The sequence below is a fragment of the Pagrus major genome, chromosome 7 (assembly GCF_040436345.1).
Source record: "Pagrus major chromosome 7, Pma_NU_1.0".
NCBI lineage: Eukaryota > Metazoa > Chordata > Actinopteri > Spariformes > Sparidae > Pagrus > Pagrus major.
The window spans coordinates 14,795,763-14,911,461 of record NC_133221.1 but is presented as its reverse complement, the minus strand read 5'-3'; the positions used below and the strand labels follow the sequence as shown (position 1 = coordinate 14,911,461).

General features: G+C 41.6%; 9 protein-coding genes and 1 non-coding gene across 13 annotated transcripts; all 10 read right to left on the bottom strand.

Moving 5' to 3' along the window:
- Positions 1–1,321: 1,321 nt before the first annotated feature.
- Positions 1,322–15,725, bottom strand: LOC140999381 (extracellular matrix protein 2). Its single transcript, XM_073469737.1, has 10 exons — positions 15,611–15,725; positions 15,323–15,477; positions 14,920–15,150; positions 14,555–14,810; positions 13,840–13,955; positions 12,107–12,239; positions 11,866–12,023; positions 10,246–10,385; positions 2,986–3,312; positions 1,322–1,499 (listed from the first exon to the last, which is right to left on the bottom strand). The coding sequence occupies exons 1-10, from the start codon at positions 15,723–15,725 to the stop codon at positions 1,322–1,324; spliced, it is 1,809 nt and encodes a 602-aa protein (XP_073325838.1).
- A 3,801-nt stretch (positions 15,726–19,526) lies between these two features.
- Positions 19,527–26,941, bottom strand: tktb (transketolase b). The gene is made up of 14 exons (XM_073469961.1): positions 26,690–26,941; positions 24,809–24,926; positions 24,606–24,719; positions 24,422–24,519; positions 23,267–23,458; positions 22,723–22,850; positions 22,442–22,638; positions 21,716–21,880; positions 21,311–21,467; positions 21,099–21,229; positions 20,918–21,001; positions 20,722–20,818; positions 20,436–20,555; positions 19,527–20,217 (listed from the first exon to the last, which is right to left on the bottom strand). The coding sequence occupies exons 1-14, from the start codon at positions 26,794–26,796 to the stop codon at positions 20,045–20,047; spliced, it is 1,881 nt and encodes a 626-aa protein (XP_073326062.1). The 5' UTR covers positions 26,797–26,941; the 3' UTR covers positions 19,527–20,044.
- A 4,499-nt stretch (positions 26,942–31,440) lies between these two features.
- lrrc23 (leucine rich repeat containing 23) lies at positions 31,441–35,235 on the bottom strand. Its single transcript, XM_073469736.1, has 8 exons — positions 35,149–35,235; positions 33,354–33,463; positions 33,130–33,250; positions 32,883–33,024; positions 32,163–32,293; positions 31,940–32,076; positions 31,613–31,817; positions 31,441–31,534 (listed from the first exon to the last, which is right to left on the bottom strand). Exons 1-8 carry the CDS (start codon positions 35,233–35,235, stop codon positions 31,502–31,504), a joined length of 966 nt encoding a protein of 321 aa, XP_073325837.1. The 3' UTR covers positions 31,441–31,501.
- A 609-nt stretch (positions 35,236–35,844) lies between these two features.
- rbm10 (RNA binding motif protein 10) lies at positions 35,845–46,753 on the bottom strand. Of its 2 annotated transcripts, none has more exons than XM_073469975.1 (23): positions 46,609–46,753; positions 45,998–46,078; positions 45,412–45,919; positions 44,907–45,077; positions 44,743–44,812; positions 43,245–43,318; positions 42,239–42,325; positions 41,993–42,053; positions 41,728–41,886; positions 40,792–40,952; positions 40,581–40,678; positions 40,213–40,300; positions 39,875–40,076; positions 39,666–39,775; positions 39,485–39,566; positions 39,281–39,372; positions 38,975–39,163; positions 38,511–38,705; positions 38,302–38,358; positions 37,954–38,148; positions 37,772–37,819; positions 36,931–36,986; positions 35,845–36,596 (listed from the first exon to the last, which is right to left on the bottom strand). In XM_073469975.1, the coding sequence occupies exons 2-23, from the start codon at positions 46,012–46,014 to the stop codon at positions 36,506–36,508; spliced, it is 2,811 nt and encodes a 936-aa protein (XP_073326076.1). In that variant the 5' UTR covers positions 46,015–46,078; positions 46,609–46,753; the 3' UTR covers positions 35,845–36,505. The 2 variants fall into 2 exon arrangements, with proteins under 2 accessions (XP_073326076.1, XP_073326075.1); XM_073469974.1 differs by having other exon boundaries at positions 36,422–36,596; positions 39,485–39,584; positions 46,609–46,694.
- A 197-nt stretch (positions 46,754–46,950) lies between these two features.
- On the bottom strand, positions 46,951–50,934 carry LOC140999506 (rho-related GTP-binding protein RhoA-C-like). The gene is made up of 5 exons (XM_073469934.1): positions 50,884–50,934; positions 50,121–50,276; positions 49,180–49,300; positions 48,945–49,075; positions 46,951–48,842 (listed from the first exon to the last, which is right to left on the bottom strand). The coding sequence occupies exons 2-5, from the start codon at positions 50,274–50,276 to the stop codon at positions 48,669–48,671; spliced, it is 582 nt and encodes a 193-aa protein (XP_073326035.1). The 5' UTR covers positions 50,884–50,934; the 3' UTR covers positions 46,951–48,668.
- Positions 50,935–51,958: 1,024 nt separating this feature from the next.
- Positions 51,959–56,850, bottom strand: usp21 (ubiquitin specific peptidase 21). The gene is made up of 11 exons (XM_073469735.1): positions 56,695–56,850; positions 56,182–56,238; positions 55,475–55,592; positions 55,282–55,396; positions 54,651–54,770; positions 54,492–54,556; positions 54,221–54,408; positions 53,080–53,158; positions 52,885–52,992; positions 52,242–52,356; positions 51,959–52,058 (listed from the first exon to the last, which is right to left on the bottom strand). Exons 1-11 carry the CDS (start codon positions 56,848–56,850, stop codon positions 51,959–51,961), a joined length of 1,221 nt encoding a protein of 406 aa, XP_073325836.1.
- A 976-nt stretch (positions 56,851–57,826) lies between these two features.
- On the bottom strand, positions 57,827–65,902 carry arhgef3l (Rho guanine nucleotide exchange factor (GEF) 3, like). 2 transcript variants are annotated; one of them, XM_073471110.1, is made up of 13 exons: positions 65,712–65,902; positions 64,911–64,959; positions 64,765–64,815; positions 64,171–64,227; positions 63,921–64,028; positions 63,675–63,833; positions 63,307–63,369; positions 63,084–63,180; positions 61,233–61,309; positions 60,788–61,045; positions 59,637–59,807; positions 59,149–59,341; positions 57,827–58,312 (listed from the first exon to the last, which is right to left on the bottom strand). In XM_073471110.1, the coding sequence occupies exons 1-13, from the start codon at positions 65,747–65,749 to the stop codon at positions 58,065–58,067; spliced, it is 1,569 nt and encodes a 522-aa protein (XP_073327211.1). In that variant the 5' UTR covers positions 65,750–65,902; the 3' UTR covers positions 57,827–58,064. The 2 variants fall into 2 exon arrangements, with proteins under 2 accessions (XP_073327211.1, XP_073327212.1); XM_073471111.1 differs by having other exon boundaries at positions 64,765–64,812; positions 65,712–65,827.
- A 483-nt stretch (positions 65,903–66,385) lies between these two features.
- On the bottom strand, positions 66,386–81,745 carry uba1 (ubiquitin-like modifier activating enzyme 1). 2 transcript variants are annotated; one of them, XM_073469771.1, is made up of 26 exons: positions 81,544–81,745; positions 78,239–78,355; positions 78,099–78,157; positions 77,835–78,003; positions 76,001–76,135; positions 75,809–75,915; positions 75,616–75,706; positions 75,378–75,510; positions 75,192–75,289; positions 74,254–74,400; positions 73,780–73,956; positions 73,433–73,540; positions 73,243–73,323; positions 72,720–72,872; positions 71,625–71,790; positions 71,317–71,513; positions 70,865–70,929; positions 70,324–70,519; positions 69,423–69,497; positions 69,135–69,324; positions 68,872–68,957; positions 68,658–68,750; positions 68,291–68,482; positions 67,880–67,981; positions 67,675–67,775; positions 66,386–67,576 (listed from the first exon to the last, which is right to left on the bottom strand). In XM_073469771.1, the coding sequence occupies exons 2-26, from the start codon at positions 78,353–78,355 to the stop codon at positions 67,441–67,443; spliced, it is 3,174 nt and encodes a 1,057-aa protein (XP_073325872.1). In that variant the 5' UTR covers positions 81,544–81,745; the 3' UTR covers positions 66,386–67,440. The 2 variants fall into 2 exon arrangements, with proteins under 2 accessions (XP_073325872.1, XP_073325873.1); XM_073469772.1 differs by lacking the exon at positions 81,544–81,745 and adding an exon at positions 79,864–80,128.
- LOC141000465 (small nucleolar RNA U6-53/MBII-28) lies at positions 68,134–68,235 on the bottom strand. Its single transcript, XR_012179539.1, has one exon. It is a non-coding gene; the product is annotated as a small nucleolar RNA U6-53/MBII-28 (small nucleolar RNA).
- Positions 81,746–83,347: 1,602 nt separating the features above from the next.
- On the bottom strand, positions 83,348–92,693 carry camkvl (CaM kinase-like vesicle-associated, like). The gene is made up of 11 exons (XM_073470969.1): positions 92,599–92,693; positions 91,131–91,262; positions 90,716–90,790; positions 89,778–89,916; positions 88,298–88,418; positions 87,590–87,665; positions 87,278–87,414; positions 86,556–86,634; positions 86,385–86,472; positions 86,038–86,046; positions 83,348–84,832 (listed from the first exon to the last, which is right to left on the bottom strand). The coding sequence occupies exons 1-11, from the start codon at positions 92,691–92,693 to the stop codon at positions 83,348–83,350; spliced, it is 2,436 nt and encodes an 811-aa protein (XP_073327070.1).
- Between the last annotated feature and the right edge of the window lie 23,006 nt (positions 92,694–115,699).

Genomic DNA, 115,699 nt, shown 5'->3' with positions numbered 1-115,699 from the left:
TTGAAATGTTGTGGACACAGCTCTCATTCATGTCACCGCGGAGCTCAAAGCATCTCCGAGGGGGCTCGAGATCACAGATATGTTGAGAAAGAAGAATGGTGCATTGTTAGTGTATTTTGTATTGAACTGTACAGGAGGGGGTGAGAGTGAAAAAGGGCATAGGGAGAAGGGACAAACAGCTGAAGATGGATGGTGAGATAGTAGTGGTAGATACACACAGAGAGAAAGCAAGAGAACATCGAGCTCTGGGAAGTCACTCTGTCAATAAGGTTGGCAGGACACCAGAGCTCCAGCGGCTTTAGCTCTCAAACAGGAAAATGGCTCTAAACGCAAAATTGCCTGCCTTCCTCTCTTCTCTGTTTCAAATCTCCTCTCCTCTCTTTCTTCTTCAGCCACATCTTATTGGGCTCAGCTACACATGAACTGCTGCTCTTCTCAGCTTTCACTGATCAGCTTAGATACTTTCTCAGAACAATCGCTGTATTGTGTGTTAAAAGTCAAATTGTTGTTTGTCCCTCAGCTCCACTCTGCGCTAACATGTTCCCTCCTGCTAACCCAAATAATGGGCTGCCCCGCTCCTCTCACGCACACATACTTGCACCCCAATCACCGTACATAATCCTACAGTGGCTGACGTCACCTATACATGTTTCGAGGCCCTCACTGAGGCCCCCGTCACAGTCAGAGTGACTCTATGTGTTTTTACTGAGCGGCTGGTGGTGGATGTTTATGTTGGAACTCATCTGGTAATAGGGAACCTGCGTGATGTTGATATTTTCCTTCCTAATGGGCCCCTCAGGTTCACACTATGTCACCAGACATTTTTTCGCTTTCTCTCAGGGACCCCCATGCTGCAGTCAAAAGATCTGACTGCTTCATGACCCCCCAGTCACATTGAAACACCCCGACTTTACTTCTGCTCAAAGACTCCTCCTGCTGCTCCCAGACTTAGACTAGAAACACGAGTTAATCCATTTCAGTCTTCATTTTCTCAAAGAAATTACTTTAATGAAAAGACAGATTAGAACCAATGTTTCGAGCAGATCTGGATCCTAATCCTTTTACACATCCACCAGAATCAAAAGATTAGCTCCATTACAGTGTAAATTACACATTGATTTAATACATTTAAACATTACAGTCATTGTCCTTATCAAAGACAAGATATGAGAGAAAATGATGGGTTTGGAGATGATAAAATTATAGTGAGATGATGACTCACTAAGCCGACTACATGATAACGCTATTTTTCCAGGAGGCTGTCATCATGAGCAAGGATGCACATGCGTATATTGTGGGTACGTGTCTTTTTCATGTTTGTCTATTGGTTGTATGAGTGTTCCTGCTGTGGATAGAGGACCAGTCCCTGAGCATTAGTGAGACAGGTGAAGGCGTTTGGAGGAATCCTCTCCACCTCCAGCAGATTATTTTCCAAGTGGACCGAAGCCAAGGTGGAGCCAGAATTACGAGGGTGGCACACTTCCCACTTCCTCAACACCCTGCAAACACAAAATGCAAACACTTTAGACATACAACAATGCGTATTCTGTGTCAGATGATCTCCTTGGTTCTTCGTCACCACAAGGTTCACACTTATGGTTTTGAATTAAAAGTCCTAACCAAAATTGGATGGATTGACATGACATTCGGTTCACACATTCATGTCACCCTCAGTTCTTCCAGTACTTTGGTTTATGACCGAATATCTGCTAAACTTATGACGTGGGGTACCTTGATAGCCTAGAGGTTAAGACGCTTGACACAAATATGATTTCCACAAGAGACAACGCTAGAGATGGCAGTTGGGTGGCACGTATCCCGCCTCTTCCCCCCAAAAGCCAATCATGTGCTTTATAACAGCCGAACTGGGAAACATATCAGCGAATTGTTTCGTTGCATTGATGCACGGGGGAGATTCAGATTCATGACAGTTTCAACCGACTTGGTGCGTTTGCAGACAGACTTCTTATAAGCAGGGGAGAAAGGGATATCAGGCTAAATGCAAAGGATTGCCAATAAAATTGAGGTTATTTAAAGATTAGACATTGAACTTGCATTTCTTCAACCACTCTGACGGCATGAGCCGACAGCGTCACGATGGAATGAGCTGTAAAAGAATTTTAAAAAGACCTTTTAAACCTCATTATGGGGCAAAGTCACCAGACCTTTTCAGCGTCTTTTATGACCCTTTGACCATTGAAAGTGGTCTTGTTAACCCAAAATAACTGCCTGATGGCGTTGCCAAGATGGCTGCCAAGTGGCAAGACTTGCTTCAAAGGACTTGAATTTGTGCCCATTACATAATATTAACATGCAGCATCATGATGGTAAACATGCTACCTGCTGAACATCAGCATATAAGCATTGTCGTTATGAGCATGTTAACATGCTGACATTAGCATTTAGCTCAAAAGATGGCTGTGCTTATGGTATGGCTGCAGACTCTTGTTGAGATCTCTGAAACAAAACTTCCCACATGCATTTCAACTTAGCTTTGTGTCTGGTTCTTACATCAATTCAGGAAATCTAAGGTCCTTCTAACACTTCTCTACAGTTGTTTATTGACTGTACTGAAGTTTTGTAGTATGTTCATTGATTTTGGCTACTGACTGTGATAACAAAAAAACACGTCATGTAAAGCTCAGTCATAACTGTTGCTTTGGTCACAAGTAGTCTGGTACAGTTCACAGACAGTAATAAGAAATTGCTGTGATAACAATAGTCACTGACTGCATATCTTTGCTGATGAAGACTGTTGTTAAAAATGTCCATTTGAATACATTTATTTCCATAAGACACTGAATGTTCCACGATATCCTTCTTTGCTTCTTTGCCAAGCTCCTTAGAGTAATTCCAAAGGGGGCTGCACCAGCAGAGCTAATGGTATTAGGGTAGGATTGGGTAACATGCTGGCAAGCACTTAGCTTATCCCTGCATTATGAAAATCAATCAGAAAAACTGACTTCCCGGAAAACGAGACTCTACCTGATCTGGTTGTTATCCAGCCGCAGCACCTTCAGGTTCTTAAACTGTCGAACGCAGCGTGGGACGTCCCTCAGATAGTTGTTGTCCAGTAGGAGCTCATGTAGTGAACGGTACGTTCCAACAAAAGAGAACCGTTCGACACCCTCATTGCTCAAGGCATTGTGGGATAGCTGGAGGGTCTTCAGGCCGGGCCGCACGTGACGGAACGCGAAGGAGGGGATGTGACTGATGTTGTTGTGTTGGAGGGTCAGTTTAAGGAGATGGCGAGGCAGATTCAGCGGCATGGAGGTGAATTGGTTGTAGGACAGGTCCAAGGCTTCCAGGGACCTGAGAGGAAACACACAGAGGACGACATTCAATTTAAAATTCTACTCTCAGATATTTTCAGCAATTCTAGTGGCAATTTAAGTCTGTTGGACGGTTCCTAACGTTGGTCCAGACTGTAATATCTCAACAACTATTAGATAGATTGCCTCTACAGACATTCATGGCCCCAAGAGAATGAATCCTACTGACTTTTAATCTAGCATAATCAGCTCTAAATTTCAATTCCTCTAAAACTGACACTTAAGTATAATAATGGATGCCCATTTCCTCTCTAAATCCAAGGCTTTTAACTGCAGGCCTCATGTTTTATAGTTACTGGACCCCTGCGTAGCGCTGTTGGGGAGTCAGCAGTGCAGAGTAGGAGGCTAGGCTGAGGGGGAATCATGGGGAGCAGCAGGGGAGGATATAATGGGGCCTGGGGGCGAGGTATAATGCAAGAGAGCATGGCAGTTTGAGGGGGGATTTGTGACTGAGTGGCAGATAGGGGAATGAAAATGTGTGGTTTGCAGAAAAGAGAATAAACGGCCATAGAGGGGGGGGACCAGATTTCAGGGGTCTGAGGCGAAGATGTAGTACAGGGGCTCAGTGTTTTTGTTGGAAGATCCTGCACAGCTGTTGTGAGTTTACAGCACAGCTCACAGCAGGAGAGGAACCTCATTTCCTGTTTTCTAGCATCCATAGACCACAGAGAACAGCCAATGGGCCCAGACCACCCTAAGGTGACCAGCCAATGACCACACAGTCAAGTTCAATGGAGACCAATGAGGAGAGAGAGAGTGAAGGGTTATGGATGGAGGAGGCACTTGAACTGGCATTGGGTTGACTGATGTTCAGTGCCTCAGCACTTCTGCTACTCGTAAAGGTGACTTACAGTAAGGCCTCTGCATTAGCTCTCCTCCCTTGAACTTTACAGCTCCCAGGAGACGTTAATCATTGGTGTTTTTGTGGGGTTTAGGGTTAAGGGTTGGGATTTCTATGAGATAGATGATGTGTAACAATGAGAAGTGGGGTTAAAATCACAAAATAAATCAAAACGTTGGTACCTTCAAGCAGCTAAAGTAGATTCTGGTGGCCAAAGTGGACAAAGGCTGTATGAGCACCACAACCTCTTTTCATAAAGGTCTTGATCTGGCTAGCATTTGCTCTGTTTTGAACGTGAGCAAAAGAAAGATACAATATATCTTATATTAGTTGTAAAATTAAAGCTAAAAACTGTATTTTAATTTCTGTATGTTTTGGTGCAACCTGCTGCCGGAATATTACAGATTTTTTTACAGGTATTTTTTTTTGTGAAACAAAGTTTGTTTTAGTAACGTTACCGTTCAAACACAGGTTACATGTAAGCCTACAGCTAACAGATTTGGTTGCTCTGCAATAGTGATTTTGTTGAAGTTATCAACATCCCTTAGTAATCTTATGTCTTCATAATACTAAGCCAACAGCGAGGTATAGCTCAATAGCAAGGCTATTGTAACATAAAATGTTATATTATAAGCCAGTTGTTCTGCTGCCGTCCGGCAAAAGATACATAAGTATCTGCTGCCGTACCACCAGACTACAGAGCAAATTCTTTCTGCAGGCTGTGAGACTCCTAAATTCAACCTCAGCCCTCTGTCATAAAAAAAGTTGTTATTCTCAGACTCTGACCCGCATTAAGAATAACCATCAGCAGGAAGAAAATTAACAATTTCTGATCATTTTTCTGTATCACAGGTAAGGTCTTGGTTAGCACAAGTCCTTCCTCCCTCAGTTCTGTAAAGCAAGGTCCACTATTGACTCCAGGAAACTTGACGTTGGTTACATGCCTCTCAGCTTAACAGAGGTGTAATAAAATATCACATTAATACAACCATTAAATGTTTTATAGAAAACAAAGTTGAGGCAGAGGGGAGGGGAGCACAATGACAGATTTAACTCAGAACACACAAGCCAACACTCACAGAACACTCAGCAGGCTTTTTGTTTAACTTATATGTATTGTGGCTGTTACGGATTGTGGTACATGTGGTACAATGGAACATGTGGTTTCAGCTTGAAATTTAAACCCCTTAAATATTTATCCTTCTATCTGTTTCGCAGGACCAGTTCAGACCAGTTGTTTGCTGCTGATTTGTATTCTAAGTCTTTGCCAGGAAGCTCAGCAGCAGTCCGCCGCTGCGTAGAGCTCCACATGGTATTAATGAGCGGAGGGACACACAGTCCTCTCTTCTCAGAGTCCTCCACCCTCTGCACTCCCGCTCGCTGGCACCTACACACATACGCTCACACCAACACATACGCAACCCTGAGTATGTGCAACATGATGTGAAGAAGAAACATACACAGACAAATAAACATGCTCACAGGCACAAACATGGGAGTTTGAAAAAGCACTCTCTTTCCACAGTAATTAATTACACACGCAACTTACGTAAACCTAAATTGGTTTGTGTGCACAAATGTGTGTGTGAGTAATCAATCTGATGCCCTGCTCATCCTCGGTGTGCTGGGTTGTAATGGGAACCAGCAGGCCGAGGCGTTGGTCTTGCTCTCTTTAACACACGTAGATACAGAGGCACTTATGTAGCCTGTCGTGCCAGCAATACACAAGCTGTCTCACACGTTTTGGGAACCTAACCAAGGTAGGTAATGTGGTCAGGAAGAGCGCCTGCTTCATGCAGACTAGACAGACCAAGACTGGACTTTAAAAAATTGAATGAAGGATGGATGGTGGCACGGCATGCTTTCAGCTAAATCCATGTTGCAGGCTTCTGTGTGCACTGAATCTATTAAGCAGCTATCTGGAAATAATTTAGACAATTTTTCAGCTCTGTTGAAGACAGATTGAGGCACATTTGTATTAATTGAAACGTAAAATATGACTTTAACAGTTTACCGCAGTGGCACATGCAGTAAGTAAGTAATACCTGCTGCAGTATGAGTATTTGTATGCATATGTAGCAGACTATATATATACATGAAATGTGTTTATCAAAGCTAACTTCAAAGATCTAAAATCAAAGTTAGAGGTTTTCACTTGACATCTGTGTGATCAATTGGTGTGTTTTGTGTGCATGTGTGCTTGTTTTCCCATTTATGCAAACTTATTACGAAACCAATTTGATGGATCGTTACAAGTCCCACAAGGCTTGGACATGTCACAACATAACACGACAGACGCATCCTTTGTGCGATGACTGTTGAACCTGTGCCTACATTCAGTCAGTCTGAGCCATTAGCGATGATCTACACAGAGATCCTGTCCAACGACAGCCTGTCTGTCAAAATGACACAACTAATTCAAACCGAATGTGCAAAAAACACCATTCGATCGACACAAACTGCTAACACAAAATAAAGTAGACAACGCTTAATACATTCAATCTAGTTTCTCCTGATAATCTTTGAACTGATAAAACAGTTTACGAGGCTATTGTGTTAAGCTGCATAATACCCTGTAGTATTAGGTAATTTATGCAGAAAGGCCTGATTGCAATCATTTTCCCAATAAAAATCTAAATAAATGGCAGAAAATGAAGCTAGAATTGAGAACATATTACCCATGACACTCTATTATTTTGGACTTTTGGAAGGACTGATGCTTACGCAGCTTTAATCCGCAGGGGTAATTTAAAACATGTTCTGGTTGTCTCAGTGAACATGGAGAGTTTGGAGTCAGCTCTGCCGGCCAGCAGCACTGACGTGATGACTGTTAAGTTTTGATTGACCACAAAAAGGGATGATTTGGAGGCGTGTAAGATTGTTATTTAAGATGACAGGATCGAGTGTTGGCAGGAGATAGCAAACGATTGTGTCGATTTGTGTGTGATTTACATTTTCATCTGTGTGTTTAAAGATAAAAGAAATTGCAAGTTAAACCCCCGAGGAGCAATGTTATCAGCACAGACGTATTATCAGACAAAAAGGATTCTTTATGCAAAAAATGTCATGATCATGATATACAGTATGTTATTATGGGGCTGATTTTAACTACTTTACATACTGACTGTTTAATCTGTAACACTGCACAGTGGTGGAAGAAGTACTGAAATCATTTACTTAAAGAAAACTACTAATACCACGGAGTAGAAATATTCCAGCATTCAAAATTTTACTCCAGTAAAAGTACAATAGTTTTGGCATCAAAATATACTTAAAGTACCGGAAGTAAAAGAACTTATTCGGCAGAATGATCTACTTCAGAATAATATATATCATATTATTGGCTTACAGTCATTGATGTTGCAGCTGGTAAAAGTTTCAAGATTCAAGATTCAAGATCTGTTTAATTGTCCTTATGCAATATCAGATTGTATAAAGACATCTCTGTTTGTAATTCTCAAAGTTACACACACACAAGAAACAAAACTATACAGACAAGTCAGAAGAATAAACTATTCACAGAGGAATGTTGAGGGTGAGTTCAGGAGCCTCACAGCTTTAGTAATTTAACTTGTCAAATAAATGTTGTTGAGTAGATGTACTTAGTTACTTCCCACTATGCACTGCATCATATTTCATCTTTTTCATACATTATATTTTAGTCTAAACAAGTTTATCTTTGTATGTAAAAGCTTAATGTAACAAAGCAGCTAAAGCTGAAGTGGTATAAAAAAAAGTACACTGTAAAGTCTGACAAAGTAACTTTACTTTAAAAAACTGAGGAAACCGATTACCTCAAAATTACCCAAGTAGTACTTTTTTAAAGTAAAGTCAACTTTTAATATTTACAGTGTACAGTTACTCCCTCTGAAATGTAGTGGAGTTAAGGGATAAAGTATAATTTAACAGCAATACTCAAGTTAAATGCAGGAACCTAAAAACTGTACTGTACTCAAATACAGTACTTTAGTACTATGATTTATTTCCACCTCTGCTAGTTAAGCATGTGCTTAACATCGTACATTCTAAAAGTTGACTTTACTTGAAAAAAGTCAGGAAACCACTACGAGGTGATCGGTTTCCTTGATTTCTTTAAGCAAAGCCACTTTAAAGTGTATGCTTACATGAGGTCAACACATGAACAGAAATTGTAAACACAACCAGAGGAAGTCAAACTAAAGACAGAGCTGAGATAAGTTTCTTGGGTATAAAAAAAATGGGATATGGGAAACAAAATCTAAATACCTTTAAAATATTAGGTTGTAATACATGAAGACATACAGAAACACACAGTACTGAGTACTGACCATAGAGGAGATATAAAAACAAGGTAGATAATGAGGTAAGATGGTGGCAGTGGGCCAAACTACACTCCCCAGGTTCCAGTATCCTCCACGGTAGCCTCCAATCGCTGAACCCCAGCAGGAGGTAACAATAACACAGACTCCATGACATGGAACAGAGGCACACCACTAACCAGAACCAGCACTCTGCCTTAACCAATTTACTTTTCATTCTGTTTCTCCATTTTTTCTGGCTATTTCTCCACTCTACAGGGCTACGTGATAACTACATTTCTCCACAAGAAGTTCAACGTGGATTTAATTTTTAAAGGTCTGCAGGATGATATCTAATACAACTACAGGGAGGAGTCTTGGTTTACGCCACTCGGGGTCTCGCTAATGAACTTTAAGGTATCATCTCCTGCTGTGTTGGTGGAGTTCAGGTCCAGCAGAATTTGTTCACACTCTACAAAGTGCTGAAGGAAGCTTTAGGGCCAGATAATAAGCCTGCAGTGCCAAGGAGGGGACTGCTTCTCTCGCCACTAATGAGGTCAGGATGTCAAACGAAGGCTCAGAGAGCAGCATGGTTGAATTTCCTCCATTTTAGCTTCACTCAAACTCTTCCTTTATCTCTCTGTCACTTTTTGGACCAGGTTTAGTGTTTTACAGTTTTCAATCTGTGATTACAAGATAATCATAATTTCCTCAATCACTTTTACCTTGACTATATTTGTGATTTTTGTCTCCTCTCTAATGTAATCATTCAGTCATACAGTAAAAACCAAAGTTTCTCTAATAGCACTTTCCTGTCTTTCTTTCTCTCTTAAGCATTTTCTTTTCCTCAGTTTTCCCTGAAGCTCCCACCGTGGTTCACAAGGATCCCAGGGAGCAGAGAAAAAAACCCACTGGAATTCACTATATTTAAACAACACACACACACACACACGCACACACACAGACACACACACACAAAGACCATCACAGAAACATTGAGACATATATGCACAAACACACCCATGCAGGCACACAGTTGCCCTCAAGCTGTCCCCCACACCCCTGCTCATCTAAGTACACAAGGTCAGCTGTCAGAACTTCTAAGATATGTATGCATGCGTGCTATGTGTGTGTCGGTGCGTATGTGTGTGTGAGAGACAGAGACAGAGAGAAATAAAGAAGAGGAAAACAGGAGAAGAATGCGTCTGTGTTTGTGTTCATCGGTCAGACTTGTCACGAAAGTGACAGACATGATAAAGGAGATAAAAGTACTGGTCTGGATCGTGTGTGATGTGCATTTCTGTGTGTGAATGAGAGCATCTGCCTCATCCATTGATATTGAGGATAGGTGATGCACTAGCCTCTGGATGCAGGTACAGGACCCTGGGGTGTAGAAGGGCTCACTCTGTAAGTCTGTAACCCACAGCCACAGCAGCCCTAAACAGGGTGACCCGCCAAGGGACTTGTAGGGTACTGTGTGCTGTGAGTCATCTATTTCTGTCTGTCTTTGTTGTGTGGTGATGTGTGGAGAGTGCAATGCCAATCCTTCCTGTGGTGGACAGTGCTGTTCAAAAGAACTCACCCCAGGGGGACTATAAAGACTGCCTAACTGCAGTAATCAGAACATCTTAAATCTTTTAAGTGCCTCAACCACCAACTGATAAGATAACAAAAGAGCTCAGGATCCCAAATGAAACCAGTCTACCCTCTTGTGGCTGACAGAGGAACTGCAGAACATTATTCTTCTTAAAATCAGCAGCTCTGGATGGATTAATGGAGGAATCGATGGACGTACTTGAGACGGGTCCAGGCTTGGTTGCCGAAACTGTGCTCATGCAGCAGGTTGTGACTCAGGTCCAGCACTCTCAAATGAACGCAGCCCCTCAGTGCCTCCTCTGTCGCCTCCTCAATCAGATTTTCATTCATCTTGAGGTCCTATAAAAAAAGAAGGACACAAACAGACAGGGATATCTGATTTAGGGCATCATGGTGGCATTGTTCATTTCCATATGTCAGTGTCTGGCTTTCTGAAGTGAACTTAGGGACTTAAACTTGCATTTCATTGTACAACCCCGTGTTGTTGAATGACAAATAAATGAACCTCGAACCTTGAATTTGAAATTTACAGCAGATGGCAAATGTTAGATTGTGATCAGGCAAAGATGCAATAAACTAAAATCCCTATCAATGACAAATTAATATGCTCATACCCATGCTGAGTGGTTGTTGTGCAAGGATCAACTATTAGATCAGAGTGGATCTTATAAGCTGCAGAAGATGGCTAACGTTACACAAGCGAGCGGCGAAGACAAAACAGTCAATCCAATCTCCATGAAATGTTCTTTTCATCTGAGTCAGCAGTGATTCTGATTGAATGAACTGTCTCCTCTGCCTTGCCTGACATATACATGCTTATGTATACGTTGTTTCCATGAGGCAGTGTTTTGTTGGAAACTGGTTGCATAGAGAGTGAAGGTTTAGGGAACAGTTACCTAGGGTCTCTACTTCTTCTCAGAATCTTATCTGGATCCTTACATATGGTGGTCTCCTAAGAAGTTAGCTCATCACCCACGTAATAAGATCAGGATGTTGTTGCACGTCTCTGAATGTCTGCCCATCTTCATATGTCTGTATGGTGCTCAAAGTCTGCACTTTAACCTCCCAGTAATTCACTTCAAACCCAAAGTATAGAACTTTCTAAAACTCCAAACACAAAATGTAGGACACTGGACTGAAAATGAACTTATTATTACATTATCTGTCAAAATTAAAAAATATAAACTACCCAATGAAAATGTAATACATTCCCAATAATGTAATACATTATTGGTTGAGTAATTGCATTGTGAGGTTTTATTTCATTTGTGTTCGAGTTCAGTGTAAATTTTATTACAATTTCAGGAAATTATTACATTATTAGGTGCTACAGTCCTTAAAGGGTAACTCCACCAATTTAACACATTTAAGTGTGTTTACAGGTCTTGGGGAGTACCAATGCATGTGTGGAAAAAAAGCAGTATAAAGCCTTTTGTGGCTCCAACTGAAGCTGCAGATGAGTGATGTCACTCAGTGGTTGAGTTGCATTGTGGGTAATGTAGGCACACTCTTTGTGGACAAATGATTAAATTGATATGGCAGAACCAGGGACATCACATTTTGTATTTCACACATTCTTCTTTTTCCAAACCTGGAGCCTACATTACCCACAATGCAACTTATCCACTGAGTGGCATCACCAGAGACAATTTATCAAATTATGTGCACCTTCCTCTTGAGCCACAAAAAGCTTTATACTACTTTTTTTCACATATGCAGCAGTAGTAGTAGTACACACTTTAATGTGTAAAATAGGTGGAGTTGCCCTTTAAGGAGGAGGATTTTCCCTACAGGACTCAGTAAATTGATACCAGTGCACCTGAAGAGAGGGAGGAAGGCCCAGAGGGAGGGAACGGAAGCGGTTCTTGTCCAACTGGAGCCCCAGAAGCTTCTTTAGTGGTCTGAAGGCTTGTGGTGACACACTTCCCTCGTGGAGAAGATTCTCCTCCAGCTCCAGATTCAACAGATTCGTCAAACCTAGAGGGGCATGCAAAATAATATTATCATTATTTTAATAAGAGATGCTGTTCCTCTTCCATGTACGCAGACAGAAGTCGTACCGGTGAAACAGTGAAGGGTGAGTGCACTGAGCTTGTTGGTGTTCATCTTGAGCTCCTCCAGAGATGGCGGCAGCGCTGGGATCCTGGTGAGCTGGTTGCCATCGAGGTTCAGCTTCTTCAGAAAGGTCAAGTTCTACATGACACGCAGCAAAAAAGAGACATAAAACAGACTAAATGGATGCTAGTCTCGAAATCCATAATTTTCCATCCGGACCTGCCAAGCAGGACACAGTCACAGAGTTCACAGAAATAAACCAACTGAGAGAATTTAAAATCCGTGCATCTCTTCCATGTCATCTATCATGTCGTATTTTTAGTCAAGCCACTCTGTGTGGCTCCTCAGTGAACGCTGCTGTGGTTGATGTGTGTCAAGTAAAAGCAGTGGACTGAGTCTTTTGCAGTATCCCTCGCGCCAGTCCATCAGTCCTCTGTCATTACTGGGATGTGAGGAGAAAAACGAAGAAAAATCTTCCTCTAAAAATAATTTCCTTTTATTCTCCACATCATTGGCTGCAGCTGTATTCCAACAGGTCCGTCCAGCCAATACTGTGAGTGTGCTGATGGTGACGTGTAATGATTGGTCAGAGTGTGGTGTGCTGCCTCGGCGTGGTCAGGATCTGTGTTTGGCATGTGGTCATTTAGAGGTTAGACCAGAGGTTATTCTTAGAAAAGATTAGTTAATGCAATCTGCAGTGCTCTTTTATTACTGTAATGATACAGGATGCAGCTTGATTTTTGTTGTAATTAGATGCAAAGTGACTTGTAAAACTGGCTCGTAACTCACACACTCGTTCACATTCAGTAGGCTGCAGATTCTCCACAAGAGGGAGCTTTTTGGGTCAATATCACACCAAGGAAAGACAAACAATAGTGACTGCAATTTGGACCTACAGGTCTAGAAATGTCAGTGTCCCCTCTAACCTGGACCTATGGCAATGTCTGCTGCAATTATAACATTTGTACCACCGGCAGGCAGTGAGCTTTACTTTATGTGGCTTCTTTTTTTGTTTTTTGTTTTCTGTGTTCATTGTTATGTCATTCTAACCACCAGTGAATATTAACCACTCAATTAAATACTCAAAATAGAAAATTAAAAACAAAAAAAGCTTTAGCTGGAAGGGTTTCCCTCATTTTGGCAGAACATAAAGATGTTTGAGGCAAGTGAGGAGCCTAGCTGGTAAGTAATTTGAGTAACACTTAAGAAGATAGTTCCAACATGTAGCACCATGAAAGAGAACTTTCTGTTTGTTGTTTCTTTTCCTTTGGGCTCTGCCTCTCCTATTTGTTGTTTCTATTTTTTACAGTTTGGCTAGAAACCACTGCTTTCTCTCCAGTTCTGGGGAAGGAAAGTCACATGATGACACACTATTTATCTCAAATATGAACAACTTCACGTGACATTCGCAAGCATAAAAGGGACAGTAACAGTGCAGGCGGAGCAGGCTGGTGTGGTACTTCAGGTCTGGAACTGCAGTTCTATGATTGGATATGTGTCCTTGTGAACTTGTGTCACATGGCACATACATCATGTAACACTCAAGTGTTTATAAGCACAGATACCCTTCAGCTGAACTCTAATGTAGAAGTAAGATGTACTTTACTACTTTACAAGATGTAAACATGCAGAGTACAACTAGGTGTGATATACTTGCAGATGAATATTTAACTGGACTATTGACACACTGACAGTGAAGGAGTGGACAGCTGTGTTGGCTGCTGACTGAGTTACTCACAGATAGGGGGTTTTGGCTGAAAGCCTCATCATCCAGTTTGTTTTTGCTCAGGTCCAATGTGTCCAGGTTCGGCACTCCAGAGAAATCTTGTGGAGCGATGAGTCTGATGTTGTTTTCTTGAAAGATAAATAAAAAAGATAAATAAAGTTACATAATGTTGCTTAAGTGCCTGTAAACCACGGATATGTTTAATTGTGTACATGTCATAGGTATCATTTCATAATTGCTATATTAAGTGTCAATCATAAGACATATCTGTGGCTTGCAGAAACATACATTGCCAACACTTACTCTGGTCATTAGGTTGGATAAATGGCTTCACTTGAATGTCACTTGATTGACACTTATGTCATGCTGGAACTTTTGTTTTGATGTTGATTTAAATAATATATGGTCAGGGAACGTCATTTTTAGTTTTCAGTTAAATGATTCACAATCTTGACCTCAAATTTTCTCTCCAAAAATATACTAATAAGATATCAAAGTGATTGTGACAGCAAACCATGAATAATCCTCAATGTTTAAATGGTAAAATGGTAAATAAATACATGGCTTGTGGCATCAAAGTACGAATCAGAGCCTCTGACAAACGATTTAATGATAAACCAGTTCATATGTAATCAGTGGAGTCCACTTCTATTTTCTACCATTCAACTCAGCACGAACATGTTCATTTTGTGTGATTAATCTACCACAACATCTCTGACACACACACCTGCCATGTCCAGCTTTGTGGCCTGCAGGTTTTGGATGATGGGCAGGTGAGTCAGGCCGATGCCCCTGCAGCTGATTTCTATGTCAGCAGTCTGACACTCACTGAGAGGAGACTCTGTGGAGCTGGAGTATGTCTCTGTTTGATTGCTTGGGGGCTCTGTCGCCTCTTCTTCTTCTTCTTCTTCTTCTTCCTCCTCCTCTTCCTCTTCTTCTTCCTCCTCTTCCTCCTCCTCCTCCTCCTCCTCCTCCTCCTCCTCCTCTTCCTCTTCCTGACACAGGAAATTCAAAAATAATTACACAAGAGAAAAATGACTTCATTAACTCAACTGGGTGATTCAATGAATTAAAGCAAAAAAAAACCCAAACCTCCTCCTCTTCTTCTTCATCATCATCATCATCATCATCATCCTCATCATCCTCATCATCGTCATCTTCATCCTCATCATCATCATCTTCCTCTTCTTCCCCCTCTTGTGTCTTCCCTTGATCCATCAGCCGCCACTTTTCAGCATGAAGCTCCTTGAGGACAGCCAGGAGAGCGCTGGTCTCTCCTTTTCCACGCTTTCTCCAGCCCATTAGGGGTCGCCCCAACCCCGCCTACAATAACCAGCAGGACATCACAACCAACACAGTCTTAGACAAGAATATTACGTAGCTGAAAAGAGATTTAAAAACTTCCCACATGGCAGATAAAATGTGCAACTTTTGTTTTTTTCTTCATTTATAAATTAGCATTTCTGTGTTCACACAGCAGAATCAAGTGCCATACTATTCTATATGCAGCGGCCTCCACTGTAGCGGCGTGTTTCCTCTTCCCCCAGGCACCTCTCCTACTTCTACCAGCCTTCAGTTTCCTGAAATCCACCCCTGGATGTTCCCTCTCCTGCTCTGCCTCCAAGACGAGACTCTCATCATCACTTTCTTCTTCATCAATCGTAAACCAGAGCAGATTAGCAGATAAAGACATAAAGAAAGCGTTGAGTTATTAAAGCATTTCAAAACCAAGATCATGCAGACAGGAACAGGAAGCATTTGAAAGACAAAACCATGAACTTACCAGCAGGGATGGCTGAACTTGAAACATGTGTCACCCTCATATCCATTCCTGGCAGGTGATTGGCTGCTGTTTCTAATTCAGGGGACTCAGATGAGGTTTCCAAGTGCGCATCCATGTCCTGCAAAGAGTTCTGGCTTTGTCCTGATAAAACTGTGCCACACAGACAGATAAATAAGATACAAGTCCTTGGCATCTGCATGGTTGGATGTTCACTCAGTTTGAGCTGTTTCAGTCAGAGAGAGAAGTCCAAAACGATGAAGCAAATCCACAGAAAGTGCAGATGATTATGCCAAAGAGAAGAAACTCTGAGGAGCTGTCAGCGTGAGAGTTTACACAGGAGGATAAGTCTCAAAAAAAAAACCTAGAATTAGAGATCATGAACACTTGTAGTGAAAGCTGTGGTGCAGTTTCTTTGTCGTGAGTCAGCCACAAGCAGTACTTAAGCATATAGCACATGCCCCCAACTCAGAGTGAAAGCTGAAATAAAGTAAGAGCACAACGGTGGGAAGGAATATCTAGGAGGCGGAGAGGTAAAAAAAAACAAAAAAACTCTCACATTGTTAATAAAGGCCCTGGTTCATTGCACCATGAAATATACAGACCCGCCCTGCTCCTCGTCTCCTCGCCCTGTCATAACTGTCTGCTAACGTTAGGTGGAAAACAGATATTTGTGGAGGACATGAGAGACAGACAGGGAGCAAAAGATAGAAACTGGAACACAATAAGTTTCATACACGTGTGATAGATTCTCGTTGGAGGTTATCATGTGGGTTGACGCATGAATTTGTGAGCCACTGTCAGTTTTGTGTATTTCCAGACTGATCTTGGACGTTTTCCAACAGGAGACAGAGTTGGTAGACAGTTCAGCTCAGAGACAGTCTTGTTTGGCGAAGCTCCACTAGCATCTATGTATGAAGACAAACACGACCCCTGAGAAATGAACAATGAGCCCGTCTTTACATTTTGTACATGCATACTGTCTGGGTGATGCTTACACATGTACTCTGGAGTGTGTAAGCTGCACACTCACCGCCAAGCCAAGCAGGTGCCACTGGCTGAGTGTTGAGCCAAGCTGGGATTTTCACTGTGGGGTGAAAGCTGCTGACAGACCCTATTTATTTGCTCACTAACCACACATACACACACTAAATCTGTCAAAAATGTGTGTGCATGTTGTCATGTCCCAGACAACAGCTGCTGTAATTAACAAGCTCCCTCGACATCACCATTAATGATCATATCAGTTACGTCAATTTCATGTGTTAATTTTTGGCCGATTTTGTTTTCCAGCTGATGAGTCAGAGACAACAGCTAAACCCAGACATGTTCCAAATGGCTCATTGGACGACTTAACACTAAACACTGAAACACTCCTGGTGTGTTCATCCAAGGTAAACAGTGATCCCAAGACTATTTGTTTAAATCTTGACAGGAGCGTCCAGTAATCCACTGACCACATTCAACCCTTTCCTTAACCTCAGTCTAACGACACCCTGGATTTACAATTTCCACTGCAGAGAACAGTGCGCTCCAACACACAGCGCGCTTTGCCACCTCTGCTGTGACCTGTTGCACTTTATCTGACATCTCAGCACAATATATGCCTCGTTTTTCTCACTAAATAAAGTTGTCCCATACTAGACAGTCTGAGCACTGCCAGCTCAGAACATGTGACACATATCTGTAAAAGCCACGTAGACCAAACATTCAATAAACAATAACAGAACTAAGAGTCTAAAGCAATGCTGGAATGTAATATTTACAGAAGAACGGTCTGTAAGTACACATTTATGGTACCAACAGTAGTTTTGCAACCTTATATTCTTATTCCAATACTTCTCAGAGGCAAATATTTTACTTTTTACTCCAGTAAAGTTGTCTGACAGCTTCAGTTACTTGTTACTTTTCAGATTACAATTCGTCATACCTTTCAGCTAAAGCTAAATAAAATAGTGGTAGAGTAGATGAAGTTATTATATAATCAATATTATTAGAGTAGTTCAAGTAAAGTTGTAAAATGAGCTCAACCTTAAACATCTCATTTACAGCAGTAAAATGCAACAGACAATTCAACATAGTCAAAAAACAAACACTGACTGTTTTTAGGTTAAGCCTGCTAACACTTGCTAATTAGATGTAAACAGGTGATTTTGACTTTTTTGGTGATTATACTTTTACTTAAGTTTTTGAATGAAGAACTAATAGAGTATTGTTCATATTTTATATGATAAGTATTTTAAATTAAAATAAATTAACTGGTCTACAGCCATGATAGCAGCTTTAAACAGAACTGAAAGGTGACGCATTGAGCTAAATGCTAAAGCCAGCATGCTAACATGCTGAAGTTTACCATGTATACCATTCTAGTTTCTATGGAAGCCCTAAAGGGCCATGCATTCATACATTTATTTCCTCCGTTTTCCCGTGATAACGAGTTAATTTCATTTGTTTTCTCGATCTCGAGTTATTATCTCGAAATAACAACTGCTGTTTTCCCGAGATAACGGGATAATTTTCTCGATCTCGAGATAACGAAACTTTGTTTTCCCGAGATAATGATATAATTATTTCGAGATCTCGAGATAATGGCTGTGATATGATAGGCCTGAGATTACGGAGACGCCCGGGACCTCGTAGCTGGTCAGCTATGTAGTTAACGACGACATCAGGCTCACTTAGATTGCGCCGCCGATATAGCTGAAGCCTTGCTAACCGTCTTTTTAGATTACGCACACTAATGTGTATATTATCTGTAACAGCAAGGCATAATGCTATTTCAGCCTGTGTCAGGCCTTGATTGAAAAGATATGTGACGTGGTGATCGATATGCTCCTGCTCCTCTGACATTGCCACACTGGATGATGTTTCCTGCAATGATTTAATATACTACACTATCGTTTTGTTTTCTCAAGATCTCGAATTAATTATATCGTTATCTTGGGAAAACAGCAGTTGAAACTTACGGAAGCCCTAAAGGGCCATGCATTCATACATTTATTTCCTCCGTTTTCCCGTGATAACGAGTTAATTTCATTTGTTTTCTCTAGATCTCGAGTTATTATCTCGAAATAACAACTGCCGTTTTCCCAAGATAACGATATAATTTATTCGAGATCTTGAGAAAACAAAACGATAGTGTAGTATATTAAATCTTTGCAGGAAACATCATTCAGTGTAGCAATGTCAGAGGAGCAGGAGCATATCGATCACCGTGTCACATATCTTTTCAATCAAGGCCTGACACAGGCTGAAATAGCATTATGCCTTGCTATTACAGATAATATACACATTAGTGTGCGTAATCTAAAAAGACGGTTAGCAAGGCTTCAGCTATATTGGTGGCGCAATCTAAGTGAGCCTGATGTCGTCGTTAACTACATAGCTGACCAGCTACGAGGTCCCGGGCGTCTCCGTAATCTCAGGCCTATCATATCACAGCCATTATCTCGAGATCTCGAATTAATTATATCGTTATCTCGAGAAAACAAAGTTTCGTTATCTCGAGATCAAGAAAATTATCGCGTTATCTCGGGAAAACGGCAGTTGTTATTTCGAGATAATAACTCGAGATCGAGAAAACAAATGAAATTAACTCGTTATCACGGGGAAACGGTGGAAATAAAATGTATGAATGCATGGCCCTTTAGGGCTTCCGTAAGTTTCAACTGCTGACTCGTGCTAATTAGTAGTAAAACACCGAGTACAGATGAGGCTGATGGGAATGGAAAATTCCTCCATTACAAGGGTGCTAGAAAATCTTGTCTGTACAAAATGTTGTGCCCTTCCATCCAGTAGATCAGATATTTTACTGGTTAAGTGAAAACCATAAACCAGCTGGTGGTGCTAGATCAAAAAGGCAGGCACTGGAGTCCTCAGACCTAATCAGCAGACCATGACAAAACACAAAAAGACCACATTGGGTTTGTTATTTTTAATTCAGCACATCACAGCAAAAACAGGATGACACTGTAGACCTGGAACGTCAGTAACATTGTGTGATGGCCGTGCGGCCAGGAATCATAACAGGAATGCTCAGTTCATAACAGTTCATGACCAAGCAGGCTAAGCTTTTCACACTGGGGCTGAAGAAAACCGTTAACACAAGCGCTACAGTCTGACTGCACACAACTAAAAAAAGTTATAAAGTACATTTAGATTCATGACAAACAGTAACTGTTTTACGCAAAGTGAGAAGACATGAGGCATGATTGTAAGGAATGTGAAATAGAAATGATGGTCATGGCCTGAATCTGAAGCATTTTGACAATGTATCCGGATACAACAAAGGAATGTTGCAGAAGAACAATGGGTGCACACAGTGGAGTAATAATACAGGGTTAGTATACTGCACTATGTAAAAGCCACAAGAGGGCACTTGAACACATCAGTTTACTGGTCTTCATGTGATCATCTCCAGGTAGTCAGGCACACTCCTCAGTTTGCAAAGGTCTGGCGCACAGCATTGGCGATGTGCTTGGCGCTAATGCCGTAGAGGTCCATCAGCTCTTGGGGCTTTCCGCTGCGGGGAACTTCAGACACTGCCAGCCGGGTCACAACAATGCCGGGCTCCTCACCGACTGCTGACAGGACTGCTTCACCGATACCACCTGGACAGAGGAAAAAGACCGTCAGCACATTCACACAGCAGAAACCAATCAGTTCACATTAGAGATGACAGGGTGATGCCCTTATTGGACCCTTAGGATCAAGAAAAATAAAAAAAAACTAAACTGTTAAAAACACTTGCTACTTGGAGCAAACCAGTAGCACTTCAAGAATTTGTGCACTTGACTGCAGAACCGTGCAATGGGACATTGAAACCTACCCTCCTTGTAGTGGTCCTCCACAGTGATGATCCGTCCCCCTGTGGCTCTCGCACTGGTCAGAATGGTAGAGGCATCCAGGGGCTTGATGGTGAATGGGTCAATCACACGGATGCTCTTCCCTATAGGAAATCGTTACTTTAGACATGTTCTATAGGCAGAATAAGCTAACTGGGCAGCTTAGACCTCCATCCAGTGGATTACTCAACATTAAACATTGTGGATGGTGGTTAAAATATGTATGTCTAAATACCCACTTTAATCCACTAGAGGGCAGTGTGAGCTTACCTTCACTTGCCAGCATATCAGCAGCAGCAAGGGCTTCATGCAGAGTCACACCAGCTCCAATCACAGTGACATGATCCTTGTCAGACTGGCGCACTACCTGTGAAGTAAGGACATTCAGGGTTATATCTTGTTGTTGTCATTAATGGATACTTTATGAACAAGGATGAAAGCGCATGATCATGGTATCGATTATTACCTTGGCTACTCCCACTTCAAACTTCTCATCGGGAGAGTAGAGGACTTCAGACTCCGGTCTGCTGCTACGGATGAAACACATACCCTGAGAATGTAGGGTTTGAGTTAGAACATAATGCGATTCCCACATCATTGTGAATACAACTTAGTACACAAACTTCAACACTAGGGTGCCTACCAACCTTTGTGTTGGCCGCCAGCTCGACAGCTCTCTCTGTGGACACTGCATCACTGGGGTAAAATACAGTGCATGTTGGGATAGCACGGAACATGGCCAAGTCCTCTAAAGCCATCTGGGAAGGACCATCCTCACCTGAAGGCAGAGTAACATCAGTCAGAGAGGGGACACACTCTGCCCTAAAGAAAAATGGTAACGCTTGAGCAGAAAGCTTACCAATGGAGACTCCGCAATGGGACCCGACCAGGTTGATATTTGTCTGGGAGACGGCACCCATACGGATTTGGTCATAGCCTCTGGAGAGAAAGGCAGCAAACGTGCTGGCAAATGCAACCGTACGGTCACGGGTGGCACAGCCCATGGCCACTCCAACCTGCAGCAGTGAGCAAAGACATCAGTGATAGGAGTTAGTCTTAATGACAGTAAGTGGATGTACCCTCCACGCTTGCTTAATCACAAGTGACAAGCAGCAGCAGAGGCTGGGATTACTATGCTAAAGAATGAATAGTAACAGATTAGACCAGTTTGGAGCAGATTATGGTAGCGAATAGTGTCGAGTGAGCCAAGTTTAATCCCCTTTTATAAGTCTGAGTTCTCATGTCGGTCTTCTGTAACACGTACCATGTTCTGTTCAGCGATAAAGCACTCAATGTAGCGGTCAGGGAAGGCCTTCTTAAAGGTCTCAGCGAAGGTGGAGTTTTTGGTGTCTCCATCAAGGGCCACCACTCTCTGGCTTGCCTGGCCCAGCCTGGCCAGTGCTGCACCATATGCACGCCTTGGGGCCATCTGTCAGGACAGGAAGGAAAAATTAACAAGGTAATTAATGACAAAACAATTATATCAGACCTCTTGAACTGGAAGCCGAAAACGTGGCCCTTTGATCATTATTTGCTTATTGGCCCATTCATTAGTCATGTCAAAAATACTGCCATTTAAAAAAGTTTTAACCTAGGCTACTAAGCAGAGGGAATTTGAGAGAACCAAACTGACAACATACTTCAAAGATTAAAAAGGTGCACTTATTTACCCTTTTGTAAACATGTTTTCAATTGTGAAATCTAATAAAGTGGGGGGAAAAAATTAAGTACATTGCTTTAACATTCAAATTCCTAGCTTTACAGGTCAGACACAAAATGTAAATGTCTGGCCCCTTAAGACTTCAGTCTCCCAAATCTGGCCCTTTTTTAAAAAAGTAGTAGACTTACATGTAGGTTAAAAAGTTATCTCAAATACTGATAGACTTATGCTCAACGTCATTGCCCTTAAACCCCCACAAGACCATTCAGTGACTGTTGAAGGGGCTTATTACCCATTGTTAAACATGGTTTGGGTGTTGCCTTGAAGTACCTTCTCTCCCTTTTTGTATGGTGGAGGTGAGGGCAGGCAGATGGGGCTAAGGTCCGCAGGTGCCGCGTCGTCTTTAGGCAGCTCAGGGCTCAAGGTCTTGTTGGGGACCTGGATCTGAGCTTCAAGGTCCTTGAGGAGTTCAGCCGCCCGGTCCTTGGGGATGGCCTTTCCATGCCAGTTCTCACGATCCTCAATATCTACAAACAAGATATAAAGAATCTTAATGAAACTCAGAAAAGAACAAAATATTCAAATAGTCACCATCTGAAAACCAGACTTACCTTTCAGTCCTTTTCCCTTGAATGTTTTGGCTACAATGCAAGTGGGTTTGCCCTTGACCTGCTGAGCCTGCCAGAAAGCTTTGCACAGCTCCTCCACATCATGTCCATCCACAACATATGTGTTCCACCTACAAAAACATGGCTCAATTTTAACATTCTACCAAACACTGCAACAATTATTAACCCAAAACACGTGGACATTGAGTTCTGAACAAACATGTTAAGCATCAAGTTATTAACTGAGTAAGGGGGAGCAGAGAGAGTACAGAAAGGTCAAGAGGCCAGAAGGGTAGAGAGGACGTCAGACAGCAAAACCTTATGCGAGAGGGGTGACCAAGAGAAATTTCAACCCAAGAATTTTGATAATAAAAAGACAACATTAAAATCTATAGAAGCAGCTTTTTAACTTATTTGCAGCAGAGACTTGATTATGCACAAATACAAATATGACAGTAAAGGTATGATTTTGATGGTGTATTCAGGGCCATCACCTAAAAGCATTTCCAAGAATATTAGATAAGAGCTGAGGAAAATTGGTACTGACCCAAAGGCCTCACAGCGCTTGCGGTAGGTCTCCAAGTCGTGCTGCAGAGATGTGGCCTCACTCTGACCGAACCGATTGACATCGATGATGGCCACCAAGTTGTCCAGCTGGTAGTGGGAGGCAAAGGCCATGGCCTCCCACACAGAGCCCTCTGCACACTCTCCATCACCCAACATGCAGTACACACGGTAACTACAACACATATAGAAAAGCGAAATATTAGCGTTGTTCTCCAAAGAACGAGTCACACGATGGTTGCAAAATAATGTAATAATCATTGTCTGTTGAGCTGAGACTTGTGGTGGACTTCTCAAAAAAGGGAAAACCACAGGATTGCAGAACTTTTAGCCCAATGACTGCATTTCAGAACAAGTCACTGGTCTTGAGTCAAGAACATTACAAAATCAATCTCATGCCAGTCTGCTGTGCAAAACAGATCTCCATCTAAGACTTGATTTTGTTTTTACAACTATAGATAAGTAAACTGCCCCCATGAAACAATTAAATCAAATCCCTTACATTGTGGACAAATCTGTTATTTATCACAATAACAATTTTAGAACAAAAACTTATGTCTACGTAAGGCTCACCAGTTACTAACCACTTTAGATTTCCATGTGAATCAAAAACTGCCCTTCAAATCAGCAACAGCAATGAATTAACTCCAACAGACGCATCCTTGTTAAATAGTTTAGTCTCAAATGGACCATAAATCAAATAATCATTAATTACTTATCGAGTATTGCAAACACCTCTTAGCATCACTGAGGGCTCCTGCTGGGGAGTAATTTAACACAATTACAACTACACTACTACAGACTTATCCATTAAAGAGATTACCTGGCATCAGGCACAACCACAAGAAGGGAGTTCCCTGCCTACCACTCAAGCCATAACACCCTTGGTAAACAAAGCTCTTGTGAATTATACAGTAAGCATGACATTGTTACATTTACAGAGACCGTGACCTCACAACCTACAAGCTTTTATTAGCCAGGGGCTGGACACTCACTGCCAACTTAGATCAATGACTATTGGTGAAGGCTAAAACTCTAAATAGATGGTCCAGATTTCCATATAACAGTTTTCAAAAGCAGGATTATTGCAAGTCTTTGAACTCCTTAATGAACTCACATATTCTGTTTACATACTCACCTGGATTTGTCAAAGTTTTTGCCAGTGTAGGCCATGCCACAGGCAGCACCAAGACCCTGTCCCAAAGATCCTGTGGCCACGTCAACAAATTGCAGTTTCTGGTAAACAGGAAAGAGGGAATTCATTAAACCAGATATAAAAAGTGACCTTTACATTATATTCTGTTCTCAGGATCTTCGCTTACTGGAGTGGGGTGGCCCTCCAGGTCAGAGTCGATCTTGCGCAGGTTGAGCAGATCGGACTCCTTCAAGTAACCTGCCTCTGCCCATGCAGCATAGAGGATAGGTGCAGCATGGCCCTGAGATCAAGAGGGGGAGGGGGAGTGTTTAAAGGCAGCTGAATAACTGTAGATTATCAATTTATCTCAGAAAAGAAATGCATGCCAACCTTTGAGAGCACAAAGCGGTCGTTACACTGGTTGCGAGGGTCCTCCGCTTTGTAGCGCATGGTGTTGAAGAAGAGCACAGACATGAGCTCTGCTATACTGCAGCATGATGTTGGGTGACTGAGGAGAGACAAATGGAGACAACCTGTTGATAACTGTTCACAGTAAAGACATAAAAAAAAAATATCCACACACCATGCACATATACATGCGTGTGTTACTACATTTAGGCATCCTTGCACTTTGTTTTAGTTTGACAATAAGAACCACAAAAAAAAAGTCAGTCATTCCAGGAAAACCATTCCAAATGAGTAAATTTGACCCATCTTTTGGATTAGGAATATGACGCGTCAATAGATTGTTAATCTGCAACATCAACAAATCAATTGTGTTACAATCCAGAGCCCTTATAAAACAAAAAACAATAAACAAACTTGTGAAACTATTAGTTACTGCATAGTGGGTCGAGTGTTGTTCAACATGTTTAGAAATCCCACGTTACTCAACAGGATCTCAGCTTCCCTAAGTGGGTTAAGTTACAAATAGCATCATTTAAAACCATGCTGGAAACACACTGGTTTATCTTATTCACACACACATCTTAGTCACTTAAAAAAATCCAGTGCCTTCTTTACCCCTTGTCCTTTTGTTGAGCGACAACCTGCTAAAGAAAAACCGAAGTAAATTCATGAATCCCAAAACCAAGCAATGAGATACTCAGGTGCAATGTTCCACATGAAACAATGAGGACCATTATGCGTTGATCGCAGGGCGTCAAAACTTGTTTAACGGAAGATAAGCTGCCTGATAGTCTGGATATTCATCATATTAAAAAGGAAACGGGAGTGAGAAAAACAGGTTTACCAACAAACATTTCCTGTTTGAAGGTTTCTGGATTCCCGCAAATGCCATAAATAAGATAATCAATAAGTGATTGAACATTTGACAACTAGCTAATGAGATGCATTCAATTAATTACAGGCATTTCTGACGTGTACACAGATGTATAGACCCAATTGTAATATTGGCAGAACACCAGGAAGTCAAAAAGGTCAGCTACTATAATCTCTGGATTACAGAAGCTCTTAAAATTACGCCCCTTTCACAATGAGGTAACCTAGTAAACTTTTCCCGCTTGGACATGCGGCAACATACAGTAAAACATTCTTGACAGGGAAGAGGAAGTAATCGGGTTACCAAAAAAAACCAAAAAAAAAACCCACTTCTGGCATGAAGGATGAGGCAACACCGCAGGTGCCCTTTTGCCTCCGGTGGTTCTTATCATACATGAAAGATTACATGACTGATTTCCTGACAGTAATTCAATTGCTGTGCGTCTGTCTGGCATTTTAAAATGGGCTGCAACTTTAAATTAGAGTGTAAAAGGGACCACGAGACTCGTCCTTTGGCGTGATCATGTGATTTCTTGTTAGCTAGAAGAAGCAGCTCCGTGCTAACGAGGAAGTTTTCGTCAAACTGCCGCTGAAAGGCATAAATTGTGAGCTAGCTTGCACTTACTGTACACAACCCAACTACCGATACAGACGCTGTCATTTGTTTTCATCCGTCAGCGGCTTTAAAAAAAAGAGGGGGGGCACACACAAAATGTTAGCTTATGCTAGCTTAAACTACAGTAGACTGAGACCAAACTTAACTCACGACGCAAGTTAGCTTAAACATTTATGAAAGTTAGCATAATTACTTGCTAGCTGGTCCACCGCGTGAACGTAATCTGCAGCACGTGCAGCCGGGGCCCGCAGGAACAACGTGCGTCTCCTACAGCAAGTTTACGTTACGCCGCATATGTCCCATTATTTCTTCATATATAGCGGTGTGATTTTTTTTTTTAATAATCAAACCTTACATAACTTTGAATGACTTACCCAGAGTTGGAGGCGCATGTCGCCTTGATGGAGAGGATCCTGAGCTTGTTGGCGACGTCTTTCAGCCCCTGCAGGGTTTTCTCGTCGGGCTTGTGGTAGCTAGTCATCGTGTCTGTGGAGGGTTTGCTTCTTGAGAACCGAATCCGCCTGAAAAGTGAAATTTGGTTATTTCAGGTGGTGCTTTTCCAGGTGTCGGGAGTTCAAAGCTGCGCCACGCCGTTGCAAGCTGCCCGGTGAAAGTACAGCCCAAAGACCGAGAGGGTAGGGGGATTTATGTCTCCTGTAGCAGCCACGCCCCCCTCATCCACTGATTCAATGATTGGAGGAGGAGCTGTGGGGAGTTGCGCAGGAGATGCTGCTTTCACAAATCCTCCTCAGTTCATGTAAATACACACATCTGATGTCACTGCATTCTTATCATTTCCCTTTTTTTTCTTTTTTTTTTTTTTAAAATGAGCAAATGAATGGGCAAAGATCCTAAAACATCTGCCACCTAACTGTATGTAGTTAGATGGCATTGTTATTAAATTATCAGAAATTTGCACTGCACACTTCGAAGACCTGAACACATTGTGCAATCTCTTCCTTGAAAAGGTCACCTTACTTCCTGGTTGTGGTAAAGGTGTGACGGCGAGATGATGAAATATCACTGGCAACTTAAGATTACATCAAACTACTATCATAAACAAAGTGTCATACACAATAGGCTCAGTGTGCAGTTATGGTTCTCTATAAATGTCCATGGCATGTCACTGTCCCTTTAAAGCTGCAGCTGGATGGCTGCCAACAGGGAAATGGAAGCAGTTTTTGCTCTCTCATCCTTACTCAGGGAAACACAGGATAGTGTGGCCTGCAAACACTACTGACTTCTTATTCCTGAGTCACTGCCATAGCTGTGTCACTTCAGCTGATTGTGTGCATTTGTATAATGTAAATGAATGTATCAGAAATTAAAACGTTCAAAACTTTTATTGTTTAAAAATTAGATTGGCTGTAAAAATTAGTGTAAGAACATGACACCGGCAGCCCTAATGTATGAATTTACAAATGATACAAATCATACAAGATACTCTAATTTCTTTCCATGCAATACAATCCCAGGCACACACCTAACACACACTAGACCCATGCTTTTAAGGAAGTGAAACACTTCCTCATTTTTGGACATCATTACCAGTCTTTGTCATTTGGAAATTTCCTCCTCTTTAAGTTCTTGAAAAAACACACATGCCATTAGAAAAACTAGCAAAGCATCAGCCACAAAGAGAATTAAGATGTTTCTTATCTTTACATTTATTCTCTCCTGAGCCTCAATCCTCCCCCGAGGAGTGAAAGGTTGGTCAGGTTTGTCAAGCCCCTCAAGTTACGGCAGGAGAATCAGCACACTCAGCCGGTGGTCTACCATTTCCACCAGAGGAACTGACGTACACACTAAATGTTCATAGTTGTGGTTCTCACGTTAATTATAAGTGCCTTGTGTTCATTTTGCACACCACGTCCTTTTTGTCTTGGCCTAGAGCCAAGTTATGACAGCAGTCAGTCACTATATCATAAACATACCACTTATCCGAACTCAAATACAATAGATCAACCTGTAAGATTGAGACATTCCAAGGCAGGTCCGACCAGGCCATCCAGTTCTGTCAGCCTGTTCCCTGCTATCTACTCACCCCCATTCCTATTGAAAGTTGGGTTAAGTTTCATAATCTACAAAGCATTTCTGGAGCTTCACATGTGAACTTGAGAATGCTACAGATTGGGGGAAAATTAAAAGCTTTCAAAAACTGAAGAGGGAATATGGACTGGAGGATTACGATCAGTTTAGATATTACCAAGTTAGAGACTTCTTTGAGAAAGAAATAAAACCAGATCTTCCACAGGAGCTGAATGAAGTAACTATAACACTGTGTAATGCATATAGAAACAATACTGGAAGAGTGGTTTCAACACTGTACCAGGGTCTAGAGAAGAGCAGAGGAACTTCTACACTGTATGTTAGAGACAGATGGGTAAAAGAAAGTAAAATGCCTTTAACTGAAGAGGACTGGTTTAACATATGTGATGTACAGCGAACCACCACCAGCTCCAGGATGTGGAAAGAATTTTGCTGGAAAAATATGATCAGGTTCTTTATTACTCCCAAAACAAAGAGCAAAATTTCAACTACACAACAAACATGCTGCAGACGGTGTGGAGAGCAGAATGCAGGTCACACTCATGTTTTTTGGGAATGTACTAAAATGAGAAATTATTGGAATGATGTGTGGGTAGAATTGAAAACAATACTGGGATATGAACTACCAAAGTCATGTGAGATATTATACCTGTGTAACCTGACAAGGAAAAATGTACAATATGAAGACGAATATCTGGTAAAAATTCTGCTGGCTGCGGCCAAGAAGGCAATCACCAGGAAATGGTGTAGAGAGGACCCTCCCACTCGGAGGAACTGGCTGGACACAGTTGAGGAGATTCTCAATATGGAAAGATTTACGTATATATTGAGACTCCAGCAAACAAAATTTGATAAGAAATGCGAAAAATGGACAGACCATAAATCTCAAAGCAGAGACACCACCGAAAACTTGGACTGATGTCAGAGACATTTGAGGATTATTATCAAGATCATGTACCCCATTGACGCTGTAATGTGTTCTTTAATGTTATATGCCGAAAATTAATAAAATCTGAGTTAAAAAAAAAAGAGAATGCTGCAACACTGTTTTGCTGTAAAGCTCTGGAAATGTTTTGTGGACTAAGAAACTTCACCTGACTTTCCATCGATATGGGGGTGAGCAGATAATGACTGAATTTTCATTTATTTCAACTTATCCTTTAAATACATGACCTGACCTCTATGTTCTCTGGGTCATAATATCAGCATTAAGACTAAATCGTAGTACTTTTATTACCAGATATAACTGTTGCAGGTTGGGAAGGTTGATGCCTTCAGTGGTATCCAACTTGTTTCCCCTCAGCTCTAAAGTTACCAGGTTTGCAAAACAGCCACCCTGAAGACCGTTCAGTCTCTGAAGGCCGTTACCTGCCAGAGGTTCCAAGATGTTATGTCAAGGCCTTTTCAAATATATATTAGATTAGGCACCAGGTGTCTGAGGAATATCTTGCTGATTAATAAGAGTTTGTTATTCCTAAGAAATAATGATAATATCCCTCATTTGACTGACCTCACTTTACAAAACTCTGGGCGAGCTTAATACACAGTGTGAGTGTTTTTGCAGGCTGGTCATTGTAACCCTTTTCCCTGTCTCTCTCTCTGAGGTTACCAGAGGAGGTTGATTGCAGTAGCAGCCTGATCCTGAGCAACTGGTATCAGTGCTCTGGGGGATATAAAAGTCCTGCCTCTAACTGGGCTGGTCTTTCTTGCTTTTCTCCTACTAACTATTATTTTACTTTTCTTGAGTTTCACAGCATAGTGGTAGTATCATGCTTTGGGCCTGTTTTGCTGCATCTGGGCCAGGACAGCTTGCCATCATTGATGGAACAATGAATCCTGAATTATACCAGCAAATCCTAAAGAAAAATGTCAGGACATCTGTCCGTGCACTGAATCTCAAGAGAATGTGGGTCATGCAGCAAGACAACGACCCTAAGCACACAAGTTGTTCTACCAAAGAATCGTTAATGAAGAATAAAGTTAATGTTCTGGAATGGCCGAGTGAAAGTCCTGACCTTAATCCAATCGAAATGTTGTGGAACGACCTGAAGCGAGCAGTTCATGTGAGGAAACCCACCAACATCCCAGAGTTGAAGCTTTTCTGTACGGAGGAATGGGCTAAAATTCCTCCAAGCCGATGTGCAGGACTAATCAACAGTTACCGGAACTGTTTAGTTGCAGTTACTGCTGCACAAGAGGGTCACATCAGATACTGAAAGCAAAGGTTCACATACTTTTGCCACTCACAGATAAGTAATATTGGATCATTTTCCTCAATAAATAAATGACCCAGTATAATATTTTTGTCTCATTTGTTTAATTGGGTTCTCTTTATCTACTTTTAGTACTTGTGTGAAAATCTGATGTTGTTTTAGGTCATATTTATGCAGAAATATAGAAAATTCTAAAGGGTTCACAAACTTTCAAGCACCACTATACTTTGTGTGTGACTGCTGCAATTTACAGTAGCTAGCTATCCTGTTAAACTTTGTTCAGTTCAACTTTGTAACTTTACATTACAACCATTATACTGAAATGTGACGACATGCACTTACTAAGTAGGTAGCAGATAGTGTTAGCTCTGATAAATCTAACGTTAGCTAACTATCCCGGCTAGCAAACCAAAATTTGCGTTTGTCGTTGTTGCCATGGAAACCCTACAGTCGAAACATGAGCACGAGAGTGTTGGGAGCAGATGTAAACAAACCTCCTTGGTTGAGAGTCTCATTTGATTTCAGCAGGTCAAGATGTTGCATTGGAGACTTCATAACAAGAGCTGAGAGTGCATTCCTCTTTTCGAACCACGGTTTTTGCAAAAACACATTTGGACATCTCCACGAAAAATGTCAAAACATTAGCTACAGTTTGCATTTGTATAATGTAAATAAATGTATCAGAAATTAAAACTTTCAAAATTTTTACTGTTTGAAAATTAGATTGGCTGTAAAAGTTAGTGTAAGAACATGACACCAGCAGCCCTATTGTATGAATTTACCAATCATACAAGATACTCTCTCAAGATATACATTACTTTCCATGCAATACAGTCACAGGCACACACTTACACAAACACACACCAGGCCCATGCTTTTAAGGAAGTGAAACACTTCCTCATTTTTGGACATCATCACCAGTCTTTATGGTTCTGAGATTTCCTCCTCTTTAAGTTCCTGAAAAGACACACATGCCATTAGAAAAACTAGCAAAGCATCAGCCACAAAGAGAATTAAGATGTTTCTTATCTTTACATTTATTCTCTCCTGGGCCTCAATCCTCTCCAGAGGGGAGACAGGTTCTTTGTCAAGTCGCTCAAGTTGCGGCAGGAGAATCAGCACACTCAGCCGGTAGTCTACCGTTTCCACCAGAGGATTTCCAGAAAGGACCAAAGCTCGCAGAGTCTTTGACACAAGCCCAAGGCATTTCAGGGCAATCTCATCTAAGACTGCATTCCCTCTAAGGGAGAGAGAGACACATATAATTGGATATAAGATCTGGTGTATTTGATGTTTTACTGAAATAATGATGGGAACCATAATTATGACACAAATCTGTACTACTGTGATACAACTGTGTACCTGACATTGAGGTATTGCAGACACTTCATATTGGAGCTGAGGCCATCCAGAGTGCTTAACTGGTTTTCTCGAAGGTGAAGGGTTGTAAGGCGCTCCAACCTTTCTAGACCCTCCAGACGTTTGATAACGTTTTGAGCCTGAATGACAACAAGAATAGTTATAGGCAGCCTGTTCTCTGGGTCATAATATCAGCATTAAGACTAAATCGTAGTACTTTTATTACCAGATATAACTGTCGCAGGTTGGGAAGGTTGATGCCTTCAGTGGTATCCAACTTGTTTCCCCTCAGCTCTAAAGTTACCAGGTTTGCAAAACAGCCACCCTGAAGACCATTCAGTCTCTGAAGGCCGTTACCTGCCAGAGGTTCCAAGATGTTATGTCAAGGCCTTTTCAAATATATATTAGATTAGGCACCAGGTGTCTGAGGAATGTCTTGCTGATTAATAAGAGTTTGTTATACCTAAGACATAATGATAATATCCCTCATTTGACTGACCTCACTTTACAAAACTCTGGATGAGCTTAATACACAGTGTGAGTGTTTGTGCAGGCTGGTCATTGTATCCCTTGATTGCAGTAGCAGCCTGATCCTGAGCAACTGGTCTCAATCCTCTGGGGGATATAAAAGTCCTGCCTCTAACTGGGCTGGTCTTTCTCGCTTTTCTCCCCTCGCCTGCATCTTTTCTTGTTGTGTTTAAACTATTGGTTTGCTCCATCAACACCTACATCATGCAATCTCTCCATACATCCGCATTTACACCACTAATGCCACTGATGTACACACTTTATTTAAAGGTTCATAGTTGTGGTTCTCACGTTAATTATAATAAATGCCTTTTGTTCATTTTGCACGCCACGTCCTTTTTGTCATAGCCTAGAGCCAGGTAGCCATCATAACATCATAAACATACCACTTATCCAAACTCAAATACAATAGACCGACCTGTAAGATTGAGACATTCCAAGGCAGGTCCGACCAGGCCATCCACTTCTGTCAGCCTGTTCCCTGCCATACCCAGCCACTGCAGATAGCTCAACTGAGCGAATGGTTGCCCTTTGAAGCAAGCTACAGCATTATTGTCAACCTACAGAAGAAGAAGACACAGTCAAGATTTACCATCAGTTAGAGTGAATGATATCAGCACCAGAAATGTAATTTTTTAAATGTATAATCAAGAAGAGCTCCTTGCCTTCAGCCAGAGCAGCTGGGTCAGAGATGCCAGAGGAGAGAGATCAGTCAGGTGGTTATTGGACACATCCAGAAAACGTAGGTGGATATAACTGCTGATTGCAGCTATGTCATTCAGTCTTCTGAGGTGTACAGTGATAACAAAGCAAAGAGATAGCCACAATTAAAGAAGGATCATGTCAATTTGAAGTTACAGAGCAAAGGCAGCCAGTTCTGCCCTCTTACTTTTCTTTTAGGTCCAGTTTGACAAATGCATGTCCAAGTCCATTTCCTGTTCGGCACAGTAATGAGAGCCCCTGACTTATGGTTTCTTGGGTCAGTTGGCAAACCTGTACCTGTGAAATGGAAGACATCGAAAGATTACACTCATCCAAAGTGTTGTTGGTTTTAACTCACAGGGGAGTACACCCAACCAGTGTTTGTGTACAGGGACAAGTTCAGACACAAGAACATCTACAGGACCTTCAAAACCACCCATGGAATTTTTAAACTAGAAATGAACCCTTCCAGGAGGAACTTCCCGTGAATTACTAGTGATCATTAAAATTAAACATCCACAACCTCAACGCGTTGTGGGAGCAACACAGCCTCAGAGTGCAGTGTTAAGGGGGCAAATGATCTCTTAACTAGTACTTAGATGTCAATAGTAGACTCCACACTAGTTTTAGGAGTAGATACCCTTCTAGATACCCCGTCCTTTCATTTAATGTTGTGGGTTAAATGGTGCATATTCCCAAACTAATGCATTTCATGACATCTGACATGTGGATAAACTGGAGGCCTCTGAGTCTTCCTTGAAAAGGGGTAGGGGAGGCAATTAGGAGCAAATTAAAGGATAAATTCACCCAAAAATGAACATTGTGATCATCTACTCACCCCCATGCCGATTGAAAGTTGGGTCAAGTTTCATAATCTACAAAACATTTCTGGAGCTTCACATGCGAACTTGAGAATGCTGCAACACTGTTTTGCTGTAAACCTCCAGAAATGTTTTGTGGACTAAGAAACTTCACCTGACTTTCCATCGAACCCATAACCCTTTTCCCTGTCTCTCTCTCTCTCTGAGGTTACCAGAGGAAGTTGATTGCAGTAGCAGCCTGATCCTGAGCAACTGGTATCAGTGCTCTGGGGGATATAAAGGTCCTGCCTCTAACTGGGCTGGTCTTTCTTGCTTTTCTCCTACTAACTATTGTTTTGCTCTATCAACACCTACATCACACAATCTCTCCACACGTCCACATTTACACCACTGATGCCACTGACATACACACTTTAACTGTTCATTGTTTTGTCATCATCTACTCACCCCCATGCCGATTGAAAGTTGGGTCAAGTTTCATAATCTACAAAACTTTTCTTGAGTTTCACAGAATAACAACTTAATTAGTTGGGGATTTGTTTCAAAAAGTAATATAAGCAACAGAAACATATAAAATGGCTCCATACAGCTTGATCTTGTCTCGTGGAGCTCGTACACCCACTTCATATACCCACGTCAGACAGGGTGAAGATTTCGGCCTCAAGGACATAGTACATCTTTCTAATCAATTACGCTGGACGAGCTGCAAAGGGCCATTTTGTTTTATTTTGTTACATTATATAACAAGTCCCCAACTACCTCCAGTGTTTAGGAGAATGCTGCAACAGTGTTTTGCTGTAAAGCTCCAGAAATATTTTGTGGACTACGAAACTTCACCTACCTTTCCATCGGTATGGGGCTGAGCAGATAATGACTGAATTTTCATTTATGGGTGAACTTATCCTTTAAATACATGACCTGACCTCTACGTTTGGGGTAGGTAGTAGATGACAGCTGGGATTCATAAGAGAATGTAGACGGTGAGTGGAGTGACTTTGTTTACTCCACTTGCTTAAAAATTAGTAATAAAAATTAGAGCCATAATACCACAATACTAGAGTCCAACTTGTACAGTATTTAACTATTTTCAAAAGTGGGGAAATCATAGTTAGTTACGTGATTCGTGATATGAATCAGAAGTTGTTCTTCAGGTGACTTTACCTTATGGCCCTCTCCAACTCCTTCTCGATGCGTTTCTTCCTCTCCCTCTACATCCGACAAGACTGCATCTTCATCCATCTCAGACATCCTGGTCAATTTGACTTGTTTTCACAAAAAGTAGCGGCAGACCAGTTGATAAGTGACTAACTGTTAGATAGTTATAGTTAGTCCAGCCGCACTGGGTTTAACTAAATTATAATGAAAGAAACTAGCTGCTAGTTTAGCTAAGTTAGCTCGTAGCTACTTTGTGTGTGACTGCTGCAATTTACAGTAGCTAGCTATCCCGTTAAACTTTGTAACTTTATATTACAACCATTATACAGATAATGAAATGCAACGACGTGCACTTACTAAGTAGGTAGCAGATAGTGTTAGCTCTGATAAATCTAACGTTAGCTAACTATCCCGGCTAGCAAACCAAGATTTGCGTTTGTCGTTGTTGCCATGGAAACCCTACAGTCGCAACATGAGCACGAGAGTGTTGGGAGCAGATGTAAACAAACGTCCTTGGTTGGGAGTCTCATTTGATTTCAGCAGGTCAAGATGTTGCATTGGAGACTTCATAACAAGAGCTGAGAGTGCATTCCTCTTTTCGAACCACAGTTTTTGCAAAAACACATTTGGACATCTCCACGAAAAATGTCAAAACATTAGCTACAGTTTCCTGGCTTGCACAAACAAGACACCAATAAGCAATAATGATGAAAATGTGTTATTCTGAGTTAATTTACATAAGCTTGATGAAACGGAGTCACATTATTGAACAAATACAGAAATAAAAAACATTCTCCAGACATAACTATTACATCGTGAATTCATACCTGCAATATGACAAACTCAGACACTCTTCATCTACACACTGTAAGCGTGACATTGTCCAGTTCATGAGGCAAGTCTGTTCTAAAATGTACACACAATTCATGCCCAGATCAGTCATTCACTGAATGACAAGGCATATAGCATTAAATTAAAAAAAAATCTATGGTGCATAGTAATATTAGAAAATCCCATTTGCTGCCATAAAGATCTATACCGATCTTTCATTTTCCATCAGCAAATGTTTCCCAACCACATAAAGCTTGTTTATCACATACAAGCTCTGAAGCAAGTGAGAACTAAAACTGCATCATTCAGGAAGAAAGCAAAAAAGTGCATTCTGTGCAATATCCTGACGTCCACTGCTACAGGATCAGTTCATGAGTTTTTTTTTTTTACCACTGTTGAGGTAATGTGAAGTCAAACCAAAATTAAGAGGTTTATCTATAGATATCTATATAATGTTAATGGTGAAGTGGTGTGTGCTAGGCTCTGTCCTTGTCCTGTCTGGGTCAGGAAGTTGAGGCTTTAGGGTGATTGCTCACTCCACTTGCATGTTGCGCAATAGAAGCCCCTTTTTCACACCTCCCTGTAGCATCCTGGCACCGAGACTACTGCCTGTGATCCCATCACTAAAAAGTCAAGAGAGAACAAAATAATGTTGAGCACACACATAAAAGAAACTGCAAGTAGACAAAGTCACATCCACAATTTCTGGCAAATGCTTGTATTGGCATAATTTAGTGTTGTATGGAGTTAACAGCAGGGCTTACATGGTCAGTACAGACCAATTACAAACATTACCACACATAGCTGTAGTTAAAATAGAACACCCTGACTTAAAAAGTAATGGAGAAACAATGCATGGTTTATCCAGTATTTTGTAAATTTGCGGGCCACTTCTGCACCATACATCAACTGTAAATCGACATGGAGAGTCTTGTTTGTTACTTCACTGCTGCTTACATGGGGTTAAACTTCCTCCTCTTAGGATCAGGAGTTTCAGGTCCATCAGTAAGTCTCTGCAAAGAAAGAGAACGATGAAATCAAATTTAACTAAACTCAATAAGTAACAAACGGAGACGCTACAGTAAATGTATTCTGCACAAACCATCATAAAACATGATGGTCCAGTGCTTGCAGTCATACGAAAAATACACCCGATTGTCACACTACGGTGAGAGAATGCGTTAATGGGCGAGAATTTAACAGTTATGATCTACACTCACACTCACCCATACATTTGTTGTTTATCAGCCCTTCAAAAATATATAACCTACTTGTCTATGTTCGGTCTTCACTGCTAATGCACTAACAAGCAAGGTGAAGCAGCCTTTAGTTTCTTTGCTCCCCACCTGTGGAACAAACTTCCTGAATACCTGAGCCTGCTGATTCGGTCAGGTCGTTTAAATAAGGCAATGAAACATTACTGTTTACTGTGGCTTGCCAATAAGCCAACAAACATAACCTATTTTTAATCTGTAACTATTTATTTGCTTGCTTTTGTTGTCTTTTAAATGCAATTATAAAATATTCTAATGTCTTATTTTTAATGTATTTCTATGCCCCCATAAAGTGGAACTAGGCGGACACTTGGTATAACAACTTTAACTTACACTACTGTCAAATAAATTAAAAGAAATCCAGCCATATGTATTTAGATTTTTTGTTCATACTGAACCATGACCCCAAATCTGTGGTATGTACTGAACTGTGACTTCTGTGTACTGTTACAGTACATCCCTTGTAACAAACATAATTGGTCTATGTAATGCTGTCTAACTCCAGCAGTCAGACCCTGACCAACCTCTTTGCCTGCAGCTTCCTGCTGGACTCTTCTCTGCTCCAAGTTTTGCTGAGGGCAGAAAGGTAAAGAGGTGCAAGTTAAGACATGATTACTTTCCAGCCAGGAGTAAACACTTCACTATTAATCACTTTTGCAACATTTGTAACGATGTGAAAATTCATGTAAACTGTTTGTGTAACCACCTTATGTAACTCAGAGAGCTGCTGGTGCCTGATGAGGGCCTCCTTGCTGGGGAACTGCCTCCTACACAGCAGACAAGCCAGTTTAACCCAGTCTGTCATTCTCCCTTCCCTCTCATCTCTCTCGCCTCCTTCTTCTTCACTATCAGTTTCTCCGCTGTAGGCTGGGACCAGACCCTGCTGCTGAGGTGGGGAACGCTGTGGAAATAAGATGAGAGATCACAGACTGAGGAACAAATAGACACAGATAAAGATAGTCTGCTTGAAAACAGTTTTCCAACATCCTCTGCAAAAAGAACACAGACAAACACAGGATACATAACAAGTAGATTACTGTCACCAGGTCCACACCTCTGTACTTTGTCGGATCTGGTCCAGAAACATCTGAGGCCGCTCAGACAGTGCCCCCTGCAGGTCGAAAATACAAGATCAGTAGGATTACCAGGACTACTTTATCCTATGCAGACATTACTTGTACTGGGGCAAGATGATTTACTATGATACTTTACTGCCCCAGGTGTTAACAGCTAAACATGGGTGTCTGTGTCAGAGTCACCTACCTTTTTCTCCAGAACAGCATAGCCTGCATCAGCACTAGCAGACTCTCTACGGTCATCTAGGCGACTGTGGCCAGGTGCCCTAGTGTATCCTGGTGGTAGAGCTGTAGAGCCGACAGCAGGGGAAGAGGAGACGGAACGCATGTTCTCTTTTTGTCTATTGAGACTCTTAGCCCAGCGCTCCATATCTTTGGCAATCTATTAATATAAACCCCAAGAGATGCAAGTAAGCCAGTTAAATGGACTGAACAGAGGAAGATTTACAATTTTGCAATGTTGTACTCTGGGGATGGCCCAGTAAAATCAGTGCCTGCACAATATAATGCAATCCATCTCAGTAGCCCTTAAATAAATACTACCTTGATGAAGTCGACATTTTTAAATAACTGAGGTGTTAAATTATACATACAGAAACTTAACTCTGCACATTTGTCAGCACTTGAACTTGTATCCAGTATGTGGAGTACCTGTTGAGCTGTTTTATTTTTGGGTTTGTCTTTTTTCTCCTTGCTGCCAGGGGACGCAAACAGCGAGTCTGAAGGGGCTGCACTCATGGGAGCACCCTCTGTGTTCGACTGGTCAGTGGCAGCAGGAATGTAAGTTTGCTTCTCTCCATCCCAGTACATGTACTGCTGAGTGTGAGGGTTGTAGTAGTACTGCAAAGAGGAGGGGCAAACAAAACTAGACTGAAATGCTGAGTAAGAGGACAGAGAAATGTCTTAGAAAAAGTGCTGGCTTAACATTTTAAGTGCAGTATATTCACCACGCCTGACCTGGGAGTTAGGGTCATAGTAGAGTCCTGTGAGGGGGTCGTAATAGTAGCCAGAGCTTTCGTCATAACTGTATGTAGACACATCTGGCACGGCTGCAGTCAAAGAAACAGGACACTCACTTTAGGGTCAAATACATAGATTTGGGGTTGAATACCTGAAATAAATTCTCAACTTGTAGGTAACACTGGACACATGTAGCCTTACGGTATTGCTGGAGCTCGTGTTCAGTGCCTGGGGTAGCAGGTTGGCTGGTAGAAGCTGGCTGTGGTTTTCCCACTATTTCAACCTGTCGAGGGACAGAGCTCTTAAAAACAAGAAAGCAATGGCATGAAGTAATGCAAGAATACAAGAGACAGAAGAAGAAGAAACGACAGAAATATTGTACCTGCGTGGCTGGTGTGGTGGTAGTTGTGGTGATGAGAGCAGTCTGTGTATGAGTGAGTGGTTGCTGCACGACTGCTGATCCAGATGTCACTGCCTCAGATGAAATGGCAGCTGCAAATCGGCATGCACACACAAGCAGATGGCTTAAGTTCAGTTGCAGTTCAAGTTCAATGTATGGTCATATAGGTGATATGCTCTATATATACCAACCTGGGGCTGCTCCTCCTGTGTATGTCCCCATCAGGGCTGCTCCTGCATTTGGCAAAGCAGCAACCCTGGCATCTGCATGGGCCTTGAAGGTTGTGCCGTCAAGCCCGGAGTATTCATTTCCTTCTTGACTGTATGTTACTGCTGCCCCCTGCTGATACACTGCCGTATCTATACTCTGGCCTCCTGATCCATTCTGAGCAGTCTTGGGAAAAAAAAAGGTTTTAAGGAATGAGACAAAAACACAAAATTACAATCTTGGATTTGGGGAATCTTGGCACCCCTAATGCATACAATTAAAGACAAGTTGCAACATCATGTCTGTCATTCAGACAGGTTACCTGCGTGACAGCCCACTGTGCAGCAGCGATGGCAGTGCTGGCCACTGTAGCAGCACTCACTCTGTTGCCATCTGTCAGGAATACATCTCTGGCATGGAAAAGAGGCACAGAGAGGATTTCAGTGGGTTTTCAAACAGATTTTCATGTGATGCTAAAATACAACAGTCAGTTTATTTGAAGGCTAATTTATTTGATGTAATCCTCTCTTAAGCTACTTCTGATCCACGTTATTCACAGGACCAATTTCAGTTTAATGTGACGTGGCAATCGGCGACTTGAAACCACAATATTATTCTCAGTGCCATAGCAATAACATGCAGCACTTTTGTGTTTTCTTTGCGGCCAAGTTTGGGTGTGCAAGTATTTACCGTTTGGAGCCTTTGGCAAACTCAACCACAATAGTCTTCCCATCAATAGAGAGCGCTGGCTGGAGAGCCTGCAAGATCTGGAGCAGTTGAGATGCCTCCTGTTGATACAACATACAGAGACCTGCGTGTTAGTGTCTAAGCGACTAACAATTCGCAAATACATTTGTCTAGCATTTGTGCTTGTGTGTGTCAGTCGGCTCATGTTTCTCACCACTATGGTAGAGAGCTGTAGAAAGGCAAAACCCCTGTTGAGATGTGTGTGCTTGTCCTTGATTAGGCGAACATTGGAAGGGGAGAGAGTAGCAAAAGGAGCCAAAGCTGATAAGATGGCCTCCAATGAAGTATGTGGGCCAAGATTTCTTAGTATCAGAGCTGTTGTAGGAGAGAATAGGAGAACACAAGATTTAACAATGCAAGTACCAGGTATTATACAGTGTTGCGAAAGCAGGCAGGGATTTGCATTGTCATTACAACAGGGCTTCTCTGGCTTGAAGGTGCGTCTTTAACTTGACTTGAGAAGTGGCCAAAGGAGCGGCTGTAAATACTCTTTGTCCTTGTAGTATTATTGAGGAATCGCCGCTGCAAAAAGCAACTATAATTTGGGAGTAAATGCGTTTTGTTTTCCCATAAATTATTCACAAAATAATCCCTTTGTTTTGTTATTTACAAGTTTTTATTATGAAACAGCCAAGTTATGAAATGTTGGGTTTTAACCAGCAGTAACTTAACATGACTCCCCAAACAGCTGAAAGCAAATACGATGAAAGAGTAAAATGAAGCAGACACAGATAGTTAGAAGCTAAAAGAGTACTGAGAGCTGAAAACAAAGAGTTTTAAAAATGTCTTTGTCTTTGCAATCCTGTACAGACAAGATTTGAGTTTTGTAACATATGCCTGTTTGAGAGGGAGACTGGGGGTCATTTTGGGATGGCCGCAGTAGTGAGAAGCCACCAGAGACCGCTTGAGGCAGGACAATTTGGCTCCGCATTGACGTGGCTTGGCTCAACTTGGCGAGGTTAAGTGGTAACGGAAATTCGAATCAGCTTGCAGCCAAAAGTGCCAATGGAAAACCACCTTCTGGTATATGACAATGGTTACACAAAAAGTGGATTGCCATTGTAGGAAAAATGTCAGTTAATGGACTTACTGTCATTGGCAACATCTGCCTGTTGTGCAGCCTGTCCTGGGTTGACAGTAGGACCAGAAGAGTGGTAGGGTGCTGGTAAGGGCAATAAGCCTTGGGCTCGCTCCTTCTGGAGACCAACAGGCAAATCCCTCTGCAACTGGGGCAGCTTCAGCTCAGCCTCTGGGGGAAGACAACATGGCATTTATCATTATATGATGAGAAAGAGCTTGTGTTATTATAAAAGGGAGAATAGTTGTGATATATACTGTAGGGGGTAAAAGTTTACCTGATTTAGGCACACTGCATTTGAAGCACTTCTCTCTTCTTTTAAAGTTTTGCACACCACACTGGTGAAATGATACATGAGCTGCTGTTAAAAAAACTCCTTAAATGACTGAGCCACTACAGTGGCTGACAAACATGCAGATGATACACATTTTCATTTATGCATGGAAAACAATGCCAACACACACACACACACACACACACACACACACACACACACACACACACACACACACACACACACAACCTTGTTGCAGAGCCAGTCCTCATTGGCACGCGGTTTTGGGTCGCTGTAGTGCATCGACACTCTTTGTCCCAGAATCAACAGCACGCCCTGAAAGAAAAAGAAAGAGAGGGAGGGGGAACAAAGAATGATTATCAGCAATAATTAGGCCACACATGCCAGAGAAAGGCCTCATCTCACAAGAGATGAGAGAGATTGAAAGGGACGAGAGTGAGAGAGAGGGAGAGGGGACAGAGAAAGAGAGTAGAGCTGAGGCTGAAAGAAAGAGGACACCAGAGAATTGCAACCTTCAGCTTTAGGAAACTGGGACGGACTGAGATGGTGTGTAGTGTGTGGGTATCCATTTTTAAGGACGCAATGTATTTTGTTCAATTGTGTCATCCCTCCCCCCTTAAGGGGAAACCTTTTCACAGTTTTCCACACATCCCATCCCACTGTCACCACCTTCAACCCCAAAATAGACAATAGCTCCATCCTAAAGATGTAATAATGGTAGATGACCCGGATATGACAGGTTCAAAAACAAGAAAATGAAGTGCTACAGTGGTTCCGATTCAACATACAATAGACCATGTGAGGAAATATATTCAAACTGTCATACTATCCCAGAGGTGGTACTGTAAACTTAGGAGAGAGTGAGAACATGTCACTGCAGAAAGAGGAGCTTGTATTGGACAAATGATGAGGATTGTGACTGGGAGGGTCCAGTTATGAAAACTATGCCATTGGGCCCCAGACAGACAGATGTCAGCATGATGTAAAAAGAATTTGCCTGTTTGTGAAATTCTGTGTAAGTAGAAAAAAATAATTTATAAAGACTATAAAGACTTACCTACCCACCTCAGGGACAAAAAATATTTCTCCACTCTGCATGTCTATACCATACTGGAATGCATCATGTGCATATGACAAGGCATGATGTGACTGTACATTTATCCTGATATTAACCCAAATGTCCCATTGTATGCATGTATATATGTGTATGTGTGTCTGTGTAGGGGAGAGTGACCTGGTTGGTCTCCATCCAGCGCGTGGCCTCCTGTATGACATTAAACTCGACGAAGGCGAATCCTCGGCTCTGACCTGGACACCGCCCAGCGCCATGGTAACCGAACAACAACAACAACAACATAACAACAACGCAGTGAGGGGTTAGTGCTTCATGTCCAGAGGAGAGAGAGAGACCCTGTATCAGCACTAATAAAATAAATCATTGCTTCCTCTCTCCCTTGGAAATAACACACCTGACAGCCAGTTGAGGAGCCACTGTCAAATTCTCTACAAGGGTGGGAGGACGCAATGTCAAGCAACTCAACAGGGTCGAGGAAAGAGGGAGAGAGAGGGAGAACCCTAGCCACTCATCAGTTTGAGTCTGAGCTCTTTGGCTTTGATTGATGAAGCACCCAGGCAGAACAGACACACATAGACACACAAGCACACACACGCATATATCTGCTACTCTTAGAGTCAGAATGCAGTCTGAACTATGTAGCACTGTGGTGTAATGTCTCATCTTAAACACTGCATATCTTGTCCATGCATTACTATTACTTATTGACAACACATTAAACAACATATTTAAAATTATAACTTTTTTTTAAACAACGCTATATATTGTGTGAAAATCACAAAAGTTCATCTTTTAAACAGTTAAAACTGAAAACGACTTGTTCTAAAAACAGAGAAACAGTGATGTAGGGGTGATTAAGACAGAGCAGTGCGGGGATTGTAAGTGTGCCTGTTTCAAATAGGCACACCTTACACACAACCAGTGAGTTAGCAAAGAGGGAGGCCAGTGAGACAATGACCTTAATGGAAACCTTTAGAAAAAGACAAGCTTTTCTGAGTGGTATGGATGACACTCACGTAGCTGAGAGGTAGCTGCAACACTTCATATCCCAACACTCGCACATTCAAAAATAGCTACAATGACACACACAATCAAACAGATTCTGCTTCCGCTGCTCATTCGTCAGATGACACTGTTAGTTTGTGAGCATTGTTAATCTATTCAGACACATCGCACTTCAAGATGGATGAGGCAGAATCATGAAAGGGTAAAGACAATAAAAGAGCCAAGGTGAAAAGGGAAATTAAAGCCATGAAGTGAAGATCTAAAGCCTATTGTTGTATGCATGACTTCCTGTCTTAGAGGCAAATATGGTTACTGCTCTCCTTGGAAGCGTGCATGGATGTTTTGCTGTGGGCACTAGCTCAAATTCAGACACCAGCAGACCAAAGAATTGAAGCAGAAATCTAAGCAATAGCCTTTATATGAGTATAAATGTCTTCTTTACATCAGCTATATATCCTGCTTTCAGAGTATGAGTAAAGACAGTGACAGAAAAGAGAGAAGAAAAGGGAGGACGCTTATTAAGAAGAGAGAACAGATACGGTTAATCAACCCAAAAGAGCGATGAAAATGAAAGAGCTGGTGATGGATGAGTGTGACACGAAGGGAGAGTAAAGAACAGAAAACAAATTCGGGGCAATGGACTAGTTCTCACCTGAAGATTTGTTCCTCATGAGGCGAACCTCTCTCGGCTGGATCCCCTGCTCCTGAAGTTGTGCCCGAATCTAAGAACACAGAGACATTATTGCCATTTACGCCGATCAACATCTCAATGGACCACTGTAGACACACAAACATGCCTGGGAGACATAAACGTACCTCATTGGCAGTGGCATTAGGTGGCAACATGCGAAGCATTATGATGTTGCTTGGCCTCTGGTTGTGGTCTAAATCTGCACGGTAGTCCTGGTCCCTTTGATCCAACTCCTCAAGGGACAAGTCTGGACCAGCGCTACCACAACTATGCTCCTCTGCTCCCACTGGAAAAGCCTGCAGAGAACAGTCACAGATTAGCAACTGATGTCACAACAAAATAAAAATGATATGAAATGGAGACAGGATATTTTACAGTCCAACATTAAACTTTGTCTCAAATAACATCAGTGCAGTGATACAGTAAACTTCACTGAGAATTAAATAATTATAAATTATCCCAAGCATATTTTTCTGCATTTTAATCCCTAAAAGTTTATAACTGCACATATCGGGCAACCTATACACCGATACCGAAATCTCTGTGATAGGCCAATATCGGCCAACCAATATATCGGTCAAGCTCTAGTAGCAGCTCTATGACACCAAGGATGGACTTGTTATGGTTTACCCTTCTCTTCAGTGCTCCGCGAGAGAACCTTTCCTCCTCTCTCTGTCGTGCCATATTGTATTCCATCTGTTCAGAATGGGCACCACCATGACCCCAGTTGCCATCCCTACTTCCTGAATGAGGGGCACTGTTCTCAGGAAAGCCTCTTCCACCTCTCCCCCGACCCCTTTCCTGCGGACCAGTCCGTAACTGCTCAAATTCCCGCCTGGATCCATCCTCCTCTCTCTGGAGCATGGGATGGGCTAGATCAGGCTGCGACTGAGTGGAAGGGGGCCACAGGAGCCCTTTCCCCTCACAACCAATGTCCCCCCGCCCATCTCCTCTGTGGTGAAACCCCAGGCGTTCTTGGAGGTCACGGACACCTAGCGTTTGCTCGTCGTGGCCGTATGATCTGTCTGTTTCTTCCTCCTCATCCTCCTGGCCATAGCCTCGGTAATCCATGTCTCGAAAGTTGTGATCGTTGTTGTGGATGCTGCCATAGCGACCTGTTCGGTCACCTCGTCCACCCCTGTTGACCATGAAAGACAATGTGAGGGACACATGTACTCCTTAAGATGGAAAAGTATAACATGAATGTGTAACTCACCTCCTCTCATAGTCCATACTGATCCAATGACTCTGCTCCTGGTCACAGTCCTTTTTCTATTTGGTTACAGCATCAGATACCCTGGAAGTACATCAGCAATTTACTCTTTTTAATGGCAAGCAATAATCAGGAGACTCACAGTTACTGTTGCAGCCCTATCATACACACATCTTGCCTTTTAGAAAAACGGAGTCAAAACGTATAAGCGAAGACTTTAAAGAAAAAAAGGAGCCCAGAGATAGATACCATTGTCTACATTCTGCAACCGGGTTAGCTGTATTTTTGAACGCTGACTTCTCCAACTTGCAGTAATGTCACTTCAGTCACTGCTTAACAAATTACACGAACTATTAACAGAGGTAGAGCCCTACAACACTTTTAAACACGCGTGGGACGTTATGCAATGCACGTTCTCATCCTGACAATCCATAAAGTAGTAGAAAAGGAGTATTCACCAATGACGTGTGGCGGTCATCTCGGATAGCAGGCAAGCTAACTATTTTAGCCTGAGGTTGGCTAGCTAGTCCAGGCAGAGCCGCTGTTTCGAAACGCCTGCCAACCGCTGCAAACACAACTAACGCAATTGTATGTGAAATAAGACAAACACTTACCGGTGCCACATGTAACCAAAGGTAGTTATGTGAATGTCACGTTGAGGCCCAGGAGAGAAGAGTGTTTTATTTTTGCGCTAGTCAAGTGTAATTATTTTGAGGGAACCAAGTGTAAAATGGCCACAGCAAGACAACAATCCGGAGTGGGAGGGACCTATACCTGACTCTGGTATGTGATTGGTGCTTGGAGAGCGAACACATTAATGTCGATGATGATTGGACGAGACAAGCAGGCCAACCTGAAACGAGTGCTCCACAAACCAGGAGGACATGCACGGTGTTATTTGATGCGTTTCTGTACATGTCTTCATAATATCACATACAAAATCATAGAATCACATATTTTGACGGGTTATGAGTGTTTTATTTGGGAAAAAAAGTAAATTAATACCAGAAATGTAGGTAAGATTGTTAATTATTAATAAATGAATGAATCAAATAACACATAAATACCTTACAACAGAAACCCCTAATATCAGCTTTATTTGGGGGAAGAAAAAAAATCCAAAAATTGTTATATGTCACAATACAAAAAAAAAAAAAACAACAACCAAAAAAAGATAAACAAACTGCTCTAGCAGCCCACCCCCAGAACCTTCCAGCCTTGAAACCCAAGCTTGACCTTCAATTAATTAAACAGAATACTACGGTTACAATTTATCAGTTAACTGACATAAGCTGATCATAACAGCAGGTTTAAGTAAAATGATTAAAATATACTAAGAAAATTAGAGACATCAATAATAAAAAGTTATAGTACAATAATGACAATATCATTAAAAGGGGGAATGGGGAGAGTTGAGTAAAAGGCAAACTTGAAATACACATCAATAACATGTCCTTACAAAGCCTTGTAAGACATACAGTACATAATGGACATTATAGTAATAACATAAGCCTATCATCTATGTGAAGGAATATTCAACTTATCAACTAAACCACTCATGATTTGACCCACTGATTAACACAATCAAATGAATCTCCGGTACACACAAAAAAGGTCCTAAAAACTGATAATATGTTTAACCTGATTGTGCCTCTAGGTATAGTACAATGTCTTCCAGTAAAGTGAAGGTTTCTATGTCACTCTGAATAGCTGTTAATTCCATTACCCATCGGAGCCATGAAATACGGCCATCAGGGGTAACTTTGGCATGGAAACAAGGGGTTAGGTCAGTGACGCAAAAGGCCTTTCCATGCATACAGTACATAGACACATATGTTAATACACACCCGCACAAATATACACACATTCACTGCATGCAGACCTGCACTGGAGAAAACAAACCACCATACAGTTGCACACACGCACGCAAACACACACACACACACTCTTAAGTACAGGTAAGTAATGGGAAAAGATCTCATACAATCTAGTTTAGGCATACCCCTGCATAGCGCCTGAGTCAGAATATGGGCCTGAAGGAGCCAAGCCAATGACAGGGAGAAAGCATTCACAAATGTGATGTGTGGAAACTACAAATGACAAAATAATACCCCATCTAAGTTATGAATCCCTACCCCACAACTTACTCTTCTTGACCACTGCTCTCAAGGCACTACATGTAGGCGATACTGTGTGAAATCCACTTAGACATGGTCTTAATTCAACCCTATTTTTTTTGTGTATGTCTTTTTTTTTTTAATCTCTCTCATGTCCCCATTGTCTTTGGCCTGGTAAGGACCTTTTCTCTCTTCATTCCAATTGTGGCACATTTCAACCTGTTTACATCTACTCAACTTCAAGTCAGCCACCCACCCCCCACCCCCACCCCCACCCCCACCCCACCACCTGCCCTACAGACTCATAGATCTGAAAGTTTTTGATAGACAAAAGCAAAATGGCACAAAACCTAATGTATAGAACGAGGACCAAGGTGTAGAAGCCTATCAAATAATTTGAAACCTGCTTTAATTTGCTGAGGATTATTGGGTGATCAGAAATTGAGCATCCGCAAAACTTTACAGGGCCCTCCCCCAATATTCTCCCCCATATCAAATCTTATCGGAAGATGCCCTCTCCATCTGTGCTTGGCGGCAGCTCCCTCCTCTTTCAGAGCCTATAACAGAAGGCAGTTGCTCTTCTTGGAACGTTTCTTGCTCTGCAGTGCTGCCCTAGTTGCCATCTCAAAGACTTCCCTCACACCATCTTTGGTTTTGGCAGAACACTCTTGGTAGCCGTAGGCACTGATGCGGTTCGCCATGTCTTTGCCCTCCTCAAGTTTAACTGGCTCCTGGAGACACACATCAGAGAGAAAGTTTAAATTATAACATTTATACCAAATAAATATGCACATTTAATTTAAAACATTAATCTTCTGAACAAAAAAACTGACCTGTTTCATTTTGGCAAGCTCTCGTCTGGTGTGCTCATCATTGCGCAGATCTTTTTTATTGCCCACCAGGATGATGGGAACATTCGGACAAAAGTGTTTCACTTCAGGTGTCCACTTTTCAGGAATATTCTCTACAGTGAGTTGAGGGAGAGAATGCAGTAATTAGCAACATACCTCAATTTAACAATCACAAGGTGTTCAATACATGGTGGTGTGACTGTGGCAGAGACAATACCTAAACTGTCAGGGCTGTCTACAGAGAAGCACATGAGAATAACATCAGTGTCAGGGTAGGAGAGAGGCCTCAGTCTGTCATAGTCTTCCTGACCGGCTGTATCCCAAAGTGCTAGCTCTACCTGAGAAAAGAGAAAGAAAGTTACTGTACATGTGAGGATAGAATCATGAAAAATGGATACGTAAGGAAGGTTTATCTTAGAGCAGAAACGATTAAATAGGTGCATCAATTAATCAGCAACTATATTATTAAAGGACGACTAGAAGTCATTTTAAAGGTAAAGTAATTTTCAAGGCTTAAGGCCAAAAATTCCCTCGTTTCACCTCATCAAGTATAAATATTTGCTGTTTTTATTATTATTCTACACACCAAATATGGATTTTTATTTTTTTTTTACCATTGGTGGGAGAAAACATGAAACTTGAAGTAGAGCTGCAATGATTAGTCAAGTTATCAACTAGTAAATCAACAGAAAAATAATTGGCAAATAATTTAATATAATTTGATGGTCTCAAATGTGAGAATTTGCAGCTTGTCAGTGTTCTACATCATAGTAAAACGTTTCTCTTTGGGACGTTTGTTGGTCGTCATCTCAAGCTGTGTGAAATTATAATTTACAGCTCTTTTTGGGGTGCTGCAGATCAAGTTATTAATCAAGGAAATATGACCAGCTGCTTAATTGACAATGCAAATAATTGTTAGATAGTTGCAACCGTAATTTGAAGATGTCACCTTGGACTCTGGTAAAGTGTCAGGAACATTTTCACAATTTGTTGACATGTCTGAACCAACAACAACTTCTACAATCTGATAGCGACATATAATTAAGTAAACAACGACAACAAAAAGCAAAACAAACAAACAAACACATGAACAGTCTCTTCAAGGACCCTTCGTTCTCTCCAAACCCCAGTTTGGGGTTGGTGCTTTTTCAATCTTACCTGTTTCCCATCCACTTCAATGTCTGCCACATAGTTCTCAAACACAGTGGGGACGTAGACCTCTGGGAACTGGTCCTTGCTGAAGACGATGAGCAGACAGGTCTTCCCACATGCACCATCTCCAACTATCACCAACTTCTTCCTGATAGCAGCCATCTATTAAAAAAAAGTAGTCCAAAATAAGGTCACACTTTAAGAAAAAGGTTACCACAAGTCACTAACGTTACCCTCTACTGACATCACACCCAAACATATAATTTTACCAGTAGTGCACCGATGCACAAACAGGATGAATACGCCTTTTAAACTTTATGCTGCAATTACAATGCGTGCTATGATTCAACAACAGTTCCTCTTGGTTGGCACTGAACGGTAAAACTAACAGCTCGGACGCTAGTAACGCCAAAACATCAGCCTCTTTATATCCTAGAGTTTCATTAAAAATATAGTTTTGAACGACATAAATCTAATCCAAAACGAGCCGGCAGAGAGACTGCCTCGGAGATAAAGGGTGTAAACATATAACATTTCCGTGCTGTGTTCCCATTCCTGCTGAAAGGCTGTGCAGTGTAGTCTGGGCCTGTCAAACCAGCTAACATTAGCTAGCAGTAAAGCTAACGGTGTTTCCCGTGGTTTGGACTGCTGTCATTCAAGGTATTCTCCCTGAAATTATAACTACACCATTCATCGCACTATCCTCATACGTCTGCGACTTAAACAAGAGTCGGCTTAAAGTTTAAAAGCTATCGTTGAATGTGATTACCGCTTGATGTTTCTGTGTCCGCCTTTCTCCTCTTCCTGACCGACTGGAAAACTCCGCCCACCCCTCGTACGCATGCGCACAATAACGTCATTCGTCAGCAGGCTGAGGATTTTTTTTTTTTTTTTACTTTTGTATGTATAAACATTGAACATTGCCTAAATGTTAATAAAATATTACATATTAATACAGTTTTATTATTATTGCATATTAACAAATGAGTGAAATATGTCAATTACTCCAATAATAATAATAACAACAAAAACAACAACAATAATAATAAGGATAATAATAATAGACTGACTTGTTCCTTGGTCATTTATTGACTGATTCAAATGTCAATAATGCAATACATTCAACAGTGCAATTTGTCCATATGTACAATAAAAGTAGACACAAATGTAAAAAATAAATAAACATACACATATGAATAGATATATATATAGGGAGAGAGAGAAAGAGAGAAATTATAATTCAGTTAGAGGGAAAATATAGCTCATTTTCATATTTTCAGGTTTTAAGGGTGACTATCCACGTGGCGGGATATTAAGATAAAAAAAAAAGACAGTATAGATAGTTAGGCTACAGATAATTTAATATTTTTTAAATTAAAATTTGAAAATAAAATAAAGTCAGATAATTTGAGTAGGTAAGTCTACAGTAAGTCACAACTGAGTAATGAAATGTTTCCTTATTTCTATTACACCCAAGATTTGTTTTTGCATATTTGGGTTTGATAGCAAGCATGAATCGTGACCATGTCACATTAAGAGCTCTGCATAATCTGCAAGTACCCCACTCACTGCTGCCTGAGGACACAGAGACTCGTGAGGCTATAGTCCATCTAAGAGCCGTCCCAGCTTTCATACCGAGACTCTTCAAAAGCTTCTCCATGATTTAGAAGGGAAGATCAGCTCTTCAAGCCCACTTAAAGCGATGGAGCTCCTCTTTCCTCCTCAGAGTTCATTTAAGCTCATTCAGAAGTTCATAGATGGCAGCACTGCTGCTTCTATTTGTTTCTATGGACACTGGAGGTAAAGTTGCTCTGATTGGCTGCCTGGCTCAGCCAGTCTCTGGTCTATTTCCTAACGTTGGTGGTGGTGGTGCTGTTGCTGCGCTGGTAGAACAGCACATAGGCTTGATTGGTCTGAAGCTGGTTCTCTGAGACTGGAGTCACACTGTAGGTGGGTAGATGGAGAGTTATCATGAGAAACAGCTCCAGGTTTATATAGGAAGGATCTTAATACAGATGACACATATACACAGAAGGCTGTCTGAACAGTTGGTCTATAGCATGCAGTCGTTACGAAGTTGCGATTAAAAATTATTATTATTAAATTCATGTGCAGGGCAAGTCTCACCTGGAGTCATTGTAGAAGCACCATCCATTTTCATCTGAACAGCAGGCTGTGTAGTGGCCCATGTTCACAGTCCCAGCATGGTTACAGATTGCATATAAGTCATACAGCACTGGCCCTGTTGGGACGTACATTGACATAATTACTCACTCCATTCTCCAGAACTATGTTGTTTCAGTTTTCCAAGTTTGCACATCATGGAATAAATTACCTGTTGCCAACATGCCATTAAAACAACTATAACATCCATGGTTCAAGTACTGCTGGAGACCTTGTCCTCAGCTCTTTCACATCTCTTTCTCTCCATGTCTTTTTATTTCAATAGTTGACTTAACTGTCAACTATTGAAATAAAATTCTATAAAACCGCCTTTAGAAAATCTTGTTAAATCTATCTAGTGGTGTCAGAGTGTTAAAATGATTACTTCCACCAATTCATGGCTCCTTTTCTTTCTTTCTTCTTCTCTTTCTTCTCTGGCCTGTGTATCTTTAACCCCTCCTGCATTTTATTATTTCAACCGTTCACTGAATTCCATTTTTGGTAAATAGACAAATACTGACTCAGTTACATACCAAAGCATGCCTGTAAAAGGAGATAATGCACAGACGGAGGTATAAATGAGAAATATACATATACATTTTCTTACCACAGTCGATGGGTCCGTAAGGTCCAAGGTCCAGGTTAGTGAGTGGGAAGGATACATACACTGTGCTTTTACTGATAGACCACCGTGTCATTGTAAAACGATTCAGATCTGATGGAGACTGTTAAGTATCATCATAACTGTACTGAATAACATTATTATCTAAAAGGTTTCTTAAAGAGTTGTTGCCAAGGATACGGATCACGATAACTTGGGGAAACCTCTGGATGGACAGCCGCTTGGTGCACTCTGTATGCCTGTTACACCTCTCACACATCTGAAACACACAAATACACACATCAAATACATCACAACTAAACAAGATCTTTTGTACATAACTAACTGGACCAAAAAACGTAATGAAATTAATTAAAACAGCTGGAAAATCAATGTAAGTGTGATTCACTGCAATTTTGTATTACAGTTTTATTCACCATATATTAAAAATTGTAATATTGTTTGGGGTCTTACTATCTCATCACCTAAACAAGATACTTTTCATTCAGAAAACATCTTATCTCTAATGATAACACTTTTCAACACATGCATATGTTGAAGTATATATATTTAATATATATATATATGTATAGATAGATAGATAGATAGATAGATAGATAGATAGATAGATAGATTAACAGATTTGCTGACACTTTCCAAAACGTTCTTCTTTACAATTCCTCAGACCTTCATTTATATTCAAATCATTTTATTGACATTACTTTTGCCCAAAGATGTTATATTGATATTATTATATTGATATTGATATTTATTATGTTTTATTGTGTTTTTGATTGTAAGTTTTCTTTTATGTGCTGTTGTTATTTTTGTGTGCTTTGTCTGATGTTTATGATTATATGTTGCATTGTAGACAATGCCGTAAAAGCCCTTGGCTTCCTTCTTCTCCACATTCTATTGTGTCGTCTATTGATGCTCTATAACTGTACTGTTTATCTTACAATGATCTTACAATTTAACATGCACAAAAAAACAAACAAATGAAGATAGAAACAAAAGAAAACCTATAACTAGTTGAGTGTCTTTTTATAAGTCTACTTTAGTTGTTATCGGAGATGAATGAACTGCATAATCAGGGATTTCAGCAGCAGGAGACAGTGAAAAATGTTTAGTGTTGGCAGTGGATGAGTTAACATTCACTCCCCATTTCCAATAAGCGTGAATATATAATGAGTAAAATTAATACAATCAAAATTATGCTGGATAACAAAAAAAAAATTTTTTTCACATGTTCACAGTGTCAACATCATTGGCCTTTGACCCCAAACTTAGAAACCATTTTTGTATTATAATCCATCAGTTTGCTAGTTCTGTGTTTACTCACTGGTGAATTCTCCTTGTCCAGTTTCTCCTCCTGAGAGAAGAGGTCCAGACACTCCCTCAGCGTGACCTCGCCGCCAGAGCTCCTCTTGGGGATGGGCAGCGACAGATCACAGAACACATCGAATGTGTTGGAATAGTGGGAGCACACTGAGCAGTGCAGCGAGCTCCGCAGCTGGCCTGAGAACAGGTCTGTGAGAGACGGGTGGCAAGAATCATCAGCGGTTGTACAGATCAGACTGACGGGTCACCATGACTGGATTTTCTTTCCTCACCTACTATTCTGCTGTCATCTCTCTCCAAGTGCTTCTTCCACATGGCTGCTGCCTCTTCGGAAATCCTAAGCGAGGACAAAAGATGAGAAAACAACTAAAGTCACGTAAAGGTTGTAAAAGCTTCAAGGTTAGATCTTTTCCACACAAACACACACACACCTAAATCTGGTGTATTTTTGTTCAGTCTCCTTCCCTGTTCGTCGCACATTGGGTTTGCGGTTGATTTCTGTGTGCAGCTTGTCCAAAAGGAACCTGAGGAACTCCTGTGCGTCCTGTTGACTGGGTTGAATACAGAGACACGGGAAGATTTCCTCTTTATGTCAATGTTACAGGCAGCTATTTCTATACAAGTCTCCAAAAAAACAGCATATGTACTCATGGGAAAGTGGGAAATGATTTGAAATAGTTCACATCCTCACTTGTCCTTGTGCTGATAAAGAGGTTGATATTGTTGAATAAATATAATAGCAATAAATAGCATTTTGTTTGATAGCATCTAACTAAAATCAAAGGGGTCTCTGTCTGTCTGTGCTTTGAGCTTCTCAACAACTGTTCACCAAATTGACTTCACACTTGGCAGGCGTATTGCCGGGGTCCTAAGGAAGTGCAATGTCTAGAGTGAAGTAGTTTGGATGAGCAGTTCTCGAGAAAGCTGTGAGCAGCAATACTGGAGCCAAAGCAATCCGGCACTGCTCTAGCCTTTGCATAGCAATGATGTTGCCTGCACAAACATCTTACTGGAAGATGCAGTTAAGATTGAGGAAAACAAATCCATCATCTATATTCTCACCTGTAACCACTGAAGTATGGCACAGCTTCTTTAAAAAAATTGTAAAACTGTCGTGGGTTCACAACTGTGTCCCCTTCGTTTTCATTCCAAAGGCCCAACAGCACCTGAGAGAAGGCTGGCACAGGAAGATAAGGAGTGATGAGAAAACACAAATGAAAGGAAGAGGAGGGAACAGCAGGAGAGAGGAACATACCTTCAGTGAGCTTAGCATCCTCCTTGGAGAACTTCTCCTGCCTGTAGAGCTTCAGGAGGCAGTAGTCCCGCAGGCCACATGTGTGAGACAAACACTGGACTACTGCATTCAGGAAACACTACGGAGACCAAGCATAGAGAAAGTGAGCATGTTTATACTAAAAAAAAAAAGAAAAGTATCCTGGAAGAGTTTCTTCAAAGAACGTTGTTTAAAGTAAAGCTCACCCAAAAATGAGATAAAATGGCTCAATACTCCAAGTTTCCTGGAGCACCGAAATCCCAAATTGATTTGAAAAGATGTTCTTTACACCCTTTTTAAAGCCAAAATCTTCACTGTAGCCGCTAAGCTAAAAGCGTTAGCCTGCACCCCCTCTGAAGTTGGTGCACAAGCTTGACCACGCGTCCAAGGAGTGAATATTGTCTTTTCAAATCAACTGAAGATCTTGGGGCTTCCAAGACTCAGATGACGCTGGATGAGCTGTATGGAGTCATTTTTGTTGGGGTTGTTTTAAAAGAAGTCCCCATCTACTGCAGTTGTTTAGGAGAATGCTACCATGCCGTTTTGCTGTGAGGCTCCAGAAATGTTTTGTGGACTACAAAACTTCATGTAACTTTCCATCAGCATGAGGATGAGTAGATAATGACTGAAATTCAAATTTTTGGGTGAACTTATCCTTTAAAGCACATCCCGCATTGTTAAACACTTACTGTGTTTCCTATGTTTCTAAGGCCAACTCTTCCACTTCCTAAGGTGAGCTGCTCTTTCTGGAAGACAAAGACAACACAGGAAGTGATTTACTTACATCTGCAAGTATAGTATACAGCATAGCTTTTTACTTGTATGCACATGTAGTTCCCTGCGTGCACGCCCTACTATTTGACCCCTGGCTGTGTCTGTACGATGTGTCACTGCCTGTCTGCTTTAACCCTGCAATGTCAGTGTGTGTGTACAGCATCAGTGGGACAGATTTAGTCTTCTTATCTCATTAACATAACAAGACAGGATAAAAGGAGGTCAGCCTCAAGCATTCATCCTATTACAGACCAAGGAGTGCTGACAGGTGCTTAAACACGTGTGTGTTGATGTGCTCTCTCCATTAATTTCTCTGTCTGTGTTTATGTTTGTCTCACGAGCGTCCCATAACTTCTACATGAAGAACAAACTTTCAAGATGACCGGATTTGAAGGTTACAGCACAAATCACATTTTTGTTTTGCACACCTCGTTGTCAGCGACCAGCAGCAGGCCCATCAGTGAGGTGTAGAGGACAGACTGGGAGATGTCGGCCGGCTCTCTTTGGAGGCCGTTCTGAGACACCAGGGTCCGACACAGGGCCTCACAAGAGCCCTCCACGTTGACGCCACTGGCTCCAGGCATCCTGTTCTTATTGGTAAACCTCAGAAGTGTCTATAGATCGAAGGTCTTCTCAAAGAAATAAAAGCAAGATGGTTCGCAGCCTCAGACTGGAACCTCAGTTTTTTCACATGCACGGTCAAAGTGAGCAAACTGTGAGGGCAGTTCATAAGCTGTCTGACAGAGAGAGAGTCCACTTTTATAAAAAAACAAAAAAACAAAACAGACGATGGAGTATTATCCTCTTTTCACCAGGAAAATGACGAGGAACGTTATTCAGAGCTGAGGGAAGAAGAACAGGATTAATTTGTGAATGGGTATCCCTTTAAGGTAAATCCTTATCTAAATAGATCAAGTTGATCCATTCTGGCTCACAATTCTCTCTCGTAATTACAGCAAGCATGACAGCTCGGAAAGTCAAGGTCTGAAATAGATCTCAATGATCCTGACATCAACAAGAAAACTTGAGGGTGCATATTTACAAAAAGAGATGTCTGTAGATCTCACATCAAGTGATCATTAATGAAAGAGTCAACTATTTAAGCTATAAAAAGAACAGACCAATCTCACAACCAGTGCACTGAGATGCTACCAAAGCCAAAACTGGTTGCCGTTACAGGGTAATAATCTTGCAAACAAAGTTAGTTTGCAAATGACGCCTGATAAATACAGCACAAATAGCGAACAAACAGAGCGGTTCAGACTCACCTGATCACTTGGTCACTCTATCTGTGGACAAAGTGTCCCAACCAAACTGTTCCCATCACCTGCTGAGCTGTTAAAAATGCATAAGGGGACGTCTACTGTTTCACTCTGTGTCTGTAGGCTAGAGCTGAAAGTCTACCTCTCTCTCCTGCACTGTCACCGGTGTCAGAGAGAGACGGAGGGAGAGAGAAAGGTGGAGAGGGAGGGAGGATAATCATCACTAATCTTTTCTTTGTAGATCTTGTTGGCTATACTTAGACCTGTCTTTGTGTACTTTGCCAAGGGTAACACAACAAACTTTCACATGTCAGTTTATTTAAAAAAACAATGAAAACATTTTACATTTACATTCAGTAATACTGTTCCCAAGACGCACAAGCACATATCACCACAGTCACAAAATTCATGAAAACAATCTTTTTCTTGCGTGTGTCTAAGCACAATCATCTCTCACAGATAGTCTCTTATTTTCTCTAATATCAATGTACAGGTGTATAGAAACTCCCCAGGTCTCCTGCTGATCAGTCCGACAGTCAGCGACTGGTATGGTCTGCCATTTCTGTGTCCGAGCTGAGGCTGAGCTCGGCTATGTGATACAGGGCGGGATCGGCGTGAGGGGAGAGCTGCGACTGGCTGGTCTGAGCCATCTTGTCTCGCGAGTGCACGATGGCTTGGCGCAGACAGGTGATCCACTGCTGCTTGCTGAAGGAGTCGTTGGCCTGCAGGCAATACGGGTGAAGTTTGGAGCGTCCTCTGCTGCTCACACGGAAACAGTTCCTCACTGTGAGATGGAGAGAGAAAGAAGGGAAGGAAAGAGTGAGTTTCTCTTCAACTAATGAGGTGGAGTGGCATGACTCTCTCTCAGTTTAAGCCTGAATGTACAGTAACTCCTTTATCCCTCACTTCACCAGCAAACATGGGAGGAAAGGCATAAAGTATGCAGGTCATGTATGCAATAATAAAGAATGTATACTGTATTTTACTGTAGTGCTGAAACAATTAATTATTAGTTGATCAACAAAACATTAATCGTCAACAGTTTTGATAATTGAGTAAGCTGATTACTGACACAGATCATTAGTAATTAAGTAGAACGATTGATATTTGGAACTGATACACATTTGTAGTAAAACAACCATTATTAGTGAATGGTACATTTATAGTTAATTAACAAATTAACAAAGTTAGCAAACAATGAAATGCTTTATAAACCATTTATCAAGCAATTGTTTATTGTAAAGTTGCAACCAATGTTTATAAACCTTTACAACTGCTTAATAAATGTTTTATAAAACATTTGTTTGTAAACACTGCTACTTTATACTTCTACTCCACTAAAATTCAGTGGCAAATATTGAACTGTTTACTCTGATACATATATTTGATAACTTTAACTTCTAGATACTTTGCAGATTGTGATTATTAATACTTGATTATTATTTGGCATCAAAGCCAAAAAATGTATTTTTCTGGTAATCTGACAAAAAAAAATTGGTATCAGATCAGATAATAAGCCAGGCCAATAATCAGTACCAACTATTTCCAGGTTAAAGCCTTAATGCGAGCCTTGGTCTGGTGAGCTTAAATTATGGTTAAGTAGTTATGGCCAGTTGTTACCTTTATCATTTCCTCCAGTGAAGGCTCCCCTGAAGGTGCCTCCTCCAGCTGCCTCCCCATCTGGGATCTCCTCCAGGTTGAGCAAGGCATTGGGCAGAGGCTGTCTGTACACATTGAACACCTGACCTCCATCTCTGTCTTCACCAGGTCTGGTCAGTACCAAAGCCAGCTCAAACAGGAAGACGTGCAGCCGCTAACAGACGAGACAGAAACAGAGTGAGAGATATTGCTTACAACAAAATATCATCCGTCATTCACAAAAACAATTTTTTTTTAGAAATTATATAGATGTGACAATTACAATACAAGGTGATGATACAAAGTGCTCTTTCTAAATACAGGGTGATAAAGCGCTCATATAAAGGGCCTAAGAATCTCTGGGGCAGAGAGGTCCCATATCTGTCAGTATTTCAGGATCCTGTGTTGTGGAAGATTTGACTTCAGGTGAACCCCTCAAAGGTCAATCAACAACAACAAAGAACCTCTACCTGGCCCTTGTTGTTCTTGAGTTCTCCGTGGCAGTAGAGGAAGCGGGACTGCTGGATCTCTGGTAGTCTCTGACTCTCTTCGAGGTAGCTGAGACCCCGCCTGTAGAACTGACACTCCGCCTCGCCTGTCTTCTTGTTCACCTCCGCCACGATGCTCTGGATCAGCTCCAACTGAGCAGAACAAAGAGGGAAACAATGTATTGTGTGTGGCCTTTTGGTGATAAAGAAAGAGTCCCATCTCCTACAACTTAGATCTCAGAGTTAAAAGGAAAATTATGGACTGGCTTCTGAAAGGGACACAACTCATACTGTATATTTAAGCAAGTAAGTGAACATTTAGTATGTTGCTTGATAGCTTCCTGCTTCAAAAATGAGCTTGAATGTTATGTAAGAAAAAGATCTCTTGCTGCAAATTGTGGCACCAGTGTGCAACATAATATTACCTAAAGCCAAATGTCTGGACTTTCCACGCTTGCAGACTGATGGACCACATAATAAGAAATGAATGGGTTTGTAGCAACCTATAAAGCCTAAATGTACATATGTATTTATTTAGTATTGATTAAAGACACATTATGTAACTTTTCTACCTTAAAATAAGAGCTTCAGAATAATGTTGATGGTACAGTGTCTTGTAATAGAGTGACTGGTGTCTCTGTCTCAGCCACTCTGCCCCACTCTTGCAACTGATGTTTATAATACTTGTTATGGTATTATTAATGGTTTCATTGTTTAACAGTAAAGTAACTTAACAAAAGTTGAATTAACTACAGATTTACTTTTTATTAATCATGGTTATTATAAAGACTTACTGCAATTTAAAGGAAACCCAGGTCTATTTAGAGCAACAGAATCTGCACACATAATGCATTAAACTGCCAATGTGGATATTATTCAGAACCCCTTAGAAAAAAGGATTACAGAGTCCAGATAGTCTTGTTATATCCTTTTATGACAAGTGGAGTCTGAAGCCCCACATGGGTGTCAGAGTCTGCAAGTCCAGAAGGTTAACATTTGGATCATGTATATATATATATATATATATATATATATATATATATATATATATATATATATATATATATATATATATGTATATATATATATATATATATATATATATATATAAATATATATATGTAGCAACTCACAGCATCAGGCAGCGTGTCCTCATCCGGGTGGTCTGCAGGTGTGCACTTCTGTATCTCTTTCAACAGCAGTGGGTATTTGACCAAACGGCTCCGAGGGAGATCCAAGAAGTTCCACAGGTCCAGTTTCCTGCTGAACGAAGACTCCTGACACAGGCGCAAGAAGTGCTCCACTCTTTTCTCCTGCTTCTTCTGGTCCAGCAGGGCTTTAGCCCCCACCTGGTTACAGCAGTACGTAACGTAGGCCTCCAGGCAAGGAAACTGCAGGGAGAAGGAGGAGCAAATGAGTTGAAACATAAGCAGAGACGCTCACATGCTGAACTCTGTGACTCTGGTTTAGAGAGGAACATAATAGAGGAACTACTGGAACTGGAGAGAGTGAAGGTGGGTTGAGCCCTTTTCTCTTTTTCTCTCTCAGTTTTCTCTCAGTTTCCATGGAAATGCTCACCCAGTTCATGAGAGTAGGCCCCACCTCTCCGACCGTCTTCTCTGATCCCCTCAAACGCTCGAGACGACCCAGAAGATCTGGCATGAAACACAAACACAAGTGTTGGACTATTATTATTTTTGCTGACTGAATGCCAGAGTTACTACATCTCGAAGACGGAGTTGGCTAATTCAACTCAACTTCCTTTAGTTAAAAAAAGACATGACATCAGCAAACTCAGTTATAACATGGAAACATAGAAAGTGAATGAATAGACGTGAATTCTCCTAGTGAGGCTTTACACATTTACTTTTGTGGCAAATTAATCTTAACTTAACATTTACAATATATCAGTGAGAGATGTAACTAGGTACATATACTCAAGTACTATAGTTAAATACAACATTGAGGTACTTTAACTCAACTACATCCATTTCAAGTTACTAGTTACTTTGCGGGTTGCGTACTGCATCAGTCACATAAATCACAAAAAAAAAAACTGATTTTGATAATCAGAAAAAAAGCTGAACAATAATGAATAAAGACACAATAAAATAATGTATGTATAATTTTTACTTAAACTTGTATACCTTTGATTCTTAAGTACATGTATTGCTAGAAAATGAAATTACTTTTAATACTTAATTACATTTAATATCAAATACTTAAATACTTTTACTCAAGTACTGTCCATATGGGTGTCTTTCACTTTTACCAAAGTTATTTTGAACATGATATCTTTACTTTCACTCAAGTATGACTTTTGGGTGTTTTTTACACTGCCATATGTACCATATGAAAAATCTCTTTAATAAATGACTCTATAACTCATTTTATTTTTTTTTTATGTTAGAATTTACTCTGAATCTTTCATTTGCACAGAACTGTCTGAACCAACATTACCATCATTACACTGGAACTCAACTAATCGTAGTGTCTAATTATCACTCAGCAACAGTGGTGAAACTAAGTACATATTTGAGGTACTTGTATTTTCCTTGAGTATTTCCATTTTAAGCTACTTTATACTGCTCCACTACATCTCAGAGGCAAATATTTTACTTTTTACTCCACTACATTTGTCTGACAGCTTAAATTACAAGTTACTTTTCAGATTAAGAAAGTTAACTGAAGCTACTGTTCAGTTAGCCATGCAGCTAGCAGTCCGGACTGGGAGCTCGGAACACTGGGGGAATGTAGGTGTTTGGACTGAGACGGACTGGGGCTAGCTGGTTAGCATGTTAACTTCAGTAGGTATATCTGCATCACACTACAAGTACATAGATGTCATAACGTTCTTTCTTCACATTCTGTTGATAATTTTAGTAATTTTTTGTAACGTTTTCAACTAAAATTCTTACATATTGCATCTTTAAGCTAAAAAAACCAAACATTTTAAATCCCTCTTGGATTAGCTGCAAAATGCATCGTCAAAAAAACTGAAAACTGAGCTCATGAAAAGTTCTGTATGTAGAGATACTATTATCATTATTATTATTACTATGACCTTATAGAATATGATGCATTGATGTAGATTAAACTACCCAACTGTATAAAAAAAGAAGTTAAAATTAGTTCAATCTGAAACATTTACGGTAATACAATGCAAAATACACATTAATGCAGCTGTAATATTAATCCACAAACATCAGTTATAATAGTAAAACACTGACAAGGAACATTTAACTGCGCTATAGGTACTTTTACATTTTATACTAGAACTACATTTTGCTGATTATACTTTTTTTTGAATGCAGAATTTTCATGTGTAGTTGAATATTTTCACAGTCTTTACTCACTGTAGAAGATCCGAACACTTATTTCACAACTGTTCATCCGTACTTACCTTGTACATGATTAGTGAGTGTTTACCTTGATGGAGAGGAATGAGAGAGTCCAGTGTCCCAAATATTTGTCCAAGCTCACTCTCTGTCAAGATGGTCAACTTCAGCATGGGCTCATAGTACACCTGGTAGCAAAGATTAGGAAAGAATAAATGCACCGCAGAAAGAAGTATGAGAAATTGATGTCAGGATGTAGGATGGCACATTGAAACACATTTGACTTGCATAAGCAGAATTCAGTGGAAAAGCACCTTCTTGACCAGACTGAGGTCGTCGATGAGTTGTCTCTCTCCCTGAGTCAGCTCATAAATCACCTGCAGGAGAGTCGTAACACATTAACACCAACATGTGGGTGCGAACACGCTTGCATTTGATGTGAAATACACAGACGGGCAGTTTTTTTTACAGCTGATTGTTCAATGAGGGAAGTTGAGCCTGCAGTGCCAGCTCACATCCTCTTTCATAATCGCCGTGTAGAGCAGCTTCAGAGAAATAGCGCAGACACTAATCACCCTGCACACACTGCAACCACAGCCTGACCCAGATACCCCCAACACACTGCATTTTGTTCCTGAAGTTTTTATGCAGCTGAAGTGCTCTAACTAGCCGTCACTTTTACCTCTTGACGTTTGATCTCCTTCACAGTGAGGTCGTGACTCTCCACAGTGTCACTCCAGCATTGGCTGTTGCGTCGGCGTGGAAATGATGAGGCCTTTGAGCGAGGGCGCAGGGAGGCCGGGGGCAAAGGTCGAGCCTCTGTGCGAAAACTGATAGAGCGCTGTGAAAAGGGCAGAGTGGTTGAACATCTGCATGCTAAAGTCATTTGTATGACAACAGGTGCGTGAGTGTGTTTGTGCACTATTACCGAAATAGACTGTCCAATGCGCTTCAGAGCGGGGGTCTTCACTGGGGTTATGACACCTGTGAGGCTGTTGGACTTCCCCACAGGTTTGACCCTTTTGTTACTGGGCTCCTTAAATGAAATCAGACATTAAGACTTAAGAAACAAAATGGCGCACATGCTCATCAAAGGGGGTCATTCATCAGACTTTCACTGGCTTTTTACATCAGAAGACTTTAACACATCAGGGACTCTGCAAAAGAGGAACAGTCACCTCTGAATCCTTCATGTGGTCGGACATCATTTCACCCTCCTCATCTTCCTCCTCATCCTGGTAAGAAAGTAGAGGCCACATAACAGAATTCGTTAGAAGTGTACTTCTTGAGAGAGAGACACGAGACAGTTCAGGAAAGTGGAATGAGAGAGAGAGATGTGGAGTGGGCTGAGATGGTGCACGGTGCAGATCTCTCATTTCCTGTGTGACACTTTCAAAGAGGAAGAAGGCTGAAACTGTGCCTCTGTAGTAAAACACAAGATGTCTGCCTGTTTTTGACACACTAACCACATCAGCTGTATAGTCAGAGCGAGACATGTTTAAATACTGGCAGCAAAAATGTATCTTGTCCTCTTACACAAAGGACTATTTCACAACATGATCAGACAGCAGAACAGGAAAAGTGGAAAATCACAGTGGCTGAAATGTGCCCTAAAAACCAAGATTTGTGCTGTCAGAGAGCTTCTGCGGCCGCAGAGCTGAACACAGCGTTCATGTATCTCATCAGCTCTGCACTCAACATTGTGGTCACAAAGGTATGGTTGACTAACTTCCGCTAGTTACAAAGAGACAGAGAGAAACAGTGCCTCTCACCTCCATGATTCTGATCACAGTCTCAGGGCCTGGGTCTTGTTTTCTCTTCTTCTAAAAGCAGACATTCAAGTGAGTTTTTTGTAGGAAAGTGGCCACGTGTTTTAGACATAAGGAGTTAAATAAATAAGGTAGGTGACGTGACTTACACCAGCATGGTCACAGGGGATGGAGTGTGTCTCTCCTGGTGACACGTACCTAAAAAGGACAAAAAGCAAACAAAAAAAACCCCCCAAAACAAACCATCACATTACACATTTGTCATTTTACTTAAGATAAATCTAAAAACAGCCTGTGATCCTGCTAGTTTGTGCCTGAATGATCAATTTGGCAGATTTTTCTGTGATTTAAGTTAGTATGGTAAAAAAAATATGAGTTTCATAGAAAGGTAAAGATTACATAGATTAGAATACAGAACAGTAATACCAAAAACATTTGATCACCATGAACTGTAAATACCTTTCATGCCTCCTACATATTTAAATATTCAATCCTGTCAAATCAGATCATCTATATGTAGCTGACACTTTAATCAAGTTTTTAAGACCTTTTCAAGATACTTGAAACCAAATTTAAGACTGTTTTTCTGTGGAGAAATCATCTTTGTCTTATTCAAGGATTGCAGATAAGTAACACATGTAGTGTTACATATGTGATCCCATGCAGAAGTAGGTTTTATGTAGGATAATGGTTATTAGAGTGGCCTTTAGCCAACAGGTAAGTACAAGTATACAGTAAAAATGTATTAGGTTCAGTGGTAGGTTTGAACATTTACTACATCAGTAATGTGAACTTCAATACAAAAAAAATGTTTCATTTTGACAGAAATTAAAAGATTGATAAATGAAATTAGACCAACTGATATGTGAATGTAAATCCCTCTCTCGACATTATTATACAGTCTGTGGGACATCGAGGCAGAAATTAGCGATGAATGTTAGGCATCATACCAGGAAGTCCTTTTTTCACCGGTCTCCTCCACTTCCATCGTCTCTTCTTTCTTCAGTGCATCTTCACAGAAACATTACACATTCTCAAAGTGAGAAAAGTTTGAAATAATCCAAGGTTACGCTGGTGTTTTTCCCCCCACCGTTTCATTAACACACCGAGTTGTTTGCAGGGAGCTGTCACAGCTCAGTGTACTCCTTCCTCCTCACTTTCTTCCTCATCTCACAAATCGACCACATCCTTTAGAGTTGCACATACTCATGTATCCGCTCTACTCAGGGAGGAGGGTTCAAAACTGTTGTTTAAACTTATTACCTAAAACTGTTAACAGCTTTTGCACTACTTTCCAGACCAAATGAAATGAAAATGCAGTTTGATGCACAAGTGGAAGTGAAAATACATTTATAACTTAGTTTTAACGAGTGCTGAATTTGATTAGGCTTTCATGTTAATTTCTCAGGTAGGCGTTTAGCTGATTCAGGCTGTTTCCTGGACGTGCTCTATAATGACACTTCTGATGAACAGAAGCAGAAGCAAAGGCAGGTTAAACAGGAAAAAACACATCAATATCTTTAAGTTCTGGTTTTACACCACAAGTGACACATTTAATCAGATACTAAATTACATTTATACTCAAACCACCTTCCAAGAAGTGAAATAACCACACAGAGTCAGGTATGTTTTTACATGTTTATTCACTATCACACTAAGTGCTCCCATTTCAAGATACATCTCATTGCCTTGTTCTTATACTGTAATGTCATTTGGAGTTAACAAAGTAGAAAGAAGACAGTTTATGATCTACAAGGTGTGTGCGCCGAAACTTTGTCCGCCCTCCCACCCGCAAAAAATAAAATAGAAATGAACAAAACAGATGAAATATAGGAGAAAATAAAGAGAAAAAAAATGATGTCATGTGCAAGAGCCCCTCCAATGCCACAGAGTGTTGGATGAAGTGGGTTGCAGGGGCGCCTCAAACCGGCAAGGGTACCTATTCTGCCGGCGTGAGATACTCTGATTATTATTCCAGTCAGGAGAGGCTGTTGACTCTGGTTTAAATGAGTCTTCAGGTGCTTCTATAGTTTCAAATTTGGGGTTTCAGGTAGATGCAAGGGGGCTGATGGATTTTCAATAAACGTGTTAACTATTTCTGGGATTCTTGGCTGAACATCTTTTACTTAATGAGGTGCATCTTTAAAAAACAAACAAAAACAGTAATGTGGGACCAGGTCTACGAGACAGGGGTTGGAGGAGGGAAGAGAGCAAGTAGAGTGGAGGGGAGACAGTTGGCTTGATTAAAAGATCCCTCCTTTAGTGCTGAAGGCTAGTAAAGAGTGTGAGGATGTTTCAGAGGGACACTAGCTGGGCGCTGGAGTGTCAAGAGAACACTAAGGCTTATAAATGAACTCAGTGGAGAAGTTCTGCTACTGAGGAGGTCCAGTATACATGCTCCTTTCCTCCCGTGACACCCCTGTTCCCACAGCCGAGCACCAACTGGATCCCTAACACACATACAGGTATCCTTAAATCAGCTTACTGGGGCTATGTACACTCAGGCACAGGTTTACACAAACCACAGGCCTAAAAAAAATCTGATTGATCCAATAGAGCCGACTTGGATCAACCCACCCACCCCATCGATCCCCAACCTCAACACCTCACTTAGAACACCCACCCCCCAACTCCCACCCCTGTCATCCCCACCCTCCTGTGGGTGGGTTAGTGTGGAGCTCAGCGGATGGTGTATCTGACATAGGGCACTTCCACGTCTTCGTCTGACAAGTCGTTACAGCATAGCTCGAACACGAGGGCTTTCACATGCTTGCCCAGCTTCTTTTTGGACACCTTTGTCACAATCTCCGTCATCCTGCAGGACACCGAGGAACACGATTATGACAATGAATTAAACACTCCAATTGTATATGCTAAAGAAAATGCACATGTATGTAAAGAATATATACTCACGGCAGGTCCAGCCTCTCTTTCAGTTTGGCAGCAGGCATGAAGAAGGAATAGAGCATGGACACTCCCTGAGAGAGCATGGTGATCTCCAACTTATGATCATTCTGACAAGAGGGAAAAAAAAAGGGAAGAACAAAAATATTGTTGTTACTTGTACATCTGAAACAGCATGGTGGCACAGTGAAGAGACGAGCTGATGAGAACTTACTTTAAAGTGGTCCAGGAACTGTCGGAGTGTCATCTCCTCCCCATTGGGCTGCAACCCTGTGACCTCGAAGCGATCCCACAATGACCAATCGATTTCGTAGTACTGCAAAAACAGAGCATTGATTCCAATGATGATGTCGGTCACAGAAAGACTTCACAACCAGTTATTGCCTAGGTTTTTGAAATTGTATAAAACAGCAGGGTAGAGGACAAACTAGTAAATACGTTTTGATTTTTCTCCTCAGCACACACTGATCACATCAGCATGAGAAGGTGAGTTGAACTCATTTGCACCCAGGCAGACAAACTGCATCTGCCTGGTGCATCAGTATTAGCATGGCTGGATCATCACTGGAGCTCAAAACATTTTTCTGCAGTGGGGACACATTTGGACATCGAAGCAGTGGCCCACCTTGTGTCTGGGAGCAGCGATGGGCTCAGAGAAGGCAAAGAAAGGCAGGGCCAAGTTCATGAAGCCATTCTTAAATGTCTCCAGCTTCTTGTGTCCTTGGACAATTTTGATGAGCTCCAGGCACACCAGGCCCACCACTGCTGCTGTGGTCGTAGCAATGGCAGGAATGATCTTGCCTGCTATCAGTTTGCTCTGGATTGGATGGTGACGAGTGCCAGCGTAATGAGGAAAGAAAAGGACATTATTATTTGTCACATTCAGCAGGCACTTTCTGGTAGAGATCAGAACATTTGCAAATAATCATCTGGAGTTTAAAAAATGTTTTTTATTCAAAAGTCAAAGCCAGGTCTAAAGTGTGTGCCCCCACCTTGTGTCTGTCTGTGGGGGGAATGTCGTAGTTCTCCGCTCTCAGGTTGGATGCTGCTACAATGAAGTCCATGTGGAAGTTGGTGTCATCATCCTGTCAACAGAGAGCCCACCACCGTCACTCAAACAGAACGACAATCAGTCCAGATTGTGTTGAGGACTAACAGGAATAAAAAAATCTCACAGGAATTTAGATATAGGAGGAAAGACTGTACCTTCTCAAAGTCAATTGGGCAGAGTTTGAACTGGAAGGTTTCAGAAGAGGGCAGCTGGGTTTTCAGCTCCTCCAATCTGGAGTCATCTATAAACAAAGGTCAGTTGAGCATGCGTCTCATAGGATACAAAATAGCTTATAAATTGAATCGGGGTCAATAACAGTAAATCATTCACAGAAACATATCTTTAGCTGAAGCTCTCCAAAAACTTTGTGTGTGACTTTGGATGCCTTGTTGTACATGCACAGATTTGCCCGTCTTACCAACAGAGGAATTGCTGTTCTGCAAGTCCTGATCCGACACGTGGATTTTAACCCCCGAACGCGGGGTAAAGACCGGCACTTTGACATCCTGCAAAATCTTGATCACGCCTGCACGATCACTGCTGCCTGGCAGACCGTACGTTTGGGCATACAGGTTGGCTCCTGCCAGTACATAGTCCATGTGCAGCTCCTACAAAAGAGAGCACCTCTGTCATTACCTTAAAAACTGGATGGAACAGTTCAGAGCAGATAGTGGTCAAGCAGTGTACATAAGAAAGCCATACTTACATTGCTAGTGCTGAATTCTAGGGCATGAGGACACCTCTTTGGGCCAGACCAGAAGGGGGCACCAGAGCTGGTGAGCTGAGACACAAGGAAATTATTAGCACCATTAAAATGCAAAATGATAAAATGTAAATTTTGCAGCAACTGTTCCACAACAATTCTCATCATTTGAAAAGATGTTTTGGGGCATTATATGTCTTAATTGGATTGACAATGACAAATGATGAGAGATGGGAATGACAAGTAACAAATGCCTCCATGAACCATAGCATTGTGGTTAACGGTCTTAATGCCTTAACCCTAACCTACTTATGACATTGCCAGCATCTCTATGACAAAACAAAGCTCTGACTCAACCGGTTTGAAAGATGTAAAAGGCAGGAGACCATCAATGACAGATCGCTAGTTTATTCCAAGTCTAAAGTCCCCTTCATGCTTTGTGTTGCATTTTACAACATACATAACTCCATAAGTGCACATACACTGCTGTGTTGTGTCTGCAGGGGGCTGAGAGAGCTGAATATGATGTGAAGAATGCAGAAGGAGTTGAGTTTTATCTAAATTCTTTGGAGGAATGGGAGAACTGAAGCTCAAACACCAGCAATGACAAGAGTCGTGCATTTAATTGCCTCTGTCTGACACCCAGTTATTTCAGTATTATATACTTCAACTGCAAGAGCAATACTTGGGCACTGCTCAGTACTGAACAGACCTTAAAATCACCATGTGGCTACAATACTTAGCAATAAGGCATGTTCAATTTGGTTAATTAACATAGAAAAAAAAAATTACATTTAAAGGGTAACTTCAAGTTCGCATGAAAATATCGGGGGAAATCCCAGACCAGACATCAAGCATTCGAAGACAACTGTGATATTCATCATGTAGCAAGCTCGATATGTACCTGTTCTGGGGGGAAGTTGTGCAGTAGCTGGCGGATGTTGTTGTTGTACTGACACTGCCAGTGGTTGCGTGCCCAGGCTACACAGTCAGCCCAGCTGTGGGGGCAGTCTGTGACGATACTCTTGTAAACGGCCTCCAGCACCTCTACAGGCTGAGCACCAGGAAGTTTCAGAGTACGCTCCATGAACTTTGGATCTCTGCAACAACAATGATCATAAATTGCATAAGCTGGTTTCAAACGTCCAAGGAGCTGTCACTTTTGGTTAAGCTGTTCACCTTAAGCAGTACCCAAACAGCTTCTCAATATCAAAACCCTAAGAAATACGTCAACCATGCTATGCCCTTTGATGCAGTCATAAAATTTCCATAAACAGCATTACCATCTCCAACTATTAATGTTAGAAGAAATCATTGTCTGCAAGCTTATTAATTCAAAATTTTCTGAATCTAAAATTTCATGTTGAAACAAGCACAATGTATGTGCAGCCAACTACAGTCATGTCACATGCTCATTTTAAAATATGACAGGGAAGGCAACTCACGTGAGGTACTGCATGGCATTCTCCGGTGGCTGTTTGAAAAGTCCCTCAAACTCATCGCGGGCCCACTGAAGAGAGGACATTATGGACACAATTATAAACTCAAGTCACTAAAGTACGAATACAATGTGTAAACTTTAACCGTTTCAGAGAGTTAGTGTTGTTATATGGGGCTGGCAAATAAAATCACTAATTTCTCCATGTAATAATTTCGTGAAAATTCTCTGAAATATTGCAGCAGAATTCTCATTAGAATGAGAAAACATTTTTACCAAAAGTTGTTATGGCATGTCAATTGTGCTCTAGCAAAACACACACACAAAAAAGATACAACTGTTTTATCCTAATAAGAATAAAGTGGCATGACTGAGTTTAACATGTGTGTTTGACTAATAAGACTATCAATTACTGCAATTCTAAAAATTGTTCACCCCCATGCCTGTGCACCTACTGACCTGCAGTGTGTGTTCGATGGCATTTGGGAAGTTCTTGAGGGTACAGATGGGGATGGACTTCTCAGGTGGGTCTTGGCTGGAGCTGTATGACTCTGTGAGGAAGGGGATTACAACCTGGACATTGCCTTTGGTACCCAGAGTACCGGACTCCAGCAAAGGTTTACGGTAGTAAACACACCTCCGATCCATGTACATACCTGCACAAACACAAGGCAGCAGACAGAGCTTAAAGAGGGCCAAACAAATACACACTTTTTTTTAAAAGTTAACACTTAACTAACACTAATTTAAATTCATGTGTCCCTTACGTGCATCAACATTGTCAAGTGCATTGGCTACTCCATCAAGGCTCTCAAAGAAGTCGTCGTCGTAGACTCTCTCTGTGTCAGGACCGACCCTGTTCTGGTGACCTGTGATCCTGATGGAGGGGTTCATCTGCTTCACTGCAGCAGCAGCTGTGTCGCTCTTCATTTTCTGTTGCCACATACATACATACATCAACCTTGACTAGTTGACTGGTTTTAAAGTAAGAAAACACTAAAAACGTTAAAAATTGAGTACAATTTAAACTATAAAGTTAAACATTGTTCTGAAAAAATATGAGTATATCTTAACCACTTAGATAGTCACATTCTTCAATAACAGAAGCTAATTTAAAACATCTTAGATGCAAGAGTTAACTTACATTGTTTTTTTTAACATTCGACTAAGACATATAATGCAAATAATGACAGTATGCAATTTAAATGTGTACATAAATAGAATACAAATGATAATAATCATGACCTTTTCACATTCTGACCAAAATCTACCATCAGTATTACAACTGATGAATAGAAAATGTGAAATTTTGAACAAAAGAGAATTGATACTGTGTTAATACTTCTCAATTACTTGACAGAAGTCCACATAAAAATATTAGATTTTTCTGCATGATTTTCTGTCCTTAATATTGAAGTGCCATCTATCACAACATTCCAACGATTGTTACTACAGCATTTGTCTGTCAGCTGTGTGTTCCTCCACAATTTATGTAACATAATATTTCCCTTGAATAAACTGAGACAAACAATTTCATTGGAACAGTGACACTGTTCCAATATCAATCTGTACTTTGAAATGTCACTGCATTTCATTTCTCATCGCATGAAATAACCAACACCAACATCAACAATGAGCCATTATGACCCCCAGGCATTCTGTGCCTCCGTCTAATGTTGTACCATGACATCATCCAGCTGCAGCAGTCAGATTAAGTGCACTCAGGAGTTACAAGGAACAGGAAATCCATATGTAGAACTGCTTGGAAATACTAGACTCAATCAATAAATGAAGGCCCAACTTATGTGCACTGCCTACTTGATGTCTACCAACAGATTCAGATAAGCAGGGATGAAACTGACCGTAACATCTGATGGTCTGAAGAGGAACTGTCTGTTGAGGTTAGACTTCTCGATGGTGTCCATGTCTGTCACAATGACCTCACCCTCCCCGCCAGCCAGTCCAATCATGGCAAAGTTTTTTAACAGCTCACAGCCAATGGCACCTGCTCCAACCTGGAATGATGAAACCTCTCAGTGAGCAAAGCAAGTTGTACTATATATACCACGTTAAGACATAATTCAACAAACAGCATCCATTTACAGAGGTCACTAGAGAAACACAAGTATTATATTATGCTTACAGGGCATGCTTGCAGTACATCAGGTCAAAAATAATTCAATATGGCAACGTCAGAGACATGTGATTGTTAAAGGATAAGGCTGGCCATATTATCTAAATTTTTATTGACAAATCCCACAAACAGACTAAATAACCGTCTGCTATTTTGTCACTCGATCACTATCACCAGACTCATCCTTTAAATCTTCCTTAGCAACAGGACGCCAGAGGAGGTGTTGGAAAGTTTTCCATTGGCCAACTCACCAGGAAGTAGCGCTGTTTGCCAAGTAAATCCTGCAGCTTGGTGCCAAACACTGCAATCTGCCCATCGTATCGACAGTTCCTCTGGGAGAAAAAAAGAAAAGACAGATAAACAGGTTTAACACCATCGTTTGGCACCATCATGTGTATCCGTCTTCATTATTAGTGTGTGAGATTTGCTCTCAACACCCACCGGGGCGCACTCTTCCTCTGTGAGCTCGACTCCTTCCTCTTCAGCCAGGCACTCCAGGGCATCAAAGTACAGCCACTGCATTATGGGCATGAATTTCCCTGTGCATGCCTAAAAGAACAGAGAGCATGTTAACAAATATTTAAGACAAAACAGAATGACAAAGAAGTCTACGTTGAGACATGCAAGTGCAGTAAATGTCCAAACATGATCACTGATAACATTAATACTGATAACTCATTTCCTTCACTTACAGTATAATAACAGTATATAGTAGTACAGTTTAAAAATCAAATACAAACAAATCAATGAAGCAGATTCTGTAGGACTTCAAACAACACATAACTGACCTTCATCACTTCCTGTGCAGCCAGTCCTCCAATGAAGGCATTGATGGGGGCCAGGTCACCAGCAGCAACAAATGACAACTTTTTGATAAGAGCCTCATCCAACTGCTCCACTTTGGCTGACCCCGTCAGGGCAGAGTTCACCTCTTTGGCCAACGTCAGTAGCTCCTCACCATCAGCCTGGAATACACACAGCTCAGCATGTTACAACAATTTATAAAATGATGAATAAAATTGACAAGCACCAATTCAGTTTTATCTTATTTTTTTTGCTTTGTATGTAATGGCTAAATTAAAAAAGGTATTTCATTTTGAAGACCGACACCAAAGCTATTCCTTACAAGTTCCCCAACGTCACCACAACAAGTCTAAAGACTAATGGCATTGAGCAAATAGTTGTGTGTATCCATAATCATTAAATCAAACCACAGTAACTTTAAGCCATTTGTTATTTAAACCAGTGTGAGTGAGACTTACCTGGTTCCAAGGTGCAGGAAGGTGGTTGTGTTTCTTCTGGAAGGCGTGGATAGCCTGGAAGCCCACATGCAGCTGTCCTGGACGATCGAACTTGGCAAAGTCTGTCATCACAAACTCTGGCTCAACCATGGAAGAAGAGATGGATTTCTGCACGGGAAAGACACACAAGATCGTGAGGTTGGACTTCACATAAAAAGTTCCACTGGTGATCGCAACAGCAGATAATGTGTGTGTCACTATTAATGTGATGACATTTCAGTGTTTCCCACACATTAGATTATTTGTGGCGGTCCGCCACAATATCAACATTGGCCGCCACATATTGATTCTGTTTTTGAAGTCACGCATCCCGTTCTCACTCACTCAAGACAGCCCATCAGTCAGTGAAAAGCATGATGTTATATACTCCAATACAGTGTATGGCGATGTGGTTTATAATCTGCCGGTAAAACTAACGAAGAAGAGCAGGAGGACTATTTAACACAGTTGGCTTGACTGTAACTTCCTCTGCAAAGAAGACGGCTGGCCTCATCATCGAAATCAAGCCCAAACAAAGAGCGCCAGGCCTTGAAGCAAGTTTTTGATGCAACCTTGTGAGAAACTGTAAAGCGGTAATAAAAGTTGCACAACCCCCGCGAAATGACTCGTTTTACTGTCAGAATTTGAGCAATTCGGTCCAATAAAATGTGGAGTCTAAAAGAACCCCCAATTACATTTTATCCCCATTCAAGTTAGCTGGGCGCTAAACTGGAAGTTAGCCGGCTCACACCCTATGGCACTCCAGCTGGACAGCCACCGCCACAATTAAAGTCTGATTCTGTGGGAAACACTACATTTTGCTGATCAGTTGCAGGTGGGGGGGTCGTGGTGGTTAAGGGATGAGGGAAAAAAAACAAAAAACAAAAAAAACTTAGTGAGGAAAATTGGCAGCCACTTACAAAAGCAATCTTCTTGGGCATCTTGACCTGGGAGACAATTCCTCCTCTTACATAATCTGTATAGCCAGTTGTGTCACAGATGCTGAAGGTGTAGGGACCTGGACAGAGATGAAGTCATGTCAATTTGGAACAGCCATAACCAGATTAACCAAAACTTGTCTTTCCCTAAATATAAACAGATCTTACCCAGAACTTTAATTTCCACTGGCTGGCAGCCATTGAGCTCTGTCATACCCTGAACCTCTGTGAAGGTGACATAATCTCCACTCTCAAAGCCATGACGAGCCTCATCCAGACACGTCACAACCCCTGCACTGTCCTGGAGAAACCAAGAGTGAGCAACTTTTAGGATCAAAATAAAAACATCCCCTTATTCCTAAAAGAAGTGAGTGCCCAGAAAAATAATTTCTATCCAACGACTAACCTTCGTGATCATGGAAATCATGGCACTGAGCGGCTGCTCTCCATTGGTGTCATACACTACCATCTCCTCACCAAAATCACAGAAAAGTTGGCTACAAAACAGAACATATGAGCATACATTTTAGACACTGACAGAGAGGTGGGGTATTCACTTCATGCAAACAGTAAATTAACAAGGAGGATCAGAATCTTACCCAAACAGACCACGCGTGTCTGCGACAATCAGCTTGATTCCTTTGCTGTGGCAGAACTCTCCGACATGCTGTTGCTCTTCCAGACTGGAGTTAGTCAGTACTACCACCTACGTTGCAAAAAGAGACATTTAAAATATTCTTTCCTCTCCGAGTGCTGAATGAGTGTGGCGCTAGCTTGTACCAAAGTCATACCTGGAACTTGGTCATGTAGTCTTCAGTGAGGGCTCCAGTGTAGGCGGTCACGGGGACGTAATTGTTGAGTTCAGCCAAACGGGTCTGACTCACTTCTGCTCTGTTCTTGCCAAGATCCTCCTCCCGAAGGTAAAACTGACCACACAAAAATATATAAGATGTCAGGGAAGAATTGATACAAAGTCAACTAACAAATAGCTGCCAATAACAGAGAATGAGTGCCAAATATGGCTATAAGGGAGGATAGAGGCCATGTCCTCTATGTTTTCAGATTGAACTGAAGATCACTTTTGTCTATGCTATATTTTGGAAAAGTTCTCCATCCTCAGTGAAATCCCTAAACTTAGAAAAAAAGTCTAAATATTTCCATCTCCTCATTCTGTTGGCTGAAAAATCGAGGTAATCACAGCCTTAATTTAGTGCAGAAAGAGACAAAATGTAGTGACTTCAATTAGTTTCACACAGTTTAAACCTCTGTTCGGTCAGGCTAATGAACCATGATTAATTTAGTATTTCTATATAGCCAAATACACAATTAGTATTTTTTTGGCAGCAGCGACGCTCAATTGAGCAATCAGAGACAGTTATAGCTGACAAGTTTGCTGCATAACTCAAACAGGTCTGTGCATGAATATCTCATTGTTTAAGAAAATGTGACACTGACAGTCAGGTTTATCCAGCTAGCAGAGTTCCATTTTTTTTTTTTTTTTTCAGTTTTTAGATGTACAAATATCTGGCTTGTTGTGGAAAATATGGGTTTTCAAAATTTAGCTAATTGTGGACATTGCCTAAGATTCAGTGGCTGACTCAAGGCCACCTCCTATAAAAGATGGATGACATGTCAAGTGAGGGGCAGAAATAGAAATAGCCTATTCAAATCAGCTTGAATAAAAAAGGAGACTGGGACAAATGCCAGTGGCCAAAATAGAAATATTTCTGTGCACAAGGTTAAACTCTGGACTCTAGACTGGATGATCACAAACACAGCTCACATACAGCTCTAATCACAATCATACATTTCTGTCACATAAAAAGGGCTCTCTGCTGAGCCTCCCGACTTAACACCTGAGCATTCTATTCACATGTTCATTTGTCTGTTCTTTAAATAGACAACAGAATTCAGGGTCTCAGGCAGATAGGCCTAAACAATCTCTCCACTATAATGATGTCCTAAAACAGGCTTTAGCTCTACTATGATTATGACCCAGGGAGAGGCCACCCACTGATAAATCTGGGTCAGTCCATGGTTAGCAAGGGTGGGGGTGGCTACAGTGCTCGTTTTTGGATGTCAACAATACAACACGAGTGACTCATAACAGATAGAGGGGCACTGCACTTTGGAATAAGGCTTAAAGACCATGGAACACCAGATAAATCTCTAAGTACAATGGCTTAGTGAACCGATGTCTGTATGACTGAAAAAGAAAATCATATACAATAGAACCGATCAGAATTTGTTTGATAACTTCCAGATCGATAACCCCACCGTCAAACTACTATATTATGTGATTTTAACATGTACATATCTCATTCATCTAAAATGTATGCGTGATGCTTTATCATCTCATTAATACTACTTAAAGGTTAGGTTGGAAACCTAATTTACCTGTTGGACCACTGACTAAATGACAGCTGAAGTTGAACCAAAACTAGTAGTGGCAGTAAGCCTGATGATGAAAGGAATTTTGATAAATGTTTTCCAATTCCACTAAAAAAAAAAAAAAAAAAAAAAATCAACCACAAGTTTTCTACCCAGATTTCACAGTCGTTTTACTTAGCCTTGTCACCGTGGTTTGATCTATTGTAAAATGTGAATGTGAGTGTTTCCACACACCTGAGAGGAGAGATCCCTCCATTCTGCTACTCCTTGGTCATGCACAGTGACACTTCTAACTCCTCCCAGGATGACATTTTTAGCAATCTCCACTCCAAGACCTCTCATACCAGAGACGAGGACATTGGAGTTTTGCATGCGCTTCATAGCTTCATGGCCCAACACGTAACTACAGAAGGAGAGAAAGTATCATCATTACAACTATGCATTGCTTCGTCAGGTTTCCTTTCGATAGGACAAGAATTTTACAGAGATTATGCTTACAGTTGTCTGGAGTACAGGCCTTCATCGATCTCAGCATCATTGCCATTCTTAGCCATGCCCTGGGGAGACACAACAGGGGTTGCCTTGAGTTTGTAAGACAAGTTTATCAAATGGTCTTAAGTTTATGTGTTAGTGCTTACGTTGGCAGGTGTGTGGGACAGATCAGTTCTGACAGAGTTAGAGGAGGAGCAGTGGGATCCCGTCTTCGTGTCTGTTCCTGACAAGCGACGCTTCTTGGACAGCGGCGAGCTGGACATCTGTGCAATAAAGGACAATGTTACACCAGGTCATACAAGGCACAATAACTTGCTTGATGTAAGTGCTCAATATTTTCACTTTACAAGTTTATATCAATTTGTTTACAATAGATAAAATATTGGGAATTTAAGTTTGAAAGCTTTAACAATTCTTTAAAAAAAGAGAAGAAAAAAAGACAACACTGAGCACATGCTTCTATTTAGTGGGAACAATGGCTTCCAATTCAGATTCAGCTAAGTGAAAAATACATAATTCAAAGCTATGGCACCATTGTGAGGAGCGCTCAGGCTAAATGCTACCGAATCCCCTTCATGCTGAAGAGAGGATTTCTAGTCTAGGGAGCAGCTGGGCTGGATGCAGGCCAAACACAAACCTGCTAGAAAACGAACTGCCTGAGAAGAGACATGAATAGCAGCATTATCAGTTCTTTTCATGCTCAGAGACAGCGCTGGCTTGTTTATGTACTTCCATTGTGTATTATACCGGTATTTAAGGACCGCCAACATCGTTTCAACAAAAACAGCTGAATCATTAAAAACTTCACTGCGGTAAAGTGAGCAACACCTCACGATGGCTTGCAGGTGTGGACACGGACAATACAATGTCGTTGTAACTATCATCGGTATGAAGACAAAAAAGGGCGTTTATCAGGAAAAAAATATCGAAAAATTTGACATCCAAGTGAATTGTGCATAACGGAATAATCCGGCCAAACCCAGTCACTTCGGGAAGTGAAATAGGCCGCAGGATCTCGAACATATTCCCACCCCACGACAAACGAGAACAGCCACAATTTCCGCATCCAGCTGCACCTTCAAAGTCAAACCCAACCGTCTATAAACCCTCCTACAACGTAAAATGAATAAAACGAGTTGGGCCGAGTTTTAAACAATTAACGTCACAATAGGCTTAAAATAAAATCCACATTTCACTGTAACCTGAACTGTCGCCGTTCGTCAAAAATGAAAATGAAGGCATCCGGCATGATACAGCAAAGCACCGAGCCACCCGCTTCGAGCCGTTACTGTAGTTCATTTGCACAACCTAAAACATAGCTGGTAACAAAACATTTTAAAGCATTTAACGTTTCAGAAAGGTGGATCAAATGTCGGTTAACAACGACGAGAGCAAACAGATTAAGCAGGTTACGTGCCGCTAATCAGTTAAGTGATTTGGCAAGTAGACCGAGTCGTAACATTAATAACTTAAAGGCAAGAAAACACCAGACTGCCAGCCGATCCATTAGCAGCTCGGCCTAGGCCTGCATTACCCCCAGTGCGGAACACAACTTTACAAGCTAGCAGCTGTAGCTATTCTGCAACCTGCTCGCAAAAGATAGCAACGGGTTTAATTTGACAGCTAGCTAGCACAGCTCCTCCAATACTGTGGTTTAACGCTTCAGCACCTGAAAAGAGACACCGTTTAACTTTGACGCTAATTTTGAGTATTTTCTGCGAATGAAAGACTAGCCATTACACTCGTGCTCCATTGATATCGCTTTTCTTACCAATAATCCTTCTCGGTCCCTTCCCAATGCGAACCCGCTCCTCTCCCGCAGTATCTAGATGTCAGTAATATCGATGGCTGGAAATTCGACGGTTTGTACAAAGACGAGAAACGCGATGCGGGATTAGGATGGTCTGCACTATACTGTCGAGTCACTATGTCGTTGTGCCGAGAGTCTCTTCTATGTAATTGCGTTGCTGGCTTTGCGACTGCGGACGGGAACAAAACCAAAATGGCAGATGGGGAGAAAGGGGCGGAGGAGCTGTGACGCATGGGCTGAAATATTCAACAGGAAAGGGTGGCTGCGAGCATGCTGCTCAGCCAGGCGCTCTGCTCATTGGCTGCCGAGCCGAAGCCACAGCGCATTCATCCCGCCCCTGCTACCAGAAGATGCATGCCATGTATATAACTGTACAATGAACTGCAGGACCTCTAGCAATCCATTTAAGAAGCATCATGCATTTATTAATTAAGCGTGCACAGAGCGTGACTGATTCAATTGCAGGAAATTAATGTTCTTTCCCCGTTTTTCAAAGTAAAAACCCGTCCACCGGTGGTGAATGGAGACAATCAACAACAGCATCTTTGTTTCAGTGATAGGTTAGCGAGAAGTCGCCTCGTTGTGGAACTAAACTGCACGCACAAAACTTACACCAGACATGCCTCCATGCACTACAAAAGAAAATAACACATGTTAAGAGTGTAACCCATTATTATCACTGCAACGCCAGCTGGGGAACTGTGGTTTTAGGATGCACTTTCCGGAGTTCAGCAAAACACTCACTTGTCAAGTGTGCTGCAATGATAATTAAGACAGGTACAACATTAGGCAGGCTACTTGTTAGCTATATTGATGCTGAGCGTCTGGGCCCTCAGTCACATTGAGGTTAGGGGTGAGCATTCCTTGCCGAGGAGGAGTATTGGGGGAGGGGGTGCCTGGCAAATGACAAAGGCCCTGGAAAAGAGTGGGCCGCATATTCTCGGGTACACATGTCGAGGGGATCCCCATTCTCATCTTCTCGCTCCGAAATGATAAAAAACACAATTTTCCACTATTCTATCCGAGGTGAGACGTAAGAATATCATCCACGTTAACAGGCTTCCCCCCCAACTTGACAAGCTAAGAGGAGACATTGGCCAATATCTCGTTACTGTGGTAACGTCGATTGTCGCGCTGTCGAAACGTTAACCGAAATACATCTGTTGAGACTCCTACTCTATCATACTCTATAAAACGCTGCGTGCTGCAAGTTAGCTAGCTCTAGTGTCTGCCTCTCAACACTGCGTCCATCTCATGTTTGTAGCCAACTAGCTCTCCAGCTACCGTTAACGTTATTTATCACAGAACGTTAATCAAGACAGCACTCTCGTGCACATAAAATGTGCAAATGCCAATTTAACATCAACAGTTAGGTGACAGTGGCTTGTTAGCAACGCGTAGCCGAAGGGGGCAGATGAAATGGTTGCGAAAGCCGACGGCAACTAACGTTAACGACTACCAATAACGCAGATCAAACGACTGCGTAGTTGTTAGCTTGTGTGCGCTAGCTTTCAAGCTATCTAGCCACCCAACGACTTTTTCCTACTTGTGCCGCTACGTTAGCTAACTAGCTACCGTTAGCCAAACTAGCTGGGGCTAACATTACCAAGACGGGAGCTTACACAAGTGTGCAGAACTTACCACATCCGATATTACTCGGCCTGATCTGTAGTATTAAAATCGGCTTGTATTTAAGCAAGAATCCTAACAAACAACGTGTCAATTCAACACCGCCGTTGACTGCAAACTGAAAAGTGTGTCAGGGTGGCGGGCTCAGTGTGAGTTTTTCCGCTGGACGGTTGCCTGCCCGGCTGTTCCCGAACCGTTTCCCCTCACTCTATTTCAGTTGAAAGCAAAGCAAAGCAGCAACATGTGCACGTTACAGGCACAACCATCATTCTTGCCCGGAGGGTTTACCGACATGCGTATCTGATTGATTTGTCGTAAGTAGATTTTCTTATTCATCTTTAATGTTCAATAACATTATCTAGACGATTAAACATATTTATTTCCACACTGCTACGTGGTTTTATCGTATGTTAACTGTTTAGAAACACGAATATGTTTTCCACCCCCCCTGTCTTCACAAGGATGGACTAATCCGAAGTTCACGCAAGGCCAGATGGGACTTGTAGGCATGGCGATGCAACATAAAACTTCTGTGAGAAATCATTGGATAAAAGTTATTTCAACTCTTTCACTGGAAAAAACAAACATACGTGTAATTGCATTTATAGCTAAGAGAAAACTGTTTTTAAAGGTTCACAGGAAACAACTCACGAGCAAGATAGTTTTTGTGCTTTTATTGAAAGACTTGCAAACAGCACAGTTTACATAGGGACAGAATTGTGGGTGCTAGACTTGTTCAGGAGAAAAGCACAGAACCTGGTAATACATAGATCCAAAAGCAGAATGAAATTCAGAAAGACGTTTTTTACATGATAAAAAGGAGCAAATATAGACAACACTGTCCATTTAACAGTAGCCTACCAAATGATTGTGGCGACAAAACTGGAGAGAAATGAAAACAAACTTTCTGGGCAAAACTTGGAAAAAAGATGAGGAAATAAGGTGTGTTTGTGTTTGTGTGTGTGTGCATGTGTGTGTGTTACTGCAAAGCCTTTATACAATATCTTGTATTTAAATATTTTTCTCAAGCTCTCAAACAGGTGTGGAGCAAGACTTTGGGTGACATATCAAGTTTAAATACACTATATAATAAAACAATCTCCAGCAGCAGCCAAGTGAAAGGCTTGATCAGTTCAGTTTCACATACTTCTGTACAACTGTGTGACCGCAAGCTCATGATTTTGCAGCCTCACTATAGAACTAATAGCTACATAAATAAAAAGGAATGGGAAATAATGCAATGGGATGCTTTGAAAAAAGTACATGTCAGTTTGGATATGAGGAAGTATACCACATGGGAGAAGAGCAAAAATCAGGATCCCAGTTCTTTGTATGTATATACATTTTGTAGGGAATAACGCAAATCATGACACTTCCTCAACTGTTACCTCTCATGAAAAACAGAGAACTTTACCACAATGGTCTTGTTTGTGTAGATTCATGATTTGCAAACTGCGCAGAGTGCTTGGATTACAGTATGAGGAGGTTGTGTGGTGAGCATTCATGCATACAATCTGGATTTGAGATGGAAAAAAGATTTGAGATCTTTCTTCTGTGCAGCTCTTATACAAGGAGTTACAGTACACTACTCCCTACACACCCCAGTCACAAGAGTATCTGAATGCCATAGGGAGATTTCTCTTTAGCAGTATTCTCAATATGAACACACGTCCAAACCAAACAACAGTGCATGGTTACTTTTGTTCTGAGGAGCAAGTGGATGATACTTTTCAGTGATTCAGAGTCTTTAAATCCTCAAGGTTAAACTATAAATCCAGTGTTCCAGGTGTTGTGTATTGCATCATGCACACCAGCTTCATAGCCCCCTGCCCATCCCAGCTCTGGGCGACTGGCTGGAACGAGCAGCATCCCTCTGTCCGTCCCTGTCTTCCTGCTCGCCCGCAGCCTGCGATGGGGATTGTGTGGGTGGGGAGGGTGGGGGATAGGAGGGAGGAGGGATAGTAAGGCGAGGGAGAGATGGTAGCGCAGGCCTGGGAGAGGTTGGAAGAGGTGGAGGAGTGGACGAGGTCGCAGTCGAGGAGTGTTGCGAGGAGCGTGCGCGGGAGGTGGCAGGTGAGGCGTGTGTGCTCCGGGCACGCGGCGGTTCAGCTGGGCAGTCACTGATTTGCTCTAGCAGCGAGGGCATGTCTCCCTCAATCTTCTCCAGCACGGCGGCCATTTGCTTTTCTATCTGCTCAATCACACTGTCCATTTGCCAGTCGCTTGTAGTACTGCTTCCACCTACTCCAGGCTGTAGCCCAGTCCCGTACATCCCTAAACCTCCTCCACTTGTATACAGGGAGCTGTACGGACTCCCATAGCTGCCTGCTATCCCCATTCCTAAATTCCCAACGTCTGGGTTGTATGGTGTGGCATGACGGCCCAAACTAGCAGAGCTTCCTACTGAATAACAACCCTGTCCAGGCGCAGGACCTACCCTTGCTAGGCTAAACTCAGCACTGTGTCTGTCGGTTCTCCTGGCATCCCTATCCCTTCTACCTACAGGGCTGCCATCACCCCTTAACCTAACTCCTAGTCCTACATCCACTCCAGCTCCAGGCCCTATCGCTGGAGTGACTGAGGCTGCAACTGACCTCTCTGCCACTGCCTCAGGTACTTGTGTCTGACACCAGCTCCCGTCAGCCTCATCCTTCTGCTCCCTTTGCACAGTTGGCTTCTTCTCTGATAAGGCTGTTGCAGCGGTAGAGCCTGTGGGTTGAGGGCCATGGAGCGTTGCAGCCATCTTACGTTTGCTGCTGGGTTCAGGGGAGGCGGTTGTGTGGCTTTTGTCAAGGTTAGTGCCCGAAGAACCGTCTGACAGCTTGGAGGGGTCAGGTGTCATCACGGGGGATTCCGGAGCAACTTTATTTTGACCCAAATTGGCAGCCATTTTCCTGGTTCCATCACCTGGTGCTTTCTTTGCACCAACCTTATCAGGCTGCTCCTGTGCGAGTTTGGGGACTGCATTTGATTGACAGAGGGGCTCTTGAATATCTGATGGGGAAGTTCCTACAGATGGGCCTGTGCTCATCTTTCTCTCATCATGTTTTCCTCCGACCATACCCCTCCCCTGTTCCTCGTCCATACCTGGAGGTGTACTTTCAAGCGTAACCTCTAAGGACACACTACTCGAAGTCACCCCTCCATCACTTGTCCCTTTGTCTCCCTCATCACTTGTCCCCTGGGACACACCCCCCTCACCATCTCCTGCCTCCTCACTGCCCTGAACCTCGGCTGAACTGTCATTCAGTGCCTCAGAATTCTTCAAGCGCTGCATGAAGGTGGTGACACGGATCGCTTTCTGCAAAAGAGACACAGGAGAAGAAAAAGTAGAGAAGGATTGCGGTGTACAGAGAATTCGATTTACAATGTGTGTGTTTTTGCAGTAACATCCATATTGAATAGTTCCCTAAAAGAAAAACAACACTGATACTACAGTTGGTTTTGGCAAAGCATAAAAAATAAGCTTTAAAGACAAGCATTTGACAAAAAGCCTGTCAAGACTCATCATACTAAGCGCTTAGATGTGATTTGTGTGAAGTGAACAGTGCAGTAAGATTAGTGCCAGTTGTTTACTTCCAGGAGGCTATGACAGATTGTACCCTGGTTTAAATCAATCTCAAGACTCACTCTCCCCAAGCCACTCCTTGACTGCTAGCTGACAGGAAAAGGTGAATGACCAGACAAGTGTAAATCTCCTTCTCCTTCATTCTTACACCCATCGGACTCCTTTTGATCTGCGAACACTGAAGGAGTTAGGGAAATGTGTGAGCTTAGAAGTTGTTTCTAAACCAGGGATTTGATTATCTGGAAGTGAAAAAGCCATGTGGACACAGAAATATCACTGAATACAATATGGCTTGACTGAGCAGCTTCTGTATACAGTTGCTTCAAGTATGACTTGAATGTAACACTGAGGAACGGTATGGGACGATGAGCCAGGATTCACGTAAAAGGAATGACAGAGGGCCCTAGAGTTCAAATCACTGCAGTTTAACAGTCCACAGTGGCCTATATCCCTTATATCCTTTCCATATCTGCCTCTCCTTATCCACACATATATAAAAACTAGACAAGCAATGCACGAACCATCTTCCCTGTTGCTGATCATTATCTTGTTTTGAACCAATCTGGTTTATAGACTAGTGCAGATGAGGAGTAAGAAAGGAGCAGAGTGGGCCACTTTGAACATCTGGGTCTAATCCGATGAAGAAAAGTGGGGCAGAGTGGATGGATCTCGTCTGGGACAGGCAGAGTGACAGTGGGAAGGAACAGAGCTTATGAGGAGTCGTTTCACCAGCCCGAACATGATCAATACATCTCAAGGCTGACTGATCTTTCACTGGAATTAGTTTTAAAACTTAACGAATAGAAATCTCTTTTAAATTCAAGAGGATGTTCAGCCATTAAAAGGATGCTTTTTTTTAATATGAATCATGCTGAACAGAAGGTGAGTTTCTGCCCATGCTCTGTCCTTCCACTCTCCCTCATAATGAACTACAATACCTTTAACTCCTTGGAACCACATGGGGAAAGAGAGAAGAGGGTTATAACTGTTACTTATGCTGTTAGGTTGGCACTGCCATCTTGACTTCTTCCTTCTTTGGTCTTCTGCATTCTTACCTCCAGGACATCCTTATGATCATCTCCATATAATTTGCAAATTTAAAACAAACCTCTGCAGAGTTGTATGCTAAGTGCAAACACCATTACGAATAAACCAGTTATAGTCATAACCGCTGGTGTAAACTATCCTTCTCCTACTTCTCCTCCTTTTCTCTTGTTGCTTACTTGGCTATATTATCACTAATTTCATTTACTGCCACAGAAAGAGAGTGAGAGTGAATCCATACCCGCCATTTGGCTTTTGCAAAGTTCTTCTCAAACTGGGCACACACACCATCTTTTAGGTTCTTCTCTGACGCACCGTTTCCTGCAATCCTGGCACAAAGGAGAGATAGTAAGTAAGTGAGCGCAAATCCTGTAGATGTGTGCCAAAATGTTGCTCTTGTGCACACAATTACCATTCATGCCAAAGTGCATCCTGCGCAGTGATTCTCAGCATCTGGTCCACCTCCATGAGTCTACAGACGAGCTCCTTAGCTGAGAGAAACAGTAAAGACGTACTCTAATCATTTATGATAACAATTTAGGGAAAAAATACCAATAGTTAGTCTTCTTTTAGAAGAGAGAATGTAAATTTTGTAAGTCATAAATCATGCATGATGATTAAACATTTGGTCATGAAACTAAGTTATTAAAGCTGCTGTCGTGGCTTTTAGCTTAACTTTCTGCTGTTTGCAGTTAGCAATTCCCTCCCTCCTCCCTGTGTCACTATATGAACACGCAGCGGTATTAGCCGGACATAGCAGCAAAACAGGAGGATCCTGCTCTCCGTGTGTTCACAAGCAGACAGGATTGCCTCTTTATGGCGTTCTCTGTCCTGATCGGATAAAGTGGGCAGGGATACCAGAAAATGTTAATTCTCTTTCATTGCAATGAGCAGGAGGAGGAGAGACATGGGTTACTGTCCAAACACTCAAAACAGCGATAAGTGTTGGAATATAGAGCTGTTTAATACTTAGATTAAGAAAAAAAAAATCACTTACAGCAGGTTTAAATTTAGACTACAAATGGGCAAGTATATACAATATTAGACTTCTTTTGACTGCCAACACTTTCAATGCTTCATGCCAGAGAAAATTCAACAGGGTATTTATTGCCATCGTGTGGTGGAGCTATGTACCTGCAGGTGAAATGTCATCCCAGTACGGAGAATCAAATTCAAAGTCACCAGCAACAATGCGACAGAAGATGATGCGATTATGTAAATCTGTGTTCTCCTCCTCTGTCTCATCATAAAAAGGAGGGTTACCTGATAGGCTGCAGAAAGGGGAACATACATAAAGAAACAGAGGAAGGGAAGTCGTTTTGTAAGTGTGCAAGCAACTCCTGGAAATGTCTCTTACAACTCAAACAGCGGTTATTCAGCTGCAGCTCAGTTTGTATTGTCGTGCTTGTTGAATTATAGTTTTGGTATTTAGTGACGGAGACTCACAGTATGAACATAATTACACCCACAGCCCAGCAGTCCACAGGACGACCATATCGGTGACGAGCCACCACTTCAGGAGCTGAGGGACAGCAAAGAGAAGAGAAGACGTAGAGAGAGAGAGTGAGAGAGTTACAGTTTTCATTTATAAACCATCAAGGGCCATTATTCAAAAATCTACACTGCGTAGACAAGAGCTCCCTTTTGCAGTCCCTCCTTCCTCATACCTTTCCCATTAGGGTCTATGTTCCCTTCCCTTATTTATTTGTCTAATTACTCAGTTCAGCATTACGAATAACTGTCCTGACCTTTCACTGTAGAGAACCAGGCCAAAGCACAGTTCTGCATTCCAAGTTGCCCTCGCATAAACCTCAGAGAGTGGAGCGAGAGCGGAGCGAGACAGTACACAGGAGATCAGAAGATATGAAAGGAGAGGAGGAGTGGGAGGAGGAGGAGGTTGAGGGCTAGGTGCTTTCAACTCTGTGTATGTGTTTCACTGGTTTCACTATCACAGTTTACCTTTGACAGATTATCATTTTCAAAGGAAGAAGGAAGAAAGTAAAGAACTCAAAGAGGTAAAGCACGCCTGCAGGCCTATATTCACAACAGCAGACTAAGCTAATGGAAGGACATGGAAAAAGAAAAGAGATATAGGAACATAAGGAATAAAGTTGTATATAAAATCAGAAGATGGGGTAATAGAGAGTATCCTACCCAGGTATTCTGGTGTTCCACATGGCTCTGTGATGGGTCCATTCTCAAACCTGGACAGGTAGAAATCTCGCAGGACTACTTTCTGGTGGTTGTTTTCTGTGTAGTACATCAGGTTTTCCAGCTAAACAAAATGAGGGACAGAATAAATAAAATCATAATATCAAACACACACAAACTGAAGCACCCATGTTCACCTGCCACCTTGCCACTTTGATCATGAAGGTGACACTACTCTAAAGGCTACAATATAATATAGAATTGAGTATTTATAGCATACGTTTTAGAGGATATTATAGCTCAAAAACCAACCTGACCTGAGAAAAACACACAATTACAAACGTGTCGGCTACTTCAGAACCAAGGACAGCGCCACGCATTTATCAATACACAGCGTGGTTAGGTTACTGATATTTTAGAGACGCGGTTGCTGAGAACGATTCTACAACTTAATCGTAGAGTCAACAAAGACCTTTTCTTGTATTTCTTTGTAATGTCTTGATGGAGACAGACAGCATCACATAGTTTAGTGGGTACAAAGATTATTGGTGTTAGTTGCCATTAAACTGTTAAATGCTTTGGATGAGTCAGCTGATCATTAGTCATAAGCCATTAGCCATAATTTGGGTTTGTGATGATCATGATGCTGTTTAAACCACTGGTGATCGGGTTGGATGATGACAGATATTTCTTGTTTTACAAGAGCCTGTTGTATTATTTTAGCATATGATTTATATATTTATCAGATCTTTTATGAATTGTATTCATGTTCAACTGTTTGTGTGTTTTGTGTTCAAGCTGAAAGACAAACCGTTAAGTCAAAGTTAAAAGTTTAGGTTGATTTATAAGTTGTGTTTTGATCTTGAAGGTGATCAGTGAGTGAGGTAAATATAATAACAAGACCCTGAAGTACGAAGAAGAAATGGATTATCCGGTAAATCAAATTTGTCTTAATAATAATCATTTCTTGAAGATGAAGGGTACTGAGGAGAAAGGCAGAAACACACATTCTTGATTAAAAGAAGCGTCTTGGCTTGCCTTTATGAATTCATGTCTATTTCTGCACTGATCTGAAAATGCCATTTTATACAGTCTATTTGAGTCCACACCATATAGACTGAAAGGCAATCATAGCTTCTGCCAGTAGGGGGAGTCAGAAGCCCAAGAGAGGCTGCAATTCCAGCCTAATGTGTTTATGAAGGGGGATAAGATTTGAATCTGTCTGCATATGCCTCTGTGTATCACTAGAAATTGCATTAAGCAATAAAAGTGTTTACTCCCTTGCTAAAAAGTTTATCAAATGTTGGGTCATTAGCTGAGATGGCAATAAGTGAATTACTTTAATATCTCAGTTGAGTTTCTTGTGACTGGAAACTTCTTTCTGGGGTGTGACGGAAAAGATGGCCACTCACTTCATAATCTTTTTTGACATACATTTGATTTTTAAACAGTAAGGAGAGGGAGAAAGAGAGTGAGCGCGTACCTTTAGGTTCCTGTGAACTATGTTGAGGGAGTGTAAGTACGCCACAGCCTCCAGTACTTGTCTGATCACATTGGAGGCGTCTCTCTCTGTGTAATTGCCTTGGTCCAGAATCCAGTCGAACACGTCTCCTCCTGTGGCTCTGCATGCAGTCAAACGCACACAAACATCAGCATACACGTCAACAAATCTACTAATAAAAATCAGTGCAAGTTGGTGCCACATGTTGCAGCACAATAATCCACTTTGAACTTTCGGTAACACAGTTATCAAAAGCCCTGTGCTCTTGTTTTGTTGCCCATTAGAAAGGCAATCTGCTTCTACGGGCCTAAAGCTAGCGCTGCTGAGCAATTAAAAACTAGACTATTGGTCATTACTCTGATAGACTTGGTTAACTTTCGAGAGAGTATAAATGATGGGTGTGATCATCACGTATTGCCTGCAGCAGGAGGGCTATTGCTTGGGGAAATGTGAGCCATGAACAAACACCAGATATACAGATGATTGCAATCGCTTTGAGTGCAGTCTGTCTCTGTATTTCAGTATCAGACGGGAAATATTTTGCCCACTCAGCTTCGATCAATGCTTTCAAATAAAATCGCAAATGTTGAAAGTGCACTAGTCACAAGTGACGCAGATCGGGCCCCGCTCTGGCGCATCGATCTGGAATTCTCTCTAGAGACCCTATTACGACAAAGCAGTGTTTCAGGAGCACTGAGTAATGTTGAGTGTTACTAAGAGCAAATATCTCATAAAATCTAACACCTTCCTCTGTTGCTGAGGGGAGCAACAGAGCACATAGTAATAAGAGGGTAGATTGATAGCTGATTGATCTGCGTGTGTTCAGGTACATGAAGGCACATGCACAATTAAGTCACACACACACTTGAGAACAAATTGTCAGGGAAAATAAATAGCAATGAAGAGAAAAAAACACTCACAGCTCCTGGATGATGAAGTATTCTTTCCGGGTCTCGAACGTGTCTATCAGCTGAAGGATGTTTGGGTGGTTGACCCTGGAACAGCAACAAGAGTTCACAGACTGTAACCTCTCAAAAGCGAAGGGTCTCTCAGGAAATTGAAAGGTGCTAAGCATTCTGTGGCTTTTGAGAAATCTTAAATACAAAGAAGATCATGTGGGTGTAAAATCTCTGTAGCTGGGTAGAAACTTCAAAATCAGTGCAAGCAGACGTTACAAACACTTGAGCTAACAGTGTTAAATGAAGTTATTTTGTGGATCGTGTGACTGGAAATATGAACAGAAAATTAAGAAAACATTCTCTCATCTCATCTCATCTCATCTCATCTCTCCACCCATCAGTTATACACCCATCTGTCCACAGACTGACTGCGTACAATTTCAGGATCATGATTTCGTTCTTGGCAGCCTTGCGGACTTTCCTGCCGTCTTTCTTGAGGAATTTCTTGCAGACAAACACCTTGTCTGTTTGTCTGTCCTTAGCCAGGCACAGCTCGCAGAACTCCTTCCTACGCAAGAAGAAAAAAGGAAATAGAAAGACAGACAGACAGACAGAGGAAGGCAGAGAAAGTAAATATACTGTTAGAGCATGAAAGAAGTGTTCTGGAGAGAGAGAGAGAGAGACAGCATAATATTCAAATTAGGGAGACAAAGTGCACTGACTGTTGTGGTGGTGAAACACAGTGAAAGAATTTAATTAGGGGGAGAGTCGTTGGGTAGAATAAAAGGGTCATAATAAATCTAAAATGGGTCTTTTGCTGCCATCAGATGGGCATCGTCTGGTTTCGAGCCTTTGGGGCATACAGTACTTCACCCAAATGGGTTTTAAGAAGCTGTGTGAGGCAAAAGTAAACTACAACATTTCACATTAAATTTTTCATGCGCAATAAATACTACCAGGAAATCTGATGTCTTTCTTTCTTTCTTTCTTTCTTTCTTTCTTTCTTTGATTCAAAACACAAAGTAAAATACAAAGCAACAAGCATGTACTTTATCTTCACCACAGCCTTAGCAACTTTATCTTCCTCGTTCCCGTAAGACGAGCGCATATACAGCAAATGTGTGCACTTAATTCTGAGTTAATGTGTGTGCGTGTGTGTTATATAAAAGATGAGCAGAAATCTCTGAGGCCAGATGCTGATGTTGCCATATGGCCTCTTACACTGATTGGTGTGTGTGTGTTTGTGTGTGTGTGTGTGTGTGTTCGTGTGTGTGTATGTGTGTGTGCCTCCAATGTGTCAAGGAGAGGTGTTCAGGGGAAGGAAACGGCCAGTCAAAGCAGCTGACTATCAGCTCTTTGAAAATAGGTCTGTCTCTTAAAGGTGCACTATGTAGTTTTGAGGAAGACATTTTAATCAGAAGAGACTAAAATAAACGTCTTTCTTTAAACTGAATAAACAAACTAACCAACACAATTTTATATTGTTTTACTTTGTTTATATGTGGCGGACCCTGCCACCTTTCTAGCTTCAGTGTTTTGGGGACCTTATTTTCCTCTGAGAACAGCTTGTTTATTCAGCTATTGTAAAAAATAAATATTTCTGAGTTTGTATTATTACCTCATTGATATTGCAAATATTAAAATTCTGAATTTGAATTTCTTCTCCAAAACTACATAGTGCCCCTTTAAGTCTGTTACATACTAGCCTCATGCTATTACCTTCTGTCATTCCTTCAGTGACACTGTTTGATATGCCAAAGAAAAATCTACAGGGACAATGGATCAAATTCAATTTGAAATAATTCATGAAGGGTATAAAGATTGCTGGGGAATATAGGAACATGCTCATGAATTCTACATGAGAGTGGAGGTAAAAAAGGCAACAGAGATGCACGCATACTTACGCTCGGAGGACTTGTCCGATTTCATATTTGTCCGTGACATCAGACATGCTATCGTAAGTCCGCCCATCTCGCAGGGCAAGGCACCCAAATGGCATGACGGCATTCACCTAAGAAGTGAACAAAAAAACATTTCAATCATTTCACTACAAAGGGGGGAGAGCATAAATTATTTTGATGATACCTTTAGGTAACAGACAGATAAAGGGATTGCAGATCAGCATGGACAAGCATGTTAAAGAGGAAATGAGGTACTGATGAAACATTATGAAAGCCCCCAGTGGTTGTAGTCAAAAACACACTGAGGGAGCGATATTACTATTAGCCTTGAAAATACACAGTTCATTGGAGAACCACAGACGCAGCCAAGTCAACTTCTGAACGAATCTGGATACTAACGCTTCTGGCAGCCTGGTTGCGTGCCAGCCTTGTCAACAGATACTAAGCTACCCACTAAGCTTCTATCTACTGTGCTAAAGTCTGCAGATTCTGTGCAACGTCTGTCAAGTTCAAGTTAAACTTTATTTATAAAGGGCAGTGTCCCCGTGTCCCTAAAGCAGCTGGCTTGTTTAGCAATCACTGCAGACCCCGCGTCACACTGACAGCGCTGGGTTTTAATGACGGGAAAATTAGTTTTTTGTTTGGAATTTGCGTGTGTGAGTTTGGATTTATCTATCTAGATCAGTAGTTCATGACCTTTTAAACTCCTCGTTTCACCTCATGGTAGCGCTCACTGTTAGTATTGCGAAAAATGCTCTTCACGAGGAAAAAAACAACATTCCGATGATTACATACAGTATAAACAGTGTGTGTGTGTGTGTATATATATATATATATATATGTACTTTACATCACATTCTTCTTTTCATGTCCACCCTGAAATAGCTTGTGACCCCACAGGAGGTCCCAAACGCCCAGGTAGAAAATCAAGGATCTAGATAGTGAATCAGCAATCGATATACCATCTCACCACAGTCCTCAGGCAATCCTCACCCACATCCTTTAACACTCCATCTACTGTAGGAGACAGATTCCCTGGAAGATTCAGCCATCTATCCTCAAGATCCTTTCTCCTCTCTGAAATACCTGACATACCAAATCCTGTTGGATGATTCATTTCTGTTGGTTTGACTCTCCCTGAGTGGACCTACAGTTTATCTTCAGTCTCTGTGGAGCCCATCAAGACATATCCGCGGAATTGACCAAGTCAGGAAATATGTGATAAGGGGACAATTGAGAGGAAGCTTAGATTAATGTGAATGATGCGAGGGGCAGCTAGTATTGCTGTGAAGATGGCCTCAGGATTTGTGTGTAAGTGGGGGGAGAGAGAGAGATGGAGGAAGAGAAGGAATTGAGAAAATAGAGAATTATAATAGAGAGGACTGAGCACAGAAAGACAATTGAAATCCTCCGAGGTAATGGCATTTTGCAGATGCTAATTTAGGATTAAGAAATGAATATCAGATACGTAAAAACCCTCACCCTCTCTCTCTCTCTCTCTCTGACACGGCCAGAGGTGCTTCTGATCTATGATGGAGGCGGAGCTGCAGAGCACTGTGTAATCCCACTGCTGGCCCTAATCTCTAATCTGTACACCTAATCCAGAGCGCTGGGATGCAATGTATGTGTGTGCGTGTGCATGCATGTGTTTATGTGTGTGTGTCTAACTAAGAGCAAAGGTTGATGGGGATATGTCACATGTGCCGATACATCTGTGTGTGTTTGTGTGTGCGCGCACATGTGTGTCCATATGTGCGCCCTTGTGTGTGTGTGAGTGTAATGCCCCACTGAGACTGAGGGGAGTTTAATGGTGGATTGAAAAGGCCTAGTTTTGCCAGGAGATTATGTAAGCACAGCAACATTCCCAAACAAGGTCCAGGACAGTGAAGGTGAAGGCCAGCTTGGTGTGAATGGAGCACATGAATCCCTGTGGGAACAGCGTGTCCCCACTGAAATATGGTGACAACTGCCAAGCACCACATGTCATTTGTCAACAAGGGTCAGCAGATACACTCGCCAGTAACTTTTCAGATGTTTGAGCGCTGTGTTTCCACACAGTTGTTTCTATTCTCTAAATTCAAAGATATACCTGAATAGTCACATTCGCATGGGTCAAACAGTCTTTTTTTGCTTAGGAAGGTTAATATAAGGGTGAAATGACCTGTAAATATCGAAGTGGCAGCTGTGATAACATCTGGGCGAATTCTGTAAATGCTACAGAAAAGTCCTTCCTGTATTATCTCCTTTGGCATAAGGTATGCGCTCACAATTCCTTACAGCCCTGGTGTGATGCAGACAAAGTCGGAAGCGTTTCAGGTGCACAACGGCAAAAGTTTATAAAAAAATTTGGCTGAGTCAAATCAAGGCTTTTTTGATTTGAGTGTGAACCCTCAGCAGTGCAGCCTCCTTGCATAAATGAATAAAACAAAGGGGAAAAACGACACATGTGGCACTTTTATACTCCATTATTTTTGTGAAATGTATGCCTCGTTTCCACATACGTGTGAGTACGGAGGCGAATCAACCAGAAGTCCATTCATTCCTATGGGAATATCTGCAGTAACAACAATGTTGGTGATGTGCTGGTGTTATGACAAAATCACTTAACGTATCTTTACACTGGCATTAACTTTTTTTGCTAACTTTTCCTCCCATTTCTCCACAGTCACGACAGGTGCAACTTTACTTTTACTTCCCTTTTTAATATTATCACCCGGAAGGCTTGAAAGGCAGCTGGCATCATAAAGACTATCAGGTGTGAAGATCAGTTTATGGTCTTTCCTTTCTTTTACATACTGTATGCGTTGGTCCTTCTTCTCTCTTGTCACTGGTGATCGTTTCTCGCCCTAAAAACTTAGATGCCTTAAAAACACCATACCTGCAGAATACTGAGTCAGTACCAACCTTGAAGTTGGCGGAGAGTAGGAGGCGATATGGGAGGATATGAGAAGAAAGGAGATGAGAGGAGAAGGGTGGAAAAGATGGGAGATGAGGAAAGAGGTGAGAAGCAACGGGAACAGAAAGGCAAGGAGAAAGGTACACTGTGACTAAGTGAAAAGGTGGATAGAGAAAATAGTGTACATGAGAACAAAGTGTAAAACACAGAACTGCAGAGGCAGATTGAGAGTACCTCTCAACCTCACAGCTTCACAGCTATGCGTGTGTGAATGTTTGCACAGGTGAACGTGTGTGTATGTGTGTCTCCATGCGCATGTGGGTGCATGTAGCTATGTGTTAACAGGTTATGTGTGATAATGCATTGTGTGACTCATGTAAAGAAGCGAATGAGGGGCTGTCCCCAAAGTCTGAAAACGCTTGAAGGCATGCTGACAGGGCAAACTCTCTGCAAAACAAATTCATGGCACGCATTGTGAAAGGTGGCACAAAACCAGAGATATAAACGAGCAACGCCACTGATCGCACAGCATATCACAGCTGCTTTGAATCAACAAAACTTGGAACTGTGCTCTGGCGGCTTTGACATTAAAATGGCAGAAATGAGTAATGTTGTCAAACACATTTTTAAAACAATCTGCAGTCTGCATCCAATGTCATCGTTGGTATGTGGTGAAGCTGTCACTTATGAATGTGTCAGTGAATACATTATTTATGAAATGATACTTCCAACCAGTAAATGTGCCAATTTTAGTCAAAATATTCAATCTTATTGTTTCAGGATAAACCGCTTGAGAGGTATCCTCTCATTTTTTAAAAGGGGGCCCATAAGCCATACTTCATCACACAGATGGAGATATCAATGATATATTTGAAAAAAGGGAACATTATGGATTTCAGATTTAAAACAGTGTTTAAATGTAAACAATGTATTTGATGATGTACGGTTAAAAAGGGGGTTATGCATCAAGAGGTTGTTTCTGACTTCCTGTCTCAAAAGCTAATGCAAGGCGATGTACTGTTATGTAGAGAGGGATGAAAATATGTAATATTTTACCATCAGACATTACACATTTTACAATTAAAACTGTTTTTAAAAAGGCCCTTGAAAAAATATCTAATGGAGCAGAACACCAGCCAAACAGGTTTTGCTACATAATATCAGACTATATGATCATTAAAGGGTTACTCCACCAATTTTACAGACCAAGTTTTGTTTACAGGTCTTGGGGAGTACTACTGCATATTGGAAAAAAAGTAGTATTAAGCCTTTTGTGGCTGCAGAGGAAGCTGCATGTAATCTGATAAATTGCCTCCAGTGTTGTCACTTAGAGGCTAATTTGCATTGTGGGTAATGTATGCGCCAGGTTTTGAAAAGCAGTCTACTGGCCTAGCATTGCAGTCCTATAACACTGTTATAGACTCATTATGGACACGATGTCACCTCCTTTATTCCGAGCGTTCTTCTTCCTTTTCAATGCTTCAAACATGCTTCAATGTGTAAAATTGGTGGAGTTACCCTTTGATGAGGAGCTTTCCTTATCATGTTTCCTATTCATTTTACTGTGCGTTTCTGTGCTTTCAAACTGTACTTTGTGAGTACTTTTGTTCTCATTAGTAATTGTATTGTTGTTGATTCATTGGAGGGGGGGTTGTTTTGTGTTTGTAATTTATTTGTTTTGTTCTCTTTCTGCCTTAGGGTTTTAATTGTTTTATATCCTGATGTGATTTATATCTGTGCGGACCCCAGAAAGAATAGCTTCTACCTCGGTAGTGGCTTATGGGGATCCAAATTAAAAATAAATAAATAAATGTGCCTAGATTCTTACAGAGAAAGACCAAATGAGTTTTGAAAAGTAAGTGAGGGATGTCTAACTTTACTTAATTGATTCAACCTAATTTCAAAATGAGTCAGTGTTTCTAGGAGTGTGTAGGCACCTGTTTTGCCATCAGAGGCAATGATTGCACTTGTCTCTTCATAGTGGCTCTCATCCGATCATGTAACAGGTGTGGATGCTTCAAAATTACATTCTGCTCATAATGAGGGTCCAGACAACTGGTCGCTTTGGTATGATGAAACAAAACTGAAATGAGAAATACTGAATGGATCTCTTTTTAATTCACATAGTTTGAATTAAAATCTGTGTACCTCCTTATGAACAAGGGTGAGGGGATGTCGTTGTGTGACACAAAATGAAGAATCATTTTACAATTGCATCGTTTAGTATATTTTCCTTATGCTTTTGAAATGCACACCCTTTGGCACCCACAGACTCAGGTGTGAAGGAACGCCGTGCTATCCGAGAAAACATCACACTTCATCTTCAGCACCTTAAAATCAGATTGCTGCTGCGTGTCTCTGCGTCTGAGTGTGTCGGTGTGCTTGTTCACAAGTGTTGTGTTTAGGTTGCAGCGAGGCTCAGAAATGAATCAAATGGAATAGAAGATCTTTTTATCAGCTCAGAGGGGAAGTGTTTCAGAGGTTCTCGGCGTCAAGGTTATTCTAAGAAAATCTGCTATTTACTGGCACTCATCTCTTTAGCCATCCTATCCTATTAAGCACAAGCTCAGTCCAACAGGCAAACAGAAAAATGGTGCATTTTGCAGCTCAGCACTAAATACAAAATGCAAATAGACTGACATGCTGAAGAGGAAGCAGTCTATCACAGTATAAGTGTATGTTCTGTGTGACAAGCGTGACTATGTATGTTATGCCAATATTTCATCGACTGCTGTGCGAAGCGACTTCTGCAGAGTCCTTTTGTGTTGTCAGTCAAGTCTAGGTGTGTCGGCGTGTCCTTGTCACTGTCACACAGATGCAGCACAGCGATAAACCAACAACATTATCACTATCGGCATCACCACAACACAAATCCAGATATCTGCACAATGTGATTAAGTGATGCCGCATCGGCTTTGTTAAGAGGTGACGCGAGATCTTTGGTACGATAAGACGAACAAGAGAGAGATGCATGAGAGAAGCGTGCGTGTGAAAAATACACTGACAAATATGTCAATGTTTGCCTGAGGAGAAGAGTCGGAGCAGCAGAGGGTCTGTGGACGACCTCAGGTTACTTCTGCCTGTGTGAACAAGAGATGACAGGCCTCGCATGTCACAGCACTAACCACCTGAGTTACACACATGCACACACACACACACAACTGCATGACTGCCACAAGGAGCATACATCACACGAATTATACGGCTCAGTGCGTGCCACTATATGAGTGTCCTAATGTGACAGAGAGGCATACTGGATATATGTGTCCCTCATTAGTGTTTGACATGTCACTCTGCCTATATCAAGGCAGTATGGACACAGGTGTGTGATTCTAAAGGAATCGCACGTGTATCCTTTCAACAACACGACGGGATCGTCTCATTTATACGCCTCTTTCTCTTGCCCCCCCCCCCCTTCGCTGCCTCTACGTGGCTTTCATCTTGTCGTTTTGCCCTCACCCATCCCCATTTTTGTAGAGCCCGAAAGGTTCAGTCGCGACGATTCCTTGCCGGGGTGGGAGAGAAAACATCAGGGGTTACGACTGATGTGGCAACCCCAACTGTTCTATCACTAATGGAAGATTCTGGGCATGTTTGCCATTCCTGCACATTACAGCCACTGATAGAACATATTCACATGGCGGCCATTTTCTTCTGACATCACACTCAGGGTGGGAGGCTCAAATGTTGTACTGCTGCGCTCCAGGTTGCCTGTAAGTCCTATAAATGTAGGGAATCTGATGGAAATCTGGAGGGAAATCGGGCCATCTTTCAAGGTAAAACAACATATTTGATCATAGTGTTAGCATTCAACCATTCCCTAGCTAACATTATCGTTTTATAGTGTAAGCCTACACAACATGATAGAAGAGGCGTACATTTATTCTAAATTATCGACAAACATCTTGGACACAGAAGCGGTTGAATGCTATCATTAGCTAATGGGTTATCAAATACGATGTTTTGTCTTGAAATACAGCCTGATTTTTCATCAGATTCTTACTAGCATCATCTTCTCAGTTTTTGTCATATGTCCTATGTTTATATGACTTGCAACCTAGAACACAGCAGCACATTATCCCAGCATTCGAGCTTCCCACCCTGAGTGTGACATCTGAGGAAAATGGCCGCCATGTGAATATGCTCTAACCTCTAATCTAACGAGTGCGCAAGTAAAGGAAATAAATAAATTGATGAGACATTTGCATTTTCTCACACCTTCAGCGTAATGGAAGGAAATTTTCTGTGTCCCAAAAGCCCTCCTGGGTGTAATTAAGCGCGCCATTACCATCAGGTTTTCAACCTTTAATAAGATTAGCAGTAACACTTTGCTCTCACTGCAATCATTTGTGTGTTTCTTGCGTGCAATTCAGGGTGCGTCTCTTCATCTGTGCATAACAAGACCTGACAGTTGCTGCCTGTTCCTTATTGATCAACCAAGACCACCCATGATTTACTTGACTTAACACACATTGACTTTTCGCTTCAGGTTTAAACTTTCATTCGATTCACAACCTTATATAAGAATTGCATCAAGTGCAATTAGGAAATAATAACACGATTAATATTCTAGACGCAGCTAAAAGCACTTTTAAATTTTCTTTAATATCTTCATAGCCCACAAAAAGAATATAATAACATTAAACATTAAACAGAAATCAGTCCACTGATTCCTAATGAGCTCATTGCCCGAGTTGACAAAACGTGTGTGTTTGATATTGAGCGGCGCCTGAGGTCGGTCCCAGGCCTTATCAGGATGCTGTGACGTGAAAGTGGGGCAAATAAGGGAGTTGAGGATGGGTGCAGGAGAGAAGAACTGATAGTGATGAAGAGAATAAGCAGATGAAAGGCCAATTATCAGCATTACTGTGCTCCTTAGAATCAAGTGTACTAAGGATACAAGAATGAGAAAGAGGGTGAATGGATTACCATTCAAAATACACACACTTATACACACAACTTACAGTATTAAGAGTTACGCGTATGTGCGTATCATGTGTATATCTGCGTGTGCTTGTGTGTGTGTGTGTGCTGCATCCGTACCCATTACATTTGCTTCTTCCACCGAGTTCCCAGTAAGGGGTCTTCTCTGAGCTTGTTATAAACACTAATTCCCTTATTGCTCACGGAGCGGCTCTCATCTAAGGCCTGTGCATGTGTGTGGTGTGTGTGTGTGTGTGTGTGTGTGTGTGTGTGTGTGTGTGTGTGCGTGCGTGTGTGTGGTGTGCGTGTGTGTGTGTGTGTGTGTGTGGCTGCGAGGCATACACAAGGCCAGAAACAGGCTTAATAAGGAAACGCTCTAATGAAAATTCATCACATCTGCCCAGAGAGAGAAAGAGAGGGAGAAAGCCGCCCCCAAATGCAGACACATATACCAAATTCATGCACACACACACACACACACACACACACACACACACACACACACACACACACATACACATACTGTATGAATACACAGCATATGCCGTATACTGAATGATACTGTAGGCTTCATCTGCTTGTAAACCTTACACCACTCTGTTACAAAAATCTCCCCTCCTCACCTTTCACTCTCCCCTCCTGTGTGTGCTCTGTTTCCTGTCCCCTCATTAGGAGAGTGGGTCTGTGCAGGTCTTACACAGTAAGTGTGTCCTCAGGGAGAAGGGCCACAGAGTAGCTTTTTTTTATTTGGACATAAGTGTGTGTCTGTGTGCATGTGTGTCTGTACCTTACGTAGAATGATGCAATGTCTGGCTGACAGGCCCGCTCTTTCTGACACCAGAATAGCCTGAGGCAAGACCTGCAGGCACACACATACACACTGTACGTGAACAATTCACCGACTGAACGATGGATGGTGTGTGCTTTTTTGTGAATGTGTGTGTGTGTGTGTGTGTGTAAGTAACTTTTTGACTAAATCTAGGACTGTGTGGAAAAATGGATGAATCCTTCCTTCTCAATTTAGACACTGAATCAAAAGAAAATCAGAGGCTCTACATGATCGCGAGAGAGAGAGTGAGTGTTGGGGAGGAGAAAGGAAGGCAATCATAAATAAATTACATAAAGCTATTGCACAAAGCATGTATGTGTTTCACACATTTAGTCTTTTTTTTATAAATAAGAAATATTTATGAACAACAGCGTGAGCCTGCTCTCTCTCAGTGTCTTTTCAATCACTCTACCATGTGGTTTTGTGTTGTTTTCGTGTTTTGGTGTGTTGTCTGTCTTACACTTTTCTTCCTGTGGAATAAAAGCCATCTGTTCCAATGGATCCCCCCCCCCCCCCCCCCCCCACACACCCTTTGATTGACTTATCCTGTAATGTAATAGTTCATCCTCAACATGAGGATAGAAGTTCAGATGGGAGCATTGTAGGCTGTAGGTCACTCCTGATTTAAATACGCGCATCAGCTTTTTTAAGATAAAAAATTGTGTTATTAACAAGTTTAAAAAGTCTTTCAATATATGCTTGTTTTACACCACTGGTTACACATGGTTAATATTACTGTACATTAAACTTACTAAATTATATCACATTTATTTAGTGCTGAGGACAACTGAGAGTCTACAGTCATAACATTGTGGTATTTTCAAGTAATGTTTACCTGTTCATCGTCTTTGTTTAGAATATTTGCATGCTGATTAGGACTTGACAAAAAGTGCATTGTATCTGAAAATGGACATTTTGAAATGATGATGGCAAAGAAGAAAAGGGATCACATAAGTGATACTGATTGATTCCCTGGAGAAAATGAATGTGGGAACCAAATTTCACGGCAATCCATCCGATATCGTTGGAACATTTCACTTAAAACCACAAATGTCAAACTGCTGAGGGCTTTAAGGAAAAAGTCACCAAAGTCAAAAGTACGATTCAGCCTCTGGGGAGCAAGAATGTCTGTACAACATTTCCTGCCAATCCACAGCTGTTGATATATTTCAGTCTGGACCAACGCGTTGAATCAACCGACAGTCTGACGGCTAATGCGCCTATCCAATTGCACAAGCACTTTTAATTACATTGTGATTGTGATCCATTGATCAGCTAGTTGCTTTCTACTTTGTGAGGCAGCTGGATTCTTGAGAGAAGTATCCATCCTGCCAGGCTTCAAGTCATTTGCTTGGGTCTGAACCACAGTGGTTCAGACGAATCACTGGCGCCTACTGGCAGCTACAGGCCTGGAAGTGACTGTTCAGTCAGGTTAGCATAGCTGCTTTAGCATCAGTTATATCAGAACTGGAGAATATTTTGTCATTGAAAGAACAGTAAAGAACAGCACTAAAGGCCCTTTCGATTGCAAAGATGTTTTCACCCATCTCTTAACTGGCTTCGGCAAGTTTGAGTTACCAACTGGCTCCGCTGGTGGTATTGCTCTCCTACTACATCATATGGCTCATTGATCTTTGGTTGATGTTAGCCTGTGATAGACAGCGATAGACAGATAGTGTATCCAATTATCTGCCAAGTAATTTCAGAAGTGGCCTCCCCTTTTCCAAACAATTTACAAGGACTACTTTTCAGATGTCTGTGTGTGGCATATCTGGTTGACTTGCTTTGACCAGTGGCAGAATACCATGCATCTGACTGTCTCACAACTAAAAACTCAAAAGTATGCAAATGGAATAAATGTAACACATGCACAATGTGATACCATCTAATACCACTGCCCTGCAAGAAAACCCACATTTGTTAAGTGTCTATGGTTCGGTGTTTCACGAGACTGTGTCAGAGAGGTATTGATTGGATTTCCACCGGCTGAAGTCATAGTTCTGAGGTTTTGTTGCCCTTTATTGCATTATAGTAATGGGTGCACCTAATGTTTCGTCTCACCCATATTTTGTCTCACATCCTATATGAACAACACTTTTCATTGTTGAGCTGTGTGCCTTCTGAATGGGGCAAGGATAAACATTAAACCTGCCAGTGTGCAACAATGAATTTTTTTTAAAATTACAATCAATACTCTCCATTGTTTGTGTGCTTTTGTAACCCCAAGTGTATATTAGCACAGCTTTCTGTGTACTGGTGAATGCATGACTGATCTTACCCAAGATGTCCACCACTGACTGAAGCTGTGTTGCACCTGTGTTGCCTCCTGCAGCAGCCAGCTTTTTGTTTGAGGTTTTATTCCTGGTAGTTTGTCTTTTTGACTGTTTCCAATAAGGTGGATTAAATTGAAAACACTACATTCTCTCTTGATTTTGGCCTTCCGTCTTCCCTTAGCTGGCATTTTCATGATATAAAATACCCTCCTGTGTGGGCTTTGTTGAGAGGGGGGTCGACCTAACATTAAAAAATGCCCACTTACAAGCAATGAACCACCTTGCTGTTGCTTCCAGTTATCTCTGGTAACTCTGGCATCTCTTATGTAGTCAGTTGGTATATCAGTCTCTCCCGTTAGACAGCTGAACTTGGCTTGGCTTTCTTAGTCTCCAAATGCCCCCATAAATGTTCAGTAGGGTTGAGGTCAGGTGACCGTGGAGGAAACTCCATGTTGGTCAGGACTCCTTGGTCTTCCTTGCTCTTCAAGTAGGTCTTGCAAAGGTTTCAGGTGAGTTCGGGGTCATTCTTCTGCTGCTGCAGTGTGAATCCTTCTCCACAAAGATGCAAACCAGAGGGTGGAGCATGTCACTCTGGTATCATTCTCTCTCCTTTTAGTCTCCTTGCATACACTCTTTTGTTACTGTCATAAATCTCAAACTTGGACTCATCAGTAAACAGGACTTTTTCCCAGCCATCCACTATGAACTGCCATTTCCTAGCCCACCTCAAGCATTGGGCCTTGTTCCCTCTCCTGGAAGGTGGTTTAGAAACTACTTGTCCTCTGAGACCACTGCAAGACAGCCTTCTTTTGACAGGACTTTATTTAACTAATCCTCCATGTGATGATGTTGGTTTGTTGGTTTGACTTTTGGTCTGCCTGGACCCCACTGTATCTTAACAGTGCTTTTAAGTATGGGGAAAACAATGCTGCTCTTTCTCATGTGTCTTCATTATGAATAAATGTTGTATTCATAAAATATCCAAAACTAAAAAACACAACAAAACTCTGTTTCTTGCTTCACTTACGGGGAAAAATTGTCTTCATGCAAAGCGTTTATGGTGCAGAAAAAATTGCCATGCGAGGCAGACACGGCCATGTCGCACATGGCTCACGTGTCAAACATAAGAGCGCTGATTTGAACGGCTTCTGTCAGCTTCAACACACGCACACCTCACCGAATACAACATAAATGCTTTCAGCAGACATTTGAGATTAGACAAAAAGACAGAGAGAAGGAGGAAACATTGCTAATGTGTCAGAAGTGTGAGAAGTGTGAGATCACTATAAAACATTCGCAGGATATGAGATACTCAAGGAGAAGCTATGTGTAAACCTCATGGTCTTGTCGAGTGTGTGTGTATTATACATGTGTGTTTGTGACTATGGCGGTCAGTGGAGAAGAACAACATTGGATGTGAAGTGGATTTCCTCCCCAGAAATCTGCAGCACGGAGTTGAAGAGCTGCACGCTCGCACATACTCGAGAAGCACACAATATATCAATGACTGAAAATGCAGCTCCCCTCAGGGACATGAGCTGATGCTACTTTTACCGCCCAACTTAATTTGTGTGTGCATGTTACAGGGGCACTTTTGGTTACACTTCATCCACTTTTGGATGATTGAGAAACACTCCTGTCAAGGGAGAACTCTCTCTCTCTCTCTCTCTCACACACACACACACAAACACACACCTCTGTTCACTTTCTGTGTTTCACACATACAGACCCACTAATGCACCAACCCACGATACACCTACATGCACACTCACATTCGGGCAAATTCAAATGCACACATACATGTGTTTAGCCATTGGTCTCATTGTTAGGCGTGCCCTCTCTGGGGAATAAATTAAACTGCAAAACCTTCTTTCCCAGCATCCATGTGTGTGTGTGTGTGTGTGTGTGTGTGTGTGTGTGTGTGTGTGTGTGTGTGTGTCCATGCACACATGAAGTTGTACGTGTGTCTCGATTGATCACGACTGCATTAATTCATTCCTTTTGTGGCTTACATGGCCTTTAGACACACCGCACAGAGTGCCTCTCCAAAAACCCAGACTTCAATTGAGAGGCTCAATTCACACCTCAGTATGCATGCACACACATGCACACACATGCACACACATGCACACGTAAACAAAGTAAGAAACTCATAAATACACATATACAGTCTAACACACAGACACAAGCCTTTCACAGATTCTGACACTCTGTCATATAACCCTCTAGCACTATTTCTCCCAAGTTGGGATGTTCAGCTAATTGGCAGCAGAGAAATCTCCACCATCTCCACAGTTTTACTCCATTCCTTCACTTCTGCCTCACAATAAAACTCTCTCTTTCTTGAATCTGTATGTTACATCTCCTCCGACTGAAATGCCAAGTAAATGTAGCTAAATGCCAAAAGTAGTTCAACTTCATTTTGATCTATTCCTGCTTGTCCTTCCTGTCCCTCTCATGAGTCATTCCTATTTTCCAGGGTCCTATGTGGGTCTTATTTTCCCCAGTTCTACATATGTGCTCTCCCAGGGTCCTATGTTCCCCAGCTCTAGAGTTAGTGTAGGAGGGTTAATTAGTGCTAGCAGAATATTAAACTTGGAAACATAGGACCCTGAGAACATAGGACCTTACAAATGCAGGACCTCTATTCCCAAGGGGCGCTGGGAACATAGGACCCTGAGAACATAGGACCCTGAGAACATAGGTCCATGAGAACATAGGACCATGAGAACATAGGACTATGAACATAGGACAAAGACAAAATAGGACTATGAGAACATAGGACCTTGGGAACATAGGACTATGAGAACATAGGACCTTGGGAACATAGGATTATGAGAACAAAGGACCTTGGGAACATAGGTCCATGACAACTAAGGACTATGAGAACATAGGACCTTGAGAACATAGGTCCATGACAACAGAGGGCTATGAGAACATAGGACCATGACAACATAGGGCTATGAGAACATAGGACCTTGGAAATGCAGGACCATGAGAACATAGGACCATGTGAACATAGGACCTTGGAAATGGGGGACCCTGAGAACATAAGACCTTGGTGACTAAGCACCCTGGGAGTATACAACCTTAGGAACATAAGACCTTTGGGACACAGGACCTGGGAATACAAATATGCTCCCCTGTCTCGTACAGGTGTGCAAAGATTCCTATTCTTATTGTGCTGAGGCAAACTTTTGTCAATAAAAAAACATGAGCCTAAATTGCTCCACTCCCTGCAAGACAAGGAAAAAATAAAAACAAAAACCACACGAGCAGAGCTGCATCATGGTGACTCTCTTTCCTGTGTTTTATAAAACAGCAAGAAAAGATCGTTTGTGTCTTGGTGCTGTTTTTGTGTACCACAACCTGGTGCACAGTTTCTGCCAGTGTATGTGGATGTTTCATTCCAGCAACCATTTTGTCAGAGTAAATGGCCAATTTATCATATGGTAAATGTTGAAACTCAGATGCATTATTCTGCATAATTAAATGCCTGAAAACAGTCACTAATTCATCCTTGAAAACCCATTTAAAAGGAATTTATTCTCTCCAGATTGAGGTTGAAGGCTGACAGATAATTGACTTTTCAAAGACAGTATTTCAACCTGTGACGCCTCTAACAAAAAGAAAGTTGTATTTTTTTCTTTCTGCTTAATTTGGCTGCTCATTATAATCGAGTAGCCTTTGAGTTTTGGGGGTATAAGGGACGGCTCTGCCTTGTGAGGTTTTAGAGGTGGTTGTTTCTGTTTTTGTCACATCTGCAGCGATCTGAACCCTGAAGGCTTCTTCCTTACATACACATACACACACTAACACACACTTCTGCTCAAAAAGAAAAAGGAAGCATACACATCAAAGGGACCAAGGACACAGCTCACACCATTATACACATATGTGTTACATATAAAAATGCATGAAGTAGAACTCATAATAGATTAGCGTAGGTGCTGGAATGTCTGATGCTGCACAGTCTATGGGTGTATGCAGCAGTCTGTGTCGGGCAGAAAGAAGCATTTAGAGAGATATTCATAATACGCACCTTACTGTCGTTAATCATGCTTCTTCTGCACAAGCACCTCTGCATGTGTGCATGTTTGTGTGTGATGAGAACAAGCCTGCTCAAGCACGAGTCTTGAGATGAAAATGAGGTCATCTGGCCTCATGGGAAAGTTAGAGTGGGAGCGAGACGGTAAGTGAAAGGACAAAAAAAGATGATAAAGACAGAAAAGAGAGAGCAGTGAGGAAGAGGAGGATTATGGAATAATTGCTGTTGGGCATGATCCAGCTCGGGCATGTCAGCAGCGCACAATGTAATCAAAAAACAAATGGCACCCCACCAACATACACAAACAGACACACAGGTCAGAGGATTACTTTTCAGCCACTGTTTAGCTGCTTTCTGTCCAGGATGTCCAATTTCTAAACCATTTATCCAGAGAACCCTGCAGTTCAAATTCCATCTGTCGCGAAAAGTAACACAACATGAGTGGAAGTTTAACATCACTCTGAAGTGAGAAGACATTTGCAACATGGCATTACAGCTTTTAAAAAACATATGGTATTAAAACAGCTTATATACAATACAGACAACTATGAACATTGTCTTTGCTTTTATTTTGGCACTTCAGAGGGCAGACAAAAAAATTAAGGCACATGTTAAAAGGACTTTTACTTTGAAGTAACGACTCTAAATCACAAATGCAAACACTGCCACAATGGTGGGCCTCTTTCTCATTATTACATGCAATTCTGCAGTATTTGTTAACCCTGTATATACTGTATACGCATTTGTTTTTTTCAATTTGTTCTTGTGGGACTGGTTCAATATCATTCTAAACAATTCTGCAGACTTTGTATCTGCATGTTTATGTTACATCAGAGTTAAATTCCACCCTCCATATTTAAGTTCTCATTGTTAACGCGGATCATTTGGTCAAAATGTGGAGATATTACAGCTATCAAACTGCAGTTTTTCACTTCAGAGAGATAAAATGTATTCATGCTGCTTGGTTTGTAGCCTGCTTCTCTTATTAGTCTCGAGGAAACAAAAAAACTGTTGCAGACAGTATAATTTCACAGTCCCCATTCAGTCTTCAAGAGGTGCACAGTGAGTGTAGACTCTGGTGTAATTAGCCCGAGGCTCCTGCAGGCGTCTGTACTCTCTGGGCTGTTGTGTAGTTTGCTGTTGTGTGGCATCTAACTATGTATGAAATATTAACCAGTTCCTCTAATCGTACTTCTTTTCAAATGTCTCGAACTGCTTTGTACAAATGTCTTGTCATCACAATCAGAGGAAGATGATGAATGGGTATGAGAAGAAGGGAAATGATAGACCTGTCATTTTGGTGAGAATCACACCTGTCTTTTGTATGAGATGCCTCTAAATGCTTTGGGGGAATTTAGAGGAGTGATTGTGTTCTGCGGCTGGATTAGAGCCTTGGAGGCATTGCAAAACACAAAGGTAGTAAGCAAGCTTTGACTAACAATGATGACAAAATGAAGAATCTAATTTTTGAGACGAAAAGCAGATTATTAAAACTCTTGGGGATGAATCAACAGGACACACACATACACACACTCTGTCTAAGGCTGTAAAATAGACTTATCCTGCACACCACATAAATAATTCATAGATGAGTAAAATTCCTATATGCAATCTTCCTTGATGCTCTGACTCATTTAACATTAGGAGTGCATTCATATGAAAAGTTACCTCAGCTGAGGAAATTGCTCAGGAGAACTTCTTCTGAAACTTTTGCTGCACTTTCTGTGAGGCTAATCCTGTAAAAAAGCTACTTCAATAGTGTAGGACCTTTAGATCAACCTCAACGACCAGTGACGTTAACCACAACGCAGCTAATTTACAGCAAAGTGTCTGAACTGTCCCAACAACCAATCACTATCAGTGCAGGTGATATGCCAACCCTTCCCACTAGGTCTTGTGGTAAACAGATGTTTTCAAATACTGAGTGAGGAAGTCCAAAAAGGTTGAGAATGAGTTTTGATGAAGCGGCCTAATAAACACAGGACTTTACCCCCAGGAGGCCAGTGTTTGTGCCCCGTGTGAACTTAACAGACTTTACATCACATACTACCAAGATATCTTCTATACACCTAACCAAACTGTGCTCGTTATGTATTTATTATCGTTACCATGATGACAAAAGTCACCTGACTATGGATGATAACATCATCTGGCTTTGGATCTGCTCTCTGCGGATGTTAACAGGAAGGATTGATGTATCACCTGCATGGTGGTCGAGTTACAGGCCAGAAGGATGCCAAGCCAGTGACTGCAGCTCGAGACAGCATTTCAACGTTTGTAAGCATGTCACCACTGGATATTTTTAAGGAGACCTCATGACAATTCCAGCTGTGTTTGTGGCACAAACAGGTATTTAAGGCAAAACAAGGTCTTTTCCTAACCCAAACCAGATCAGATCATAAGCACAGACTTGTCACAAAATAAAATCGAAAATTGAAACTGAAGAAATGTTAGGTTGTAACACAGAAATATAAGTTTTAAAAAAGTCTGTGGTTTGCAGAAAAGTACATTGCCAAGATTCATTCTGGCAACTGGTTTGCAGTGCACGCAATTTGAAAGTATAAAGTTGTGGTATTTGTACACAGATTGATGGGACCTGGTTATAAATAATCAATACACAAAGCAGGGAGATAGCAAATGGCAAGGCCAAGGAGACAATGTATTGATTCTCAAGTATTAAATCCTTTTAAGGCCAGTATATTTCAAATGCATTCCTGTAATAACAAGCGAGGATGTACGGAAGTAACTGTAGGAGATGTGTTAAAAATGAGGGAGGAAGGAGTAAAGAGGTTTGGTTTAGGTTGAGAGCAAGTGAGAAGAAGAGAGCTAAATGAAGAGGATGAAGAGTGAGCACTGGTGCTAGACAAAGAGGAGCATTCAGAGAAGAAAATAAGATTGAGATGAAGATAACAAGAAAGAGAAAGAATGAAAGACGAAGCAAAGGATGGAAGATGACATGATGTAAAGAGCGTGAGGGAATGAAAGTGAGAACACTTCCGTGAGAAAGTCGGCACTGTGCGTGTGTGTATGTGCGCTAGGAGGGCGAAAAAAAAGTGCTTTTGAGAAATATTCAGTGTGATAGAAGACTTATAGAAGCAAAATCCCCTCCCTGGAGAGAAAGAAGAGAGGAAGAGAAGGGAGGAGGAGCAGAGAAGAGGAGGAGAAAGGAGTAGTGATTGAAGTTTTTGGATAAGAGTCATAAGGCTAGAGACCATTTTAACAGAGAGGTCTCTGCTGTGAAGCTTCGTGTAGGACTGTCAGGGCCCTCTCTATTTTTAAACAGTGTGTGGGTATACCGCTCACACCTTATAGCATCCAGTATACCTGTGGAGCTTGCTGGAGGTGAGCTTATGTAGAGCTTTCTACTGGGTTACCATTTTAGTAGAGAAGAGAGCAGCCTCTGGATACCAAATAATAATAAGATGAATTCCTGGTCCCGAATTGGAAATTGTCTTTTCACTGGCCACATTGTTCTGGGAGTCAGTAGTGCATATGTAACTGCAGCTCAGTATGTATGGAGCCGGTGTCTTCACTGCCTCAAAGTCCAGATTTGGTTTTTTACTGCTTCTACATCCTCAACTGAGAAAATGCAAAGTTGGACAAGTCATTCTACTCACTCATGCTAAATACATTCAAGTAATTTCTGCCAACTGTGACATTCTTATACTGCACCAGAGTCACAGGTTGCTGGAGGGTTTGCAGTGAAGTGATGTTGGAGACAAAAAACAGAATTCAGAATTCAGAATTCATACGGAAAAAAACTCAGCACGTCCTGTCTTGTGATTCAAATCAGTGTTGATTTTTTTTAGCACAGCTAGCAGTGCAGTGATAGGGATATCAATGTCGGTCAGTTGGTCAGCCAATTTGTTCACAGACTGAAATATGTCAGCCACTACTGGATGTGTTGGACAGACATTCAAGGTTCTCCTACTGCCCTACTGACTTCGGTAATCTCCCGACTTTTCCTCTCCTTGAGGTTGACATTTGCAGTTAGGAGTGAAATGTCTCGTAAACTATTGGATGGACTGTCATAAAATTTGGCGCACTCATTAATGTCCACCTCAAGATGAATTGTGACGATTTAAGGGATCCCTAAACATTTGATCTGTCTGATTTAATCTATTTGATTGTAAATTTCTCTGATACTTTGGTTTATGATCAGATACCCACTAAACAACTGACATTCTCATCAGCCTCAGCTGTACTTTTTGTCTAGTTACACAACAGTTTATTTGCTGACCTATGCATTCAGCTCAAAGCACCGCTCAGCCCATGTACAGCCTCACAGAGCTGCTAACATGGCTAGTCTTGTTCGAAATTGAAGACGACAACCCTTCTCTCAGTCTAACTAGGCTCTTTGGCAATGTTCAGATTACAGGTAACTCAGATTTGTTTTCTCACATCAGATCTGAAAGACGGAGTGTCCGCACTATTATTTGTAAGTGATCAGTTCTGACAACACCAACCTATCTGGATGGGTTGCTGCGATAACAACAAAAGCGCCAGTCACTACGCACCCTGGTGCTCGGAAGCAAGAGAAGCAACTGTAGAAATCTGAATGTTGTGTATTGCAATTTTTGGTTTTATCTGAACAGAATTTATAGAGACAGCGTTAAACAGGATGGAACCTGAGCAGAGATTGGCAACCCAGTCGCCATAATAAATGTTGGCAGTGTACATTTATGCAAACCATGGATATGTTGAAACTTTACATTTGTTTTTGTTGCAACTTTAAGTTTCATTAGCTTCAATTTTCAATTTTATGTTGTGACAGTGTTGTGTTTATGGTCTGGTTAGGTTTGGGCACAAAACCCAGTTTGTTAGGTTTATGAAAAGATTGTGATTTGGCTTAAAATTTTTTTTGGTCACCAATATAATGGCTGGAGATGTCCCGAGGTCTCATTAAAACACTTGACTTTGGTGCCACAAACACAGCTGGAGATTCCTGTCAATAATATTCGTTTTTTTTGTCACCGCATCACACCTCAAAATGCCCCGAGGTCTCCTTAAAAATATCCAATGGTGTCACGCTTACAAATGTTGAAACTGAGTGTTTCCTTGACACAAACATTCAGCGGTTTCATAGAAATTTTTATAATAATCCGAGACAGAATTTTACTGGAGGCAGTTATCTTAACTCATACAAAGTTATCCACCAGAAATATGTGTATAGCGACTGGCTAACACAGGGCTTTGCTGGATGATGTTGCTTAGCACTGCTGCAAATGTCCCAACAAGGCCCCTCGCTTTAAACTCCAATAAATGTTAGCAATAACAACATATTGAGGAGTAAACTACTGACGTTGTGTTTCAAGAGAGAAGGTGAGAATTTTGCTTCCTCTTGGAACAAGCGTCTCGTAGGCATCAGAGGAACTGTTTTATATGGTGCCTCCACAATGGCTCCAACATTCAGCCTTAAGGAGGGAAACATGGGTCCTTTTTGTCCTCAAACTGTACTACCAGACCTCCTGGCCCTATATGACATGGTCTTACTGCATTTACTCTACAATCATGGCCAAACATGGCACATTCATATACACACCAGCTTACACACAAAAACACACACGAATAGGCTCTATAAATACAGTGTGGAGGTAATGTTCATCGTGTAAAGTAGGCGGATTAACTGGAACCAGGTCAGAGCAAAGGCAGAGCATGCTCTAGCTTTTCTCCTATTTAGCTGCTTTTCTTGCCATTTTTTCTTGCTGTTGCTTCTCTACTTCTCTTTTTTTTTTTGATGAGGTAGACTAGAATGGTTGTCTCCCTCAACCTCACACAATCCTGCTCCCCCACTGACACTTGTTTCCCCGCTTCTCAGTACCACGTCCCTTTGGAGGCAAGCACAGAGACCGCCTGTCTCTATTTCTGATGGCTTTGAATTTTCTGAGCAGATAATCCATCAAGCATGCTGATATATTCAATTACCCATCTATTAGGTGTGTAGGCATGTGTGTATATCAATTACAATTTTACTGTACTGTACTGAACATTTGGAGGTTAGAGGACAAATTACTGAAGGTCCATGTTGCCAATTTGTCGTCAATGAAACTTTAAACTGACGAGTTTGTGCGTCACTATGCACCAGATGGTACTTCTATTTTAGTCTTTTTGTAAAAGACAGGAGATTTCCAGAAAAGACCGGTTTGTTGTCTCGGAGGCATTTTTAGATCCTACCTGGGATGCCTAGGCTGTATTGTGTGTGCGAGCATCTGGCTTAAAGCAAGGGAATAAATGAAGGACTGAGTGGAAGACATTGAGACTGAGCGCGTCCATTAGTGTCAATACCGTTTCAATACCTGGTTATCTCTTACTGTAAACATCTAGATGCATTTATACAATCGATGAGATGCCTAATGGTACAGAGTGAGAAAGAGAGAGGAGGAGGAAGCAGAGGGGAGGGAAAGAAAAGGCAAAAGCCGAAGGGTGGAGGAAATAGAGGAGAGGTAGCCAGATCAGAGGAGGGCGAGGAGGCGACGCTTGATTATTATTATTATTATTCCACGAGTCAGAGAGAGTAAAGAATGCGCCTCAGTGAGGGAATCTGCCTTTGTTTCTAACCACCTTGGTATTAAACTCATCCATCCTAAGAGAGAGAAATACACAGATCGGAGGGAGGGAGGGAGGAAGATGAGAGAGAGACAGAGAGACTGAGAGAATCTGTGTCTGCTGAGCAGTCATCTCTCACCTGTAGCTAGCAGAGATCTTGGCTTGCATAATGCAATGTGAGGATAAAGCCTCCTTTATGACCAGCTGAGCCAATAAATCCGGATCAGTCCTGACCTCTTTCCATTTCCCATCCTATCTCTTCGTCTCTCTTGTTGTCTTTGCTACAGAGCGGGCAAAGAGTTTCAGCAGCTGAAACTCTTCCTGGTTCCTATTTCTGTCTTTTCTTCTTGTAGCAGCATCGCAAAACTAAAGACTATATTCATCCCAAAGTGAAGCGACACTTGCTTTCCCGCCTGTACAATGAAAAGTGCATTGCAAATGTACCTCATTGTCCCAGTATGTTTAATTGCTTGCTTCCTCTACATTAACCGTCCCCTCTGGTGCAAAGTCTCGACCATAATCGTTTTCAATTAAAAAGTGCTGTGCTGGGCCGTACTTAGCTCGCCCTAGCTATATCGTCATTCGGGGGTACGGCTACCAGAAGATGAGGGGTAGTAGATTTGGCAGTCGTCGTTATGATTGGATGGGGAGCCACAGTTGAAGGACTGATAAAGCAGTAGCTTGTTGGATCCATCTTTACAACAGCTTGGGGTGTTACGTAAGGGGTGATGTAGCTGGGGCTGGTGGAGGAAGAACACATCATAAATCCTAATGACAAATATAACGAGCAAGCAATAAGTGACTGCTACTTATAACGACAGCGTTGACACTTAAGTTATAATTACTTTTGTCCAATTTTTTTTAGCTTCATCATCATAAAAGTGAGCATGGTTAAACTCAATTGTGCGTATAGTATTTTGGGGGTTTCATTTGTACCTTCTATGTCATTTTCTGATCTGTGTCCCAGCTATGCTGACCCAGATTCTAGCCCAGTTTTCGACACTTTGTTGCTGAACTCAAAGAAACGGTGAGCCAGCATGGCCAGGGGCTCCAAATTTAGCTCTGTTCAGTCTGGACCAGCATGAGGAAAAACCCCAATTAACAGGTGAGTGGACTCAGATAGTGTGAACTTGGGCCAGGTGGAGTATGTCAGAGTATGATTCTTGGCCTCCACGGGGCAATTTGGAGAAAAACTACGTCAGGATGGTTTCACTGTCTCCTCTCTCTGTTCCTCATTCCTCTCACACAAAAGGCCACTGCAGTCCTTCATACACACAACAGCCTAACGACAGACATAAATAAGGAGAGGTGGAGAAAAGATGACGAGACACATGCACAGGGAAGTGAGGGATGGCCTGAGAGGAAAGGGAAAGGTGAGATGAGGCATTACGAAAAGCGGAAATGGGGGAAAAAGAGGAGAGGAAGAGGAGATGTAAAAATGACAGATGAGGACTTATAGACAGAGCGGACATCATACACAGACTCTGGTAATGAATGCAACTTTAATGAACTACTCTTTCTGTCTCTCCATCTCCATTGCTCTTTCCCCTCTAATCTATCTTTTCTTTCTATCTCCTCCTTGTCTCCCT

Coding starts and splice junctions, on each gene's coding strand:
- usp21 (XM_073469735.1), bottom strand. CDS start 56,850: ATGCCTGGAGCCAGTGGCGTCAACGTGGAGGGCTCTTGTGAGGCCCTG. Junction 55,593..56,181: donor TTAGAAACATAGGAAACACA/GTAAGTGTTTAA, acceptor TGGTCTCCGTAG/TGTTTCCTGAATGCAGTAGT. Junction 55,397..55,474: donor GGATGCTAAGCTCACTGAAG/GTATGTTCCTCT, acceptor TTCCTGTGCCAG/CCTTCTCTCAGGTGCTGTTG.
- arhgef3l (XM_073471110.1), bottom strand. CDS start 65,749: ATGGAAGTGGAGGAGACCGGTGAAAAAAGGACTTCCTG. Junction 64,816..64,910: donor TCCCCTGTGACCATGCTGGT/GTAAGTCACGTC, acceptor GTCTGCTTTTAG/AAGAAGAGAAAACAAGACCC. Junction 58,313..59,148: donor CACTGGAGGAAATGATAAAG/GTAACAACTGGC, acceptor TCCATCTCACAG/TGAGGAACTGTTTCCGTGTG.
- lrrc23 (XM_073469736.1), bottom strand. CDS start 35,235: ATGTCTGAGATGGATGAAGATGCAGTCTTGTCGGATGTAGAGGGAGAG. Junction 33,025..33,129: donor CCCAGCTGCTCTGGCTGAAG/GCAAGGAGCTCT, acceptor CTTCTTCTGTAG/GTTGACAATAATGCTGTAGC. Junction 32,077..32,162: donor ACCTGCGACAGTTATATCTG/GTAATAAAAGTA, acceptor GTTGTCATTCAG/GCTCAAAACGTTATCAAACG.
- LOC140999381 (XM_073469737.1), bottom strand. CDS start 15,725: ATGGATGCGCACTTGGAAACCTCATCTGAGTCCCCTGAATTAGAAACA. Junction 12,024..12,106: donor CACCCTTCACTGTTTCACCG/GTACGACTTCTG, acceptor ATGCCCCTCTAG/GTTTGACGAATCTGTTGAAT. Junction 3,313..10,245: donor CAAGCCTGGACCCGTCTCAA/GTACGTCCATCG, acceptor GTTTCCTCTCAG/GTCCCTGGAAGCCTTGGACC.
- uba1 (XM_073469771.1), bottom strand. CDS start 78,355: ATGTCCAGCTCGCCGCTGTCCAAGAAGCGTCGCTTGTCAGGAACAGAC. Junction 73,324..73,432: donor CAGAGGAAGAGTGCGCCCCG/GTGGGTGTTGAG, acceptor TTTTTCTCCCAG/AGGAACTGTCGATACGATGG. Junction 70,520..70,864: donor AATGCCATGCAGTACCTCAC/GTGAGTTGCCTT, acceptor TTGTTGTTGCAG/AGATCCAAAGTTCATGGAGC.
- LOC140999506 (XM_073469934.1), bottom strand. CDS start 50,276: ATGGCTGCTATCAGGAAGAAGTTGGTGATAGTTGGAGATGGTGCATGT. Junction 49,301..50,120: donor TTGAAGTGGATGGGAAACAG/GTAAGATTGAAA, acceptor CTCTTTTCTCAG/GTAGAGCTAGCACTTTGGGA. Junction 49,076..49,179: donor AGACAGCCCTGACAGTTTAG/GTATTGTCTCTG, acceptor AACTCACTGTAG/AGAATATTCCTGAAAAGTGG.
- rbm10 (XM_073469974.1), bottom strand. Junction 39,585..39,665: donor CCACCACACCAGCCACGCAG/GTACAATATTTC, acceptor CTTGTTTTTAAG/AGCTCTGTCCCTCGACAGGT. Junction 37,820..37,953: donor AGCTCTCTGAGTTACATAAG/GTGGTTACACAA, acceptor TTCTGCCCTCAG/CAAAACTTGGAGCAGAGAAG.
- camkvl (XM_073470969.1), bottom strand. CDS start 92,693: ATGCCATTTGGGTGCCTTGCCCTGCGAGATGGGCGGACTTACGATAGC. Junction 91,263..92,598: donor ATCGGACAAGTCCTCCGAGC/GTAAGTATGCGT, acceptor CTTCTTGCGTAG/GAAGGAGTTCTGCGAGCTGT. Junction 88,419..89,777: donor TAGTTCACAGGAACCTAAAG/GTACGCGCTCAC, acceptor CATTTTGTTTAG/CTGGAAAACCTGATGTACTA.
- tktb (XM_073469961.1), bottom strand. CDS start 26,796: ATGACTAGCTACCACAAGCCCGACGAGAAAACCCTGCAGGGGCTGAAA. Junction 24,927..26,689: donor ACATGCGCCTCCAACTCTGG/GTAAGTCATTCA, acceptor GTCTCTCCTCAG/TCACCCAACATCATGCTGCA. Junction 24,720..24,808: donor ACCGCTTTGTGCTCTCAAAG/GTTGGCATGCAT, acceptor TCTTGATCTCAG/GGCCATGCTGCACCTATCCT.